This window comes from Catharus ustulatus, chromosome 25 (genome assembly GCF_009819885.2).
Source record: "Catharus ustulatus isolate bCatUst1 chromosome 25, bCatUst1.pri.v2, whole genome shotgun sequence".
Taxonomy (NCBI): domain Eukaryota; kingdom Metazoa; phylum Chordata; class Aves; order Passeriformes; family Turdidae; genus Catharus; species Catharus ustulatus.
In genome coordinates this window covers 4,398,837-4,504,141 of record NC_046245.1, presented here as the reverse complement: position 1 = coordinate 4,504,141, position 105,305 = coordinate 4,398,837, and the positions used below count along the sequence as shown (strand labels likewise).

General features: G+C 48.7%; 5 protein-coding genes across 6 annotated transcripts; all 5 read left to right on the top strand.

Moving 5' to 3' along the window:
- Positions 1-390: 390 nt before the first annotated feature.
- On the top strand, positions 391-8,111 carry NRAS (NRAS proto-oncogene, GTPase). The gene is made up of 5 exons (XM_033080010.2): positions 391-565; positions 1,208-1,386; positions 2,299-2,458; positions 3,665-3,788; positions 4,443-8,111. The coding sequence occupies exons 1-4, from the start codon at positions 455-457 to the stop codon at positions 3,782-3,784; spliced, it is 570 nt and encodes a 189-aa protein (XP_032935901.1). The 5' UTR covers positions 391-454; the 3' UTR covers positions 3,785-3,788; positions 4,443-8,111.
- Positions 8,112-13,948: 5,837 nt separating this feature from the next.
- Positions 13,949-21,482, top strand: AMPD1 (adenosine monophosphate deaminase 1). Its single transcript, XM_033080009.1, has 14 exons — positions 13,949-14,121; positions 14,635-14,800; positions 16,134-16,296; positions 16,496-16,715; positions 17,029-17,158; positions 17,432-17,626; positions 17,825-17,956; positions 18,038-18,201; positions 18,314-18,440; positions 18,805-18,968; positions 19,308-19,428; positions 19,850-20,023; positions 20,435-20,545; positions 21,299-21,482. Exons 1-14 carry the CDS (start codon positions 13,949-13,951, stop codon positions 21,452-21,454), a joined length of 2,196 nt encoding a protein of 731 aa, XP_032935900.1. The 3' UTR covers positions 21,455-21,482.
- Positions 21,483-21,946: 464 nt separating this feature from the next.
- On the top strand, positions 21,947-47,092 carry DENND2C (DENN domain containing 2C). Of its 2 annotated transcripts, none has more exons than XM_033080284.1 (19): positions 21,947-22,021; positions 28,097-29,019; positions 30,452-30,600; positions 31,142-31,254; positions 31,590-31,757; positions 34,344-34,440; positions 35,095-35,139; positions 36,702-36,883; positions 38,837-38,946; positions 39,415-39,484; positions 39,814-39,891; positions 40,615-40,755; positions 41,342-41,490; positions 41,856-42,033; positions 42,346-42,387; positions 43,322-43,427; positions 45,012-45,251; positions 46,078-46,164; positions 46,736-47,092. In XM_033080284.1, the coding sequence occupies exons 1-19, from the start codon at positions 21,953-21,955 to the stop codon at positions 46,765-46,767; spliced, it is 2,979 nt and encodes a 992-aa protein (XP_032936175.1). In that variant the 5' UTR covers positions 21,947-21,952; the 3' UTR covers positions 46,768-47,092. The 2 variants fall into 2 exon arrangements, with proteins under 2 accessions (XP_032936175.1, XP_032936176.1); XM_033080285.2 differs by lacking the exon at positions 21,947-22,021 and adding an exon at positions 24,002-24,075.
- A 338-nt stretch (positions 47,093-47,430) lies between these two features.
- On the top strand, positions 47,431-50,647 carry BCAS2 (BCAS2 pre-mRNA processing factor). Its single transcript, XM_033080109.1, has 7 exons — positions 47,431-47,556; positions 47,637-47,729; positions 48,016-48,086; positions 48,230-48,391; positions 49,037-49,087; positions 49,604-49,684; positions 50,221-50,647. Exons 1-7 carry the CDS (start codon positions 47,464-47,466, stop codon positions 50,348-50,350), a joined length of 681 nt encoding a protein of 226 aa, XP_032936000.1. The 5' UTR covers positions 47,431-47,463; the 3' UTR covers positions 50,351-50,647.
- A 1,144-nt stretch (positions 50,648-51,791) lies between these two features.
- On the top strand, positions 51,792-89,042 carry TRIM33 (tripartite motif containing 33). The gene is made up of 20 exons (XM_033080108.2): positions 51,792-52,227; positions 63,263-63,381; positions 64,007-64,154; positions 66,330-66,462; positions 69,276-69,392; positions 71,551-71,665; positions 72,556-72,702; positions 74,109-74,226; positions 75,478-75,725; positions 75,958-76,122; positions 76,905-77,105; positions 79,158-79,290; positions 80,218-80,281; positions 80,585-80,744; positions 81,579-81,925; positions 82,860-82,983; positions 83,915-83,989; positions 84,853-85,005; positions 86,623-86,673; positions 86,756-89,042. The coding sequence occupies exons 1-20, from the start codon at positions 51,792-51,794 to the stop codon at positions 86,966-86,968; spliced, it is 3,267 nt and encodes a 1,088-aa protein (XP_032935999.1). The 3' UTR covers positions 86,969-89,042.
- The last annotated feature ends 16,263 nt before the right edge of the window (positions 89,043-105,305 follow it).

Below are 105,305 nucleotides of genomic sequence, written 5' to 3'. Positions count from 1 at the left end.
CCCCCGTGTCTGTCCTGTGTCTGTCCCGTGTCCCGCCGTGTCCGTCCCATGTCTGTTCTATGTCCCTCTCCTGTCCCTCCCGTGTCTGTCCCTGTCCCGCCGTGTCTCTCCGGTGTCTGTCCCTGTCCCGCCGTGTCCCGCCATGTCTCTCCGGTGTCCCTCCCATGTCCCTCCCGTGTCTGTCGCTGTCCCGCCGTGTCTGTCCCATGTCTGTCCCTGTCCCTCCCGTGTCCCTCCCGTGTCTGTCGCTGTCCCGCCGTGTCTGTCCCATGTCTGTCCCTGTCCCTCCCGTGTCCCTCTCGTGTCTGTCGCTGTCCCGCCGTGTCGCGCCCGTGTCGCGTGTGCGGAAGCGGCGCGGGCGGTGACGCGCGGGCGGGAGGCGGAAGCGGCGCGGGGCGATCGCGGGGCGGCGGCGGCGGCGGGGCCGGGCCGGGCCCGGCGAGGCCGCGGGGCCATGACCGAGTACAAGCTGGTGGTGGTGGGCGCCGGCGGCGTGGGCAAGAGCGCGCTGACCATCCAGCTGATCCAGAACCACTTCGTGGACGAGTACGACCCCACGATCGAGGTGCGGGGCTCGGGGCCCGGGAGGGGCGCGGGGGAGGCTCCGGTGCCGAGGGCGCTGCCCGGGCCGGGCCGGGAGCGGAGGCGCCCCGAGCTCCCCCAGCCCGGCCCGTTCTGCCCCGGCCTTCCTGAAGCGGACACGGGCGACCCAAAAGGGCCGGCACGGTCTGTGCAGGGCGTGGGTTCTGCTCACAGGGACGGTGTTTATGATAGGGGTTTTTTTTTCTTGTCCTTTTGAGGGATTTCTTTAAAGCAACGGGAGTTCTGTGTTTTGTAACAAAGGATGAGTGGGCTTAGAGTCATTTAAAATGGGATAGTTTGGGCGTGGTTTAAAATGGGATCCTTTGGGTAATATTTAAAATACTGTAGTTTTAGATATTGGTCGTTTTTCATTAGAGATGGATGAGAATCACAAAATCCAGACTGGTTTGGGTCAGAAGGAGCCATGGCAGGGACACCTTCCACTGTCCCAGGCTGCTCCAAGCCCCATCCAGCCTGGCCTTGGACACTGCCAGTGATCCAGGGGCAGCCACAGCTCCTGAGGAACAGCTGGAAAAGCTCCTCCTGTGTTTTTATTCTTCTGTTTCTCTTTGCCCCGTGCCCTGGCCGCAGGAGCAGGGCAGCGCTCACTCCCCGTGTGTTGCAGGACTCGTACCGCAAGCAGGTGGTGATCGATGGCGAGACGTGTCTGCTGGACATCCTGGACACGGCGGGGCAGGAGGAGTACAGCGCCATGAGGGACCAGTACATGAGGACAGGGGAGGGCTTCCTCTGCGTCTTTGCCATCAACAACAGCAAATCCTTCGCCGACATCAACCTCTACAGGTGCTGCCCCCCTGCAGGAGCACAGGGACAGGGTGGGACGCTGGCAGAGTGAAGGCTCAGTGAAGGCTCAGTAACAAATATTACATCTCCCACTTCTTTCAGGAAGTTTTGTCACTGTGCTGTGCCAGTGCAGAGAATCACAGGCTGGGGTGGGTTGGAAGAGACTTTAAAGCTCATCCAGCCCCACCCACCTTCCACTACTCCAGGGTGCTCCAAGCCCCGTCCAGCCTGGCCTTGGACACTTCCAGGGACCCAGGGGCAGCCACAGCTTCTCTGGGATGTGCCAGGGCCTCGTCACCACCTTTAGTCAGTTAAGACTTGGGATGGTTTTTAGGGTTTTTTTGTGTTAATCATATCATCAGTCCATATAAATATCTCCAAGGGGTGCCAAGAGAACAATGTCAGATTTTTTTCCATGGTGCCCAGGGACAGGACAAGGAGCAGTGGCCATAAACTAAACCATAAGAAGTTTCACCTCAACATGAGGAAAAACTTTCTCTGAGGGTGGCAGAGCCCTGGAGCAGCTGCCCAGGGAATTGTGGAGTCTCCCTGTCTGGACACATCCCAAACCCAGCAGGATGTGATTACCTGTTCCAGGTGGCCTTGCCTTGGCAGAGGGGTTGGGCTGGGTGATGTCCAGAGGGCTCTTCCAGCCCCAGCTGTTCTGGGTTTCTGTGAATCAGATGCCATTTACAGCTACAGAATGTCTTCTTTCAGAAAATGGGGGAGAAATCCAGAGTGAGTTATCCATGGACAGAAAATGAAGTGTACAAAGTGCTTGGCCATCCTGCTGACCCCCTGAGCCTTTAATGTGTTTTTGTGGCACAAGGTTGTTTGAATACTGAACTAAACCAGATTTTATATTGAGAAAATATTCCCTAATTTTTAATTTTTTAATTTGTTTTCCTAAAGAGAACAGATCAAGAGAGTGAAGGACTCAGATGACGTGCCCATGGTGCTGGTGGGGAACAAGTGTGACCTGCCCACGAGAACAGTGGACACAAAACAGGCCCAAGAATTGGCAAAAAGCTACGGAATCCCCTTCATAGAGACCTCTGCAAAAACCAGACAGGTGAGGGCTCCCCCAGGGTCTTCCTGAGAATGCAGCAATGACATTTTCCCCCAGGCTTTTGCCTTATTTACAAGAGAAGCTTTTTTTTTCAATCCCTTTACAGTTTTTAGCTTTTATTTCCCCACTCAGCTTGAAAGAGTTCTGGGCTGGGTCAGTGCAGGAATTGCTTCAGACTTGTCCTGACTTCATTTCAAATGGGTCATGTTGATAAATAACATAGAGAATAAAAAAAATTCAACTCCTCTGAAGTTACTAAATAAAACTTAAAACCTCACTAGGGAAAAAAATACTCAAAATAATAAGCATAACTAAAACTAGTAAATGTAGAGATAAAGAGACCCACAGTGGTTTTGTGGAAAATTATGGAACAAGAAAAAATAGCACCTGTCCAAAAAAAGTTCAAAAGAAAATCACCTTTACTATCAAAGCACTCAATAAATACAACCACCAAAACCCCCTCTTAATAAACCCCCAAAACCATAAAAAAACCTCCCAATAAGAAACATGCCTGCAAAATAATTCCTAAAAATAATACTTATGTCTTAAACTAAAACCACATTTTAATTAATAAATATCTTATGTTAAACTCTCACAAAACACACAGAATAAAAAGAAACCCAGCTACTTTGTACTGCTTCAGATTCTGTTAAAAATGTGATTCCAGCCAAGTTCAGCACTGTTCAGTGCTGGCAGGAGGAGCAGCAGAGTTTCAGCTGCTCTCTCTGGGGAGTGTCAGAGGCTGAGCCTGCTCACCCCAGACCTGCTTGGTTCTCTTGGCTCGTTAATGAAAGCCAATTAGCAGATTATGATTGCAGACACAATTCCCCAGTCTGGACTAATGGGCTTCTCCAGAGGCTCCTTGGGCCTGGTCAGCCAGCAGGGGAACAGGGCAGGGCAGCTGCCAGAAAATCCTAAAGAGCTGAATTCTAAGAATTCTAAAATTAGGCAAGGAGTAGCTTGTCTCCTCCCTGAGATAGTTTTCCATGTTGATTTGAGTGGTTGTTACCCCAGGAGGAGTCAGGAGGGTGAGGAGAGGCTTTGGGACATCCACACGAGTTTCTTCCTCTTGGGAACCACAGGATAAGTTTGGTGCTGCTCTTCCTGTAGAATTGGGTTAAAAAATCCATTAAGGGGTTCTGGGATGGGCAGATCAGTGATTTCAAAAGCTTCAAGGAAGAAAATGCCTGGCCCTGTGTTTGCATTCAGGGTGTGGAAGATGCTTTTTACACCCTGGTGAGAGAGATCCGGCAGTACCGGATGAAGAAGCTCAACAGCAGCGAGGATGGGAACCAGGGCTGCATGGGATTGTCCTGCCTTGTCATGTGAAAAGGTGAGCTGGACCTCCCCTCCAACACTGCCTTCTTGTCTCTGCCTCCCAGCAGCTGAGAAGTGTGGCTTAGAAATGCTGGGTGCTGTAGGTGGGGTTTTCCCCTATTAAACAACCTATGGATTCACAGAGATTTGGATCCTACAATGTTTTAATGCTCAAAAAATAAAAATTTCCCTCTAAGTTGGTGACAAAACTTAAGAAAAGGAGTTTTCATTCATGTCATCCTTTTGGCTGATGGGTGGATGGAACAAGATGATCTTTAAGGCTGCTTCCAACCTGAAACATTCCATGATTTCCTCTGATTTCAGTGTGTCATTCCTTTGTTTCCTTCCTTTGGGAAGCCATTTGGACTGTTTGGAGAATGTGTAATTTCTGAAGAAACACCTTGAAAGAGGGGTGTGCACAGCTGTGCTGCTGAGTGATTGACTCATGAGCTGTGTTCCTCTGGAATGTGCTGATTCCAGGAGTAACCAAATAAAATGGTGCAAATAATGAAATCTGACTTCCCAGCTGAGGGAAATTCCTCTCAACAATTCCCTGAAAGATGCTGTGAAAACAGGCAGACAGAACTTGCACTGCTCATCCACCCCAGAGTGGGACAGAGCTAATTAGTGCTAATTGGAGGTGCTAATTGGAGGTGCCTTTCTGTTCCAGATGCCAAGAAAATGTGGTTCAGGTGCAGCTGCTGGATGAGCCTCGATCTCCTGTGCTGCCTCCTGCTGATGCCTGCAGTGTTTCGGTGCCAGTGACAGACTCTAATTAACAGCAGAGTTAATTAGCACAAGATCCTTCTCCATGCTCCATCTGAAGAGAACATCCATGGCATCTACCTCCCTGCTCAGCTCTTGGAGCAGCAGCATCTCTGGATGTGCTGGGATTCTTTCCTCACTGTGTCACCTGGGTTTGTTCAAGAAGAAAACCAGTCACAAAAGTGAACTATAGAGACTAAATGCTGTGAAAAAGATGACACTTTACCTCTAGAGTAAAAGCTAGAAGTGCTGTGTGTCCCCTGTCTGTTGGAATCCGTGCAGTGCTGTCAGAGGAGTGGCACAGAGCAATGTCACACGGGGTTGTGCCACCAGGAGTGCCCTGTCCCCTCTCAGCTGGGTGTCTGCTCTCTGTGCACCTGTACAGCAAAAGTGCAACATCTCCAGTGCCAGGAGTGCCACCTACCCGATCCTCCATTTCTGTAATAAAAAGGAAAACCTTTCCTAGCTAAGTGCCTGTTTGCTAAGAAGATTTCAAGTTGTCCCTTGGGTTGAGGAAAACCCCAAGGATTGGAATTTCTTGGGAGCTCATTGTCTCAAGCAGGCAAGTGTGGTGTGGGTGATGTGTGCCTGCCAGGATCCTCCAGCAGGAATTTGGAGGCTGGAAGGTCCAGCAGGCACTTGTGAGACTCTTGGACAAGGGAGGGGACACACTGCATCTGTGTTTTACTTTCTTTGTGGGTGGAACAGTTTATATTCTGTATTGTTTTCCTGCAGCATTCAGATCTCTTCCAAGTTGGACCAAACCTGTCAGCTGTTCATTTTTAACATGAACTGCCAACATTTCTGGGCAGCTTCTCACTAATTAATCTGGTAACTGGAGGTTGCTTTGGACAGCTGCTATTCAGCTCTCTCTGTGACTTACAAATTGTTTTATTCTGAATTATTTTCTTACCACAGACTGTAAAGAGTCTCTTCAAAATGTCTCTAGACTGTAAAATGTAGTTGGAGTTTCCTTGTCAGGGAGGGAGTGTGGGGGGGTGGGGTTGAACTCTGTTAGGGGTGCAGAAAGTGGCTGCTCCATCCCTGGCAGTGTCCAAGGCCAGGCAGGATGCAGCTTGGAGCAGCTGGGACAGGGGAAGGTGTCCCTGCCATGGCAGGGGTGGAACTGGATGAGTTTTAAGGTCCCTCCAACCCAAACCATTCTGGGGTTGTGTGATGAAGGGGAGAAGGCTGAGAGCTGCCACAGACACCTGATTGCAGCATCCTTGCAAAATGAGGAACTGAGTTCAGGGATGGCTGCACAGGAGGTGTGGGACAGGCTGGTGGGAATTCAGGGCTTGCTCTGGCAGCCTCCAGCTGAGGGAATTGGGAGCTGAGCAGTTCTCCCCAGAACAAATCCCAGATGTGCTCAGTGCTGCAGGACCCCAGTGCTCCTTCAGTGCTGCCTCCTGCCCTGCTCCCTGAGTGCTGGGGCTGGGTTCTGTCCTGTGCTGGGCCAGGGCAGCTGAATTCCCTCCCCTGTGGAAGGAAGGAGCCCTCAGCCAACAGAGGGAGCATTTGGTCAGAGCCAGGCTCAGTTTCAGGTTGTTGGTGTCAGTCACACATCTTCATTTGGAGTGCTCAGTTTCAAATGGACATTAGAAAAATCAGTAAACAGAGAAGAATTTTTTCCTTTTAATATTGCTTCCTTCACTACTTACAGTCTTAATTCTCTTCTGGGAATGAAGAGCATCAGTCTGCATCACATTTTCTTTATCTGTGATAATCCTTATAAATACTTCTTTCAATTTATTTTGACTTTGACTGACGTGACTGATAAGAATTAAACCCGCAAAAAAATTACTGTAAAATATTATTTTCCAGCAATATACACACAGTGGTGGGCAGAATTGTGGGGGCCATTAGCTGGTGGCTCAAATTCAGTTTGTTTGATGTTGCCCAGAGCAGCTGCCCCATCCCTGGAAGTGTCCAAGGCCAGGATGGAGCAGCCTGGGACAGTGGAAGGTGTCCCATGGGATGAGCTTTAAGGCCCCTTCCAGCCCAAACCATTCCATGCTGATCTCATCCTGCTGCAGGTTAAACCTGACAGAACTGCCACCAATGCACAGCCAGGCTGAGAAAGCTTTGTCAGGATGAGTTTTCTGTGAAAGTCTTCCCTGTGGCAGGAGTTGAGGGTCTGCTCCTGAAGAGCTGTGTGGCACATGGGTTCATAAAAACAGCCCTGGGACATGAGGAAAAGCTTTTGGGATGCACATCTGCTCACACAGAGCCAGCAGGAAGGGGCAGTGTGGAGTTTGTGAGGACACTGAAAGGTGACATTCTGACATCCAGGTCTGTGGATGGGGTTTGATTTCGTGGGAAATGCAGGAATTTGTTTCCTGGCCAGCAGGATTGCTAGGAGCATGGCTCATGGGAAGCCTCTGGCATTGGATGTTTAAAGGCTGTGTGGTCAGCCTGGAGAATTATTTAGGTGGAGGTTCATCATAGCAATGCTCCACACTGCTCAGTGTGCTCTGGCTGGCATTAAAATGTACCAGCTGTAGCTCCAAAAGCTGGGAATTCTCAGAAATGTGTGGGAACTGACTGGAAAATGCATCTGCTTCTCTTTGCTGTTCCCTTTCTCTTGGGCTCTGTAAAACCTGAACAGGGAGAAAGGATAGATCTCTATTAGTGTCACCTTTGGAGCCTTTAGAAGGATTTTTAGGATTTTTTCAGTTTTTAGGATGCTGCAGAGCTGACCTGCACAGGTGATCCCATCTCCAGCAGTGTAGTTCCAAATCCAGCAAAAAACAAAAAATACAAAATCAGGGTGTTGTACTGGTCAGGAGTGTGAACTGAATGGTTGTGATTTGTTTCCAGCTGTCTCAGAGACCTCTGGGTTTGGTGGCAGCAAAGGACTGGAAGGAGAAAACCCTGTGAACTTTTGGGAAAATTATTTAGAAGATAAGCACAGAAGGTTTTGCACAAGACAGGTCCCTGGAAAAGGTGGTTTAGCAGATTTGGTCCAAATATTGTTATTGAGAACAGCACAGCTCTGCACTAGTGCCAGGCTGATTTCACTGCCCTGACTGGGCACAACAGACATGAACAACTTTTGAGGTAAAATGTTAAAAAAGGGTAAAGCTGCTGTTCAGAACCTCCAAGTGCCAATGACTGTAACAGATGTTCCTGTTGCTGGGGCTGAGCTCTGCAAGGAGCCTCTGGAGCTCTGGGCTTGTTCCTCTCTGGGTCCCCAGCCCTGCTCAGATCCTGCCCTTGGCCTTGCTAGGACTTTGGATTTTAATCAGGATGTTTAAGCTGCCATCATTTTTAGTACAGCTCAGACTTAGAATTGGATTTCAAGCAGCCTCAGGCCTGTGGGGGAAGGAGAGCAGTGGAAGTTTGAGTCCCATTCTGACCTGTGTGTGCTCCTCAAAATCCCCAAACCTTGAGTGTCTGCCTGTGTGTAACCCTCAGGATGCTTGGGAAATGTTGGGATCTGGATTTTTAACCCAAGGGCTAATTTGTTGTTACTTTGTTTAATTATTTGCTTTCAATAATGCATCTCTTTTGGTTTGAAGTAAATTATTTTGCTTCTTAAATAACTTTTTTAAAGAATAAACTTTGAATTCTTTGGTTGTTTTCTTTGGGTTCTGGGCAGGGGATCCATGAGTGGGTTACAGGAGGTTTATCACAGTGCCCTGTGCTTTGTCTGTGGGTGGGATTTACTCCATTCTGTCGTGGGGCAGGGTCAGCTCTGTCCCAGATGTGCCCTAGAGCATCCATGAGCAGTGAGAGTGGCCTTGAGAGCTTGGTGCAGAGTCCAGGTTTAATGACTTCACCAATCTGCATCTTGCTGCTGCTGAATCTCGTGTGCTGTGGGGTCCCTCAGGCTTCTTTACTTGATATTCCAATGGCAAAACCAGCTATTAAGTTACTGCTGTGCCCAAATCATGATCTGTTAGGCTTTTAAATTGCTTGATTCAGTCTTCTAAAATTCCTCCCTGTTGCCTTACCTCCTGCAAGAAGGGAAATTGTGTCAGCCCACACAGTCAGTAAATGTGCTTCAAGGGTATTTCTCCTCAGATGTGTGTCAGGCAGCTGAAACCTGCAGTCCAACCTGGCTGTTGTGTCAGGAATTTAAAAACAGACCCCAGGAGCAGGGACACAGAGCTCCTGCCCTTTGGCTGCAGCAGTCACTGCCTGTCCCAAGGAATCACACCCTGAGTTTGGGTGGGGGTAAATCCCAAAGGTTTCTTGGCTTGCTGGGAAGGTTTCCCTGCAGTGGGTTTGTTCCCAGCTTGGTCCTGCAAAGGAGCTCCCTGCTGAGGAATGATTTTGGGTGTGCCCTGGAGCAGAGGCTGACTGCAGCAGCCCTGGGGGATCTGTGGATGTGGATCAGGGGATGGCAGAGCAAGGTGGGGAGAGAAGAATTTGCTGAGGGTTCCCCCAGTGCTGGGTGAGTTGATCAAAGGCCCTGGTGAGACCCCTCTCTGTTCATGCTCCTCCTCTTGAGGAATTTAAACCATTTTCTAGCAAAGCTTCCCCTGTTTGGGCAGCACCCTGTGCTGTGGAGGAAGTCCTGCTCAGTAACCCAAGCTGCCAAATTTCTGGCAGGTCCAACCATCCTGCCTTGGCTGGGGATGGGCAGAATGAGGCAGCTCAGAGGTAAAATGTGGGGGATTAGAGCCACTCCAAAGCCTCTGGGTGTGAACCACTCACTTTCCAGCTGAAAAAGAGTGGGAAGAGAGGCTCTTTGGGTCAGCCCTTGAGTTTGTACAGGCCCTGGATCTAACTTTAGCACAGTGTGTACCCAGGCTTTACTCAGATTTCCACCATGAGCCCACCCAAGCTCACCCTGGGATTAAAAAAGCTGAGGGATCAGAAGATGATCAAGACCTTCTCTTGAGGAAGATGACCTCTGCATCCTAAAGGTTATTTTTGGTTTCAGATGTGAAGCCCAGGATCCCAAGGAGGGTTAGGGGCAGATAAGGTCATTGTGGGAGAGCAAACAAGCAGGAGACAGATTTTATGGACCTGGAATGAAACAGCTAAACAATAATGTGGTGTGGAGACTCAAACTTGGGGATGGGTGAGAGCAAGAGAATTCAGAACCTGAAGGTTTTATCAGCATGAGAGGGAGACCAAAGCTGTACCAACATCCCAGCTCTGCCCTGGTGCTGCACCTCTGCAGGTTGGAGGGAGGGAAATTTATGTTCTTGGGGAGTAAGAGGGAAGGAGGAATAAAATTCCCTAAATTCTAGAGAATTTCTCAATTGTCACCCTGCTTGTTTCAAAGTTGTGCCCATCACATAGTGGGCACATCTCTTCCAGAGACTTTCTGGATGCTGTGGAAATTATCTCAGCTGGAGAAGCTGTGCCACAAAATTCCTGTGCTCCTAAGGACAAAATCCATGGCTTGTTATTTCCAGCTCTGTATTTTATTTTATTTGTGCAGGTGACTCTCTCACCCATTCCAGCCTTCTTCTTGGACAAGACCTTTCCATGGCTGTTCCTGCAAAACGTGGCACATATGGATGCAGATATAATTCCAAATAATGGGGGCTGTTCCAGGTGGTTTTTCTGTTCCCTTCAATGCTCTGACCAAAGCCACCCTTTAAACCAGAGCCAAGCTCTGCCCAAATGCTTTGTCCTATTCCAGGGCAGCTTTTCCACACCATCAAGAATTGAAGCACACACAAACAGGAAAGACTGTTTCACATCAAAACTATTTTATCCTCCTGACCTGCTCAGTCTCACCACTTCCCACCAGGAATCTGAATCAGAAGCTCAGAGTTATTCTGGCAACACGCAGGACACAACAAATTCTGCCTTTCTCTTCACACAGGAGGTGTTTCCCTGCTGCAGGTGAGATCTGAAGGAGGTTTGAGGACACCCTCAAGGAGGGTACAGCCCTCAAACCCAATATGCTGGAAACCTGCTTCAGATGAAGCCAGGAGGAGCCTCCTAAGCTGAGACTGCTCTGCCAGACCCGAGCTTAAGGCAGGAGTTCCCTGACTCACCTTGGGCTTGACTGAGAGCTGCTCTCTCAGCAGGTGAGATACACCTTGGTTGTGGTTCAGCACATGCAGAACTGATTATCAGATCAACATTAGGACACAAAGCTTGAAAAAGGCAGCTCCTGGAAAGCTCAGGAACAATCTGTGGCTCCTTCCGCTTTCCTTTTATTTGTTGGATTCAGCTGGGAAGAAGTGAGGACGTCTGATAAAATCCAGGCTTTCAGACTGATCCCTCCCTCAGGAAAAGTCTCTGAACATCTCAGGTGAGAGCACAAGGTTTGTACCTATCCACAGCCCCTGTTCTGATTTGAAATTTCCTTTAAACCTTTGGTTCAGCACAGAAGGCATCAGGGTTAGTCTTTCTTAAAATGCTGAATTCCACAGTTCACATTAGAAAGTTGCAGCTGCCCTGGAAGGCAGAAATCTGGCCAGACACCAGGTGACACTCCACAGAATTTAAAATACAAATGTGACTTAAAGAAAAACATTCATTGAACTTGAGCCCTGCTTTCACCTGTTTCAGTGCAAGTGCTTGTGGCTGCACTTTAAATAGTTCCAGAGTTGATTTCCACTCTCCTTTTAGAGTGGGAGGGTCTGATTACAGGGAAGGGAAAGCAGTAAAATTAGTGTTGGGTTGCCAGGCAGTCACTTGGCCCCTTGTGCTCGTGGACTCTGGGGTGCTGTTGAGGCTCTGAAACGCTGCTGAGATGTCGCGGGTGAGAATTCCAGGTAGGTCCGAAAGCCAAGTGAGAGCCAAGGAGCCCCAGGGCAGGTTCCAGGCCCACAGCCTCAGGGATTTGCATGTGTGGTGTCCAGGGGACCTCACTGGGACCTCTGGGCGTTTTTCTTCCTGCTTGGAGATGGTTTTGGATAGTGCAGTAAGGAAATTGTGTTCTTGTTTAAATCTTGCTCTGCTTGTGCTGAAGGAACAAATCTCTCCTGCAGTGTAGTGTGTCCTGTAATGAGATCATTAAATCCCTGGGGAAGGGCTCAGAGGGATTTCAGGAATCTCTGTCCAAGCTGGTGAAGCTCAGATGTGGGGAGCTGCAGCCCCAAGGGGATGGGAGCAGGAGCTGGGCAGCAGGAGCAGGGCCAGCCAGGCTCTGCAGGGCAGTGCAGAGGGACGTGTGGCAGGTGACTGCAGAGCCCTGAGTGATACCAGCACCAAGCAGCCCTGATAGGAGCGTGCTTGGGATTGCAGGGCTGTGATGTGAGACACTGTCCTAGCACATGAAGCTGCTGCTAAAGCCTGGCCCTGCACCATCAGTGTGAGGCTGTGAACCTTGCTGAGTGTAATTTCCATCCACTAAAGAGGTGAAAGGTCAAACGAAACATTTCTGGGATGCTTTGCTGGCAAATGAATCCGTGGAGTCAGGGTTCTGGAGTGTTGTGTTCAGCAGGCTGGGCTTTGGGAAGTCAGCAGCTGTGATGCCAGAGCTGCAGCCTGAACTGCTGGGTCAGTGCAAAGGGCAGGGGCTGCACCCTCAGAGTGCTGCTGGCACCGTGCTGACCAGCAGGGAGGGTCTGTGCAGTGTCTCAGCTCTCTGATCCTCTTGGGGAATAAGGGGAGCTGTGAGCACAGGGGGATGGAACTCAGCATCTCTGAAATCATCACCCATCCTGAGGGCCACAAAGGAGGGCGAGTCAAAGGCAAAAAAATAGCAAAGCCTGGTGCTCTGGAATACCTGCTTGCCTGGTGAGCAGCAGGGGGCTGTGCTGCCCTCCCTGTGTCCCTGCAGGTGCAGGGAGAGCCCTCCAGGCCAGCTCAGCCTTAGCACAGGACTGGTACCTGTCAGGCTCTGGTGGTGTGGAGTGAGAGGATCTGGGCTCCAGAGAATGGGCACTGCAGGGAAATCAGGGGCTGTGCCAGGCAGGAGCTGTGCCAGAGCCACCCTGGGGTGGGTGTGCGGGATGGACTTGCAGGGGGGTTTGGTTCCACACTGAGGCATCACCGAGGCTCTGTCATGGGACAGGCAACTCCCTCTTTGTGTTCCTCAAAGTGACAGCTTCTTCTCTGCCTTTTCCTTCCAGTATCTAAAGGGGCTGCAAGAAGGCTGGAGGGACTTCTCAGAAGAGCAGGGAATGACAGGACAAAGGGGGAATGGTTTTAAGCCAAAGGAGGGTGAAGTTAGATGGGATATTGGGAAGAAATTCCTCCCTGTGAGGGTGGGGAAGCCCTGGCACAGGTACCCAGAGCAGCTGTGGCTGTCCCTGGATCCCTGGCAGTGCCCAAGGCCAGGCTGGATGGGGCTTGGAGCAGCCTGGGACAGGGGAAGGTGTCCCTGCCCATCAGATGAGCTTTAAGGTCCCCTCCAACCCAAACCACTCTATGATTCTTTTACAAGAGGAAGGTGTGGAAGGCTTTGGCTAAACTTGTACTTTGCTAATCCCTTTTTAAAGACTGAGGAGGTGATAAGGCAGAAAGGCTCAGATTTTGAAGGGCTGATCACAACAACTTTTATTTTGTCTCTGTTTTATCTCAAACAGCAGAACAAAAACGTGAGTATTGCTGGGTTTCTCTATGCTCTGCTGTGTTACTGCCTAGACATGATCACTGGAACCAAGCAGTTACATGGTCATGTAGCTCATGTAGATCATGTAGATCAGGATCATGGTGATCCTTTAGCTGCTGGGGAAGTGCTAGTTCCTGCCAGTGCCAGCTCTGCCCTTTGATACAGCACCAAAATATGCAATTTGTTAAAGGTCATTCTGGCACTCTGAGTGCTGTTGAGAGCCCTTTGCTCCGCTTTGCTCCTCACCTGTGACCATGTCCTGTGTGACACTCGATGGTGAGGTCCATCCCTGGGCACTGATCCTCACCTTGCCTCGTGCTGAGCTGTCAAAACCTCTGTCAGTGCCCCTGTGCTGCCATGCAAACATCTGCTTCTGGGAGTGGCTGCCAGCAGAACCCTTGGGTTCTTGTTTTATGGTGTTCTCTTGGCAATGGAAGGGCTTTTAACCTTCCTTGTCCTCCTCCATAAAGCACCACTGTGTCAGTGCACGAAGCAAAGGTGGGCTGGGAGTGCCCAGCTGGGGTCCCTGGCTGCTCTGGGATGGTGGGAGCTGAGTGCTCGGGCTGCCAGCTCTGCCCCCATCCAGACCTCTGCCTTCCCCCTGACTGTAGATTTTGGGCTCCCTGGAGCTGCAAGAGCTCTGCCAGCTTTCCCCTCTTCCACCCAGTGCATGCTCCCATAGCTGCCCTTCTCAAGGACCTGCTTCTCCCTGGGCCTTTTGGCAGCACTCTTGGACTGTATTTACTTTTCCTGCTGTGCTGGGGGCATCAAGGTTTGTCTCCAGCCCACCAGGTGTGGCCCAGCCCTGCTGCAAATTCAAGAGGTGGCTGTGGGGGCCATGTGGAAATGGTAGCTGAGCATGGAGCTGCAAGGGGCCCCTGCCTGTTCCAGAGGCTGGAATCAGCTCCCTGTGGGACACTGAACTGCTCTTTGCAGAGATGGACGAGTCCCTGCGCTCCTTCGCCGAGAAGGTTTTTGCCTCCGAGGTGAAGGATGAGGAGGTCAGGGGGGAAATCTCTCACTTCGATGTGGAAGAGATCTGCCCCATCTCCCGCCAGGAAATGACACTGCACATGATGCTCCAGGAGACCAGTGCCACAGTGGAAAAGCGGTGAGTTCCCAGGAGCCTGGGCAAGGAGAGGGGCACAGCCTGCACCTCCTGGCCACAGCACACAGGGGAGATGTGAATCAAGGCCCTTGGGCACAGCTCACCACACCTGTGGAACAAATCCTTGATAATCCCAGGGCATCTGTCAGGTACTCCAGGATTTCCTCTCCAACTGTTTGCACTGTTGGACAGAAAGACACCCTTGGCCTTTCCCTGGGTGTCAGCACAGCCATGGCCACACAGATGTTGGGGAGGGAGAATTGGACATTCTGGAAAGATGCAACTTTCCAAAGCCTGTGGCTATTCTGTGTGCTGCTTCTGGCAGCACCTGGTTAAGGTGCTCAGAGTCCACCAGTGAGCTGGGTCACAGCTTTGTGCTGTGCTCAGGAATCACCAGTGAGCTGGATCGTGTTGTGCACAGCTGGATCGTGTTGTGCACAGCTGGATCACGGCTGTGGGAAGTGTCCCTGGCCCTGCAGCTGTGTGTGGCTGTTTGCCTGAGCCTTTCCCGTGCAGCAGGAAGAAGCTGCTCCGCATGCAGACCACGGTGGTGGCACCGCCCACGGCTCCGATGTCCGCGCCCAGCCCGGCTCCCAGTGACGAGCCCAGCTCCACGGGCCCCCAGTACAAGGCAGTGCCCGACTTCCAGCGGGTGCAGATCACTGGGGATTATGCCTCTGGGGTAGGTACTTCACGGCTGCTCCCTTTCCATACTGGCCACCCCACGGTCCCTGCCTGTCCCTCAGCAGTGCCAGTGGCACAGGAGTCTGCACCAGCTGCACAGCTCAGTCTGTGCCTCACAAACATCTGGGGGTGCCCTGCTGCATCCCTGGGGATCCAGAGCTGAATTCCTTAGCAGGAGCTGTGGGGTGCTGCACATTCCCATGGGATTCTCAGGAAGGGCCTGGCAGGGCAGGCTGTGCTCCCTCTGTCACATCCTCTCTGCTTGCACACAGCTCTGAGTCTGTGCACATCCAAGGATCCCAGAAGGGCTGAGGGAAGTCACCAAGCCCTGGTGCAGGCAGGGTCACCCAGAGCCAGTTATCACATCCCCTGCTAATCCTGCCTCCCTCTCCTCCTCAGCCTCTTACCTTTGTGCTGCTTCTAAGAGCCTGCTGGAGGGCTGCTCAGCCTGGAGCTGCAGAGCAGAGGGGATCTGGAAATCCCTCCCTGCTCAGGCACTGGGTACACTCCTGCTGCCATGACTGTCCTAGCTGGGAGTGCTGGTTTCCCAGCCTACTCCACTCCAGCCTCTTCTGACTGCCCAAAACACTTGTCTGTGCAGTAAATCAAAAATCATTGACACACAGGGTTAGTGCATGTTGTTGTTCCTGCTTCAGTTTCAGCCTGGGCTCCAAAAATAGCTTTAATGTTTTCCCAGGCCTGGCTTCCATTTCAGGGTCAATTACTGATTGCAGTGAGGAATATAAGAGGGGATGACATCAGAATTCAATGGTTCTGGAACCAGGAGCCTCCCTTTGTCCTGCCTGGGTCTCTGCCTGTCATCCCTTCCTTGTTCTGCTCAGGCAGAGCAGTGGGACATTGATATGATTTGATATATGACATGATGAGATAGATGAGATATAAGATGATATGATTATATCATATGACAAGAAATTTGGAGAGGGACTTTTTACAATACCATGTAGTGACAGGACAAGGGGGAATGGCTTCCCACTGCCAGAGGGCAGAGTTAGATGGGATACTGGGAAGAAATTCCTCCCTGCGGGGGTGCCCTGGCACAGGTTGCCCAGAGAAGCTATGGCTGTCCCATTCCTGGAAGTGGCCAAGGTCAGGTTGGATGGGGCTGGGAGTACCCTGGAATAGTGCAAGGTGTCCCTGCCCACAGCAGAGGCTGGAACAAGATGAGATTTCAGATCCCTTCCAGCCTAAACTATTTTTTGACATTTATCTTGCCGTGACCGAAATCTCCCTCCACCTGGGTGCACTGGGGTGTCTCCTGGACACACCTGTGTCCAGCTGTGTGGTTGCCTTCAGCATCACCTCCCTTTCAGGTGACAGTGGAAGACTTTGAGGTGGTGTGCAGGGGTCTGTACCGGGCGCTGTGCATCCGGGAGAAGAACATGCAGCAGTCGCTGCAGCGGTTCCCCAAGACGCCCTCGCAGTACCTGCGCACCATCGAGGGCGAGACCTGGAAACCAAGTGACGTTGGCCCAGGTACATCCAGGCACCCCAGGGGCTTTCTCTTGCTTCAGCATGGGGCAGGGCTCAGGAAAGGGCTGTGCAAGGCACTTGCCCAGGCCCCTCCTTGGTGCCACAGTGGTGGGGTGTCCCTGCCTGCTGTGTGAGGTGGGGGAGCAAGGCAGGCCTGGGAGGTTTGGGCTGGCAGCCTCATGGAATTCTCCTTTTGCTGCAGTGTTCACCCCACCAGTGAAGGATGGACAGGATCCCTTTGACACTGGGAACCTCCCTGAGGACCTGGGATACCATGTGCAGATGAAGGATGGGGTAGTTTATGTCTATGCAGACAAGGCAGCGGCTGAGAGAAATGAGCCAAAGGATCTGCCCTACCCCAGCCTCGAGCACTTCATCGATGACATGAACTTCCTCTTGGTCCTCATTGCACAGGGGCCTGTGTAAGTGCACAACCCACCTGGCTCTGCATCAGTGGGCAGAGGGAGGTCAGGGCAGCCCCTTCCCCTTCCTGGGAAGAGGGAGGAACCCACTGGTGACACACCTGGCTGCCCAAATGTCCTCAGCCCTTGTCAGCCCTCTTGACTTGGGTCTTAAACAAAGCAGCACTCATGGGCTGGAGACAGGCCCAGCTTCCCAGGGAGGCACCTCAGGGAAGCAGGACTGGCCAGCATGGGCTCCTCCTCCCCAGGTGAAATCTGTGTCCCTGTGCAGGGGTGAGGAGCCCAGTGACTGTTCTGCCTTTGCCCTCCCCAGGAAGACCTACAGTCACCGGCGCCTCAAGTTCCTCTCGTCCAAGTTCCAAGTGCACGAAATGCTCAATGAGTTGGATGAGATGAAGGAGCTGAAGAACAACCCCCACCGTGACTTCTACAACTGCAGGAAGGTAAAAGGCACGGCTTAGAGCCCCAGGGACCCTGGAGAGGAGCTGTCCTGGTGCCTGTCCCTCCCTGAGAGCTGGATGTTAGAGTCCATGTCTGTAGCAGCAGCATTGCTCCTGTGAATGGGAATGTGCTGCTTTCCATGCTCTTGGCAAAGTTGTGCCCTCTGGCTGTGTTCACCTGCTGGGCTGAGCCCTGCTGCTCACCTGAGGGGTTTGTTCACCTCCCTGGTGATGTTACCTGAGCATCCCAGCTTGAAGCTGTCCCTGTTTTCCCAGGTGGACACGCACATCCATGCTGCAGCCTGCATGAACCAGAAGCACCTTCTGCGTTTCATCAAGAAATCCTACCTTGTGGATGCCAACCGTGTGGTCTATGACGCCAAGGGCAAACAGCTCACCCTGAAACAGCTCTTCCAGCAGCTCAAACTGCAGCCCTACGACCTGACAGTGGATTCCCTGGATGTCCATGCTGTAAGTGGCAGGACATTTACTGTAAGATCACTCTTGGGCCACTCTTGCCCCTGTGGTTTTCCCCTTTTCCTGTGCACCCACACTTGTTATGTGCATTAATATTTGTGTCCTGATTTTGCCATTTTGGGTGGTTTGGCTCAGTCCCTGCTCCCTGCCAAGCTGTGAGGGCAGTGTTTGAGCCTCACCTCCCTGCTCCAGGGCAGGCAGACATTCCAGCGCTTCGACAAGTTCAATGACAAGTACAACCCCGTGGGGGCCAGCGAGCTGCGGGACCTCTACCTGAAGACGGAGAACGCCATCAACGGCGAGTACTTTGCTACCATCATCAAGGTATGGAGAGAGGGGAGGAGAGCAGGGTGAGGCTGTGCTGCTGCTGTGGCTTCCCTTGCCATGGTGTGCTCTGGTTTGCAGGAGGTTGGCTCTGACCTGGAGGATGCCAAGTACCAGCACACGGAGCCCCGGCTCTCCATCTACGGGCGGTCACCGGAGGAGTGGGCCAAGCTGGCCAAGTGGTTCAACACCCACCGGGTCTATTCCCCCAACATGAAGTGGATGATCCAAGTCCCCAGGATTTAGTATGTGCTGTGGGGCTGAGGGAGCACTGTGCCTTATAGAGCTCCCTCATCCCTGAAAGGGTTGTGGGGACAGTGTTGTCCTTCTGCTAGCAATCCCTGTCTCTGTCCACAGTGATGTGTTCAGGTCCAAGAATTTCCTCCCCCACTTTGGGAAAATGCTGGAATATATCTTTGTTCCTGTGTTTGAGGCCACTGTCAATCCCCAAGCCCACAAAGAGCTGAGTGTCTTTCTACGCCACGTGAGTGTCACCTGGTGGTGTTGTCAGGAGTGGGGAGAACTCCCATTCCTGTTTGTGCACATGGAAAATGCCATCAGTGGCCAATTCTGGGGAAGGGGGGATGTGGCCAGAAGTGTGGGGAGGGGTCAGACTCCTTGGGCTGGCTGCTATGGGGTGTGAATGCCTGTCCACTCATCTCCTGGGAGATGTGAGCTTTACTCCTAGTCCTGGACAGTGCTTGGGGGGTGTGAGGAGCCAGGTCTGCAGCCCTGCCTGACCCTGCCCTTGGGGAGCACAGGGGCAGAGCCAGGCTCTGGTGAGCTGAGGTGGGGCATGACAAGGTGGGGAGTGTGAGATGCACCTTTTCTGTTCCCTTGCCAAGCAGATCACGGGCTTTGACAGCGTGGATGATGAATCCAAGCACAGTGGACACATGTTCAGCACTAAAAGCCCAAAGCCAGAGGAGTGGACTTCCCAGAAGAATCCATCCTACACCTACTACATCTACTACATGTATGCCAACATCCTGGTGCTGAACAACCTGCGCAGGTGAGGCCTGGCACCTGCCAAGGGGCTGCCTTGTGACTTGCCTCAGCTCTTTGATTGTTGGTGTGGAAGAACTGGGGTTCTCCTAGTCTGTATTTGGAGCATCATGTCCCAGAGCAATCCAGACACCCCTCGGTAGGTGTGATGGGCTGGGGTGAAAGTTGAGTGATTGCAGAGATGCATCTATTGCACACACAGAGGAGAGAAGAGAAGGAGCAATGTGCTCCTAGGTCAAGCTGGATTCCTGGGGACTCATGGTAGGGGCAGAGCTGTGCCTGAAGTCAGGTCCAGCCACACAACCCTGCTGTTGGTCTGCTCTGAGTGTTCCTTCCCTGTGCCCAGGCAGCGTGGGATGAACACGTTCCTGTTCCGCCCGCACTGTGGCGAGGCCGGGGCCATCACACACCTGCTGGCAGCCTTCATGACAGCTGATAACATCTCCCACGGGCTCAACCTCAAAAAGGTACGTGGAGCAGGCTGCCAGGAGCAGCCCAGGCACGGCAGAGCAGGAGAAGTGCTCACAGCTGCCTCCTGTAGCTGGCTTTACACTGGCACAGCCTGGCTGCAGGCAGGTGCTAAATGGTTCTCTGGGCTTCTCCAGGCATGTCTGGGGATGTGGCTGAGCAATAAATTAGTGTTTGGGGGTTTAGCCTCCCAGACTCATCACAGAGTATGTTTGTTATCACTGGAGCCAGCTGAATTGGCTCTCAGACAGCTCCTTGGCCTCTTGAGCTCCTCAGCCTGAAGCACTGAGTGCTGGCTGGCCCATCTCTGCACCACACACAATTCCCTGGCTGGGACCTGGCCTGATCTGAGCAGTGACCCTGGAGAGGTGGAAGGTGCAGCAGCTTTATCCCTAACTTGGTACCTGTTTGTCTTTGCAGAGCCCAGTGCTGCAGTATCTGTACTTCCTTGCCCAAATTCCCATTGCCATGTCTCCACTCAGCAACAACAGCCTCTTCCTGGAGTATGCCAAGAATCCCCTGCTTGACTTCCACCAGAAAGGGCTCATGGTGTCCCTTTCTACAGACGACCCCATGCAGTTTCACTACACCAAGGTACAGTGTGAGCTGAGCACTGGGGCTGGGACTGTGGGGCTGGTGCTGTGTGGGCCTTGGGTTTTTGGAAGCCAGTGGCACTTATAGAGGATCCAGCATATGTTGGGCCATCTCCCTCTACACCAGCAGATGTTCAGGTGGGATATTAGGAAAAAGTTCTTCACTGAAACAGGGGCCAAGCGTCTGAACAGCATGCCCAGGGCAGTGGTGCCTGGAAGTTTTCAAAAAATGATAACATATGGTACTTTGTGAAACAGTTTAATGGGCATAGGGGTGTTGGTTGAACATTGGACTTGATCCTGGAGAGCTTTTCCAGCCCAAATGATTCAGTGGTTCTGTGAGCTCTGGGACAGCCCCTGCAGAACATGGACTGTGCTGGCAGAGCTGCTGACCCCTAACCCTGTGCTGCAGGAGCCCCTCATGGAGGAGTACGCCATTGCTGCCCAGGTGTTCAAGCTCAGCACCTGTGACATGTGTGAGATTGCCAGGAACAGCATCCTGCAGTGTGGCATGTCCCACGAGGTGGGTGTTCTGTCCCACGAGGTGGGTGTTCTGTCCCACGAGGTGGGTGTTCTGTCCCATGAGGGGTGTCCTGTCACATGAGGGGTGTCCTGCAGTGTGTCCTGTCCCACGAGGTGGGTGTCCTGTCCCATGAGAGGTGTCCTGCCTCATGAGGAGTGTCCTGCAGTATGTCCTGTCCCATGAGGGGTGTTCTGTTCCATGAGGTGGGCGTCTTGTCCCATGAGGGATGTCCAGCCCCATGAGAGGTGTCCTGCCTCATGTGGAGTGTTCTGCAGTATGTCCTGTCCCATGAGGGGTGTCCTGTCACATGAGGGATGCCCTGCAGTGCGTCCTGTCCCACAAGCCGGGTGTTCTGCAGTATTTCATATCCCATGAGGAGTGTCCTGCAGTATGTCCTGTCCCACGAGGTCTGTCCCCTCCCACGAGGTGGGTGTCCTGTCCCATGAAGATGGGGTCCTGTCCCACACAGAGGGTGTCCTGCAGTGTGTCCTGTCCCATGAAGATGGGGTCCTGTCCCACACAGGGGGTGTCCTGCAGTGTGTCCTGTCCCACGAGGTGGGTGTCCTGTCCCATGAAGATAGGGTCCTGTCCCACACAGGGGGTGTCCCGCAGTGTGTCCTGTCCCACGAGGTGTGTTCCTTCTGGGGTGTCCTTGCCCACGGCCTGAGAATGGCGACCAGCTCTGCCCGGGGGCTCAGCGCTTCCCTCGGGCAGGGGGTCTGAAGTCGGCATCGCTGTTTTTGCCTCTGGCAGGAGAAAGTGAAGTTCCTGGGTCAAAACTACCAGGAAGACGGCCCCGATGGCAATGACATACGGAAGACGAACGTGGCCCAGATCCGCGTGGCCTATCGCTACGAGACCTGGTGCTACGAGCTCAACCTCATCGCCGAGGGGCTGAAGAACGAATAGGCGGGGCCCGGACCGCGGGGCCGGGGCAGTGGCGGACTGTGAGGGGGGCCGGGGCCGGGCCGGGGCCGTACCGGACCGAGGGGCGGCGGAGCCGGGGCCGTGCCGGACCCGGGGCCGTGCCGGACTGTGAGGGCGCCGGGCAGCGCAGTAAAACCCCGACTGTGAAGCGGCTCCGAGCGCCCTGAGGAAAAGGGGGCGGGATCATCGCCTGAATGACAGCCACGCCAGCCAATGGGCGGTGGTTCTGTGCGCCCTGGGGCGGGGCGCGGGTGGGCTCTCGATCTGAGTGACAGCCATAGCAGCCAATGGGCTGAGGCTCCGTGAGCGCCGGGAGCGTCCTGCCGGAGCGGGCCGAGACCGCGGGGACACGGGACGGGGCGCGGCGGGGGCGGGACCTTCTTATGAGTGACGGCCGCATCAACCAACGGAGAACGACTCCGGGCGCTCCGGGGCGGGGAGAAGGCGGGATCAGTGCTTGAGTGATGGCTACAGCAGCCAATGGGAGGTGGTTCCGTGCGCGCCGGGAGCGTCCTGCGGGAGCGGGGCCGGGAGCGGGCCGAGGCCGCGGTGAGAGGGGCGGGGGGCGGCGGGACCGGAGCGGGGCTATGCTGGAAGGGCGGGCGGGTGGCCCGGGGCGTTTGGGGCTTCCCGCAGTAGCGGCCGGGCTCGGGGCTGCGGGCCCCGAGGGTTCCACTGTCCCGACTGCGGGCAGGCGGGCAGCGGCCGGTGCAGCATCTTCCCCGTGAGTGACGGGCCGGGGGAAGCAGGTGCCTGCTCTTGCTGCCCGGGAGGAGACCCAGCTCGCAAGGGCAGCCGGCCTTGGGGTGGGTTGGTCTCCCCCACTCGTCCAGATCCTGCAGGGAGGGTGCCGGGCGGTGGGGTGTCCGGTGTCCGGTGGTGGGCACGGCCGGACACACGGGAGGGCCCCGCTCACCGTCGGGGAGCGCTTGTCCCGGTGAGGGCTGTGGAGCCTGGGCTGCCCAGCGCTGCTGCAGAGCGCTCCCTCGGGGATGCCCACAGCCATCCTGCTGTAGGTGTCCCTGTCTGAGCAGAGCAGGTCACACCTGCCGAGGGTCTCTGTCACCCCTACCGCTCTGTGATCACTCTGTGATTCTGTGGACAGTGTTACACACTGCTGGTGGTGGTTTAGCTCTCATGGGTATTTGTGCTTTGTTGCACTGAGGTGTGTGTGGCTGGGGGTTACAGAGCTCCTTGGGCTCCCCTTGCCTTCCCCAGTTCACTGCATACACACACGCCTCTGTTCCAGTGACCTGGACATGGCCTGGCTGTGACAGAGCCCGGGCACTGGTGGAGCAATTCCTCCTGGCAGCTGGGACTGGCATCAGCGAGTGATGGAAGGAAAGCAGAAGAGAAGTTGCAGGAAAACCAGCCCCTGGAAATGTGTATTTGAGTACTGGTGGCTGGAAGATCTGACCTTGAGTCCTAGTGCAGTCCATTGCTGCTTGGCGGAATTTTTATCTCAGTCTTCCGGTTGTAATAATATAATATGGATGTGACTCAGTGGGCAGCTCTGGAACACATTATCTGCATGATGTCTGAGAGGTTTTCTGGTGCTGCCTTGGTCTGCACCCTTTGAACCTCCTGGGGCAGCTGCCTCAGTGCTGAGAAATTCCCAATGGAATTGATTGGTGGTGGCCCTTGTAAGCCACACAGGCTCTGTGCCTTTCCTTTGGAATCTCGCTTGTGATGGTGAGATTCTGCTCCAGGATAAGTCGTGTTTGATTTTTAACTCCATGCCCAGCCTGTGTCTCAGTTCTTGTGTGCAGCTGCAGCATTCCTGGCAGCCAGCCTGGGCTGTAGGGGCTGAGTCAACTGCTGTTGTCAGTATTGCTACCCTGGGCATTCAGATACTGTGAGTCAGGTTAAAAACCCACGACTTTAAAAATAGTGCATTGTGGGTTCCGTCCATGTGCCCTCTGGTGTAAAAGCCTTCAGGGCTTACATGTTGGAAGTGCTCTGGTTTGGGTTTTTTTTATATCTTGAGGAAAAACTTGCTTTCAAGAAGTTGAATTTCATCACTTTAGAAAAAGACAGTCAGTAGGAAAGTCTTAGGACCCATGGCAGAGGCCAAACTTAACCTCCTTTTGCTGTGTAACTGGGATTAGCAGCACATTTTCTGTGTCCAGGGGCTGTGGCCATGGATCTAATGAGGCAGAACTGCTCCTCAGCAGGAGATACAGCAGCACAGAAAGAGTTAATACCTCGTGGTTAGAGTAGCTTTGTATCGAGATGGAAATGACTAAGCACCCTGCATTCCTGAAGAGTTACTTATTTTGATATAAAATCTGCTTGTTTGGTACTGCCCATGTCTTTGAGGCATCAGCATGGCAGAGGTGTTCAGAGGAGCTTCGGGGCTGTTCTAGAGAGGAACAGAATGGGAGTAGCTGAGAGCTCTGGAAATGATCCTTTCCCTCCAGGAATGAGCTGCCAGCTTCCCTAAGACCAGAAACTGCTTTGTATTTGGCTACTAACACAGGAGGCTTGGCGACAAGGACTCTGGGGTGGTTTAGGGCTGCACAGCTTTCACAAAAGGACTGAGATTGCCTCAGAGCTGCACGGGCTGGTCCAGGCAGTGTTTGTGTTCCCAGGAGCAGGACAAGGTAAGGCTGTGTCAGTGCCTCTGTTCTCTCTGTGCCTCTGCTGTGGGGAGCTCTGGGTGCTGGGGGTTCCAGCAGCACGGCTGGTGGGGGGCCTGACCTCAGCACTAGGCAGGGTTTTATTCTGGAACAGCACTGGCAGCTTTCTCTCCTTGGGAATGTGGTTTCAGGAAATGGGATTGTCTTGAGCCTTTGCATGGAAAATGTGTGGTGTGCTCTCTGGCTTTCAGGGCTGGAAAAAGTCAGGGCTACCTGTCATGTGCTGTGAACGTGCCTTATTCTTCTGCTTTGGGAGCTTCCAAACAGCATGGATCACAGAGGCAGTCTTTTGGCAGGAATTGGTGGTGTTTTGTCTAGAAGTTATGTAATTTTCCCCCAAATTGCTGCTTCCAGTGAAATAATTAAGTATTCTTAACTACACCAATCTCCTCTAAGTCCTGATACAGTGAGGATGATAAATTTGACTTCTCTGGAAATACTGGGAAGCTCACTGGGGCTGCTGAAAGGGTTTGGAAGGGGAGGTCGGGATGGAAGCAATCACAAGTCTGGTTATTCTGTGACAGGAATGATTTGTGTAGTGCTTGAAACAAGTGCTGGCTGCCTGACCCAGGTGGTCTCTGCCAACTCTGTGTCCCTGAACTGTGTTTTAGTCTGTCCTGGACTGCATTTAAGGGTTACTTAACTTGCATCACACCACCCCAGTGTGCTCTTTCTTCACCAAAGATCAGTCTCTAGCCTTGCCTGGGCTCACGTGATGGGCTGAGATTAAATGCCTGGTTCTTGATAGCAAGCCTGGGCAGGTGAGAAGCTGCATTCCTCTCCTCCTTGGATGGATATTTTGGAAGAGACAGTCCAGGGAGCAGCACTGAGCCGGGAGAGCTTTAGGCTTGTGCTCAGCTGTCTGTGGATCCCATTCCTGCATGTCCAAGGCCAGGCTGGATGGGGCTTGGAGCAGCCTGGGACAGTGGAAGGTGTCCCTGCCCATGGCAGGGAGTGGAAGGAAAGGAGTTTTAAGGTCCCTTCCAGTCCAACCCAACCCACTCTGGGATTCTTGGATTCCATGTGCTGGCCAGGGCTGAGTTTCTCCTCGTTTCTCAGCTCCTGGTTGTGCCTTACCATGGGAACAGGGATCTGGGCAGTGGGAGAGGGCAGGAGCATTAGGGATTGGCTTTGGCCATGGCTTGAGATGAGGAAGCAGAAATGGATGTGTCTGGCTGGCTGAGGAAGCTGCAGCACAGGCAGTTTTTGTTGCAGCCTTCCCAACGTGAGCTGTGGCAGGAAGGATGTGGGGCAGGCTGGCAGCCAGCAGAGCTGCCCAGCTTGGGCACAGCAAGGATGGACCCACCTGGAAAGCTGTGCAGGGCTACTCAGCCTCCTTTGTGCAGTCATTTGTCCTCATGGATGGTGTTGGATGTCAGGAAAAGGTTCTTCCCCAGAGAGTGGTGGGGCACCAAACACGCTCCCCAGGGAATGCGCAAGGCTGCCAGAGCTCCAGGAGTTGGACTGGATGATCCTTGTGGTTCCCTTCCAAGCACATTCCATGATTGTCTGTGGATGTTTTGCCAGGCTGCTCCCAGAGGAGCTCACTGGATCATTTGTGGAGGAGACAGCAGCTGGTGCTGTTGGGATCAGCAGCTGTGGGCACGGCTGTGTGTGCTGCATGTGCTGGGCTGGCTTGGTGCTGTGGATAAACCCTTGCTCCACACTGCAGGATCCTTTGGGTTCCTCTCCTGTGCCAGTCCTGCACCCAGCAATGAAAGTCTGGAGGTCATTGGTGTGCAGCTGGGCTGTGAGGAGGCTGGTGGAGCCCTGATGTCCCCTGGCTGTCCCCAGCAGAGCAGGGTCCTGGGGAGGGTCCTGGGGAGGGTCCTGGAGCACTGCAGCAGCTCAGGGCACAGCAGAGGGAAAGCTGCTTTCCTGTCTGCTAATCAGGGCTTGCAGACACGCAGGGAGGAAGGATGGCTCTGCCCTGGCTCAGGATGTTTTGGCAACAATGCCTATTTATAGGAGAGGGCAGGGGCCCCTCGCTGGGGCAGGAAGAGGGTCTGCAGTGGCTGCGGAAGCACTGGGGACAGCCTGGAATGCTGATGAGGGACAGAGGGCTGATGATGGAGCAAATATCCCCAGCTTGGGGCTTACCCAGATTGTCCAAGTTTGTCCCATCCCTGCTGAGTGGGAGAGTTACCAGCAGCTGTCTGGGACAATTCTGGCCTGCAGGAACCCAGCAACAGTGCTGCTTTGGCAGAGGGGAAGAGTGCAGCAGAGCCCAGGCTTGGTGCCATGTGTGCCCAAACCATCCCTGAACTGCCTGGAAGACCTGGGATGTCCTTGACCAGTGAGCTTTCTCATTAGTGCTGTCAAGTAGCTCTGCCAAGGCCAGTGTTTTGCTTTTAATTGCACCGAGGATGCCTCTGCCAGACAGATCAGCAGCTCCAGGGGTAGCCCCGAGCACTGGAATTTGAGGTGTGGTTCCAGCAGTGGGCAGGGTTGGGGTCTGCTGTGCTGGGGGCTCTTCACACCCAGCCTGGGGAGTGGGACATCACCCCTTACCAGGCAGGTTTAAGCTCCTCTGTCTCCCAGCTTGGTTTGCTGCCCATCCCTGGCTCTGCCAGCCTGTGGTGACTCAGGGCTGGCCGGGTGTGGTGGCAGTGGCAGTGAGGGACACGTGCCCAGGGTGGCAGTGGCAGCTGCCTGGCTCTGTCAGCTGGAGCCTTGGTGTGGCTCTGGCCCCTGGTCCCACCTGGAGCTGCTTTCTGCAGGGATCCTCTGCTTTTGTGCCTGTGTGGAATTCTGTATTCCTGCCTTTTGCAGGGAGATTTCTTGGTGCCAGGGGAGTGTTACCAGAGCCAGTGTCGCCCCTGGCCTGAGATGAGCACTGTCTCCTACTGCAAATGGAGGTTGTTAAATACAGCTGGAGGGCTGGAATTTCTGAGATGGGGTAATTGCCCAGAGAAAGGGAGGAACGGGGTTTGTTAGAGCCTATGGGCCTCTGTCTTCTGTCCAGGATGAGTTCTCACCTGTGCTGGGAATACTGATGCCTTGTGAGCTACAGGGAGAGCCAAAGGGCTCCAAGGCTGAGAGGATTCCATACATGAAGTGTTTGTACTGAGGCCACGCTGGGTCTGTAGAGCCAGCCCAGTTCTCCCTGGTGGTTTCACCTGCATTCCTTGCTGGATTATCTGGAGGATGTGTGCTGTATCCTCTGGATTACATGCGTGGGAAGTCTCAAATAGCACAGCTCCTGCTTGGGTAGGAGAAGCCAGAGTGTTTCTTTAGCATTCCTTCTCTGCTGATCTAAACATGGGGTGATTTTTCACTTGAGGATGAGAACTCGCCTGTTTCTTTTGCCTTTTGAAACTCTCCTGGCTGCAAGCCACAGGCTGGGCACCGCTGCCCTCCCGTCTCTTGGATGGCAGATTTAGGTCAGGTGTTGACAAACAGAACACCAGGCAGGTTTTCACTTGTGTTGTGGAGCAAGAGAGCACTTCTGGGAGGAGGATGCGCTGCCAGAGCTGGGCTCTTCTCATCCTGTGTGAAGCAGCAGCTCCTCTCTGGAGAAGCAGATGTGGTTCCTTTTTGCCAGAGCTGCCCTGGTGCCTGGTCCTGCTGTGTCTCTGCTGAGTGGGGAGCTCAGGTGCCACAGGGATTTATCTCTACAAATCCTGGTGCCTGAGCATCAGGAGGAGCTGCACTCCTGCAGGAGGGCTGGCTGGGATCCACGCTGCTGTGTTCCTCTGCCATTAAATAATTTCCTTGAGTTCGGATGCTTGGGATCCCTCAGGGCGTTCTGTGCCTGCTGTGTTTGTTTTTTTAAGCTGGTGAAGCCTCAGCTCCCTTTCGCTCGCCCTCCCAGATGTGTGCACAAACAGCCCCTGTGGGGAGAGAGCTCTGGAAGCTGTCCTGAGCACGTGGAGGATGTGATTTGGGGAGGAATGTTCTGCAGCACTTGCCAGGGAGCAGCTGGGAGTTTGGGGTGGGGAGCATGGCTGGGGTGCAGCTGATGGGTTTTTATTTTTGCCCGCAGGTCGGAGCAGCCAGCCCGGAACCTGTGACACCGCTGGGCACTTTGGAGTGTGGTGGCAGCTTGGATGTGTGCAGGACACGGGAGGACGTGGCCAGGGCTGGACATGGGCTGTGTGTGAGCGCTCTGGCCCCTGCCATGCACCCCACGGGGGCTGGGGACAGCAGCTTCTCCCGCGCCGCCGGGCTGACCCTGTCCCGCAGCCACTGCCGCAACATCAGGCAGAAAATCTCCCAGTGGGAGGGCAGGACACGGAGCTGCCCCGGCAAGGACAGGCAGCAGCCAAGGGACTTCGGAGTGAAGTATGATCCCAGCTGCAATGCACTGCCCAGAGTGAAGGCAGAGTGCACAGAGAATGGCACAAAGGCTGGGTCTAAAGATCCCAAGAGCCTGGGTTTGGATTTCAGGGAAGATGCGCGGAGCTGCTGGCAGAGCAGGGACTGTGCTGGCCCAGCTTCCCGAGCCAGGCAGAAAGGAGAGGGGCAAACAGGCTCCATGGCCCCGGGGGTCACACTGCCCCCAGGGAACTTCTATACCTCTCAAGCTCTGTGGAGGAGAGCAGATCCCCTCCTGCCTGGCAGAACCTCTCCTGTTCACTTGGACCTCCAGAGGAAGCGAGGCAGCTCTGGCTCCACGGAAAGAGAACTGCAAATCAAAGGAGTGGACACTCTCTGCAGGGCAGAGAGGAGCTTGAGAAACATTTACTCTGAGGTTGAGGGGCAAGAGCAGGAGCCAGCCCCTGATCCACCCCCCAAACCTCGCAGGACTTTCCGCTACGTGGCAGAGAAGGGTGCTGGTGGTCGTAGAGATGCCAGTGCCACCAGGGAAGCTCCCCGGCAAAAACAGAGTGGAAGGGACTTGGTGTCATCATCCAACAACCCTGAGAAGAAAACAACCAGCAGGAGGATCAGAGGGAGAGCCCAGAGGTACATAATTCACCTCTCATGTCTGAAACATGTCCTTAAATCACTTTCTAGATGGGTTTAAACAGCTTGCTTAGCATGATGTCCTTGTGGAGGTGCTGCTAGTGATGATGCCTCTTTTCATGGGGAAAGGATGTGCCTGGGTGAAAGTATCCTGCTTTTGCTGCTGACAATCTTGCAAAGAAGGCTCCAGGTTCCAGGCAGAAGTCAGCCCACACCTTAGAACAGAGTGGAGTGACAAAATGCTGGCCCCAGAGAGAGACCTGCCTGCTCCTGCCCTCAGCTGCAGTTTGGGGATGGCAGAGTAGCTTTTTCTTGGGGCACTGTGGCTGCTGCATGTTTGGCTTTTCTGGCAGTGAAAGATTCTCTTGTTGCTTAAGGCTGGAGGCTGTGGGTACTGCTCTTGCAGTAGGTTTGGCTGGTTTTCCCTCTTTCCCATACCCTTCTGAGGTGGCTTGATGCAAATCCTGCTCACAGGTGAGCTGCCTGTGCTGGACTGGTGTGCACACTACCAGCAGAGATGTGGCTTGAGGTTCTGAAACCTTCCACTGTGGCAAAGTGTGCAGCAACAGCCCAAATTTTGTGATGATGATGGGCTAAATCCCTGCCAGCTCATCTGTGACCTCAGTGCTCTGATTTCAAAATAATGGCTAAATGGATGGAAATGCCAGCCCACAAAGGCACGAACACCCTGAGCATGAGCAGGAGAGGCCCAGTAGGAAGCAGTGCCCTGGTTCTGAGCTGCTGCAAGTCTGCAAAACATGGTTTGGGCTCTTGCCTCTGACAGGATGGGGCTGGCCATGCCTGCTTGGAGTGTGCTTGGCCAGCTCCCTTTCTTACTGAACAAATCTCCCAGAGAGAGTGAGCAGGACTCACTTGGTGTGCTGGCTTTGGCTGGGATAATTTTCTTCTTGGCATCTTGTGTGGTGCTGTGTTTGGGATTGTGATGAAAATGTTGGTAACACAGCAGAGCTGGGAGGGGACACAGCAGGGACTGCTGACCCCAGGGATGTTCCAGACTCTCTAGTGTTCTGCTCAGCAGTAAAAATTGAGAAAGAAGCAAGAAGGGAGAATGTTTGGAGTTTGTGTTCCCACGTCACCATTACCATTGGACATGGCCAAACTTCTGCCTGCTGAGGGAAATAGGGAATGGATCCCTTGTTTTGCTTTCCCTGCTTGTGCAGCTTTTGCTTTGCCTTCCAAACTGTCTTTATCTTGACCCATGCACGTGTTTTGTCTCGTTACCCTCTGATTCCCTCCCCCATCCCATGGGGCTGAGCTGCTGCGTGGGGTCAGACCTCAGCCCTTGGAAATGTGAGTCCAGAGCGGAGCATCCATGTGCTGGATGGTCCCAAGGAGGGCTACACTGTGTGTAGACTGCAGACAGCAACTCAAGCAGGTGCCTTTAGAAGAAGTTACACTGGTTTTCCTCTAGGAAATCTTTTGAGTTTGAGGACATCCAGGGCTTCCGCAAGCGGCCGGCGGCCAGCGGCTCGCACAGACCTCGGGAGGAGACAAATGGCACTGCAGGATCCAGGCTGGCCCACACTCAGTCTGAAGACAACATCTACGAGGACATCATCTGTATGTGCCTGTGCTTCTGGGGCTGTTCTTGCTGTGTTCAGGGTGGCACTTTTGCTGGGGAGGGAGGAGTGAAGGTCAGGATGCATTGAGGCTCTTTCCAGCTTTGGGATTTTTAAGGTCTTCCCCATCTGGGGTTCTTTGTTGGTGTTGGTGACATGTGCACATGAACAGCCTGATTTCAGATGTCATGGGAGGTCACTGGAGTTGGCCTGTGCTACACTGATTTCTTTATTAGCTCTTGGAATGCTTTGCTTGAGCGTTGCACAGAGATCAGTGTGAGCACTGCCAAAATGAGCTGCTTTGCAATAGAGCTGCTTGCTCTGCAGGGGAAGAAGTGTTTTGTTCTGCTGAGTCCAGGCACAGTTTGCCAAGTTGAGGGCAGTGGGTTAGAAGGATGTGGTGGGAACCTCATCCAACTTTAAAGAGGTCTCTCAGACCCTGTTAAAGGCAGACAATTGCACACTCTCCCCACTTACGTCCCTGGCAAAAATCACAGGGCTTTATCTCCTTTCATAAATCCCCCATCCACTGCTTTTTCCAGGTCCTACAAAAGAAAATCCTTATGAAGATATCAGAGCACTGCCCTTGCCCCTGTGGAAGGTCCCATCTGTCTGGAAGCTGCCCCCTCCCCGGAGCATCAGCAGGGCTCCCAAGGTAGGGTGGGGGGGTTGAAGGGTCAGGTGTTTGCACAATCATTCTCACAAGGGCCCTTGTTTGTGCTCACCCCCAGCCTCACCTTCCACACTGCAAGTCATTAGTTTTCCTTATTGTTTTATTGCTTTTTATTAATGTAAATAATATATAATGTAAATAATGAACAGCCATGAGATTAAGGAGCAAAAGAGTAGGAACAAGAGAGATCTGGTGAGATGCTTGAGTGGGGAGGTGGGATAGAGAGCTTGGTAGAGCAGATTTTCCATCTGTAATCTGACTCCTCTGCCTGTGACCTTGGCCCAAAACTCAATCTCTTTTCTGCTTCTGTTTTCCAGCCTCCCCCAAAACCTCCCTTCCTCAGCCGCAAGACACTGGAGCTGAAGCCCTTCCAGACAAGTTTCCAAGGGAAGATGGGGAAGGAGACCTCCCTGCCTGTCACTCTATCTGAGTTGAAGCTGTTCCAAGCAGTGGAGGCTGCCAGCAGGAGAAAGAACCTGCCCTGGGTGAGATTCAAGTGTGAAACTTCACTTCTTGCCTGGCATTTCAAGCTCTTGTTGCTCTGCAAGTGCTTTGCAAGTGGCCTCAGAGCTGTGGGCCAGGCAGGTGATTGCTGCTTGGCACTGCTGGGGACCTGAGTGCCAGTCCTAGCTGGGACAGAGGTGTTTTTGTTGGCCAAGAGTGGGCAGACAAAGTGCTCAGTGTTGTCCTGGAGGTCAGGGCAGTGTGTGGACACAAGCCCTTCCTCGTGCTTTGTCACCTAAGCCCTGTTCCAGTGTTTCCATGGACTGGGATGGGGCTGGCTTTGTGTTCTTGGAGAGCTGCAGGGACAGCTCTGTAATGCTGTATGGATGTGTCCCTGCTCCCAGTGACTTCCCAGACTGATCCTGGTGTTCTGCTGAGCTCTGGGATGGTTGTGGGGCCCTTGGTTACTTGGAATGTTGGCTTGGAGTTCTGGACTGGCATCAGGAACAGCTGGTTCATAGTTTAAAGGTGCAGAGCAACTCTCAGGGATAAGAGCATTTCACAAAGCCTTCATACAGCTGTCCCTTCTGGCCTCTGCCTCCTCCCTGGCTGCACAGACAGTTATCCTGCTGAGCCCAGAGGGGTGAGGAAGGGTTTTAATCCACCTGCACACAGACTCTCCTTTGGTGCCTTGGGGAGCTTTCCAGGTCCTCATGTTGGTTACCAGCTCACATCCCTCAGTGATAAAGGCACCACGTGCTGTAGAAGGGCAGCTATAGCTGCATGGGACTCAAATTCCAGTTGTGGTAGTGGCAAGGATTTATTTTTGCTGTGGTAAAATCATTTCACTTCAGCAGATCTTTATTTCATCTGAAAATCACGTGTATTTGCTCAGATTGCACAAGACTGTGAGGTAGAGTTGGGCAGCTGCAAAGGACTTTTCAAACCTTTAAAGTGCTTTGGAGTATCAAGTAACTTCTGTCTGTGTTTTTAAACAAACCCTAGGTCTGGAAAATTAGGAAGGAGATGGCAAGATTATAAAAATGCTGTGATGGAGAGTATCTCTCATTTGGAGAGGGAAAATAAAATGTTCTCCAAAAGCAAACCTATTCCAAAAATCTGGTAACAATTTACATGCAGGAAGAGCACTTTACTCTCTTTGCTCATGAGGAATTGAGCCAAGATTGCTCCAGAGGTTGAGAAAAGGACTGGGGTCTAAAAAGACAAAACCTTTTGCCTAAGAAACACATGGCTGCCTTAAACACACCCAGGGTGGTGACTCAGCTGCACAAAAATCAGCACAGAAATGAAGATCTCCTAGGTAAGGCTGGATAAAAAGGGAAAGAAGGCAGATTTGGCAGGAGGAGCACTGCTCTCTGCAGTGGGCTGTTTGTTCCCTGCAGCCTCCTCGTGCTGGGAGGGCTTGGCTGAGGCAGAAAATGGGAAGAAATTGATTGGAAAAGGAGAAAAAAAAAAAAGCCTGGTTTGCTGATCTGGGGATTAAACACTTGAGCTGAACAAACAGGTTCTCTTTAATATATTTCTTTTTATGCTGTATTTATGATGACAAATGGCTGGGCCCCACCCTCCTGTGTTCAGTTTAATGAATTCTTGAGGCAGGAATGAACTTGACCTGCTCCCTGCATTTAGGGTAAATCCCTCTTCACATGAAGCACAAGCTGCCTTTGATGTGGGGAGCCAGGAGCCCCTGGGGCACTGGCAGGTGAGAGGAAGGCACAGGGCTGTGACAGGGACACAGAAAGTGTCAGGACTTTGGCTTTAAGGCTGTTGTGACCAGTGGAAGGAAGATTACCAACACAGGGTCAAAATGCTGACCCTTCTTTCATGCCTGTGGCTGAGTCTGCACTGGGCTGTGCTTTTTCCCAACTTTTTTTCCCAATGGACCAGGTGTGTGGTCCTGCAGCCAGACACATTGTTCTGCCTCACTGTCTTAATTTGTGCAAAATCACAGAGTGGTTTGGGTGGAAAGGCCCTTAAATTCCACCTCATTCCAGCCCCTGCCATGGGCAGGGAGACCCTCCACTAGAGAGTAGAGCAGGTTACTCAGGGTGCATCATCCTTTCATTCCAGCAAACACCTGGGACAGGGCCTGTGCTTGGAGCAGCCTCACTTGAGACTTGAGCTGACATCCAACTACAGCAGCAAACCCAAAAACCAACCCCAAAACCAACCCCCAACTACAGAGAGCTCTGTTTTTCCTGGGCTTGGAAGGAGTTGGGGTGCTGGGGAGCATGTTCTGAATCCTCTGTGCTGGGGGGGTTTTAAGATGTTCTTGCAAATGCCTTTGCATAGAAAATGGAGATCTGATGCCAGACAGTTTGTCACTTCTATTTGGGGAGGCAAGTGTGACAATTTCCAGAATGCTTATACAGTCTGGTGTCAGTTCTGAGCTGTGCTGACAGGAATCCTCTTGCAGCAGAAATCTGTGCTCATTCTTCATCCAGTGAGCTGGGCTAGAGGGACTCCAGCCTCTGAGCCAGGCTTCCTGCAGGATTTGGGCAGCTTTCCCCAAGTCCTGGATGGTGGCTGTTGGGCTGCCCTCCTGTTGGCACCTGAACCCTTCTCTGGACCCTCACATTAACCTCTGCTTCTGCTTTGGATTCCAGCTGGTACTAAAAATACAGGAGATCTTTGACTCCAAGCGTGGAAAGAAGAAGGTGAAGCTGCTCAGTCCTGCTGGGAGAGAAGCAGCTCCAGTGAAAGGTATTGGGGTCTCCAGCACCACTGTCTGTGCTCCAAACACCTTGAGTGGCACAATTCCTCTGCCCTGAACTGGCACCACCACCTCCTGCTGACACAGCAGTGCAAACCCCAGACTTGTGGCTGCAATTGAACTTTCAGCTCAAGGAACACTTGCCTAACCCAAATTTAACACTGTCACAAGGGGAGGATTCTGAACCTGGAGAGCTGGGCTGCTGGTTAAAAGTGCTTTTTCAAAAAAAGCAGATTAAAGCAAAAATTCCTCAGAAAACCATTTGGCATGAGAGCTACCACTGACTACTGCACTCATCATTGTGTGCCTTACTCTGATTGTGTAGCCATAGTAGGGGCTTTATTTATAGTTACCCTGTTAATTTTAGAGCAGCCTCAACCAACCAGCTGGTTTGTGTTCTTTGCCCATGTTCAGCTGACCTGCAGGTCATTCACTGACAGCACTGGCTTGATATCAGCTCTGCTTGTTGAAATTTGCTGTTGTGACACATTTCCCAGCTGCCCTTGGCTGATGCTTTGGGCAGGATTGGTGGGCAGCCCTGAGGGATGTTGATCTGATGAGTCTCAGTTCTCTCTCTTTCCCAACTTTGGGTGTTGCCCATCTTTCTGCGTGGCTAACAAGTGAAAACTCTGTGTGTGTTTCAGGTGAAACCAGCGGCAATGACAGCGATACGGAAAATCAGCCCAAAAGTGAGTGAATCACAGGGGCTGGTCCTGTCCCACAGCACTGCACCCTTGGCTGAGGCCCTGCTGGGATGAGCACACTGACAAGTGGGGATCTGCTGAGACAGGACAGGAGCCTCTCAGAGGCCACATGGCCAAGTCTGGGAGCTGTTGCTGTGACAAGCCAACCTCTATTTGTGCCACTTGCCCTGAGCCCTTGAGGTTCAATGCCATTAACCTGCATTCACCAGAAGCAGAGTCATTTTTGGGTTGGTAGTGTGGCTTGTGGGAGGTTGTTCCTGATCACCTTTGCTGCTGCTGCTTGAGATTATTTCCCTCCTGATTCCTTCCCTTGGTTCTGTTTTATGTAATCCTGTGAAATGTCCTTTCCTCTGGAAGGAATTCAGCTGGGTATTTGTCTGGTTCCAATGTCCTGGATCATAGACCCAAACTCCAGACCTGCAGCACCTACTTGTTTTTTTGCTGGTTTTATCTTCCATGTGAAGACATTAAACAGATTAATCTGGCACAGGGTGCCCATAGAAGCTGTGATTGCCCCTGGATCCCTGGAAGTGTCCAAGGCCAGGTTGGACAGGGCTTGGAGCAGTCTGGGACAGTGGAAGGTGTCCCAGGAGGTGACATGGGATGAGCTTTAAGGTTTCTTCAACCCAAACCATTCAAGGATTCTATGAATCATTTTAGGTGTTTCATTTACTTGGAGGGAAACATTCAAAAGGCTTTCACTTGGAATGAGAAGTGATGTTCCACTTATGTAAAGGAGAGTGGTGGAGAGTGAAGAATCTCAGCAGAATTGCAGTGATTGAGTCAGTGCCTGATGGATGAGTTGTTTGAAAGTGTCCAGAATGTGTCACGGTGCCTGGGCTGCAGGAATTCCTGACGTCAGAGGGCTGTGCCTGTGCTTGTGAGCCTGAGCTGCCTGTCAGGACAGCCCAGCCTGGGGGTGTGCTGGCCAGGGAGCTGCCTCTGCCCCTCCTGAGGGCTCATGGTGTTTGGAGTGGCTCCCTGAGTCCTGGCAGCTCCTGCTGCAGCTGGGCTTCACTCCCTGCTACCCTGTTGTGTCACTCTGTGTAAGAACATCAGGGCAGCAGGAAAAAATTCAGTATCTGCCAGGGGGATTTGCAGAGCTGCTGCCAGGTCAGTGCTCCCTGAATCAAAGAATCCTGGAATTGTTAAGGTTGGGAAAGACCTCTAAGGTCATCAAGTCCAATCATCAACCCAGCACCACCACCATGCTCACCACTAAACCACATCCTCAAGTGCCACATCCAGTTGTTTTTTAAACACCTCCAGGGATGGTGACTCCACCACTGCCCTGGGCAGCCTCTTCCAATGCTTAACAACCATTCCAGTGAAGAAATTGTCCCTAATATCCAATCTAAACCTCCTCCAGTGGGTTCTGAGGTTATTTCCTCTCAGGCACCCCATGTCCCATGGAGAGCATTTGAATGCTGAGCAAACCCACCCATCCCTTTTTCCCCCTCTGATGGCAATGCTGAGTGCTCTTCTGTGCCCTGTGGGTGTGTGGCAGTGCCAGCCACAGCTGGTTTGGGATTTATTCCTCTCCCCAGGTCGCCACAGGTGCCTGAGGCCCTCGACCCCCAAGAGGAACCCCCACTACCAGACCTTGGAGAGGGATCTCATCGAGCTCCAGGAGCAGAGGCTGTTCGAGCTCTTCGTGGTGGTGTCCCTGCACAAGAAGGCATCTGAGGTCACTTACACACCCCACATCATCCAGCAGTTCCCCAGCAAGGTAGGGGCTGCATGGAAACCTGCCCAGGGATCTGCTCAGCTCTGTGTTTCCCCTCCTCAGGGTCTGAGCTTGGAATGGAGCACCTTGCTCTGTTACACACCTAATGTAGTGTCAGGAGGTTGTTGAATACATGTCTTGATAATGAGTTATTGTCTTTTTTGAACTGGGAAGGCTCCTCCTTAATTCAAATTTCATGAAGCCATGGGGTATTTCATACCAGTGAAGGAGAGGAGGGAGTGCAGAGCTCTGTCCCAAAGCTGGCAGGAGCCCCATCCTGGCAGTCTGTACTTTATAAACCAGGAGTGAAGCACTGATGGTGCACAGGAACTGAAATCCCAGGGCTTTAATGCTTATTTATATTGATTTAAAAAAGAATAATAATAAAATGGCAAAGCTGTTTGTACAAGCCCCCAAACCCAGGAGATCTGTGAAGTTGAAGTGCTGTAGCTAAACCAAGCCTTTGAAATAAGCTGTTCAGCCCAAATGGTGACAAAACCAATGTGTGACTGAATTACAGCTCAGTGTCCTGAGCTGGGAGGCTGAGATGGAGCCTTGGTGTTTCTGTGGTACCAGATTGAGATGAATATTCAGTTGTCACTCTCTGGGCTCATACCTGCTGCCTTCCACTGCAAACAGAACAGAGCAGGAATTCTGGCTGTGCCATCAGGAGAAAACCAGGGATTATTGATGAGTCTGCATGTCATCCACACAGAGAAGATGTCAGATCCATTCAGGGAGGTTGTGTGGGACTCCAGCAGGTCCCACAGTGTCCCAGTTCCTGCTGCCTGGAGGATTTGTGTGCCAATAACTCCAGTGTCTCACATGTGTAAATGCCTTGGGTTCACAAGATTAATAAGGAACTCCAGCCAGAAAGAGTGCAGTGTTAATTTAGTGGGTAAAACTGAACACACCCAAATAATATCTGCTAAAAGTGCAAACATTAGGGTGTTGGGAGGAGGAAGGGAATGCAGCAGATTTGGCTTTTCCCTGGTGCAGCCTTTCAGTCTGTCCTTTGCAGGGTCCCTCTCCTGCTCTCTACTGGCTTTTATAAAGGCACTGACACTACAAATTATTTTCTCAGTATTTGTTTATCCTCTGCTCAGATGAAAGTGTTTTGGTGAGTGACTTTAGATGGGACAGTGTGTCAGACTGGGTGTCTCCCTTCTAATATTAGCATTGCTTCCAAGTGATCTGCTGTCACCTCTGCTTTGGGCTGTGTGCCCAAGGACATCTAAGCTTTTGTACAACTGTTACTCTGTGAAAATGCTGTTCTGTTTTCCTAACACTTTGTGCTGTCACAGCTTGGGACACTGGAATAGCCTGGGTGTGCTGAGTGCCTAAAATCAACTTTATGCAGTAAACTTTTCATTTCTCAGGGGCATTTCCTACTTAAATGTGTAAAATTTCCTTACACTTCTAATGGACCCTCTTACCTGAACACCTTTCTTTTGCCCTTTCTGGGCAGTTTTGAGCATGGAAGGTGTCCTGGAATCCTTGAGGCATTTGATTTGAACCCACAAGTGGTGTGGCTGGAACATGTGATTCAGGGACAGTTTTTGCCCTTCAGGTATGAGTGATCTGCACATCAAAAGCTGAACACATTCCTGTTCCTATTTATGTTTTCAAATCTCCCAGGGGTAGAACCAAGGCAGGCTGCCCCAGACATCATTTGGGGGATCATTTCTACATTCATTTTCCAATAAATTTAACCATGCTTTCAGATCCTTACTCTGTCCTTACCAAGCTGGGTCATTTTACAAAGGTCCAATCAGCAGGAAAAATGGAAGAGGGAAGTGGGAATCTGCTGATGGTCAGAACATGTTCTCCTGTACCTGTGCATTAGCTATGTGATGGATCAGCCTTTGGAAGTGTCAGGAAAGTGCTTCCTGTATTTTAAATGCTGCAGCTGTGCACCAACTTCAGTGACTTCAAATCCATGTGTTACCCCTCCAGCCTGAACATCCCTTCAGACCATCAAAGGATACTGAAGAGAGGCTAAAGGTCATTCCCAAATTCTGCTTTCCAGATCCCAAAGACTGGTTCCCTTCATCAGATCTTAAAAGGTAAAGACTTGGTTTTGACTTGTGACTGAGGCAGTGCTTCAAGCTTTGGAGTGTGCCAGAGGAGCTGCAGGCAGAGCAGGGAAAAGGGGAAAGGATCCAGGAAATCCCTGTGGTGGGAGGGAAGATGAGGAATGGAGCTGGGCTAGAGGGCTGCTGCTGCCTTTCCTGTGAGGAGGAAGAGTTTGTCCAAGGCCAGCTCCTGGGGCTGGAAGTGCTTCTGCTGCTCCTTGGCTGAGTGGGGAAGCAGCTGGGAAGGAGGAGAGATAGAAAAGCTCAGTGAGAGCAGCTGGGAAGGGGGAGAAATGGAAAAGCTCATGGGGTGCAAGTTTTTACCCTGAACAGATCCCAAAGTCCTTATAATCATGCCTGGTCCCTTGTGGGGATGACCAGAAGGAGTCTGTGTGCTTTGTCAGTCTCTCCCCTGAGCTGTGTGCTGAATTGAACCCTGACTCTGCTTTGGCTCCCCAGTGAAACCTTTTCCTTCGTGCTGACGGGGGAGGACGGCAGCCGCTGGTTCGGGTACTGCAGGAAACTCCTGGTGAGCATCTCTGGGAGGGCTGGGGGTACAGGGAGCACTGCCTGGGCACTGTCAGGAGGTGACTTTCCCACCTGGGTTACCCATCCTGTGCTGCTGGGGTGGTTCCAAGCCTTGGGATGCAGAGGGAAGGGTCAGGATGGTGCCCAGAAATGGTGAGATGGGCTCTGGGCATGAACCAGCTCCTGCAGCTGGGTGTTCCTTGAGAACCTTCGTACTCATGAGTGTAGGGGGGGCTGCAGCAGAAGGAATTCTGCAGAGCAGCTGCAGTGTGGGTGCTGGGTTGTTCCTTGCCCCCCTTTCTCAGCAGAGCTGTTGCTGTTGCCTTTCAGCCAGAAGGGAAAGGGAAGCGCCTGCCCGAGGTGTACTGCATCGTGAGCCGCCTGGGCTGCTTCAACCTCTTCTCCAAGGTGAGCTGGCACAGCCTCTTCTGAGCCCTGGCAGCCTGCAGGCTCCCCAGAGGAGCTGGATGCTTCTGTCAGCTTAGTGATTGCAGCTCATCCCAGGAGAGTGGTGCTTCCTCTCTGTCTTTGCTTTGAGCAGGGAAATAAAACACTGGTGCTGAGCCTTGTCAGCCAATACACAAATCCTTCAGCAATTACTGCCAGGAAGGGCCTCCTAATACCTGCTGACACTGAGGGTGCCCCTTCATCCTCTCCTTCTGTGACTTGGTCATGGAAAATCAGTTTGGGATGGGGTTGGATCTCCCCTGGTTTTTTGTAGCACCATGAGGAGGGGAGATAAAGAGTTGAAGACTGGGGAAAGCTGCTGCAGATAAAGGGCAGTTATTGCAGAAGAGTACAGGGACAAGCTTTGGTGAAAGATGGTTCTGATTGTTGGAGCAGTTTCTACAACAGCGTTTCAGGAGGTTTCTTGGCAAGGGGTATGCATGCTGCTCCTCTTCACTCCTCCTCTAAATAATGAGAATTTGATTACTTTGTACAAGGCATTGTGCTCACAGGAAGCTGATCCTGTTTGATTGTTCAGATTTGAGATGAATTTCACAGGGGTCCCAAGCAAGGTGGGAGGGGGCTGTGGGTCTGTGCTGGAGCCTTCTCTATGGGAATGCTCTGATGGATTGTCCCCTTGGTCAGCAGCAGCAGTGACCCAAGGCCCTGTGTGTTTCCCTGCAGATCCTGGACGAGGTGGAGAAGAGGAGGGAGATGTCCCCAGCCCTGGTGCACCCCTTCATGCGCAGCGTGATGGAGGCTCCGTTCCCCGCCCCGGGACGCACCATCACCGTCAGGAGCTTCCTGCCAGGAGCAGGAGATGAGGTGACACAGCTCAGGCTGAGCTGCCTGCTCTCTCTGGGGTCTCTGGGGCACACAGGCTCTTTGCAAAGTGCCCAGTGGTGCCTGGAAATGATTAGTCTGGAAGCTGGAAGGGAGGCTGTCCCAGAAACCTGTTTGCTGTGGAAGTGATTCCCTGCTTCTTAATGAAGAGCTACTGGGGCACTCTTCTGTGCTACCCCATGCCAATTGTTACAGGATTCTCTGTAGGATCATGGATTCACTGAATATCCTGAATATCCTGAGCATCCAGTCCAACCCCTGCCCTGCACAATCCCACCCTGAGCATCCCTGCAGTGCTGTCCAAACACTCCTGGAGGTCTGGCAGCCTCAGGGTTGTGCTCATTCCCTGGAGAGCCTGGGCAGTGCCCAGCACCCTCTGGGGGAAGAACCATTCCCCAAAATCCAACCTAAACTCCCCTGGCCCAGCTCCAGCCCTTCCCTGGGTCCCATCCCTGGTCCTGTCCCTCAGGAGGAGCTGCAGCTGTGGTGAGCTCTGCCCTCAGGCCCCTGTGCAGGCTCAGGGTCCCTCTTGGCTGCCCCCCAGCTCTGTGTGTGTGTGTCCCCTCAGGTGATGGAGCTGTGCCGCCCCTTGGACTCCCGGCTGGAGCACGTTGACTTCGAGTGCCTCCTGCAGTGCCTGAGCGTGTCCCACACCATCCGCATCTTTGCCTCTCTCCTGCTGGAAAGGAGAGTCATCTTCGTGGCTGACAACTTGAGGTAAGAGATGAGTCTGAGCAGTTCTGAGCAGTTCTTTCTGGATGTTATTGTTTCTTCTCTGTTTGGACCTGTCCCATGTCAAGCTTGTCTGGTTTTGCAGTTAATTCCATTTGAAAACCTTCTGCTCTCTCCACACAGCATGTGCATGCCTAGAATTTGGAGTATGCTGTTTACACAGGAGGAGATAAGGGAATGTTTCCTTTTGGCTGGGTTGAGGGTGGTTTTAGCTCCCCAGAGCTGAGTTCAGACATGTGGGTGCATGGGGGCTCTGCAGATGCACAGACTGTACACAAGCATCACCTGCCCTGAGCACTTCCAGCCTGTGCTGGAGGAGACACTGACCACCCTGCTGTGCTTCTCTCCAGCACTCTGTCTAAATGTGGGCACGCTGCAGTGGCAACACTTTACCCCTTCACCTGGCAGCACACCTACATCCCTGTCCTGCCAGCTTCCATGATCGACATCGTGTGCTCTCCCACCCCATTCCTCATTGGCATCCTCTCCTGCTCCCTGCCACAGCTCCAGGACCTGCCCATAGAAGAGGTGAGGATGTGTGAGACACACACAGGGTCAGTGGGATGAGGTTGACCTCTCTGGATTCTCTCTGATTCTCAACCTTCTCTGATTCTCAAACTTGGTGAATTTGGTAGACAAATGTCAGGCTGTTCCAGCCTTATCAAAAATACATAATATTCACTGTTCTCAGGAGCAGGCTGCACTCAGGCAGAACTTGTGTTTTGTGTGTGACAGCCCTATTTAAAAAACATCCCACATTTAAAAAACAAATTAAAACCTGGTTTTTTTTTCTGTACAGCAACATACCTGGTTATTAGTCTGTGTTTTCTGTCTCCCCAGGTTCTGATTGTTGATCTTTGTGCTGACAAGTTCTTGCAAGAGGTGAGTGAAATAACAGTAGCAGTAACTCATGGGTTTATGCCAGGAAAAGGCATTGATGAAAGAAAATAATAAAAAGAAATCAGGAGAAGCTGGTGTTTATATGGAGACTCCAGTGGCTGAAGAAATACCCTGTAACCCTTTTGAGCTGACAGAGAAGGGAACAAATCTGTGTTGCACGGTTGAGGTTGCATGAGGTGGAGAGCTCTGCAAAGCCAAAGATGCTGCTTGTCTGAGCTGAGTTTAAAAACTGTTCCTTGGTTTCTTATGTGAAGGGGATCCCTAAAATTCTCTGCTGCTTTTTGTCCTTCTCTCCCTGTTCTGTACAGCACTTTCTCCTCTCTGGGGAGCTGGGGCGTGATTGTTGGTTTGGGTTGTTGTTTTTCCCATGAGTGACAGTCCAGGGAACAAATTATCACAGTTCACTTGGGGTTCTCTGCTGAACTTCCCCAAAAGTGCTTCTGCATCCCCAGACAAGTAACTATAAAAATACTGGGGATTTTTTAACTAGTTCAGGATATTTGCTTCTCCTTTTCCTTGCCTCACTGTTCTGTTTTGCATTGCAGCCTGCAATACTGGAGAAAGGTATTAAAGGATTGGGGCATTTTAAAACCATATTATTGAGACCTGTTGTATTTTCTCAACAGACTTTTATTGTTTTTGTGTGTTTTACTGGTGAAATAAGCCTGAATCTGTGTGGTGGCCAGTTGTGTGTGTGACTCTAATAAAATGTACTTGGGGCATGCTGAGCAAATGTGTTTAATTTCTGTGGCTGCAAGATAAATATATTTAAATATATTGCATCCCTTAAGATATATCACAGAATAACTCCCCTCTAACTGCTTTAGGCATGTTATGAACATTTCTAATCTACCCCCTGCTTCTCCTGCTGATGGGAATAAAACAGAAATCTTTTCTTGACCATTTCTGTCTGTAGGTATCAGATGAGGATGAGATCCTGCCCCATAAACTCCAGGCTGCACTTGTACAAATCCTGGAAGAACGGAGGGAAATCCTGTCACATGGGCAGAGTGACACACAAGGTACTTTCTGTGGAAAGGTTTCTGTGGAAAAGTGTTTTCCCATTAGCAGATTTCTACCATGGAGTTGATAAAAATGAGCAAATTTAAATAAAAGCTAAGAAGTGACATTTTAGCTGTTGCCCTGTGATCTTGCTGAGAACATCTTGTGAATGTGTGAGAAGTTTGGTGTGCTGGCACTTCCTCCTTTCACAATTAGTGTTTGCAGAACTGTATTTTCCTTTGGGCCAACAGCATCAGATCAGCTTTGAATTTTATTCTCTTTTTCTAAGTGGCAGAGACAATGTTTTTCTCAGAGAATGTAGCAAATTTCTGTATTTTAGAGGGTAATCTGGCTGATCAAAGTTTAACTGCTTTGTACATGATTCATCCGATAAAAAAGTGTGAGAAATTTAAAAACTCTGGGTGACTTGAGAGAATGGCACCAGCAAATGATATAATTCCATAAAAACAAAGTTTGTTTTCCAGAGAGTTTGTCTTCTGTAGTTTGCTTAATTATTGAAGAGAATTAAACTTAGCCTGTTGTGAGCTGACCACTCATTACACACCATATATTTGACAGGGAAAATGAAATTTTGGATGTTTTAAATTCTGGAAAAGCTTTAGAACTGGACCTATCCCAGCTGCAGAAGAAAGTTGACATTGGGAAATTAAATTTTGGAAGCTGAGACTTCTTTGATATGAATCCCCTGGAATCTCCTAGTCTGAGACAGCCAGCACAAAAAGTGACTGAACTGTCTAAAAAAGCCACCCCTCCTTTAGGAGAGGAATAATCAAAGTACCAAATGCCTTCCTGTCCTGGTTTGGAGGACAGGTGTCTGCTGAGAAAGGCAGGAGCCTCTCTTTGAAATGGAGAATGTAAACCCCCTCCCTCCAAATTATTATAATTTTGAAATCAAGGGGCTCTCAGGCAAAGATACAGGAATTAGGAATAAGAGTTCTTTACTAGGAAAATTAAAATAGAAATAGAGTGTTGCAAAGAAAAAACCAAAAATGCTGACAGAGTCAGAATCCAACCTGACACCCTTCAGTCAGGCAGGGTGTTGGCAGCAGTCCCCTTCCATGGTGGCTGCATCCTCCTGCAGTGACAGATGTGGCTCAGTTGGAGCAGTGCTCCTGGAGAAGGGTGCAGTTCTCCTCCAAATGTCCAGTGATGATGTAGAAGGGTCTGATTTTCCTCTGGAATCCAGTGGAAAAAGGCTGCTCTGATCTTCCAAATCTCAGATTTTATCTAGGTAGGAAATTCTTGGCTCCTCCCTCTGGCTGGAGCAACTCCCAATGGGATGCAGTAATTTTATCAGTCCCACAGTGGGACTCAATGGCCATTAGCAGAAGGTAACTCCCTGCAGGAAGGATGGGCTGTGAAAAGATAAAGAACACTGCCCCACCTGGTTTATAAAACATGGCCATTAACAGGAGATATCCCATGAGATAAAGATCAATGCCCTGCCTGGTTTCAATGGATGCCCATTAGCAGAATATCTCCCACAGAGATCAGGATCACTGCCCCACCTGGTTTAACAGCTGGTGATAGAATCCACACTTTTGGTCACATCCTGTATTGCAACCTAAAACACTTCCCCACAGGTGACACGAGCCTGAACTCGCTGGTCTCGGAGGCTTTTGTGCAGTTCTTCGTGGAGATCGTGGGGCACTACTCTCTGCACATGAGCGTGACGGAGAAGGGCGAGCGCGTGTTCCAGCGCGAGCCCTTCCGCAAATCCCACGGCTCGCGCACCGTGCGCCACTTCCTGCACTGCTTCATGGAAACACAGATGTTTGCTGGCTTCATCCAGGACCGGGAGCTCAGCAAGAACCTGGTCAAAGGTAGCTGTGCCATCGCCCTCCTGTTTCTTGTTTTGGCATTGCCTTCTCTTTTCAAGTCTGCTTCACAGATTCCCTTTCAAACTGTGATGCTGCCTGCCTCTGCTGTTGGAATTCTGTCACATGAAATAGCCCCATGCCCTTTGAATTGCTCAAAATAATTCTGTTTATAAAGCAAAGAATTGCTGCATCCCTCTCCTTTCTCCTTGGTCCTGCAGCTTACACACACTACATGCAGGATTTCGTTCTGTGGCCTTTTTAATTATTGTCAGGAAAATGAATCCACAAACACCAGAGGTTCATGTCCAAAAAGGAGACAGAGGAGTCCTTTTGATTTATTCCAATAAAGGGAGAGCCCATGGGGCATCCCCTGGGATCTCTCAAATTTTTGGAGGACTCAGCCTCCTTTTTATCCCAATTTCCCATCTGCATTTCCCTCTCTCTTTCCCCATTGCTGAGGTACTTGAGAGGCACAGACTTCCCAAACACCTGATACCTGAGATTCCCCTCTAATGTACAACCCTCTCTTCTAATTTTTAATTCTTATAGAATTAATAGTTTTTCCCCATTGTTTCTTTCATCTTCCAATATCTAATTTCATTTATCAAACCTGCAGTTTGTTTGTAAAGGCAGATATCTTTTCCCATTCATCAATCACTGGAATCAATCCCATTGTTTCTTTTCTCTCTCAGTGCTGGTTTTATCTACCAGCAGACCCACAGCTTGTTTGTAAAGACAAATCCAACATCCCTCTCATCATGATGCTACATGCTAAAAGATGGAGTACAACTCATTTGGTGAGTGATTTTTAATTTTTTTTTTTCTTTAGGTCTTTTTGAGGTCCGTGCCTTGGAGTATTTGGAGAGTATTCCAGACACAGAACGAACTGGAATGAACAAAATCCTTCGCAGTCTTGGTAAAGGAACACCCCTTGGTTTTGTCCATTGTTAAATTTTTTTAAATTAGTTATAGCTATTGAATAATTAATTTGATTCAAAGGAGGGGAAGGCTCCTTCTTTGCTTTCTGCACCTGTGTTCCCCTGTTTACATTTACTGCTTCAAGGGACACTGAGCACTGCGTGTAAAATTTTTCTTTTCTTTTTAAGCTTTTGTATCTTTAGATAAAGTCTGTGGGCATTGCTGCTCTGAGCAGCAGCTCTGTTCCTTGACTTTGGTCCTGGCTGAGGACATGGCCAGGGGACAGAAGCTGTGTCTGCTGGCAGAGGTGGCCACGTGTGGCTTAACTTGCTCAGCCTGATGAATCCTGGAGTGTCTCCAGCTCACAGAATCCCACAATGATTTGGGTGGGAAGGGACCGGTTCTGCCCTGAGCAGGGACACCTGCCACTGTCCCAGGGTGCTGCAAGCCTCGTCCAGCCTGGCCTGGGACATTTCCAGGGATCCAGGGGCAGCCACAGCTGCTCTGGGACCTGTGCCAGGGACTCACCACTCTCCCCTACAGCTGCTCATGCTCTTTTTTCTCTGCAGGCAGTAAAATGAAATTCCTCCAGAAGAAGTGACCGGGCGCTGCTGCGGGACAGCGGCGAGAGGGGGAAACGCCGGGCCCTGCCCGAACCGGACCGAGCTGTGCCCCGGGAGGGCCGGGCCGGGCCGGGGGCATCCAATAACAGCTCATGGATTGATAACCAATTCAATGGATCGATAATAGCTCATGGATCAATAACAGCTCATGGACCGATAACCAGTTCCATACATCGATAACAGCTCATGGATCAGTAACACCTCATGGATCAATAACCAGTTCCATAGATCAATAACAGCTCACGGATCAATAACCAGTTCCATGGATCAGTAACAGCTCACGGATCAATAACCAGTTCCATAGATCAATAACAGCTCATCGATCCAAACCCTTCACGTGTCTCCGTTACTTAAGGGGGCGTGGCCGCGGCGAGAGGGGCGGGGCTGGAGTGGCTCCGAGAGCGGCGGGACCTGGCAGAGAGGGGCAGGGCCGGGGTCGGAATCGTCCCGGGAGCGGCGGGACCGGGGCCGGGGTCGAACCGGGAGGGGCGGGGTTTGTTGGGGGCGTGGTCTGTGCCCGTGGGGGCGGGGTCTGTGCACTGAGAGGGCGGAGTCTGTGTCCAGAGGGGGCGGGGTCTGCGCCCGGAGGGGGCGTGGTTTGCGCACAGAGCCTCGTGACGCACAGCCGTGCGTGACGTGCGTGCGCACGCGCAGTGCGCGCGGCCGCGGCCAAGATGGCGGGCCCGGGGCTGGTGGCCGGGGACGTGGTGGTGGATGCGCTGCCTTACTTCGACCAGGGCTATGAGGCGCCGGGCGTGCGGGAGGCGGTGCGTGCGGGGCCGGGCCGGGCCGGGGAGGGGCCGAGGCGGCGGGCGGGCTGCCCCGCCTGACGCCCCGTGTGCGCTAGGCCGCGGCGCTGGTGGAGGAGGAGACGCGGCGGTACCGGCCGACCAAGAACTACCTCAGCTACCTGCCCGCGCACGACTACAGCGCCTTCGAGGTGAGCTGGGGCGGCCTGGCAGTCCCAGCCCCCAGCCCAGTGCCTCCCCATACCCCGACCGGGCTCCCACGCCCCCGTGCCCCGCTTGTCCCCTGTCCGTGCCCTGGCTGTGACAGACCCTGTCTGTCCCCGGGTGTCCCCGCTGCAGCCCTCCTGTGTCACTCCGCCCCTGTCCCCGCTGTCTCTCCCCCGTTACCCATTTGTGTTCTGTCCCCGTCCTTCCCACCATACGCCGCTTATATCGCCCCATTCCCCCGCCTGTCCATCACCGCTGCCTTCCCTGCAGACCGAGATCATGCGGAACGAGTTTGAGCGCCTTGCGGCCCGGCAGCCCCTGGAGCTGCTCAGCATGAAGAGGTGAGTGGGGCCGGTTCGGGCAGTGCCTGCCCCACGGTGAGCCGTGCCCGGTGCCCCAGGGTGAGCCGTGCCCCAGGGTGAGCCGTGCCCGGTGCCCCAGGGGAGCTGTGCCCGGTGCCCCGGGTGAGCCGTGCCCTTTGCAGGTACGAGCTGCCCGCCCCATCCTCCGGGCAGAAGAACGACATCACGGCGTGGCAGGAGTGTGTGAACAATTCCATGGCACAGCTGGAGCACCAGGCCGTGCGCATCGAGAACCTGGAGCTCATGTCCCAGCATGGCTGCAATGCCTGGAAGGTGTACAACGAGTAAGGCCTCTGCTGCTCTGCTCTGCTGTGTTGCATTTCTGTGTGTTAATTGTGTGTAAATCCGGTGGGGATTTTGAATGTAGCCTGGAGTAGATGAAGCCCTGTGAGAGAGGTGTGAGTGCAAGAGGAGGCTGAGCTCAAAGCTGTCCCTGTGGCCAAGAAACAGCACGTGTTTAATACATCCCAGTCCTGAATGGTGTGGGTTATTGTTGATAGTGGGTGTTAATTGAGGCTAGTGATAGCCTGTGAAAGAATAACTCAGTAGTGGAAATTGAGATGAGTTACTCCTGGCTTAGCCTGGATCTGTAATAAAGCTGCTGCAAAAGCCAAGAAAAGGTTGTAGAGTGTGGCTGCAGGAAGCACTGGGGCTAATCCAGACAGAGACTGTTAATGTCCACTTTTTGAGAAGGCTGAGCCTTAGATGAAAGAATAGGCCAAAGGAATGCCAAAGTTAGCTCAGAGAGAAGGCAGAGGGTTCCTGAGCTCAGGAGGAGGGAAGCAGGTAAAGGATCTGCTGGCTGGGACAAGGTCTGTGGGTTGCAGAGGCTTGTTGAATCCTTAATTCTGAGAAGTTAAATGTCAGGTGAAATGGAGCTGATTTAGCACTTGTGTGTTTTTAATGCTTTACTTGCATTCTGTCATCAGGCATCTGGTTCATATGATAGAACAAGCCCAGAAAGAGCTTCAGAAATTGAGGTGGGTCATTCTTATTTACATTTTTGTACTGAAATTGGAAGTGAATCTTTCTCACCCTCCAAGCTATACAAAGGAAGATGTCTGTGCTGGCTGCTGCCATGGTCACAGGGAAAAACACCCAGTAAAATCAGTAATTTGGAAATGTGATCCTGCCTTCCCAAGCAGTTATATTTATCATGTCTGTTCTACTCAAAATTCTGTGTTTGGTTTGTTTGAACCTGTGCTCTGGATTTGTGGAATCCTCCCTGAAATGTACAAATGCTTTCTTTTCATTACTGATAATTTAATGTGCAGTTGTCTCTGTAAGGACATCTTCCCTGATGTTGAGTTTGTCCTTTTATTTATCTCAGTGTTCTCTCTGAGCCCTGTACTGGGGTTTGTATATTTGGATGTTGTCCTGGCTACACAAATGTTTTCTGGCACTACTTCTAGGGATTGAGTGTACTTGGAAATCAGCAACAGGTCCTGCAGATGCTAAAAAAGTGAGGAAATAAAAATACATCATTTTCTCCCCAGGAAAAACATTCAAGACCTGAACTGGCAGAGGAAGAACATGCAGCTCACAGCTGGGGCTAAGCTGAGAGAGATGGAATCCACGTGAGTATTGACATTTGTTAACCCTTGCACAGGCTCCTCCATTGCTTGGAATTTACTTGAAATTCTTCTTCCACTTGAAATTCAGTGATCCTTTGATGCTGCTGTAGGATACTCTTGCTTTGTAGAAAATGTTTTCAAGTATTTGTAGTTTGGTAATTATATTTACTGAAGTTGAGTGAATCAACAGATGGGAACAGGGTATATTTATACCTCATATATATTATATTTTTATATATATGCACTTCATATTTCCTAAATTATCTTAAACTCTTCTTTATCTCAATATTGGCAGGTACTGGATGAGTCTAGTCATTAAATTTTTTTGTGTTTTCAGGTTTAACAGGGTTAAAAATTATTCATTGTCATTTTGATTGTTCAAATGGCCATGGATGTCAACTGAGGATTATCATGTGCTAAGAAAAACACTCCTTTATTTGGTGTTTTTGCTTGCTTTGGAACAGTGTTTGTCTTTGATTTTAAACCACAGGACTGTTATATAACACTTAAAGGCTCTTTGTATTTCTTTTCCCTTCCAGGTGGGTCTCTCTTGTCAGTAAAAATTATGAGATTGAACGAACTATTGTGCAGCTGGAAAATGAAATTTCCCAAATCAAGCAGCAGCATGGGGAAGCAAACAAGGAGAATATCCAGCAAGACTTTCAGTGACTTAATCCTGACTTCTCTTAGTGCAGCATGTGTTAAAAACTACAAACCAGACACTTTGGAGATGCTGTGTCTGTAGACACCTCTAGTTGCAGTTGTGTGAGGTGGTAAAAGGGTATTTCTGTTGTTTCTTTTCCTTGTTTTAAATTCTAGGAGGAGGTAGGGTGGACTCAAAACATCCTGTTTAAATGTATTACAGACACTATTAAATGCACTGTGAATTGTTTCACTTGTTATATACTGAAAGCAGAAGCTCATGTTGTGTTTTCCTCTACACATTTAATAAATCCTGTTTTGCTATTTTTCTGGCTTCTGCTTCGTGTCCAAGGCCCAGGAGCTGTGGAGAAGGTGGCTGGGCCAGGTGGCTCCCCCAGAATCCCTGCAGGGGCAGTGGGGGGAAACTGGAATTTGGTGTGGGGAGGTCTCTGCAGCACTGGGGCCGTGCAGTGCCCACAGAGGGGCTCAGCTGCCCCCTCCTGCACTGCTCCCCATCCCAGGCATTATTCCTGATCCTCCTCCTCCTCCCTGCCCTCTTCCCCATCCCAGGCATTACTCCTGATCCCCCTCCCCTGCCCTGTTCCCTGTCCCCATGCACTGATTCCCACCCCAAAGCCCTGCTCTGTGTCCTGGTGTCCCTTTCCCTATACCCATGTGCCATTTCCATCCCGCTGCTCTGTTCACCATCCCAGTGTGTTATTCCCAATCCAGCTCTGCTATTTCCTCTCCTGGTGTCCTGTTCTCCATCCTGCTCCATTACCCCCACCCCATGCTTTGTTCCCCATCCCAATGGGTTATTCCCTATCCCCATGGGGTATTCCGCAGCTCGGTGTGTTATTCCCCATCCCACTGGAGATTCCCCACGGATATTCCCCGTCCTCAGGCGTTATTCCCCTTTCTGATGCGTTATTCCCCTCCCTCAGGGGTTATTTCCCAGCCTGTGCGTGTCATTTCCCGTCTGGAAGGGTTATTCCCCACCCCGGTGCGTTATTCCCCCTCCCGGCAGGGTATTTCCCATTCCCTTTGCGTTATTCCCCCTCCCGACGGGGTATTCCCCATTCCTGGTGCTCTGTTCCCCACTCCCCGTACGTTATTCCCCATTCCCGGTGCTCTGTTCCCCATTCCCAGTGCATTATTCTCTATTCTCGGTGCTCCGTTCCCCATCCCCGTTTCCCGTTCCCGGCGCGCGTTCCCGGGGGGCGTGGCCATGTCCCCGCCGCTCCCGCCCATTGGCTGGGAGCCGCCACCGCCGCCCAATAGGCGCTCAGAGCTGGGCCCAGTGCCACCCCAGAGCCCCGCCTCCCCGTGACGTCACCGCCCGCCCTCCCGGCCGCGCCGTTGCCGCGGGAGCGCGCGCGCGTGCGCGGCGCCGGTCCCGCCCGGTCCCGCCCGGTGACGCGGTGACGCGGAGCGTGCGCGGAGCGGGGTCGGGTTCAAAGGAGGAAACATGGCGGAAAACAAAGGAGGCGGCGGCAGCGGGGACGCGGCCGCCGAGGCCGCGCCGGGTGGCGGCGGCGGCCTGGAGCCTCCCGCCGGCTCGCCGTCCTCCGCCGCGCCGCCCGAGGAGCGCGAGAGCCCCGGGGCGGCGGCGGCGGTGGCGGAGCAGCGCGGCGGCGGCGAGGCCGAGGCCGAGGCGGCGGCGGGGCCCGGTGCGGCGGCGGGGCCCGGCCCCAGCCCGGTGCCGCCGCTGACGCCCGCGGCTCCGGGGCCGTTCTCGCTGCTGGACACGTGCGCGGTGTGCGCGCAGAGCCTGCAGAGCCGGCGGGAGGCCGAGCCCAAGCTGCTGCCCTGCCTGCACTCCTTCTGCCGCCGCTGCCTGCCCGAGCCCGAGCGCCAGCTCACCGTGCCCGTGCCCGGCGGCGCCAACGGCGACGTGCAGCAAGGTGAGCGCGGGGCTCCCGGGACAGCGCGCCCGGCCCGCGGCTCGCCCGGCCCAGCTTGGGCCCGGCCGGAGCGCGGGGCTGCGGCGGCTCCGACCCCGGGACTGCGGCCCGGGCAGGTGCGGGGTCGGGAGCCCGGATCGCGTCCTGCGGGTTTCCATCGCAGCCAGCACGGCCCGGAGCTGTTGGAGCGGGCGGAGGGGTGGAGCAGCGCTGCTGGGAGGGAAGGCTGAGGGGTTGGGATTGGGATTGCTCGGCCTGGGGAGGAGAAGCTCCAGGGACACCCTGAAGCCCGTTCCGGAGCCTGGAGGGAGTCTGTGATAAAAACGGGGACAGACTTTTGAGCAGCACCTGTTGCGGTAGGAGCGGGGATAATGGTTTGAAACGGGACCAGGATCGGTTTAGATGAAGTGTAAGAAAGAAATGTTTACCATGAGGGTGTTCAAACAGCGGAACAAGTTGCTCAGGGAGGTGATGGAAACATTCGGTGTCAGGCTGGGCCAGGCTCTGAGCGAGTCTAAGCTGTCCCTGCTCGTGGCAGGGGGGTTGGACCAAGGACCTTTAAAGGCCATTTCTAACCCCAAATATTCTGTCATCCTTTCCTTCTGTCGTGTTTTGGCTCTCGGGGGTGACACTGGAGGCGAGTCAGGAAGGGGGAGGGCAGCTGCTGGGGTAGAACGTGTCTGATTAAATTCAATTCGGCGCTGTTGCAGTGTTACCTGCCCAGGTGGGAACGCTGTGTGCACTGCAGCTGCTTTCCTGTGCACCGAGATAAAACCTTGCAGTGCTTTTTGTCAGCTCTGTACAGAACTCGTGCCAGGGAGCAGGAGTACACTGCTCCTTCCACCTGTTCTTACCAGAGTCACAGCTTGGGGTTGATTTTTTTTTTCTTCTAATATATGTTCAGGGATGGAATTGAAAAGCTTCTGGAACTTTAGATGGGGTGACTCATGTGGTGTACAGAGCAAAGTAGGGCCCTGGTAAGTGGTTTTGCAGGTCCTAAATGGGCTCTATGGTCAGGGAGACCTTGTTTGGTGACATCTTTGCACTCAAGCCTTTCCTGTGTTCTCCAGTGAAGGAATTAACCTGGCAAGGTAGAGATTTTTTCATCCAGACTGTTCAGAAGTCCATCCTGGATGTGACCTTAGAAAGTTCATCAGTTTTAAAAAGATGATGTCTTAAATATTGTTTGACAGTTCACTTTGTGAAACACTGAGATGGTTTTGTGATCCATGTTTTTAAATTACAAATTCTACATTATGTGTAATATCATAGAGTGACAGAGAGATTTGGTTTGGAAGGGACTTTAAAGCTCATCCAGTGCCACCCCTGCCATGGGCAGGGACAACTTCCACTGTCCCAGGCTGCTCCAAGCCCTGTCCAACCTGGCCTTGGGCACTTCCAGGGATCCAGGGGCAGCCACAGCTTCCCTGGGCAGTGATATGTCAGTGACATACACAGAACTTGGGAAACAGGGTTCATTTTATTAGCAATTAGCAGGATTAACACACTTCAAACCTTCTATTTTAGGGTATTAGGAGTCCTGTTGTGTCAGTAGGATACAGGTGTGTACAAACTGGAATATCACTTCTTGTTGGACACATTTTAAAAAGGCTTGTTGGTGTGCTTTGGTATAGAAAGAGTTCATGCTTGGATTGTTGCAATTAGAGGTTTTAGGTGATGTGAGCAAGGTGCAGGGGACTGGAGCATCTTTCTTGGGAGAAGAGAGAACCAGGCTGGGCCTGGTTAGTCTGGAGAAGGGAAGACTGAGAGGGGATCCCATCAATCCCTGTGGATAATTCCAGGGTGGCTCAGAGGATGGTATCAGGCTCCTTTCAGTGGTGCCCAGGGCAGGACAAGGAGCAATGGCCATATATTATAACACAAGGAATTCTTTCAGTGGACGGTGGCAGAGCACTGGAGCAGCTGCCCAGGGAGGGGTGGAGCCTCCCTCTCTGGACACATCCCAAACCCACCGGGACACATTCCTGTGTCACTGCTCCAGGTGAGCCTGCCTCACCAGGGGGTTGGACTGGGTGATCCACACACCTGCCTTCCAGCCCCAGCTGTTGTGGGATTGTGGGAGTGTCCTGTAGGGCTGTGGATCCAGCTGTGGATCCAGCTGTGGGGGCACAGGGGCTGGCAGCAGTTGTGGGATTGTGGGAGTGTCCTGTGGGGCTGTGGATCCAGCTGTGGATCCAGCTGTGGGGGCACAGGAGCTGGCAGCAGTTGTGGGAGTGTCCTGTAGGGCTGTGGATCCAGCTGTGGATCCAACTGTGGGGGCACAGGGGCTGGCAGCAGCTCAGCTGAGGATGGACCATGGACCAGCAGAGGCTTTTCTGTGGACAGCTCTCTGCACCTCGAGAGTGGAATCAGTTGAGTGGCTCAGGAGATGGTTGCCAGTAAATCAGACAGAAAATGGACATTCTGAGCCTCCTGAGAAGCCCCACAGTGCTTAGTCACACAGGTTCCTTCCCTGTTTTGGTAGTCACAAAGGCTGAAGTGTTACTTCCACTTCTGCTGGTTCTCAAGTCTCCTTCATGACGAGCAGGTGCTTTTTCATGAAGGAGGAATTGGAGAAGTGGTGCCTGTAGCTGTACCTGAGGCAGGTTACACTCTGCTGCAGGCTCTCCCTGCTGGATTGTGTGCCTGCTGTCCTTCAGCATCTCTTCACCTAGACCAGAGAAGTACAAGTGATATTTTCCTGGTTGCTTTCTTAATTAGCTTCAGAGTTTGCTCAGTGAGAGCTGTCAGGACTTAAAATATGTGTGTGTATTGGGTAAAAAACGTGAAAATTGAGTGTGAGGTTGGTGCCTGCAGAGCAGTCCTCTGGCTGACAGCACCTTTGCTGGTGAAGCTCCCTCTGCCCTCCTGGAGAGAGCAGTGAGGATGCTGGAGAGATGGTGCTGGGCTTGGATCAGCATCTCTGCTCCTGCCAGGCTGCTGCTAAAGAAGGCAGAAAAATTAACTCAGTTCCTAAAAGTTGGAGAACCCCTAACTAAAGCTTGAAAGAATTATCTGAAGTTGTGGCTTGCTGTATTAAAAACAAGTACTTGGTGGGTTTATACCTGTGCTGGTGAAATAGATTTATTTCCCTGTTGTTTACATTTATGTAAGGAAAAATAGAAGATTCTTGTTTTATGTATTTAAAACATATGCATTTGTTTAAAATTAAAACTAGCATCTCATATCCAGTTTAATGTCCTTATTAGTTATGGAATGTGCATTTTATTTGGTGGATAGATGATTTTGTAGTGATGTTTCAGCTGTCCAGCTGGACTTCTCCTTTCAGGTTGAACAGGTTACAAGAAAATGCCTGCATTTGTATCACAGTATTCTGAAAAAAAAAAAACAACAAAAAAACCAACAAAAAAAACCCAAACAAAAAAACAAAACAACAAAACTGCTGATTTCTAAGTTAGATATTTCAGACTGTAACAGATACTGTAAAACAACTTTTCCTGCACCTGCTGCTGCTGCTGCTGCTGGAGGAGAGGTTGTTTTGTGGTTTCACTGCCTGGATGAGATATTTACAATCTCTCTTAAGATGATTATCTCAGTGGAGAGAGCGTGGGGCTCTCCCAGCTCCTTGGGAATGTCACAGTTACAATTAGGCTGAAAAACCAAATGAGCTGAAAAACCTCCACACATTTACTACCCAGAGCTGTGGTGTGTGGTGCCATAAATTGGTTTGATATGCTAAATTCAGCTCCTCTACCCAGTGTTGCTGTGTTGTATTAACCACATTTAAAGCTTTTTTTTTTTTTTTATTTACTGTGAAAGGAGGACATAAAAGTTCTGATGTGTATGAGGATGTGGCATGTGGTGGTAGTTACTGTATTTTCAGTCTAGAAGAATGAAAATTCCTGCATCAAATAAGGCTGTTTAAACTGTGTAAATGCAGTATCTTAAATTTTATTAAACTGGATGTGAGTAGATGTCACCTGAACTCTCTTGATTCTTTCCTCTTCTCCTGTGTTAATAAATGAGGCTCATGAATATATGCTGGAGCCCAGCATGAGTTCTGGAAAATGTTCAGTTCATATTCTGAACTTACTAAAAGTCTTGCTGTGAAACTTAAATTTCAGTCTAAATTAATAATGTGTTGTAAAGTATTTCCATCTGAGAACATTAAGGCATGTGTTATTTTTATAAGAATTAATATCTGTGGCAGCTGTACATTTCTTATTAAATATAATGTATTGTCAGTTCAGTTTGTGATAATTGCAATATAATCAAGGATTGTTCAAAAAACAAAAAACTGAGTTAGGAGTGGACCTTGAAAGCAGTTAATTTTTTTTAAAATGTATTTTTATTCTGACAGATTTCAATCTGATAGTGTCGCTCCCTTGACCTGTGAGGGTTTGTTTCAAGGCCTAATCACTGAAATTAGAGCAGGGTTTTGATGTATGGCTGTGCAGAAACATGCTTGGACTCTTGCAGCGCCGAGAGAAATAAATATTGTGCACATGGAGTGATTACTATTGGAGTTGTCACCCAATAAATGGGACCTGGCAGAGATTCATTCCTGAGAGGGCTGATCCCCTGCCAAGCCTGAGCCCAGAACGGAAGCTGGAGTTACTGGATTGCACAAGTGCCTGCAAATATTTCCTGAACTGGGAATTTTCATTGTCGTTGTAACAGTCTAAACATCTGAGAGGACTTTAATTATCTTCCAGTCACTTCTGTGAGGGAATCTGGTACTGCCACCCAACCCAGAGCTGTGTGTGGAACCAGAGGTGTGCAGTGATGCTGCTGGCTGCACAGAAATTGGGTTTTGGGAGGTTGCTTGTCAGGGGATGATGTGATAGTTTTAGGCTTGTGCTCATTGATGTCTCACCTGTATCAGCAGAAGTTGAAGCCATTCTTTGGCACAAATGTGGGGTGGGGTGGCAGGGCCGGGTGTGTCCAGCCCCACCCCTGCCCAGAGCCGGTCTGGTGGGAGGAGGTGCCAGGAGGCTCCTGGAGCCTTGTCCAGGTGTGTGCTGCTGCTGGGATGGGCAGTGCTGGATGGAGCATCCTCCCTGGGGACAGGGGAACAGAGTCCCTTTATCCTGCTGGCACTGGGCAACCCTGGCTCTGCCCCTCTCCTCACCCCAGGGGTGCCCCAGCCCTGAGCCCTTGTCTGGATTTGCCCCAGTGTGAGTCTGGCTGTCCTGGGAGCCCTGTGCTGGCCCAGAGTGGGCTCCTGGGTTTGCCCCAATATGTGAGTGTGACCATTCTGGGAGCCCTGTGCTGCCCAGGGTGGGCTCCTGGGCAGGAGGGGTGGCTGTCCTTGTCCTGCTGGTGCAGCCTGGGACACTCTGCTCTCTCGTGAAGGATGTGCTGTTGGCTCCTGTTCAACTTGTCCATAACACACTTCAGACATTCTATTTTAGGGTATTAGTGAGGACAGAGTTACTTCTTTATCCTCTTTTTTTTATAGTTTCAGTACTCAGACTGTTATGAAGCAACTAAAAATTGATGAAGATTTGTGTGCTACTCATCAGAGCTGATGTTAAAGGAGCTGAATCTTACAAAAATAGGAATTTTAGTGTGTAAATAGAGGTATTTAGGAACACAAGTGTTTGGGGTCAATGTTTGAATAAACTTTGAATTTATAAATTTGAACTTTGAATTTATGAACCTGGGACATCCCTATGATGTCCCAGTGATGGAGAGGATCCATTAAGTGCTACTGAGGTGCAAAGGGATTTTTGGATCTCATACATCATGTGCATGCTCTGCCCTCCCTTGATCATGTCCATGATCTTATCAGATCCATTCCATCCTCATTTTAATCAATAACTCTCTTAATGATTCCATTATTACTTTTTGTTCTCTGTGAGATTTCAGTGAGGTTGGCTTGGGCTGTGATGTGTTTCTTTTAAGTTGATTGAAGCCAACAAGTGAATGTGGAGCCCTCAGTGTGGTGCTTCTTATAAAAGTTCCTTATTTTACTTTAGCTCCTGTGGTGGTTTTAGGCAGTAGATGAGTTTCCATGGCTCCTTGTGTGTTCCCCTTTCCTTTCACCCCCATCCCCCTTCTCTCCCAGGAGGCTTCTGTAGTGTTTGTAAACAAAAACTAAAAAACCAGATCAAGAGGATGGTTGTAGGTGGGTTTGGTGGGGGAACAGGTTAATTCTTACTGGCTCAGGAAACCTTGTTGTTGTAGAGCTGCTCTCTGAAACATCTGGGGGAATTCCAGAAGGAAATGCCCAGAAGGTTGGGCAGGGAGCAAAGAAGATTGAGAAAATTCCAGGTTTTTCTTGTGCAAAGGCAATGGGTATGAGTTGAACACACTGATTCCTGAGTATCAGGCTGGAGTGGGGGCAGTTGCCAAAGACTTGACATGAGCTTTCACTGGAGTGTCTCTGTTTTGATCCTACAGGACTGGAAATACAGAGAAATCAACCTTTCCCCTTCCTTCACTGGAGCTCTCAGGCATCCTTGAAATTTGGCAGTATTTTAGTGTTATGTCAGCCTGGAGAAAGCAATTCTAAGCAGGTGTTTAATATTTGTCTTACTGAAACTAATTCAAGATGAAACCTGTTGTAAAAATTACCTGTTTTGAGATGCATTCAGTTAGTTACCCTTGGGAAGTGTTAAACTTAAATATATTTAAAGGTATTCACAGAGTTCTGAGCTACAATTAAGAAAAATACTCGTGTTGCAGCTTTAGGTGTGAGTTGGGAGTGGTAGATGGAAATCATCTTCCACTTGAAATCTGAAGGTTTTTGCAGTGTTCTGTAGTGATTTACTGCTGGATTGTGATGCAGGGGTTTTAGCAACCTTTTCTCTTTTTAAGAAAACAAAATCAACTTTCCTTCTCAGTTTCCTTCAGTGTGGTGCTTTCTGCCATGCTTTGGTCTAGTTCAGTGTGCTTTATCTACACCATAAGCAGTTAAAAGGATTACAGAGATTCTGCTCTCATTAGTGTTCTTAAAGTCTTTGACAAATCAGGAGGTCTAATGTGCAGTGCAGGGAGATGTGCCTGCAGTTGTATAACTGGCAGTGAAATCTGTGTGCTGGCATCTCCCTGTTGGGACTGAACCTCCTGGGCTGTGCTGGCATCTCCCTGCTGGGACTGAACCTCCTGGGCTGTGCTGGCATCTCCCTGTTGGGACTGAACCTCCTGGGCTGTGTGCTGGCATCTCCCTCCTGGGGCTGAGCTTCCTCCTGGGCTCCTTGGCATCTCCCTGCTGGGGCTGAGCCTCCTCCTGGGCTGTGCTGGCATCTCCCTGCTGGGGCTGAACCTCCTCCTGGGCTGTGTGCTGGCATCTCCCTGCTGGGTCTGAGCCTGAGCCTCCTCCTGGGCTGTGTGCTGGCATCTCCCTGCTGGGTCTGAACCTCCTCCTGGGCTGTGTGCTGGCATCTCCCTGCTGGGTCTGAACCTCCTCCTGGGCTGTGTGCTGGCATCTCCCTGCTGGGGCTGAGCCTGAGCCTCTCCTGGGCTGTTCTTGGGCTCCTTGGTGAGAAGGGTCCTGGCTCAGCAAGGTTCTTGTTGTGTCCTTGGTTTCACCATCACCTCCTGCCTTGCTGTGACCTGGGTGACTTCCTGGAGCAGTCCTTGCCAGGACAGGGATCATTCTTGGGATGTGCCAGAATTCCCATTTCCATCGGTGTGGGTTCTGTCCCGGCTCCCAGCAGTGCTGGGGAGAGCTGCAGTTCCTGCAGATCCATCCCTGAGCACATTCCCACGTTTCTGTCAGTGCTTTGTGTTGGTCCTCAGCTCCTGAAGGGCTCTGTGTGTCTCAGGAGACTCCATGGAGTGTGGCACAAGGAATCTGGGAGCCTCTTTCCCCCCTGAATCACAGGCTGGGAAGCTCTGGCAGGGAGGAATGGTTCAGGTGAGAAGATGAAACCCATCTCCCTTTGAGCAGTGCCAGGAAGGCTTTTCCTGACTCACAATCCAAATTTCCAGATATTAAACTATTCCTGCTTCTCCCTTTGGTCAACCTTGGGCAGAGTGAAATAAAAAACAAAACTCCATTTGGGCTGAGCAGAGTGGGACAGGGAATGTGTATGATTGGAAATATTTGTGCTGTTCTGCAGAAGTGTGGGACTGCAGGAAGCAGAATCTGAGCTGAGCTGCATCATTAATTTGGAATAGGACATAAGGAAAGGGGAAATGTGGTGCAGAGCTGTGGAAGAGGGGTGATTTGTGCTCAGGTTGTTACAGGTCTTGCACACTTGAGGTGTGTGATGGAAACAAGTGGAAAAATGGGCAGGGTGTACATTAAAGTACAACTAAAGAAGCTTGAAAGGCCTCTGCTGTTACCTGCAGCTCTTGTAAAACAGTTCATGATTTCCTGTGCCCTTTTAGGTCCAAAGGATGATTCTCCCTGAATTTCTTCATGGAACTACTGATACCCACAGGGACACCTGGGGGTGGCTGGTGAAGTTTGTAGGGTGCTGAATTGTTCTTTTTTTCAGGACCTGAAGCACAACTGTGTTGCTGCAGTTAATGCTGAGGGCAGGATTTTGGTGACTGTTCTGTAAGGCACAAAGGAACTGCTGCACTGAGTGTTTCAGACCCTCAGTGCAGGGTTTCACGTGGTGTGGTCAGAACTTCCTGAGAGAAACTTCCCTTTTCTCAGCTCTTAGCTTCAGTGCTACTCTTGACCTCTGGAGCGATGATTTACAGCTCAAAAATATGATGAAGCCATCTCTGAGGACACAGGAAATCTTGATGGTAATAAATAGGATTGAGAGAGATCATAAACCAGCCTGACCTTCATAATTTGTGTGAATGTCTTATCCTAATTCAACTGTGATTTGAAAAATAAGATTGATCTTTAAACAGTGGTTTATACTATGTGCTAATGCTTTTGGTACCAGGGCTAATGTGATTGATTTGTTTGATGCAGAAAAACAATGCAGTGAGTTCTGCTGGAGTATAAATAGGATGAGACTTTTATATTTACTTTTGTTTCTTATTTAAGATTTTTTAATTGAATCTGACAGTGAAAACTTGTTTTTTTCAGAGGTTATATAAACATTTGAACCTCAGTTTGTCCTAAAATACATTCTCACTAAATTTTTGCAATAAACTTGGTTAGCTCACAAATTATCTCAAGTTTTGACAGCTAAGAATTTCTTTTTTCTATGTAAATGCTATTTCAGTGTGATTTTCTCTACTTTTCCCTCCTGCCTCACAAAATTTGCCACATCTGTATCTTTTCAGTACATTCCCTAAGTAAAAATGATGCTGCAGTAATTTAGTTTTTATTAGATTAAACGACCAGGATATGAGATGTTTAGTGGCTCATATATTATTGGGAGGCTGCTGTTGGAAATAAAGGGGTTTGAGATGTGAAGAAGGAGTGGAATGTGTTAAATGAGGATTGCAAGGCCTTGTGATCTCCTGAGGTGTGTGCAGAGCACTGGAGGCACTTTGTGTGCAGCTTTTGTTTGAATGTGGACGTGCAGAATTTGGGTGTTGGACTGTGAGAGCAAGGTGGAATTAGCCCTGGCCAGAATGCAGCCTGTGGGCTCTCACTTGGATCAAAAGGCTTGATTTTATTGAAGCTTTCATTGATTTGGCTACTTTAAAACCAACCCAAAAATTGCCTTAGAGGAAGGGGTTTTCATCTGTAGAATTTGACTTGCTGTCAGATACTACAGATCTTGAGCTTCTGTTTTGTTGTTTTCTTGAAATAATTTGTGTGTTTGACCCAAGGCAGCACTAAAAATCAAGTTTGGGTTTGGTTTGGTTTGGATGGAGTAGTTTTAATGGTAAATATCTGAAATTTTTGTTCTGTAAGCATATACACATCAGCTTTGAGCTGGTATTCCCTGAAGAATTTTGTCTCTCAGTTGTAAGAAAACCTCAAAGTTCTGCAAATGGGGAAGGTTTCACTGTGTGTGAAAGCTCTTGTGTGTGTAGCTGCTTCAGTACTGGTTATTTTTGATATTCTGCTCTTGAGATGTGTTTGTCTTGGTGATACAGAGAATTTTTAGTTGGATTATTGTTGCTCTGCAGTCAGTCTCCTGTGTTCTGAAGCCATCATTAATTTTAGCACTTGAAAAAATTAATACTACTCCACTACTAATGTAATTAATCTCCCTGAAATGAGTCCTACTGTCCTAATTGAATATCCACAAAGGAGCTGAGCATCATTTAATTACACTTCTCAAAGTTGGTTTAGTGTATAAAAATACCCAATGGCTTGGAAAGCTTCTTGAAGATTATATTCTCAAATTGTATAGGAATTTGATTTAAGATCAAATGACACTTCTGTGAAGTGTGAGCCACCACCTAAATTATAAATAGGTTTTCAAACCTTTATGGGGGTTGTTTGTAGACATCTTTAAATGTCAATTTTTTTCATGTAGTAACTTCTTAGCAGCTCTGCTGAGGATTTAAAACTAATTTAGTGATTACAAAGGATATCAAAGCAGGATACTGGTGTTTTATTGCTTCTTCTGCCTCCCTGACTTCATGGAAATAGATATTAGAAATCTGTTAAGGGAAATAGATATTAGAAATCTGTTAAGGGAAATAGGTGTTAGAAATCTGTTAAGGGAAGTAGATATTAGAAATCTGTTAATGGAAATAGATATTAGAAATCTTCCTGGGTTACCTGGGAAAGACTGGGACATGCTGCTGCCATGGGGTTTTCAGGAACATCCTGAGACAGGCTGGACCACAGACTGTTCTAAAAAATAATTTAAGAATCCCAAGTGTCTTGAGTTTCATAATCTAAAATGAACAAGGGAAAATTAAATATTTGCTTGAGGACAACAAATGACTTCGCTAAAAATATAGGATTTTTTGGGAAGAAGTAAGTAGGAAAAACTGAGTATGATGTAGAAATTATCCCAGCTGGGTGGGGGATCCTTTTCTGTGGAGGTTTGTGGAAGTTTTTTGGGATTAATTAGGGGAGTGTGTTTTGGGGTGAAACCTGTTCTACACCTCTCATGGTTGGTTCTATGGCAATGCCAAAGTGGAATCCTTACCCAGGTGAGAGGAGGGGTGTGCTTTGTGTTCTGTGCTCCTGGGCGTGTTGATTTGTGAGTGTGCTGCCCTGAATGCTGTGGGATGTTGTGTTTTGCAGTGGGGGTGATCCGGTGCCCCATCTGCCGCCAGGAGTGCCGCCAGATCGACCTGGTGGACAATTACTTTGTGAAGGACACCTCCGAGACCCCCAGCAGCTCCGACGAGAAGTCAGAGCAGGTAAGGACTGTCCTGCCTGCCCAGCCTCCCTTCTGGGGCTGTCAGTGCTCCCCACAACCATTCTGGTGCCTTTTACCCAACCCTGCTCTGATTTCTGGGGCTGTCAGTGCTCCCCAGAACTATTCTGGTGACTTTTCCCCAACCTTGCTCTGATTCCTGGGGCATCAGTGCTCCCCAGAACAACTCTGGTGCCTTTTCCCCACCCTTTTCTGCGCTCTGGTCCTGTCAGTGCTCTCCAGGATGATGCTGGAGCTTTTTCCCCACCCCAGCTCTGATTTCTGTCAGTACTCCCCAGGCTACTTCTGGTGCCTTTTACCCACCCCTGCACGGATTCCTCAGACATCAGTGCTCCCAGAATAATTCTGGTGCCCTTTCCCCAACCGTGCTCTGATTTCTGGAACATCAGTGCTCTCCAGGACGATGCTGGAGCTTTTTCCCCACCCCAGCTCTGCTCTCTTGTCCTCTCAGTGCTCCCCAGAACAATTCTGGTGACTTTTCCCCACCCTGGCTCTGATTTCTGGGGCTGTCAGTGCTCCCCACAACCATTCTGGAGCCTTTTCCCCATCCCTTTGTGCTCTCTGGTCCTGTCAGTGCTCCCCAGGACAATTCTGGTGCTTTTCTGCAGGTGTGCACGAGCTGTGAGGACAATGCCAGTGCTGTGGGGTTCTGTGTGGAGTGTGGGGAGTGGCTGTGCAAGACCTGCATTGAAGCTCACCAGCGAGTCAAGTTTACTAAAGATCACATGATCAGGAAAAAGGAGGATGTGTCATCAGGTGAGTGTTGGGTATCACTTTGTCCTGCCTGTTCCAAGATCCTTTTCTCTTTAAATGTTAAAAGATGATGGAGGGAACAATCAACTCTGTGTGTTTTCCCCCCAGCATTTGGGAAAAGCACAGTAAAAAGTTACCAGTGCAAAATTAGTTGCTGTGAAAATAGAAGAAAAACTAAATTTATAACTGTGATACTTTGTGCAGTTTGATGTCCAATGCCTTTGGAAAGAATTTAGATCCATTCTTTATAATTTTTCTGTTTAGTAGAACAAGTAACTGAATGTAGAAGGTGGAACTGGAGAGCAGCATGTTGATAATCTTACCCATTGTCCAAGGAAATTAAATTACACAAGTTGCTGTATTTTGTTATAAGAAGCAATTATAGTTCTCCCTGTAGAAATGTGTATATACAAGTTTATAGTTACATTCATTATATGGTGTTACTTTGTATTGATATTGCTGAGTAAATTTGAATTTGAATCTATTTTGGGTTTAATCTCTCAGTGAGCAAAATTAATGTGTGAAGTGTGTGTAGAGTTTGTTTAGGTGTGCAGCCTTAAGTAAGTTCTTAAACTGTTGTTTGATCATATATCATTTGTAGCTATTGAGGTAATGTGGAAAGTGCAGGCTATCTGCATTTTATCATTTAGACCTGTTGAGGTAATGTGGAAAATGTTCTCCAAACAGATCCAGGGTATCTGGATTTTAGCTTAGAAAATTCCATTTGTAGATGGGTTAAAAGTTCTGAGTTAAAGACTGGTATGTTCTCCAAAATCTGGATGTGCCTGAAGAATTATATTGAGGAAGAGAGATCTCAACACTTTGCTCTCTTCATTTAAATTCATTTAAAATTAATTAAGATCTTCATAATTGTTTTGTTGTATCCTTTCAAAGGAACAAACATTACTTTTCTTTCTGAAAATTTTTTAATAGTTAAAAAGTTTGTTCTTGAGCTTAGTTCTTTTAGACAAGGATCTTATTTCATTTGTTCTGTCAAATCTAATTTTGGAGAGGCTCCTCTTTGTCTTAATGAACATTTTTAATAAGAAATATTATCCATATAAGATTAAATGTATTAAGCCTCATAGATGTGAAACACTTAAATTCAATCAAATTATAGGGACCAAGAAAGAATTACTGATGTTTTTACAAGGAATACTAAATTGTGACTCTCAATGTGATATTACAGCTCAGCTTTCCCCTTGATACCTGCTGAGAATGGGCTGAAAAGTGACTGTTCCAATAAAATAAACTTTCTATCAGAAATTTTATTTATTTTGATTGTGGGGAAGGGCTGGTCGTTGGTTTTTTGGGATTTTTTGTTTGGGTTTTTTTTTTTGTTTTTTTGGGTTTTTTTTATTTGTTTGTTTTTTGGTGTTTTTCTTTTTTGTTTGTTTGTTTTTGTTTTTGTTTTGTTTTGTTTTCTTAGACTCAAAGATGTGCCCTGGAGACTTTAAATTTCTCTCAGTGAGTGGCAGCTGTAGGTTCAGCAGCTCTTTACAATAACTTGCATGATATAACCAGCTTCAGAAACAGAGAGTGAGGGAAATGTTTGAAATGTTTTAAACCCTACCTGCTGTACCTTCCAGAGGCTGCTTTCCTTCAGAACACTGCAGCACTTTTTTAGTAAAACCACAACTATTTTTTTGCCATTATTTGTTATTTGGGGGTTTAAGTAACTCTTAACAAAGGCACCATTTGCTTTGCAAACCTCAGTTCTGTTTGACTAAATGAGGTGTGTAAGTGAAGGGATAACCTGGAAAACCCATGGGGTAAAAAAGTAAAAAGGTCTGAGAGGTTTGACCCATCATTCAGTGTGTCAGAGGAGAGATTGTATGGAATGAAATATTCATAAACACTTGGTGTTTGTGTGCAGTCTTACAGGGCCTTGTGGGTGCTCATGAGAAAAGAGGAATTCCTCCTTCTCCTTGAATGAATAAAGTGAAAACATCTATTAACCTCTGGCACTGTAAATCACACAGCCATGAAGGTTGGGAAAGACCTCTGAGATCATCAAGTCCAAGCCCTGACCTGATGCACTCAGAGTTACTTGAGTGTGAGAACAGATCTGGAGGTGCCTTTGCAGGTTCTTGGTTGTTACTGCAAGTTAGTTGTTTTGCTCTTCAGATTGTCAAAATTTTATTTTTAAATGCACAAATGGTTTATTTTTAAAAACAGAGGCCGTGGGAGCATCTGGTCAACGTCCTGTTTTCTGCCCTGTCCACAAACAAGAGCAGTTAAAACTTTTCTGTGAAACCTGTGACAGGCTGACATGCAGGGACTGTCAGTTACTGGAGCACAAAGAACACAGGTACAAATATTCCCCTGTCTTAACTCCTGTGCTGTCTCAGAGGATGAAGTGGCATTGATGTGAGCTGGGTTGTGTTGGAAATTCTGCTGCATTTGCTCCTTGTTGGACTGAAACCATCCCTTGCAAAGGAAAACCTGTGTGGAGTGATGGAAGCTTGGTCAGTTGGTTGAGCTTTGTCCAAAAACTCTTAAGATCAGATTCAAACCAATTTAATTTGGTTAATTTGCCTGACAGCTCCCAGTGCTGTCACTGTGTTCAGGACTTGAGTGGAAATTTCTGCAGCCCTGAACACCTGGTGCTGTAAAAGAAGCAAAAGTGATAGAGTGAGTCATGGGTGAGGTTATTTTCTGAAAGGGCATGTTTGATTGTGCAACAGCCTTTAGGGGAATTTTGGAAAGGAAAGTCTAAATTTTGCCTCTTACTTTAGTATATTCTCCTACTGCTGAGGGGGAAAATGGTTTGGGTTTAGTTGGTTAAGAGTTGTCTCATTCCAGGTAAAAAAGAAATGCTGGATTTGCCTCTGCTAGGAAAAGAGTTGGAGCCCTTAAGACATATTCCAGCTTCCTGCTCTTTAGCAGCTCTGTAGTTGTTTGAATGTCTGAACAAATATTTTTCAGTGTTAAAAATTGAGAATCTGGGGATAATATATATTTATCAACCACTGCACCACTGCTTTTCCTTAACTCTTCTCTGTAAAGGTGTAATATTAAATTTAATGTTGTTTTTCTCAGAATAGGGATTATTCTCAAACTGCTACAGCAGCCTGTGGAGAACTTTGACTTTTGAAATTATTATTATTAAAACATTAACACCCTCAAGTATTCCTGCTCTGTTCTTTCATAGGCTTCATCATAAATATTCTGGGTGACTCCCTTGTCACAAAGGGTGCTCTCCTGGCATATGTTCACTAACTTGGTCTGTTTGTGTTCTTTGCATCTGTTTTGTGCATGCTGCTAATGGATTAACAGATGGATCTTGTCCTACTTACCTGTGCTCTTCCAGAAGGAGAATTCATTGTTATTAACTTGCTTTTTTTTCCAGAATATTCTTTCCATATGGTTCTGTGTGCAGGTGTGAATTACAGATGATTAAGGCACTGCTTTGTCTGAAATACAGCTGAGATTTTGTGGAGAATCATGCCAAGTGGAAAAAGAATTGATTTGAATCCCCTGTTTTCTTCTTACCTGAAATCCTAATAGTTTACACCAAAGGAGGGTGGATCACTATTTCAGCAACTCTGTGGTCCAGTGTTCAGAGTTTCAATCACAGAATTCCAGAATGATGGAATGAATGATGGAAATCCCCTGTCGTGGGCAGGGATTCTGGGGATTCTGTAGAAAGCTGACAGTTCTTTTAGCAGCCTGATGCTGTGTGTGACTCCTCTAATTTGTGTAGTTCCTAGTCCACACACTTGGGAAACTGGAAGTACAATAATGAAAAAAGAAAAGTATTTTGGCTGTAGCAAGAGCTACAACAAAATTTTAGCAGTGCAAGCTGAATGTTGATTTTTCCTTTCTCCTTCAAGTGGAAATATAATTTTGAGATTAATGAAAATAATTTCAGAAAATCAGCAGCTCCCAAACATTTCAAATTTTGCTGGTTTTGGACTTTAAGAATGCTACATATTTGTATTTATAGTATCTAAAATCTCATGCTGCTGTCTGCAAGAACTTTAGAGTATTCTTAGAAAAAGCAGAATTCCAACACTGAGGCTGAAGAATCTGAACTCTTGGAGTTTAGACTTGGCTGTTGCTGGTACAAACTGGAGCAGAGTTGGTTTTGTTGTGAATGGTGTTCTTTATCTGAGTCCCTGTTATCATGGTTGTGAGTCATTTCAATAAAAAACTGTCTTGCTGTGAGTTTGATGACAATCCAGACAGTCTTTTCCTGTGGGACTGTGATGTTCTAGATTGTGACAGAAGACAGCACCACTTTCTTTTTCATTTTCTTTGGGAGATGGTGTGAATTGTTTCTAATGCACCTTCTAGAATTCTTCATTAATTGCAGGAATTTTCTGCCAGTTTGAATATTGGGAAAACATTGCCAAGGTGTTCTGGGACCTTAAATTTTCCCTGTTGTTAACAAATTACATTTCAAAAGTTTAAGACTTAGCAAGTGGCTGTTGGGAATCCTGGATTTTGAGCAGTTAATCAGAAAAGATGGAAATTCATGGAGCTGCTTTAATTCCCCTTTACCATTTTCAGCAGAGGCATTTTGCTTCTGTGGCATTCTTAATTCCAATATTTTAGGAAAGGGTACCTAATCCTGTTATTTTCCCTCAGTTGTTGGTACTTACCCTCTCTTCAGATGAAGTAATGGGAAGTACCTTTGATAGCAGCTGTTGAATTGAAGAGCTTGGAAGGAAATTTCTTCACTTGGAAGTAGCAGAGCTGGAAAAAACTTAAAGATTTTTTAATAGGGAAATTTTCTTCATATTAAATTAATGCAGTCAAGTATGAGCAGTATCATCTCAGCTGAAAAACTGGGGAATTTGGGATAGTTTAGGGTTGTTTTTTGGTTTGCTTTAATGTGTGTTTAAGTTATTGGTGCATTTTCCTCATCAAACTCTGAGGTTCCTGCTCTCCTGGGAAACAAGGCAGTGCATCCCTGTGGTTGGAATTGATAATTTCCCACAGAGGTTCAGTCTCTTGGCCAGTAACAAAAGACTTTATCAGCCCTTAAACATTTTGCACACTGGTCAGGGTGTGCAGAGTCTGGTTTTTCTTGATATTTTGTCATATTTTTTTTCAAAATTTCATGGCTTTTCACCTGAACTGGGTGGTAAGCAGTGTCTTCTCTTGCCTGTTGAAAAGGTACCAGTTCCTGGAAGAAGCTTTTCAGAACCAGAAGGGTGCAATTGAGAACCTGTTGGCCAAACTTCTTGAGAAGAAGAATTATGTAAATTTTGCAGCTGCCCAAGTTCAAAATAGGTGAGTTCCCCAAAATGATCAGCTATTACATTGCCTTTTTAATGAATCACAGTAAGATGAATGGTGGGACTAGAATAACACACTGGAGTTAATTCTAGATCTTTATTACTTTTCATAATGTTTATTTGCCCCTATAAGACTCTGCATCTCTTGGAAGTTCTTACAAGAAATAAATATTAAAGGTTATGTCTTTTGTGACAGCTTTAAATAGAGCCAAAGGTCTGACACATTTATTACACTTTGAGGATGGGGGAGAAAAATTGGAGTAAATGAGGCAAGAAAATCCATCCTATGATTTCTTCTAAGTTAGAGTTGAAATACTAAAATATTTTTATATTTCATATGAAGGTCTCTGATAACTGTATAACAAAAACTTGGTGTGAATTTGAATAGGAAATTGTGGTTGCTTGTGGGGTTTTGATTGGGGTTTTTTTTAGGTCTTTACTTAAGATTTCCAGGGTTACCTGAAATTCAACATCACACTAAATGCTGAATGTGGAGGCAGGGGGAGCACATGATCCCGGCTGCCTTTGCACCCACTTGGGTGACGTGGCTGTGCTGCAGCCCAGGGAATTCCACCCTGATGCTCTGTGGTTTTGTGAGCTTTCTGCAGCTTTTAGGTCATTTGCAAAATGACACATCAGCTGGGGGTGGAAAGTACCAGGGCAGGAGGAGGATGTGCACTGCAGATAGAAAGAGAAGTTGTGATGCAAATTTTTAACTCCTTGTGGTGTTATCTACATTAAAAAAAAATAAAAAAGCAGTGTAAGGGAGGAAGAACAGCATGACACAGACATATGTGTGAAGAGGGAAGCAATGAAAATTGGGATTTTTAGGTGCTGATTTTCCATGGAAGTCTTTGAAAGGTCCCAAGACATAACACCATTGTGAAGAGACAGAAGTGCAGTCACATAGGCAATAATTAAATTGAGAGCCCAAGAAATGGCACAAAACATTCTCTGATAGGAATTCCAGGCCAGCAATGGGTGATGCACATGAGTAACACATTGTAATGGTGGGGGGTTTTTACCCAAGAGTTTATGGTTTCAGTGAATTTAATTAATATCTGCAGTGTTGGATTGAGTTGTGTCAATATTCCAATTTTCTGCTGAGCCAAATGGCTGGTGCATGTGAAACAATTAATTCCTCTGCTTTGCTGGTGTGTGGGACACAAAATCCATCATCCTAAAAACTCCAGGGAATGGGAAAAATAAAAATATTACAATTATCAGTGTTGGCAGATGGAGGAATCACCATAATCTGTGATGGTGGAACAACTCTGCTGGAATAATTGTTGGGTGCCAAAGCCAAGGGTGGATGCCTTGGATTTAATGAGGGGTTGGTTGGGTGTTTGTGGCAGTAGGAGAGCAGGCTGTGCTGTCATGGAGAGCCAGGTGTGTCCCAGGTGCCCTGGAGGGCTCTGACCCCAGCACTGCTCAGGGCTGGGAGTGTGTCCTGTGGTGAGTGACATCACATCCTTGGGCTGGCTGCAAAAAGTCTTTAAAAAAGAACAACTTAAATCTTCACATTGGCTCATGGCAGAGAATTCTGGTAGATTAAGGAGTGTAGGATCAAATAAATGCAGAATTTCCATGAGTTTAAGAAATGCTGTATTTCACATTCTGTGGACAGAGCTCAGGATAGTTTGTTGAGTGTGAAGAAGCTGCAAATGCACTAAAACTGAGGAAAAATGGCAGTGATGGAGAGGGTATAAAAATCTGACAGCCTAGTAGTAAAGTAGCTTTTAGTGGTAAAGCACAAGAGAATAATCTAGACTAATATCAGGCACATCATTAGTGAAATGTTTGTCTTTATTGTGTATTAATTACAGGTCTGTAAGAACTTTTTTAGTATAAGAGAAAAATTAATTTGAAACTCAGGGTTGATTTATTTTCTGGTTAATATATGTTATCTTAAAAGTTTAAAGCATCAGGTAAAAATTTTTCATAGTGACATGATTTGAATATAAATATATAAATATATAAATACATACAGACACGATTATGGCTGGTTATTTCCCTATATTTCTCTATATAAAATGTGTAAACTACAAGGACTTTCATAATATTTGAAGTAAAACAAGTTGTCAATTTTTTTTTTTTTTAGTGAAGTGTCAAGTGATTGATAATCAATCCATTGTTTTTTGTTTGTTTTTTAGGATAAAAGAAGTAAATGAAACCAACAAACGAGTAGAACAGGAAATCAAAGTGGCTATATTCACCCTCATCAATGAAATCAATAAAAAGGGAAAATCTCTCCTACAGCACCTTGAGGTAATCTTGAAGTAAAAAGCAATGGTGGTGTTGAGTTTCCAGTCCCCTGCTGAGGACTCACATTTGAAAATGATTTGTTTGAGGTGTTGCAGTTCTGCAACTCCTGAGTGGTGTGCTGGACTTAAATCTCTTGTTTCTCCTCATTGGAACCCGTGGCTCCTTCAGTTTTGTGTCTGTGCTTCGTGTTCAAAATTGGGCTCATTTCAAAGGAGTGTCGGCAAATCTCCTTTTCATGTTGTGTTTACCATTTTTCTGTATTATAACATAATTCTAATTTACTGTAATTTATAATGTAATAATTTAATTTAATAATAATTTAATAATTAATTTAATAATATATAATTTAATAATTTTTTCAACTAGGTTTTTAAGTTCACCTAAGAACAGACAGAGCAGTCTCATGTATTTGTACATGAAGGGGTAATGCTGCAATTTAAGGTTGTATATTACAGCAAAATAGAGTTCAAGCATCCTTTCCAGATAGCACATTCTGAATAATTGCATTCTGACTTTAATCAAAGTCCATGAAAATTTAACTTATTATCTGTTTTATGTGAAGAGAGGAAATCCCTTGTAAGAAGTGGTTCAGTGTTTATGGCCAGCCTGCCATGACATGAGAAATTAAAGATCAAATAAATCACAATCGATTTTTCCTGGTTAAGGAGCAATTATTTGGCAAGAAAATTGAGTCTTCCTGGAAAAAAGGAGTAACTTAATCATGAGTAAAAGAAATAATTTAAAATTACATTGATTTTGGCTTTTCTTGTTTACCTAGCATTTGTTGAAATTTTCTCGTGGCGTTTTCCTTTTGATCCAAAATCTGCCAGCAGTTTGCATTTTCCTCCTATGTCTGAAAGCCCAGTTGTAGTAAAGTTCCTGTTTCTTTGCAGAATGTCACAAAGGAGAGACAGATGAAGCTGATCCAGCAGCAGAATGACATCACTGGTCTGTCACGACAAGTGAAGCACGTGATGAACTTCACCAACTGGGCGATCGCGAGCGGCAGCAGCACTGCCCTGCTCTACAGCAAGCGCCTGGTGAGGGCAGCCTGGCCTGGGACTCAGGGAATGTGCTCAGCTGGAAGGGGCTCACCCACAGGGGCCATCCAGTGCAGCCCCTGCCCTGCACAGACACCTCAAATCCCACCCTGGGCACCCCTGAGCACTGTCCAAACTCTCCTGGAGCTCTGGCAGCCTCAGGGCTGTGCCCATTCCCTGGAGAGCCTGGGCAGTGCCCAGCACCCTCTGGGGGAAGAACCTTTCCCAAAATCCAACCTAAACTCCCCTGGCCCAGCTCCAGCCCTTCCCTGGGTCCTGTATCTGTCACAGAGAGCAGAGATGAAGCTGTGACTGCAGTGACTCCACTGAGTGTCCCCCAGGCTGAGCACCACCAATGAACTTCTCATTTGAAATCTCCTGGGCTTCTCATTTGAAATCTCCTGGGTTTCTCCATTGAGCCAGGCATGCAGTGTAGCTCTGGGAGCTCTGTGCACTGCTGAGAGCTGTCCAGGGAGGAGATGCTCCTCAGCCACTTTGTGTCTCTCCCAGTTTGGATCCTTTCCATGAGCAGAGCAGGTAGCCAGGGCAGTCACTGCTGCAGCCCTTCCCTGGCTCCTGTGACAGTCCCAGGGAGCAGAGCTGTCTCTGCTGCTCCTGAGGAAGGAGCTGCAGCCTCAGTGAGGTCTGACCTCAGGCCCCTCTTCTCCAGCAGAACAAAGTGCCCTCAGCCACTCCTCGTGTGGCTGCACAGTTCTGTCCCAAGAGAGGAGAGGTTCCAATGTACCCAGAGAAAGATAAGACACAAAATCAAGTGTTTGTAACCAAAAGAGTAATTCACTTTTATTGGCAGGAATACTCCCAGTCCTGCACGTGCAGGTTGTTCACCTGCCTGCCCAGGGTGTGCTCAGCACTGTCACTACAGACATCATCCTGACACCAACTTCTTCAGTCTGGGAGTGTGTCCTGAGCCACAAACACAGAGGGGCAGGGGAGTCAAATATATCCAGAGGGAGATTAAGACACAAATGAGGTCAAATGTTTTTAATCCAAAGGATGCACCCAGTTCTGCCTGGGGTTCCATCATGGCCCTTCATGGCTTCAATTCCAGGTCTTACAACAGAGCCAAGCAATTGTGCAACAATTCACTCTGCCATAGGGGTTTGGGGAGTGTTAGTGTGGAAGGAATGGGGTCAGCTCTGTGAAACCACTCCAGTGTTTCTGTGCAGTGATGTTGTGTAGCAGTGCTGCTCTGCAATCCTCAGAAAAAGGATAAAGAAGTTGTACAATGTGGGATTTTCCTGATGAATTGAGAATTTTCCAGCCTATGAACCAAAGTTGCTGCTGCCAGTCCTTGTTGGTGATCCATGGCCTAAACTCTGGGCAAACACACACTTGTCCTTTCTCATGTTGATTCCTTGTCAGCAGCAGTTTGTGTTTTGTCTCAGATCACGTTCCAGCTGCGGCACATTCTGAAGGCTCGCTGTGATCCTGTCCCCGCTGCCAACGGCGCCATCCGCTTCCATTGTGACCCCACCTTCTGGGCCAAGAACGTTGTCAATTTGGGTGAGAAAACTCTCTGTGTTTATTCTGTGATACTGGAAAAACTCTGTTGGGCTGGGGATGTTCATCCAACACGAGTGAGTGCAGTGCAGTATGTCTCTTAATGCAGGAGACAAAAACTCTCTTGGCACAACTCATCCTGTCCTGATTATCCTCTTATCTGCTCTGTTCTTTATAATAACAAAGCTTTCTCTTAATGGATGTTGTTTTCCAGTGGGTATGGTTCTAGGAATGCCCCTAATCACAGAATCACAGAGTGGTTTGGGTTGAAAAGGACCTTAAAAGTCATCTCATCCCACCCCTGCCACAGGCAGGGATCTTCCACTGTCCCACGTTGTTCCAAGCCCCATCCAGCCTGGCCTTGGGCTCTTGCAGGGCTGGGGCACCCAAAGCTTCTCTGGATTGGACACTGGACCTGTGCCATTTCCAGTACACTAAATATAATCACTTGGAGGTTTTGAATGCTAGAAGAGGGCAGAGCACAGTGAGACAGAGGTACCTGTTCACCTGCTTGTGAACTACTCTGTTGGATAAAAATCTCATAGAAAATCTGATAAAAGTGCCAGCTTTTGTGGGTACTCCCTTCTTGCTCTGATTCCACCATCCAGGTTGGGGTGTTCCTGTCTTCAACCAGGGATATTTGTTCTCTGGGGCAGGCAGAAAGGAAACTGTCAGCCTTAGTAAGAAGGGATGTGCAGATTCCATGAGTACACATTCACAGTCAAAAATCAACATTTTGCCTTTTCCATATCAAAATAGGACAGGAGTTATCTAAAGAGGCACCATGGTCCACGACACTGGAGCAAGACAGGACTTGCTTGTAGCAGTGTTTGTGTTGTGTTTGTAGAACCTGTTCAAAGTCTCTCAGGGACACTCAAATATCTCTTCCCAGGCTTTGTTTATTTAGACATAGAAACTTTATGCTCAGCATGTTTGTTTTCTGTTTTATGTTTCATCTTGTCCATTTCTTATGAACACAGAGAAATGATTTCTGTCTGTTGTGGCTTTTAGGCTGTACAGTTCCAGTTCTTTCACTCTTCCCTCACAGATCATGTTTTTAATTTTGTAGTTCTTATAGTCTGAGCTCTCTTTTTGCTTTTGTGTATGGTCATTGAAGATATAAAGAGGGAATTTCAAGCTTAAATTGCTCTGATAAAACTGCATTAAAAAGTCTGAATATTCCACACATGCCAACCTTTGGAGGGTAATGAGATCTAACTGTTGATTGTTTCTTTTGTTTTTTTTTTTTTTTAGGTAACTTGGTCATTGAAAACAAACCAACCCCTAGTTACACTCCCAATGTAGTGGTTGGGCAAAGTCCTCCAGGAACAAACCACGTCAACAAAGCTCCAGGACAAATCAACCTGGCCCAGCTTCGCCTGCAGCACATGCAGCAGCAAGTGTATGCCCAAAAACACCAGCAGCTGCAGCAGATGAGGATGGGCCAGCAGCCTTCTGCATCTGTGCCCAGGCAGAGCAACCCCCAAGTCCTGCAGCAGCAGGTGAGTGCCCTGTGTGTTCTTACTTCACCTTCTTTCACCATAACACTGAGATTTAAAATTGCCCTGTCAAATCTAAACTTACAGAGCAATTGATAAACTAAAATCTTTTGAGATTTGAGATGCTTTAATGTGACAGCTTTGCTTGATGTTATGTTGCTACTACTGTGGAAAGAGATGGGCTTCTTTTCTCCATGTTAAAAGCACAAATTTTAAAAAACCCAAACCCTTGCAGCCTCCCAGGTTGATCAGCATGCAGACCATGCAGAGGGGTAACATGAACTGTGGGGCTTTCCAAGCACATCAGATGAGAATGGCTCAGAATGCTGCTCGTATACCAGGAATCCCACGCCACAATGGACCTCAATACTCCATGATGCAACCTCACCTTCAAAGACAAGTATATCCTGTGTACACGCTTCATTGTGCCATTGTGCCAGACTTTCATTGCAGTAGATGGTACCAGCTGTAAATGTGTTTCTCTGTCCCCCTGTAGCTCACAGCTACACACATTTATATGCTTCTATTCCATGTTGCATTACTGTGCTGTGACAGTTTTGCTGCACGTAAGGAAATCAAACCTTAGGGGTGGAAATGAAATCTAATGTTTGTCTTGCAGTTTAGTTCTGGGAAGCAAAATGTTTTCTCTTGCACTTTTCAGTGGCATTCAGCTGAAAAGAACATTCAGAGGTTTATTAGAGACTAGTGAGGAGTGGTGAAGTTCAAAGTGATGTAGTTGAGGGGTTTTGATTCAATCAGCTGCTGAAGTGTTTTTAAATTCACACCTGAAGCATTGATGCAGAGCTCTGCATGCCATTAAGAACAAAAATCCTTGACAATGCATGTTAATGTGACTGAAGTACCAGAAGTGACTTGAAACAGTTACTTTTTAGGATAAAAAAATTTAGACATGTAAACTCTAAAGCTATATTTGGAGGAAGTAATTGCTTTAAGGAAAACGAAATAATTTGGTGGAAGAAGTGTTTAAAATGGAGTCACATAAAGTATTTTTTCCTTTCCAAGTGAAGAAGAGTAAGAGTTGCTCTGCCCTCAGTGCTGGCAGGTGCTGTGCTAGCTGGGTGTGAGTTGTGCCCTGGTTGGGTTGAGGTCTGTCCCCGGGGCAGCGTGGCACTGGCAGCTGCGGTGTCCCCATGTCCCAGCCCTGTGTCTGTGTCTCCCCAGCACTCCAACCCTGGCCACGCAGGGCCCTTCCCAGTGGTGTCTGTGCACAACACCACCATCAACCCCACCAGCCCCACCACGGCCACCATGGCCAGCGCCAACCGCGGCCCCACCAGCCCGTCCGTGTCGGCCATCGAGCTCATCCCGTCCGTCACCAACCCGGAGAACCTGCCCTCCCTGCCTGACATCCCTCCCATCCAGGTCAGTGCTGCTCCTCCTGCTCTGCTTTCACACTTAGCTCCATGGAATGGTGCTGATTATAATGTAATTATCATTGAAAGTTGTGGGATTAAAATCTTCAGCCCTTCTCTTAGGTGTGCATGTTGGTTTGAAGGTAAAACCAGTAAGAGACTCGAAATCAGAAATACAATTTAGTAGGGAAAAAATAAAATATGTGCTATACCACAAAAGAAAAGCAGTGACAGAGTCAGAATACAACCTGACACCCTGCTGGTTAGCATGGCAGAGTCAGGATACAACTGACTGGATTAGTTAGGGTGAGGGTAGCAATCCAGATGAAGTGCTCTTGTTGAAGTAGTGATCCTGTAGAAAGGTCTGGTAGTTCTTGTCCTCTGGAAACCAGTGGGTAAGGGCTGCCTTGGTGTCCCAAATCTCAATTTTTATCTGGTTAGGAAAGGTTTGGCTCCTCCCCCTGACTGGAGCATCTCCCAATGGGATGCAGGAATTTTATCAGTCACACAGTGGGACTCATTGGCCATTAACAGGAGAGATCTCCTGGAGGGAGGATGGGTTGTGAAAAGATAAAGAACACTGCCCCACCTGGTTTAACAGCTGGTGATAGAATCCATACTTTGGGCACATCTTTACACTGTAACCTAGCACAACATCCAACTATTTTATCCAATTGGGGCTGACCTGCTCCACCTGGTAACCTTTAGATTAATCAACATTTCACGTGTCCTTTAGTAAAATTAGGACTCTAATCCCAAGTAGTGTATTCACTTCCTTTCTTCCACAAGACTATATTGTGGGAAGGAATCAGTAGAATAATTAATAGTGATATATTTTGAGTCCCCTGAATGATGATTTATTCAGGGAGCACAGAGGGGACATTTCCCAATGTCCCACAGAGAGGGGACACCAGCTGAGGTAGATTTTAAAGCTGAACTCATTTTGGAGAGGTGAAAAGCACCATGTAGTGTACACATGGAGGCAAAGAAAGTACAAGAAATGTGTTTTCTGCAGGAGTCTTTGGGAGGGGAGGAGGGTGATGGCTTCATCCTGAGAACAGGACCTTGGCATTGAAATGCCCATGTATAAAACCCAGGAGATTTGATCACAATACAGGAAACAAAAATAAATTTCATCCAAGATAGTCTGCTGGAATAACAGCTGCAACTTTGCAACTCTTAAATGTTCAGTGCTGGTGTGTTCAGTGTTCTCTGGAGGCTGCACATTTGCTAATGTGAGAATGGTGGGGAAGGAGGAATCCCATCTCAGTGTGAGCAATCTGCAGTGCTGAGGCTTTAGAACAAAACACCAGTGTGGGTGGTTGTGGCTGTTTCAGCTGAATGTGTGAAGCTCATCAGACACCAAATTAGAAATTGCCATGCAACTTCAGGTGCACTGAAAGTGAAGAATTCTGCTGAGATACTCTGCTTTTTATACCTGTTCATGTAATAGCAGTTATGGATTTTAGCTGGCTTTACTGCATAGGAAGTGTTAGTCCTTCAAGCTGCTGGCACAGTCATTAAAACCCACTTGGAATGCAGAGTGTTTCAAACACATTATTGCATTTAACACATTTAAGCAGTTACATCAATAGGGTCCCTGTTTCCTTGGGTTTAACAGGTGCTAAAATCTATTTGAAAAGTGAGAGGGAGATTTCCTATCATGTTAAGGAAAGACAAGATTATGGCTTCCTTTAATATCTTAATTATGGAATAACTTTTGCAGCCTCAGTAATCTGGTAGTTCATGACTTACCCAGCATCATGTGTGACCAACACACTGAGCAGCTGGGAACCAGAAAGTTTGCAGTGAGCTTGTGTAAGTGCAGCCCAGGATCATACTGGAAAAACTCAGATTTAGGACCTTTTAAAAAATGCTACTTCAAGTTTTTGATTTGAAAGCCTGATCTCTGCATGAAACTGATAAAAATATTTGCTGATGTCCTGAATCCTTGAAGGGAGGGGGAATTCCAGTAAAGATACTGATCACAGTTTAGAGCTGTGGAACTGGTATGAAAGTTGAATTAGACCTCTCTGATGCAGATTTCTGTTTTTCTCCTTAGCTGGAAGATGCTGGTTCCAGTAGTTTAGATAATCTGCTAAGTAGATACATCACAGGCAGCCACTTCCCCCCACAGCCAACAAGCACCATGAATCCCTCCCCAGGACCTTCAGCTCTGTCTCCAGGGTCATCAGGTAAATCTGGGTTTTTCTAGAGATTCCAGAAAGGGATGGGTATTTAAATTGAAAATAATTGCCTGCCACTTCCTGCCAGAAGGGAAGTGATGTTTTAGTTAAAATTGGTTTTGCTCAGAAATAGATTCTTCTGGAAATTTAAATTTCACCTTCCTTTAGAGATGTCTTTATAGTAACAAACTGGCAGCACATGGATGCAGTGTTCCAGGGTCATTCTGAGTGTAACCAGTTAATGGTAGAGCTTTTCTTATTCACATGGACAAATTAAGTCACCAGCACCTAATACTGAGTTATTTAAACAGTGAAAATGTTTATTTCTATGAGTAAGAAGATTATTTCAGTCAGTAAGAAGGATTTGTTCCCTGTGAGAGTGGGGAGGCCCTGGCACAGCCCTAGCAGCTGTGGCTGCCCCAGCCCTGGCAGTGTCCAAGGTTGGACAGGGCTTGGAGCAGCCTGGGACAGTGTCCCTGCCCATGGCAGGGGTGGCACTGGATGGGATTTAAGGTCCCTTCCAACCCAAACCATTCTGGGACTTGATGTTTCTCTTGGTTTTCTCTACAAGATTTGTAAGATCCTGTAAGTGAATGGGTTCAGCAGTGGGGTTTCTTGTGTTTCTCAAAACCTGCATGCAGATGGTGCAGAGGCTGCTGCTTTGACTGTGTTGGTGGCTCTCAGTGCATAAAATTTGAGGATGTAATGGTCTGAAGTCTTTAGCACTGTTTGATTAGGTGAGATAATTATTGGGGCTCTAAGAACCGTGTGTTGTCACTTTTTTATTTCATGTGGTGTGCTAGATTTGTTGTGACTGAGAGAACAGCTGACTTAGGTGACAGTAAATGAGGATGTTCCTGCAGCATTTCTGGGGTTACTCAGCACTAGTCAGTGAATGTAAACTTGTACCAAATCAGCTTCTGTGCTGCTTTGCAGGTTTATCCAACTCCCACACTCCTGTGAGGCCCCCCAGCACCTCCAGCACAGGCAGCAGAGGAAGGTGAGTGGCACATTAACACTGTCAGGCTGAAAAAACATCAGACATGAAGAATTCCAAAAAAGAATTAGCAATTGGCAAATTGTGCTTTGTCATAACTGTGACTGAGGAATGGAAGAGTGCTTACATGAAGATTTATATTTTTAATTTTTTTTCCTGCGCTGTGATTCTCCTGTGTCTTGTAAACTGGAGCTGTTGTAAATGTTCTGACACCCTTTGTCTTTCTTGTGGATACAGTTACCTGAATTTCTTTGCCCTGCTGATTTATCCTCTTCTTTATCTCTTGATGTGCTGATGTCTTTGCAGCTGTGGCTCCTCGGGCAGGACTGCAGACAAAACTGGCATTGGCTTCAAGGCTGACCAAGTGAAAGTAAAGCAAGAGCCAGGCACAGAGGAAGAGATCTGCAGTTTCTCAGGAACAGTAAAGCAGGAAAAAACAGAGGATGGCAGAAGGAGTGCTTGCATGGTAAAGTTAGTTTGTGCCCAGTGTGTTGTGCTTTTCCTGGCAGCATGTTTAACAATTTGGAAAGGAAAAACAAAAGGCATTTTTACTCTAAAGCTTCATTCTTAAAGGTATTTTCTCCCTGGTAATGCTCTGCCAGGCACAGGGTGGCCTGTAATATAAATTTTATCTTTAATGATTAAGATGAAGTGTAATACAGTGTATTTTCTGCTTTTAATCCCTAATTAATAAAAACTGTGAGTCACCCAATGATTGTGAACATTCCCACATAGGTAATTGCATTCAGAAAACCTCCAGTCAGTCAGAAGTCCTTAGACCAAAGTATAAATCATATGATTAGCAAATTATTTTTTTTTTCAGTGTTTCCCAACTATGCTTGATTGAACAGGACTGTGTACAGGGAGCAGGGGGGTGGAGCTGAGGATTTTCCCTGATGACAATGAAGTTGTCATTAACAGCTTTTAATGACTTTGTGTGTTTGACTTGTTATAGCATTTCTCATGTTATGTATCAGAAGGAATGAGTGTGTTCTTCAAAGAAAGGACATGTGAAAAAGCAGTCTTTAATACTGGTTTATGCAAATGAACAAATTAAGTCACCAGTACCTAATACTGAGTTATTTGAACACTGAAAATATCTATTTGTATGAGTAAGATGATTTCAGTCAGTAAGAAGGAATTCTTCCCTGTGTGCAACTCATCTCTTCCTCATGATTTCCCATTTTTTGGGGGATATGAGCATGGTGAATGGTGGGAGGCTTTGGAATTCTGCCACCAGAGGCAGAAAGGCGCTGCTGTAAAATCAACTCCGGTTTTCCGTGTGCTCCTGTCACTGCAGCTCAGCAGCCCCGAGAGCAGCCTGACACCACCTCTATCCACCAACTTACACCTGGAGAGCGAGCTGGAGGCTTTGGGGAGCCTGGAGAACCACGTGAAGACAGAGCCAGCAGATCTGAGTGAGAGCTGCAAGCAGTCAGGGCACAGCCTGGTGAACGGCAAGTCGCCGGTGCGGAGCCTCATGCACCGCTCGGCGCGCGCCGCCGGAGAGGGCGCCAACAAGGACGACGACCCCAACGAGGACTGGTGTGCTGTGTGCCAGAATGGGGGGGACCTGCTGTGCTGTGAGAAGTGCCCCAAGGTGTTCCACCTCACCTGCCACGTGCCCACACTGCTCAGCTTCCCCAGGTACCGCTGTGCGCTGCGGTTGTGGAAAGCGAGGTTCAGTTTCTGGTAAAATTTAAAAAGTTTAATGAAAGACAAGAGACAAACAACAAAGGAAAAGCTTTCAGCCACGAGCACATTTACTGTTTTGGAGACACCCCTTAAATACATAAGCTCATACATATTCATATACCTGTCATGCATATTCAAACTTTCCTAAAAACTAATTTCTGTATTCCAGGAACTTTTTGCATGACCACTCCTTGAGTCTCTGCCTTCTTAGAGCATGCATGTTTCTTGGCTGTGGTTTTAATTTCTTTTTCTTATCAGTCTTAATTTGGGCTTTAATTAATGTGGTCTTCAATTTCCTCCCCAGTTTCAGATGGTCAGTGCTGGTAGCTGTCTTCACTGGGTGTTACCCAGCCAAGCAGGCAGTTCACTTCCTACAGACACTTTATCAACTAAAACTAAACTAAATAAAATGGCATCTTAAAAACCATTTCAACACCACACATACAGTACCCACACCAATATTTGTGAAAAACCAGTACCATGCACAGAACCCAAAATCATCTTGTTCTGGGTGGTTCCTTATACTAAAAAAATGACATTTCCACGGCCTTCCTAAGTTGTGTGAAGCTGATCAGTGTTTATCTGATAACAATCCCATTCTGTTTATCTGTTTGTGTAAAGTCTCACAATGATTCTGTTGTGTAAAGTTCATTTAAGGCAAGGTGAGAAAAGTGATTTAAAGTATTAAAGCATCATATGAGGGCAGGAAAAATGGCCTTGACTGGCAGAATTACTGTGAGCATTGAGGGTCATTCCTTAGCTTTGGGTGTCCAGGTCTTTACTGCAGTGGAATGTGAATCTGTAAGTGTGAGTAAAAACTGTTTGTAGTCATCACTGATGAGAATTTATCCCTGGATGTCTGGAATAATTGTGTTTTTCTCTTTAGTGGAGAGTGGATATGTACATTCTGCAGAGACCTGAGCAAGCCTGAAGTGGAATATGATTGTGACAATTCCCAGCACAGCAAGAAGGGGAAGACAGCACAAGGCCTGAGTCCTGTGGACCAAAGGGTGGGTCTCAAACCTGCAGGATTCTGCTCCCCAGGAAAAAGTGTTTTCTCACATCATCTTTCCTCTATTGAGTGGAGATGCTTTTGCTTTGACTGTAGCAAATTAAATGTAGTTATGGCTTTTCAAAACAACCCAAAATGATAAATGAGATTTTTCCTACTGTGGCCACATCTGCAGGTGTTGGTGACTGTGGGAATGCCCCAGTGCAATGGGACTGTAATCACTTAGGAGCTAAAATTTAGCATTAACACAAATTCTGTATTTAAATGCATCATTTAACATGCACTCAATTAAAAGTTCTTTGTGTTTAGCTTTGGGGTGACCATTATAAAATAGTTCTGTAAGTTTGGTGTGTTGAAGGTGCATTCTTGGGGAACTGTAATGACCTTGACAATCAGAATTATTTTTAGCTTTTAGCTTTATTTGTATTTTTAACACTTGTGTAGTGTTAAGAGTATTATCAAATCAAATTCCTCTAAAGGAATTACAAGGAAAGCAAGGAAAAATGTTTCAACAGGGAATTTATAGAAACTCTGCCTCTGCTTTCAGCCTGTTCAGTTTTGTCTTGTGGGGAAAAGTAGCTCAGTCCATTTCTGTTACATGGGGTTGTGGTTGGACAAAAGCAGTAAAAGAGGTTGTATCTGGTATTTTATTTTTTAATTTGCAGCATATCAGCATGTCTCCCCATGCCTGACTTTGACCCTAGGCTTTTGGTTAGGAGGGATAAAACAAAGAGGAAATTTGTGAACAGTAAATGGGGTTCTGCCTCTCAGCTCTGCCCTCCTAAGAACTTTACCTTTTTTAATTAAGTTGAGGGGGTTGATTTTAATTTTCTAGTACTAAGCTGTTAAATACACAAGCCTGTTTAAAGTAAGGAGGATGAATTTTGGGGCTAGAATGTGAATCTGACCCTGTTTTTTTTCTTTATAAGAAATGTGAACGCCTCCTGCTTTACCTGTACTGCCACGAGCTGAGCATTGAGTTCCAGGAGCCAGTCCCAGCCTCGGTGAGTCTCCTGAAAAACACCTTGTGCTTTATATTTGGTACTTCAGCCCTGAGAGCCTGCATTGAATTTGGGAAGGAACTGACTGCTTTCACCAGGAGTATGTCTCCCTTGATCAGTCTGAATGTTCTGGCAGTCATCCAGCATTTCATGGGGCTGAGAAGGGAGAGCAGCTGATTCTGGAGCTTCTCCAGGCAGATGCTTCACTCCCAGTCTCAAAAACAGGTATTTAAAAATAATTCCAATTAGCAGTTACTGAATTGGAACAAGATGTCTCAGGATACCCATTAAACTCAAAATGCTTTAGCAGAGCTTTTTTGAGGTTTTTTTGGGCAAACTTTTGAATGAGAGGAGGGAAGAAGCTGCTTTGACTCTTGTGTTTTCAGCTGTAAAAGAAGTAACTGTAATGAACAGCTTTGCTGGGCTGTGAGAGACACTGAAGGTTGGAAAAAATCCCAGAATCTCAGACTGGTTTGGGTTAGAAAGGACCTTAAAGCCCATCCACTGCCACCCCTTCCACCATCCCAGGCTGCTCCAAGCCCTGTCCAGCCTGGCCTTGGGCACTGCCAGGGATCCAGGGGCAGCCACAGCTGATCTGGGCACCCTGTGCCAGGGTCTCCCCACCCTCACAGGGAAGGATTTCTCCCCAGTATCCAATCTAAATCTACCCTCCTTCAATTTAAAACCAATCTCCCTTGTCTTGTCACTCCATTCTCTTATAAAGAACTTTTGCAGCAGTTTGAGGAAAGGAAATTGTTCTGCTTTGCTGAACATGCCTGAAACGTGTGGTGAGATTGAGGGATGGATTCCTTCAGTGTAGAAATTCAGCAACCATTCAGTGATAAATCACTGCTGGTTTTTTACAGATACCAAACTACTATAAAATCATAAAGAAACCAATGGATTTGTCCACGGTGAAGAAGAAACTGCAGAAGAAACATTCCCAACACTACCAGACCCCCGAGGACTTCGTGGCTGACGTCCGGTTGATCTTCAAGAACTGTGAAAGGTTTAATGAAGTATGTTAACTTCCAATCTGAACACCATTTGTCATTTTAGATGAAGATTTATTTCAACCTGGTTGTGCAGCTTCTCCCATGAAAGGCTCTGCTTCCAGCTGTAACTTCTGCTTTTGGAGCAGATGCTGAATCAGGCACTTAAAAACCAAACAAAACTCAAGGCAATTGCACAGTAACTTCATTTTTAGCAAAATTGGGAGGGCAGAGGGAACTTCTGAAATGTATTCAGTGTTATCTGTGAGTGAGGAGCAGGGTGACCTGGTTACTGTGCATCACATTGATTGTAGAAGTGCCATAAAGACAATCAGAGAGTCCTTGAAAGTGTCTCAAGCTGCCCAGGTAATTGTTTTACACTCATGGAACATGGTAGAATCTGTTGAGAAACTTCCTCTACTGAGGAGAAATCTGCCTGTCTGAATTATTCTGGTTTTAGTACCTCACTCAGGCTGAATCCAACAAAGCTTTTATTAACCTTCCTGCTTGAACTCCTTGGTAGTTGGGCTCTCACAAAAATGAGTTTTCAGTGGATAACTTGGGTATGGGGTCATATATTTTACTAATTTTGCAATGATCCCATCTGATAATGAAATATCCCTTACTTGAAATGTGACTTGGGGAGATAAATGACCTGAATGTTACTGCTATGTGGAGCAATGGAAAAAATAATCTGAATATTAAAAAAAAGGTGATATTGTGCTGAAACTAAGTAGGAGCTAAGAGAGTTCCTGATCTTTGAAATGCTTTAAAGCAAGGATGACAAAAGGCATCACAGGGAATGGCTTTCTTCTGGCCTTAAAAATGCAGAAATCAGCCAATATTTCTTATTTCTCTGCAAAATGTAACCTGGACTTGCAGTGTTTGGGCTCATTTCTGGCCCTGTGCAGAAGGGAACTGAAGGAACTGCACAAAGCTCCAATTAAAACCTCCCTAGGAAAAATCAGGGGCAATGATGTGATGCTGCTCTCAAGCATTTGGGACTTTCACAGCCCCAGCTCCAATATGTCCCTGCATTAGGGGAGTTCATGAGGTAATTATGTGAACTTCTCAATCAAGGCAATTAATGAAGCATCCACTCTAGAGGAAAACATGCTGCAGCTCTCAGAGACCAGAGTACAACAAGGGAGGAAGGACTGAGAGATGTGCTGATTTTTTTCTTGCTTTTTTTAAAAAGAGAAAAAAAAAAAGTGTTTCAGCTTGCCTGGCTCATGGCAAAAGTTGAGTCACTCTGACCTCTCACAGCAGCATCATGTCGAGTGCCTCTAAGCCAAAAGCTTTTCCAAAGGGGTAATCCCCAGGAAAAAAATCTCCTGGAGTTCTTCCCTCCCAAGGAGACTTCCCCACAATCATGTCCAGGCAACTCCAATTTATCCTGGAGAAAGCTGTCATGAGTAGAAAATGGCTGGGAGCCACTTGTGCAAAAGTTGTGTGTTCTGTTGAAGGTTTATTTACCACCTGAGACTGTTTTAAACCTGCTGCCTAAGTTTGGGAACTAAAGCTAAGAAACCATAACAAACTGTGTTGTTGTTATGGCTGACTTTAGTCATCCAATCCTTTGCGATCTCGTAACTTTAGGAAGGATTATAATTTCATTTTTTTTGACTCTGGTATCCTTTTTAGATGATGAAAGTTGTTCAAGTTTATGCAGAAACACAAGAGATTAATTTGAAGGTAAGCGTTTCAGACCATGCACACTTGGTGAAGGGATGTGCATTTCCAACAGGTGAATATTCCTGTCTTCTTTCATCCACAGGCTGATTCAGAAGTAGCACAGGCAGGGAAGGCAGTTGCATTGTACTTTGAAGATAAACTTACAGAGATCTACTCAGACAGGACCTTCCAGCCTTTGCCTGAATTTGAGCAGGAAGAGGATGATGGTGAAATAACTGAGGACTCCGATGAAGATTTTATACAACCACGTAGAAAACGCCTAAAATCAGATGAGAGACCAGTGCATATAAAGTAATCTAATGATATGGACCTAAAATCTATTGTAAAAACTGTTATTTAAGTGTTCCTGGAATATTATCATGCCTACAGTGGCCATCTTGAAGAAGCTGATAGCTTTTTAAACAGTATTAGATAACAAAAAACACTTGTACAGAAAAACATTCTCATCAAAAGGGGAAAAAACCTGTATTGTAAATTTTTGGTGGTTTGTATTTTTTTTTTTTTCCTTGATTACTTGCTATATTCTTTCTTTTCCTGATGGAGGGGACACATTCCTCCTGGTCTCACAGCCAGAGGTGGAGGAATGTTGAAGAGAAGCAGATTTGGTAGGAGATGTTCCATGCACAGATAAGACTGTGTAGTGACACCATCTGCAGGACTGGACGCAGCCAGTGACTGTATCCTGCATTACACTGCAGTGTAAAGTGTGAGCAGAGCTCCTGAAATCCCCTCTGTGTCCACTCAAGTGTGTGTTGCTCGTTGCTTTGATCATCTCATTGAAGCAGCATTGTGAATAACTGATCTTCTGTGTCGATCCAGCTGTTGCCATTTTGCTTTCTTTACTCCATTTTATGTATAGCAACAGGAAGAAGAAAGAAAAAATCATTAAACTGTTCTGAATGGGCGAGTGCAGGAATGGGAGTTTTTGGCAGATAAAGGCTAAGCTGGTGGCTCCAATCCCTTTCAGTAGGACAAGGTGTATTTATTAAAGTCCTGTACCCAGAACATTTTAATGGCATCCATGGCAGAAGTCTCAGCGTTGTCATCTGTCCCTGACCCCCTGACGAGGCAGAATGTTCTCTCCAGTATTCATTCTCTAGTTTTCTGTACTTTAAATATAGACTGAAGAGGTAATAACTGGTTGGGGTGTTTTTCCAGTCTTCCTAAATATCAGTTTCTAATAGACCACTCGGCAAACAATAACCTATTAACTACCAAATGTGTAAAATTTCCTGTATTCACTTTGTCTTATTTGTAAATAGTGAATTGAGATTTCTTGCAGGTCAGCAACATTTGCTGAACTGTTTTTAAGCTAATATGTATTCTTATTGATTGTTCCTATCAAGAAAAGATTTGTAATATATGCTATTTCTAACATTGCATTCATTTTGAGGTTCTGTCTTATTTTTCTTAGAGTACTTCTCAGAACTTTCTTCAGAAGCAGCTTGTGAGGGAAATGTGCAGGAAGATTGGAATCAGTCTGAGTTTGGGTTGCCTGTCCATCCATTGAACAAAGCACTTGCACAGGGTTTGGCCTTGAGTGGTTTTTGGTCAAAGAGTGAGAACAGAACAATTTCCCAATTCCCTGAGTAAGCCCTTCCCTTGCACTGCCTCCATCCCAGCATTCCTGGTTAGAAATCATGGAACCACAAGGAGTTACAGCTCGAGAAGTTGTTTTCTTTACTGCCACAAGTACAGAAATACAATTCCTGGCCTTCATATTGATCTTGTTAAAGGAAGTTGAAGAATTCATGGAACCAATGAGCTGGAGGTGGCAGCCTCTCAGTTTGCCATCATTGGTGTGATCCAGCAATTCTGAGGGAGATCCCTGGGGTTTGGTGTGCTCAGCAATTCCTGGGACATTGAACACTCTTTACCATCCTGGTAAAGAGAAATATTTTAGCACAATATCAAATTGAGAAATGCTCTCAGCAGTTTTTATGCAAATCACTGCAGATTTGGTTTCTTTTATAAGAACCAGGTCTGTGTACCTTGGGATTCTCCCTCTTGCAATAAATGAGGGGACTGAAGATGTTTGTAACTTCCAGCTCACTTCTTTACTCAAATGTTACACTTCAAACTCAAACTGGTTGAGTTTTTGGTTTTTTTTTTTTAATTTCTCAGACATTAACAGTGCTGTTTGAAGTTTATTTTTTACTGGTTTGTATGTGAAAGGAAAAGAAATTCCACTTCAATATATTAAATTGACAAAGAGCAACAACTTTGCCTGTGGAAAGGCTGATGTGTGAATAGGACACTGGTAGTGACAAGGGATCATTTCATGGCTCTGTGTATTGCCTATTTATGCATTTCTAGTTTCTCAGCTTCATTTTGCAAAAGGAATATTATTAAAATTATCATGAAAATAAGATTCTGTGAACTCTCTTCACTCGGGGCTCCTGTTTTTTGTGGCACTTCTGGTACCTTCAGGCCTCACCTTTTGAGCTTTTCCCTGGGCAGCAACTGGGGATTGGATCCTGCAGAGACCCTGGGGATGAGCCAGAGCAGGGGGTGGGCAAGGGGGGGTCCCAGATGGGGCACAGGGGGTCCTAGCAAAGCTTAGGGGATCCCAGCAGAGCTCAGGAGATCACAGCAGATCCCAGCAGATCACAGCAGCCCAGCAGAGCTCAGGAGATCCCAAATGGGGCACAGGAGTTCCCAGCAGAGCTCAGGGGGTCCCAAGTCGAGCTCAGGGGGAAGGACTCACCCCAACCCCTCCAGGGAGTCTCCTGCTCCCCACTGCTGCAGGAACAGGACCCTCTGCTCCCCACCCTGACCCCAGAGCAGTTCCCAGCTTTGGTGACAGCCCTTTCCTTTGAGGTGGCCTCTCCAGCTCTCACTCCAGGTGCAGAACTTGTCCAGCTCATGCTCAGCATCCTCACACCAGGGCTGCAGCTGAGCTGGACCTTGCTGAGCCCGAGTTCTTCCTTGCACAGACCCTGCCCTGCTCCTCCCACCCATTCCCCAGTGCTCAGTAGGATTATGTGGAATTTTGAATGTGTGCAAGAAATCTCAAGTGTTCTTTTCTACAAGGAACCAAAATATTCTTTTCTTCTTCCCCTTTATTTTTGAGCTCCCAAAGCAGCAATTCAGTAATTGTTTTGAAAGCAGCAAAGTTCTGTTTGAAATTATGTGAAAGGGTAGATAAACTCTGCTAATCCCCTCCCTGATCCTGTAGTCTGGGTGCTCATCACAAAACTGGGAAGGGTTTGCTCCGTGGAAACAAATTTTTGATGTCTCACTGTTAGTAACTCATTCAGGAGCAAATTACTGGGTTTGTATTAATGAGCCACTAATTCTCTGGGCATCTTCTCCGTGCCAGCTGCTGGGTGTGCAATGTGTGAGTGTTTTACCTGGGGAATCAGAGCACAGTTCACATCAGGAAATGCTGTAAAATTGTGATCCCATGGGTGGCAGGAGGAATCTGGCACTTGGTGCAACTCTGCTCTCATTTAAAATACTGCCAAAAAAAATCTGTGTCTCCCTTTGGGCTGAGGAATTTTTGTTGCCCCTGAAGTTTTCAGTTAAGCCAATGAAGGAAAAGGGAATTTGCTTTTGAAATGAGAGGGCAAAGTGCCCAGTGGAATTCCTGGTGATGAGTGGGAATTCAGCACCTAAACAAGCTCATGGCTTTTATTTAGCTGTACCCTGGAGTTAAGTGGCCTAGAGCACAATAAGGCAGAGTTATTATCCAAAAAGTCAGAATTATCCAAAAAAAGGGGTTTTCCCCAAGTCCTCAAACAGAAATGCTCAGTTAGGGGTGGAGAGGTTCCCCTGTGTGGGATCTGACACTTCACTGTGACTCTGTGCTGGATCAAACATTTCAGGCCACTGGAGAAGTCCTTAAAATGAGCCCAAATTTCTGTTTTATCACCTGGTTTTGGCTGACCTGGAAAAGTTCAGATTATTGCAGCAGCTGAGTGTGTGGTGTACTGGGAATTGGCTTTTCCAAGTTGGCTTTTCTTTGTTTTTCTCACTTTCTTCCTTGGAAAAAAAGCAATAAAACTGCTTTGTCAGCTGCCTGTCAGCACGGCAGGAATCCTTTCCTTTGGATAACGATTTTATAGGGAAGTTTGTATGCAAATCACAAGCCTGGCTTTTAAAAACAAAGTGTGCAGCAGTTCCTGGCAATATAGAGTGTGGCATTTTATTTAAAAAAAAAAAAATTGAGAAAGTTCCATATTTTTTTAAGAAGTAGCTGTTGAGCAAATAATGGAGGTACTTTTTTAAAATAAAAATGTAAATGCCACAGTTTACACAGATGGCACAAATGGATTGTATCTTTGGGTATGGTGATTTATTTTGTCTTCTCAAAGTGTGTGTGCAGTAACTCTTCCATCTACTTCAACTTGGCTTATGGGGATCCTTTTTTTCTGTGCTTTCCAACCTATCAGCATAGAATCAGCTTTCCAAAATTGCAGTTAATTTGGGAATCTTTGTTATAAATGGACTATGAAGTGTATGAAATGCAGTTTGGGCCTTTTTTGGTGAGTGAAATCACAGCTTGAGGCTGCTGTCTTTAGAATTTATGGAATTCCTACAAAGAGAGGTACTGGGATATTTTATAAGTTGGATTTGGGCAGGATTCAGTCTGGAGTGAGCTCCCCATGCCCACCTGAAATGGGGGGTTTAGGCTCAGAACACCAGGACACAATAATAATGTAAATAATCCTATACAGATTTGTGCAGTGCAAAGCTTGTTTTACATGTAAACATTCTCCTGGAAGGGTTCAATCATGGCATTCTTGGATTCTTCAATTATTTCCTGCTTCCAGTACTGGAACTGGCTCATTTTGCACATAATAAACTTGCCTCATCTTTTAATATGATTCTTAAAAAAAAAAAAAAACCAAGTGCTGTTTCTGTGATATTGTATTATCTGAATCATCCTATTTAACTTTTTTTTAAAAAAAAAAAAAGTTATTGTTTCTAATTGTTCTGTTCCTGTGTTTTTTTGCTGGTGTGTAATTAAAAAACAGAAATTTTTCTTTCCCTGGTTATTTAATACTTTAGCTGCCTGTAAATATTTCTTGTTAAGTGCTCTGGAATGTGCTGTAGAAGTTGTATTAAGCATTGTTTGGAACCCATTTTGGTTGCTTATTTCTATTAAATTAGAAAAATCATTCTTTCAATTTGAGTTTTTTTCTTGCACATCATCAGGTCCAAATCCACACCTGGCAAAATACAGTGTGGAAATAGGTGAAACTTGGGCTGCAGGAGCCCAGCTGAGTGCAGAAAATGATTTGTCAATTATTTATCTACATCTGGGCGTGAAACTCAAGGGTTTGGAGGTCTCTGGACCTTTTGCCTGCACACCTGGGACTGTGCTGTTCCCTCACCTGCAGCTGCAGTTTGCTGGAAGTGCCTTGAGCTGCTCCCCACCTCTGCTAAATCCCATTTTTTGGGTGGCTGTTGCTGCTGGAGCAGGGTCCTGATTTTGCTGCTGGGAACCAAAGGCAGAGCTGAGCTCTGCAGGGCTGGGGCTGGGGCAGGGATTTGTGTGGCTGTGCCAGGAGCCCAGGGATGATGGAGCAGGACTTGTGTGGTTGTGCCAGGAGCCCAGGGATGACGGAGCAGGACTTGTGTGGTTGTGCCAGGAGCCCAGGGATGATGGAGCAGGACCTGTGTGGTTGTGCCAGGAGCCCAGGGATGATGGAGCAGGACCTGTGTGGTTGTGCCAGGAGCCCAGGGATGATGGAGCAGGGACTCCTGTGGTTGTGCCAGGAGCCCAGGGATGATGGAGCAGGACTTGTGTGGCTGTGCCAGGAGCTGAGGGATGATGGAGCAGGGACTCCTGTGGTTGTGCCAGGAGCCCAGGGATGATTGCAGCTCCTGCAGTGCCAGAGCTGCAGGGAGAGAGGGAGGGCACTGAGTTCCACCTCAGCTGAAATTCCCTTGGAATAATTTCTGTGCAGCCAGGGAGGGACAGCTCTGGTAACCTGGAACCAGCCTGGGGCTGTGTCTGAACTTCCAAAAGCCGGGTGGGGGCTCTGATCCAGGCAGGGCTGTTATGTTCCAGCAGCTCCCTTCAGGCTGTGGCTCAGAACAAACTCCGATTTTTCTCTCACCGTTTGTTTATTCTTTAAGTGCCTGTGGTGGGTGAAGTGTCACAGAGGCTCCTGATGAGAGCTGTGTTCTAGGAAAGGCTCAGTGAGCTTCACTGAAGCTTCTGTTCTTGCTGAAACAAAGAACAGCTGCAAGCAGTGCTGCCCTGAGGAACAGGTGGTTTGTACTGAAACACCAAACATTGCCCAGCCCTGCAGCAGGACGAGCTGCTGGCTCTGGGTGCCCTGCTCAGCCTCCCAGAGGGGAACTGAGGGGGTTTCAGGGGGGGCTTTGGTTTGTTTTTTTGGTGTTTTGTTTTGTTTCTCTTTGCCTGGCCGTGTCCAGAGCGCTCCCAGCTCCTGCAGCCCATCTGCTCAGCCCTGCCAGCCCATCTGCTGCAGCTCTTGGGGAGGCTGGTGTTGGCCTTTGTGCCTGAGCTGGCATCTGGCATTTGCAGCTCCTCTGTTTGACTCTGCTCAGGCTTGCTTGGATTTTCTTTCTCTTAATGCCCTGGGTTTAATTCTCCAGGTTTTAATTAATTCTCCTGGCTTGCTGCAGTGACACTGAGCCCTTCACCCCATCTCACAGTGCTGCACTTCAGTCGCCAATTTTCATTTCAGCCCAGGGTGAAAAATCCCATCCCAGAATCCTACTAAAGATTAGAAACGGCTGCTAAACTGTTCAACCCTTGCTGCCATTGTAGAATTCACATCTGTTACAGAATCCCAGAATGGTTTGGGTTGGAGGAGACTTTAAACTCATCCAGTTCCACCCCTGCCATGGCAGGGACACCTTCCCCTACCCCAGGCTGCTCCAAGCCCCATCCCTGGCCTTGGACACCTCCAGGGGTGTGGATATCTCTGCACAGATGATTTTGGAGTATTGCTGTCTGAGGGTTGAGATGATGAGTCTGGATTTTCTCCAGAGCCTTCCTCCCCGTTGTTAATGTCCCTGCCCGTGTGAGCTGTGGTCACTGCAGTGCCTGGGCAGGGGCTGAGCTGCAGCCCTGACTGTCCCTGACTGTCCCTGTCCTTTGCTCAGGGCTGCTGGAGCAGATTGAGCACAACAAAGCACTGAACAAACTGCTCCTTGCCAAATTACCTCCCAGAGCTTCCCAGGGGCTGCAGCACAGTGCTGGCTGATCTCCACTTGGGTTAATGCTTAGGAACCAGGACAACGTTTGCTAAATTAGCAGGGTTTAAAACCAGGGGTACAAATTCCCGCTCCTCTCATTAACACCTCAGAGATGAGCACAGAATTTCAGTGGGCAGGTGGCACAAGGCTGGGGCATAGAATTTCAGGGGGCAGATGGCACAAGGCTGGGCACAGTGGTTGTGGGGCAGGGCTGGGTTTGCTGCTCCATCCTGGCACTGTGCTCATCTCCACCCTGCAGAGTGGGACAGGGCTTGGAGCAGCCTGGGACAGTGGGAGCTGTCCCTGGGGTGGAATGGGGTGAGCTTTAAGGTTCCTTCAAATCCAAACCATTTGGGATTCTGTGATCTGCTGCCTGGCCCTTTTTGCACCCCCAGCACTGGCCAGGGCAGAACTTGCTGCTGTTTGTGCAGCTCAGCCCCTGCCTCCCTCTGAGGCTGGGCAGGATGAGCCACCCCAACCAAACCTGTCCAGCAGCTGCCTGGGTGACAGAACCTTCACTTTTTTGTCTTATATGTCAGAGACACCACCTTTGTGGTGGCAGAATTGCTCAGAAGTGTTTGGAAATCACCTTTTGAGGGTTTCCACCCCTGTGGGTGTGTGGGGCTGGGATGAACCTTTGGGCTGTGCTGGGGACAGTGGGATCTGCATTGCAGGATCTGGTCCAGATCTGTCCTGTCAGGACAGAGAGGGCTCTGAGAGTGTCTGGAACCCCCCATTCATTTGGAATTTTCATTTGGAGCAGTTCTGCAGCTGTCACCAGGCACAGAACACAATCTGGACCTGACTGGGGGTTTGCCTTTGACTGCAGAAAGAGATGCAAAATTCCAAACTGAAGTCTTGTTTCCTCTTGGAGTTTGTGTCTCCAGGCAATCCCAATTGTAAATTCGTTATTTTTACTGAACCTTTCCAGAGGAAGGAGATGTTGCAACAACCACTGCCAAGCTCAGGGTGAATTCTGCTTCCTAAATGAAGACAGATCACCTGCCAACCTGTGCTGGATCCCACAAACCTGGGGGTTTTTGTGCTTTTTGTGCTTTCTGGCACTGACCCCCTGGAGAACACTGCTTTTGACCTGAAGCCTTGGAGAAGGCTCCAAATTTGAGTGATGAAGTTAAAATCACGGGTGTGTAGTTAAATAGAAGTGTGTGCTTTCACATGGGTTTTAAATTTGAAGTTTTTATAGTATAGTAATAGGTATGGGACCAGATTTGGGGTGGTGTCTTTTTCAGTGTTCCTCTTCCTTCCTCTCCATGGTTTCAGGCAGTGTTTGTGGTTGGTCGGTCAGTGTTACACTGAGGGTCATGGGAATTTAGTTATTAGGTTAAAAACATAAATAATATAATAATTAATTTTCTATGGGACTATTTAGCTTTAAGAGACATTGCAGCAGCTGGATCTTCCCCCATTTCCTCACTTCTAGCAGGTAGCTGGAAGTGCTGCTGAACACTCGGTACTTTTTGATAAAATTTAATAAACAACCAAGCCCAAACACGAGAAAATCCGTTTCCTTCGTCTATTTTTAAAATCCTGGCTCTGAGTAAAGGCAAAAAAAACCCCTAAGACAAACCAGTAACGGTGTGCAAAATCCATGGATCCTGTCAGGAATTAATTAATTGCTCTTCCCTTAAAACCTCCTGCAGGCAGCGCTCAGCAGATGGTGCTGTTAGCACAGCTCTGCACGGGCTGCGAGGGACCGGAGCTTTTCTGGGGAGAAACTCTCGGGTTTGGGCTCTGCAGGTGGGGAGGGACCTGCTAAGGACTCACCTGGGAACCCCTGATGGCTGGGAAGGGGCTCTGGAAAGGATTTACCAGAGTGCAGTGCTCTGTTCTGTTCTGTTCTGCCCTGCTCCGCTCCCCCTGCTCCCCTGGGTGCTGCAGCAGCACCTGGATGTGCTCACCTGGAGGTTCCGCCTCCTTCTCTCTCCTGTCTCAGCCTCAGAGAGCTCCGGGTGCCAGCAGAGCTGAGCCCTGCCCGGAGAGCTGGGGATGTTCGTGTGCAATGATCCATCCCTGCCTCTGCCCGGAGAGCTGGGAATGTTCGTGTGCAATGATCCATCCCTGCCTCTACCCGGGCAGCTGCACCGGCCAGGAGGGCTGGGGAGGAGGAGGATGATGGTGATGATGATGGTGATGATGGTGATGATGATGATGATGTGGGAGCAGCCCCGCTGTCCCCTCCTCGCTGTCCCCTCCGGGCACAGGGGCTGCTGGAGCTCTGTGCAGGTCTCAGCTCTGTCCCCTGCCTCTGGTGAGTGCAAATGAACCACTCAGAGTGAGAAACCTCCTGTGGGGGAATGTCACCGGGTAGTGCCACAGGGCAGGACCACAGAACCACAGAATCACAGAATGGCAGAATCACAGAATTGCAGAATATCCTGAGCTGGAAGGGACCCACCAGGACCATCCAGTCCAGCTCAGACACCCCAAATCCCACCCTGAGCATCCCTGGAGTGTTGTCCAAACTCTCCTGGAGCTCTGGCAGCCTCAGGGCTGTGCCCATTCCCTGGGGAGCCTGGGCAGTGCCCAGCACCCTCTGGGGAAAGAACCTTTCCCAAAATCCAACCTAAACTCCCCTGGCACAGCTCCAGCCTTTCTCTGGGTCCTGTCCCTGTCCCAGGGAGCAGAGATGAAGCTGTGACTGCAGTGACTCCCCTGAGTGTCCCCCAGGCTGAGCACCACCAAGGAACTTCTCACTTGAAATCTCCTGGGCTGGATCTGATGCTCCTCTTGGCCTCGTGTGTCCTTGGTGCTGAGCAGAGCTGAGGGCAGGGGAGGTCTCAGCCTGCCAGGGGTCTCAGCCCTGGATTTTTGGGTCAGATCAGGCCCTGCAATGGATGTTTGGTGTGTTGATCCTGCTTGGAGCCCAGGACAATGATGAGTGTTAATAAGAGCTGTGGGGTGGGCTGGGCTTCCCCTGAGCCCATCTCCTGTGCTGCTGCCCTGCACTGAATAGGAAGGAGGGGTGTGAGCACCTGGAGTGGGTAAGGAACAGGCAGAGCCAAAGCTGGGAACACTGAGACATTTGGCTGCTCCTTCATTGCTCACTGGTGGGGCTGTGGGTGCTGTGTGAGGTCTGCAGCCTGCTCCTGCTTTTACCAGCCTTGTGCCATGCTCTCTGCCCTCTGGAACACCTGATTAATGAGAGTGTTCAGTCCTCTGTGCTGTCTGGGAGTTCTCTGTCCCAGTGAGGTGTCCAGAGCTCAGGCTGGGCTTTGTTAACTCCTCCATGTCCCTGTTCCCTTTCCCAGCAGGAGATCTGGTGCTCCCTGTGCTGCTGGCTCAGGGGGTGACTGTGGACATATCAAACCAGTTTAATCTTCTGCCCAGTTATAATCAGCCTAATTCTCCTCCAGATACAGACCCAGGTTCCTTCTGGTGGCTGAGCAGACCATCAGTGTGCCAGGCCACCTTATTTGCTGCTGGCTGTTGAAAACTAAGTTCTGTGGAAGTAATTCAGTTACTCTGGTGGGTCTGCAGACTCTGTCCTGCCCTGTGGTTCCAAGGATCTCTCTCCTTCTTGTCTTTCCTGGGTGATGGGCACAGCAAGTGGTTTCCCAGGAAGGATTTCTGGGTGCAGAATCACAGCTGAAATGCAATTTATTGGGGCCATATTTGTAAGATGACAGAGCTTCATCCAAACCAAGACCTGTACCCTCAGGTACTGATGAGTTACTCCTTCCTTTGACTGAACAATGTTCTTCCCTGTTTGTTCCCAAGTTCTCAGGCACAGAATCCCAGCGTGGTTTGGGTTGAAGGGACCCCAAAGTCCCCCCCAGGGCAGCCCTGCCCTGGCTGCTGGGATCTGAGGGCAGTGCTGGCTGTCAGCTCAGCAGAGGAGCCCAGCAAACAGCAGGGTGTCCTTGCCTCCTGTCATTAGAGCCTTGGGAAATAATGTTATCAGTCAGTAAAGATACTTCAACGAAAACAAACAAACAAAAGGCCCCAGTGAATTCTTTTGGCCCTGGGATCTGATGCTGGCAGGAGCAGCCAACACCCCATGAGGAGTCCCAGAGCATGTCCCAGCCTTTTCTGCTGGGTGAGTCCAGAGTGGAACTTTGTGTTTGCTAAAGCAGCCTGTGAATTTTCTCCTGGGAGTGCTCAAGGTGTCCCTGCCCATGGAGCTTTAAGGGCCCTTCCCTCCCAAACCTCCCCATTGTTGGGGCTCTCCTGCTCTGCCCATGGCAGCTGGCAAGGACTCCCCATTCCAGCCTGACCCCTCTTTTGGGGGGATTTGGGATTTTGGGAAGAAGAAGCAGCAGGAACCAAGCTGGGGAGGGCCCACGTGCTGCATGGCTCAGCTGAACCTGGTTATTGCTCCCTGAGGGCCCTTGGGGACACATTGCCAGCACATCTGTCATTTAGGATTCTGTCTGTTGTCACCTGTGGAAGGAGATTATTAAGTAGTGAAGTGATTGACACGGGCTGTCTCTTTTTTCTTTTTATTAATAGGAGTGTTGCAAATGCTGCTCTGGGCTCCCAGGGGAGCTCCCTGCAGAGATGCTGAGGGTGAGCTGGATGTGCAAACAGCTCCTCCATGCACATCCACACGTCTCCAACCAGAAAAAAACACTTGGGCTGTTGTTTGTGGGTCTTGTGAAAGACTTTGGGATGGTTGGGTGGGATGAGCTGGAGTGGCTGTGACCCACACCACATTGCCAGGGGCTGGAGGGGGCTGGGGAGCAGGAGAGACAGGGGATGAGGAGACTTGGCCACAGATTTGGTTCCTTGAGGGGGTTGGGTGGGAAGCAGCAGCCCAGGAAAAGCAGCTCCTGCACATCCATGCTCCTCTCTGGAGGCTGATGGAGCAGATTAATCAAGGAGCTCTCAGGTTTCTTTTCACATGTTAATATTCTCCTGAAATAAAAACATTACAGCGTTTTCTCTCCAAGGCACAATTGTGCACCAGAGGTTTTGTTTTCCCTGTTATAAAATACTGCTATTTTTATTACTTGTATTTCCACTGGGAGAGATAAAAATAACCAGAATACAGCAAATACTTTGTTAGCACACTGGGGGAAAAAAACCCACCAGCTTATAACTCCTTATTTCCCATTACAGACAGCAACTCAGAGTGGTTCTTCCAGAGGGTTGAGATTAAGGATATCCTGCTTTGCTTTTTGGTTTCCATGCAAACACTGGTGGTTTAAAGCCTGGGTTAATTCCAAGGAATGTTGGGGCTCGGGACCTCCTGCCCTCCCTGCCAGGTGTTGCTGGAGGTGGCTGCAGATGGATGTGTTCAGGGTCTGGCTGACACATGGAATTTATCCAGGGCCTTTTATCCAACCCCCTCCTCTTTCCTGGTGGCAATGGTGCTGAGATGAAGCCATATGCTGTGTGGACTGGGGATATTTAAAGTCTAAAGATCCCTCATTCCACGGCTGCTGGAGCTGGGGATCAATGGCCAGAGCCTGCTCCTGCTCTGGAAACCCTGAATGGCACCTGGAGCCTGGGATTCAATGCCAGAGGCTCCTCCTGCTTCCCTGAGCTGCTGAGGAGGATATGAGAGCAAAGGCTTCCCAGGAATCTGTAGCACTTTATAACCAAGGACAAATTTTAATCTCTCTTCTGGGTTCTGACACTTTATTGGCCTTCAAAGAAAGTGCAGTCTTTTAAAAATAAATTATGCACTGATACTGAGAGAGGTGTCCGTGGCACAGAAGGCTGAAATGAGACCCTAAAAGCAGCAGTTTTTCATCTGCTCTCAGAGAAAGGATGTGTTAATATTGATCATTAACATTCAGACAAAGGCCAGCCTGAGCCTTCTGACAGCCCTGGAGCAGCAAGGGCACTCTGACCTGGGGGAGGTAGGATTAACTCTGTGAGCCAGGTGAGGAACTGAACTGGGTCTAATCCCAGCCTAATGCTTGTTCAGGGATTTGCTGCCATAATCTGCCTGAAATTTTTGTCCTAAATAAGCTCAGCTTGCCAGGCTGACAGAGGCTGACAGCCCTGGGTGGCAGCAGGATGCCAAGTCATGGAATCATGGAACACCCTGAGCTGGAAGGATCCACCAGGGCTGTTCAATCCATCCCCTGGCCCTGCACAGACACCCCAAATCCCACCCTGTGCCCCCCTGAGCAGTGTCCAAACTCTCCTGGAGTTCTGGCAGCCTCATTCCCTGGAGAGCCTGGGCAGTGCTGGGGGAAAAACCATTCCCAAAATCCAACCTGAACACCCCTGCCACAGCCCCAGCCCTTCCCTGGGTCCTTGGGCAGGCACTGAGCCAGGCCAGACTCTCACATTCATTTTATGGAGGTTGTGGCTCGTGTTAAAGGCAGTTGTGGAGGGTCAGAGCTCCCTGAGCTCTCTGGACAGTGGCTGTGAGCACAGCTCATCCTCACCTCCCTGAGCTCAGCTCAGCTGATAGCAGCAGCCATCTGATGCTGCTGGAGCAGAAATGGCTTTTTAGAGCTGCCAGCCCTGCCAAGTCAGGCTCTGACTCTTCACCTTGAGGATATGCAAAGATCCCAGGTCAGTAAAATGTATTTCAGAGCTGTTAGCACTGGGAAAGAGCTTTTGGTGACATCCTGCCTCTGGAACTCTTCCTGCCTGGATGCACACAGCTCCAAAGCCCCTGGCTCTGGCTGCAGCTTTGTGTGCAGTCCAGCACATTCCAAGATGCCTCTTGGAATCAGAGCTTTTCAGGACACAGAGCCACATTTCCTTGCCCTGAATCCAACGAAGCCAGCCCTGCACAGAATGCCTCGCTGGCACTGCAGGACAGGAGCTGGCAGCAGGGACTGCCACCCCCTGCCACTGTGGCCTTTGGGCTGAGCAGTTTCCTCCCAGGCTGTGCCCAGGAGGGAAATGTGTTATTTATCTCCAAACTCCTCATCTCAGAGTGTGCTCGTGGCACAGTCCAGGGATTTTCATTTTAGGCTACAAATTCAGCATGATCCATCCTTCCTTCCTTCCTTCCTTCCTTCCTTCCTTCCTTCCTTCCTTCCTTCCTTCCTTCCTTCCTTCCTTCCTTCCTTCCTTCCTCCCTCCCTCCCTCCCTCCCTCCCTCCCTCCTTTTTTCCTTCCTCTTTTCCTCCCTTTCTCCCTTCCTGAATATCCAAGGAGTGCAGTGTCTATAACCAAACAACTCCCCCCAAACCCCAAGTTTCCACAGGGAACAGACAGCCAGGAGAGACCCAGACCACACAAGGAGGGAACCAGCCTCTCCTTTCTATTTCTGCTGTGGCTCTGTGCAGCGGATACTTTGATAATTAGCACAAAGTAATTGGTTTTTAAACTAATTGTATTGGACTTCTAATTCTAAACTAATTCTTCCTCCATCAGATAAGGTGCTCTCCTCCTCTGTGCAGGTGAGGGGCACTTCCCTCTCAGTGCAGGCAAGAATGAGGTGAAGATTTTGGATTTCTCAGTGCTCACACACCTACAGCCACCCTGAGAAGTGTGCCCAGCACAGAATGCACGTGGTGTTTATCCACAGATGACTCGGCGCCGTTGCCAAAGGATCCAGATCCGCGTCATTTTTCCTGGCAAGAAGCTCTGGATCCTTTGTGAGCTGTTTCCAATTATTTTATTAACTGGGAAAGTAAACAATGCCATGCTATTAGATAGAGCTGGCACGAAAAAAATGCTGCTGCTCCCTCTCCAGACTTGATTATTATTAAGAAATAAAAATATCAGCTTCAAATAGAGCCTAATGCGGATTAAATGAACAGCATGTTCTGTCTCAGCTGGACAAATATATCTGTGATTCCAACTTAGCAGCACACATTCATGGAATCATGGAATGGTTTGGGCTGGAAGGGATCTCAGAGCTCATCCCTTTCCATGGGCAGGGACATCTCCCCCTAGCCCAGGTTGCTCCAGTGCTAAAATAAATCCCTGCAATGGATGTGTCTGGAGCACACCACCCTCCTTAATCCAATTGCAGCGTGCTATGAAACCTCCCAGCTCCTCATCTTTGTGCAATGCTGTCTCTGGTGCTTGGCTTCTGCTTTGCTGCAGGGAAAATGATCTCTTTTGTCCCTCTCAGATTTTAGGAATTTTCCCACTCCCTGCCTTGCTCACTGAGCAGCCTCAAGCTGCAGTTTTCCTTCTTTCCTTGCAGTTTTCATTCATCTTGTGCTCTGTCCGCAGGGATTATTTCAGAGGTAATTCAAGAGCTGCTCTGTTGCCTGGAACTCATTTCTTTGTTGGGTGTGTTGAGCCACTTTCCCCCACAGTTTACTGCACTCCCACCCTTCTGGGGTAGCTGCTGCTGTGTTTAACTGTGTGTCCCGGTTTAAAGGGACAGTATTGCCAGGAAAAGGGAATTCAGGAACTCGCAGGCACAAAAAAGGTATAGGTTGGGAATAACAGTTCTTTACTGAAATATTTACAAGACAAACAAAAACAGCATCAGCTATACGAAAGAAAAAAAAGAAAACCAGTGACAGAACAGAATGGAATTCAGTCCCAGTCCCTTTGTCAGTCACCGATGGCTCTCCGATGGAGCAGGGCGGGCGGCGTCTCAGTCGCGGCTGCTGCAGGGGCAGGGGAGGGGGCCAGGTGACCTCACCCGCCCCAGGTGGAAGAAAAGGGTGAGAGGAAGGAAACTCTGCTCACCGTGGGCGTCCCAGTTCCCAGTTGTTCAGAGCTAGCAGAAAGCTTTAGCAGTCCAAATCCAAGAAGCCTGATCCCAACAGGAGAAACGGAACCTCTCTCCTCCAGTTCGGCCGGCGAGCTGTGTAGTTCTCCTACCCCCCCGTGTCCTCTTACTTGCAGAACACAAAAGCAGGACTCCACCTTTCCCTAATGGGCCATCATTGCTTCAGCAGTCCTTTATCTCCAGCTCTTAACGGCTAATAGGAGAGCCATCCCGGCTAGCTTAACATAATAATGGGAAAAATTTCTAAACCTCGCCAACCCACAACATTATCCACCCCAAATTTTTTCCATGCTAACATACTACATTAAATTAGAACCTTTAAATTACATACATACATGCAGTTACAGACACAGTATCATAGGTAGTTCACCCCAGAACAAGGTCTCCTTGGGGTATGCATCGGGTTTCTCCATCCTTTTGCATCACCCACCAGGTACAACCTGGTCCTTGAGCAAAAACCACCCCACGGACAGGATTGTCTTTGCTGGAGGCAGAGTTCACCCAAACAGTTTTCCCTAGCATACCTCTCATGTGTACCACTGGAACCTTATCCCCATCTGGTGTTCCCAAGAGCTCAGATTGGGCAGGGCCTGCTCGGTTAGTGGAACCTCGGGTATTCACTAACCATGTGGCCTTTGGTAGATTACTTTCCCAGTTCTTGAAAGTCCCCCCACCCAGTGCCTTCAAGGTGGTTTTAAGCAGGCCATTGCACCGTTCGACCTTCCCAGCTGCAGGTGCATGGTAGGGGATGTGGTACACCCACTCAATGCCGTGTTCCCTAGCCCAGCTGTTTATGAGGCTGTTCTTGAAATGAGTCCCGTTGTCTGACTCAATTCTCTCAGGGGTGCCATGCCTCCAAAGGACCTGTTTCTCAAGGCCCAGGATGGTGTTCCGAGCAGTGGCATGAGGCACAGGGTAGGTCTCCAACCATCCGGTGGTGGCTTCCACCATGGTCAGCACGTAGCGCTTGCCTTGGCGGGTCTGAGGCAGTGTGATGTAGTCAATCTGCCAGGCCTCCCCATACTTGTATTTGGACCAACGCCCGCCATACCAGAGGGGCTTCACTCGCTTGGCCTGTTTGATGGCAGCGCACGTATCACAGTCATGGATGACTTGAGAGATACTGTCCATGGTTAGATCCACCCCTCGGTCTCGTGCCCACTTATACGTGGCATCTCTGCCCTGATGACCTGAGGCGTCATGGGCCCATCGAGCCAGGAACAATTCTCCCTTGTGTTGCCAATCCAGGTCTATTTGTGACACCTCTATCTTTGAGGCCTGATCAACCTGCTCGTTGTGTTGGTGTTCCTCATTAGCCCGACTCTTGGGGACATGGGCATCCACGTGACGAACTTTCACAGGTAGCTTCTCTACCCGGGTGGCAATGTCTTTCCACTCGTCGGCAGCCCAGATTGGTTTTCCCCTACGTTGCCAGTTTGCCTTTTTCCATCTTTCCAGCCAACCCCACAGGGCATTGGCTACCATCCACGAGTCAGTATAAAGGTAGAGCTTTGGCCACTTCTCTCTTTCAGCAATGTCCAGGGCCAGCTGAACAGCTTTGAGTTCAGCAAATTGACTTGATCCACCTTCTCCTTCAGTAGCTTGTGCAACCTGTCGTGTGGGGCTCCATACGGCTGCTTTCCACTTCCGGTTCATCCCCACGACGCGGCAGGAGCCGTCGGTGAAAAGAGCATAGCATGTTTCATCTGCTGGCAGTTGGTTATACGGTGGGGCTTCCTCAGCGCGGCTCACTTGTTCTTGCTCCTCATCATCGGCGAGACCAAAATTTTCACCTTCTGGCCAGTTCGTAATTATCTCCAAAATCCCAGGGCGATTTGGGTTTCCGATGCGGGCGCGTTGCGTGATGAGGGCAATCCACTTGCTCCATGTGGCGTCGGTGGCGTGGTGGGTAGAGGGAACCTTTCCTTTGAACATCCACCCCAGCACTGGTAGTCGGGGTGCCAGGAGGAGTTGTGCTTCCGTCCCAATCACCTCTGAGGCAGCTTGGACTCCTTCATAGGCAGCCAAGATCTCCTTCTCTGTGGGAGTGTAGTTGGCTTCAGACCCTCTATAGCTCCGGCTCCAGAATCCCAGAGGTCGGCCTCGAGTCTCCCCAGGCACCTTCTGCCAAAGGCTCCAGGACAAGCCATGGTTCCCGGCTGCAGAATAAAGCACATTCTTTACCTCTGGTCCCGTCCTGACTGGGCCAAGGGCCACTGCATGAGCGATCTCCTGCTTGATCTGGGCAAAGGCTTGCTGTTGCTCAGCACCCCAGTGGAAATCGTTCTTCTTACGGGTGACCAGGTAGAGAGGGCTCACAATCTGGCTGTACTCAGGAATGTGCATTCTCCAAAAGCCTATGGCACCTAGGAAAGCTTGTGTTTCCTTCTTGCTGGTTGGTGGAGACATTGCGGTGATCTTATTGATGACCTCAGTGGGGATCTGGCGCCGTCCATCTTGCCATTTTACTCCCAGGAACTGGATCTCTCGGGCAGGTCCTTTGACTTTGCTCTTTTTAATGGCAAAGCCGGCTCTCAGCAGAATCTGGATGATCTTTTCTCCTTTCTCAAATACCTCCACTGCCGTGTTCCCCCACACAATGATGTCATCTATGTATTGCAGGTGTTCTGGAGCCTCACCCTTTTCCAGTGCAGCCTGGATCAGTCCATGACAGATGGTGGGGCTGTGTTTCCACCCCTGGGGCAGACGATTCCAGGTGTACTGCACGCCCCTCCATGTAAAGGCAAACTGAGGCCTGCACTCTGCTGCCAGGGGAATGGAGAAAAATGCGTTGGCAATGTCAATGGTGGCATACCACCTTGCTGCC

Coding starts and splice junctions, on each gene's coding strand:
- NRAS (XM_033080010.2), top strand. CDS start 455: ATGACCGAGTACAAGCTGGTGGTGGTGGGCGCCGGCGGCGTGGGCAAG. Junction 1,387..2,298: donor GCCGACATCAACCTCTACAG/GTGCTGCCCCCC, acceptor GTTTTCCTAAAG/AGAACAGATCAAGAGAGTGA. Junction 2,459..3,664: donor CCTCTGCAAAAACCAGACAG/GTGAGGGCTCCC, acceptor GTTTGCATTCAG/GGTGTGGAAGATGCTTTTTA.
- AMPD1 (XM_033080009.1), top strand. CDS start 13,949: ATGGACGAGTCCCTGCGCTCCTTCGCCGAGAAGGTTTTTGCCTCCGAG. Junction 17,159..17,431: donor ACTTCTACAACTGCAGGAAG/GTAAAAGGCACG, acceptor CTGTTTTCCCAG/GTGGACACGCACATCCATGC. Junction 17,627..17,824: donor ATTCCCTGGATGTCCATGCT/GTAAGTGGCAGG, acceptor TCCCTGCTCCAG/GGCAGGCAGACATTCCAGCG.
- DENND2C (XM_033080284.1), top strand. CDS start 21,953: ATGGGAGGTGGTTCCGTGCGCGCCGGGAGCGTCCTGCGGGAGCGGGGC. Junction 22,022..28,096: donor GGGAGCGGGCCGAGGCCGCG/GTGAGAGGGGCG, acceptor TTTTGCCCGCAG/GTCGGAGCAGCCAGCCCGGA. Junction 38,947..39,414: donor CCTTCATCAGATCTTAAAAG/GTAAAGACTTGG, acceptor TTGGCTCCCCAG/TGAAACCTTTTCCTTCGTGC.
- BCAS2 (XM_033080109.1), top strand. CDS start 47,464: ATGGCGGGCCCGGGGCTGGTGGCCGGGGACGTGGTGGTGGATGCGCTG. Junction 47,557..47,636: donor CGCCGGGCGTGCGGGAGGCG/GTGCGTGCGGGG, acceptor CGTGTGCGCTAG/GCCGCGGCGCTGGTGGAGGA. Junction 49,088..49,603: donor AAAGAGCTTCAGAAATTGAG/GTGGGTCATTCT, acceptor TTTTCTCCCCAG/GAAAAACATTCAAGACCTGA.
- TRIM33 (XM_033080108.2), top strand. CDS start 51,792: ATGGCGGAAAACAAAGGAGGCGGCGGCAGCGGGGACGCGGCCGCCGAG. Junction 74,227..75,477: donor CAAGAACGTTGTCAATTTGG/GTGAGAAAACTC, acceptor TTTTTTTTTTAG/GTAACTTGGTCATTGAAAAC. Junction 77,106..79,157: donor CTGACATCCCTCCCATCCAG/GTCAGTGCTGCT, acceptor TTTTCTCCTTAG/CTGGAAGATGCTGGTTCCAG.